Below are 109,411 nucleotides of genomic sequence, written 5' to 3'. Positions count from 1 at the left end.
AAGTATCTTTTCAATATATTAATGTAATTCAAAACAAGTTCACATGGCAGAACAATATTTTTGCACTAGAAAATTTGCTAAAGATTTCATCTCTGGTGACTAATTATAGTGAGCTGTTATGAAAGGGCATTATGCTTCATCGCTACATTTTTAAAAAGAAATGTCAAACATTGTGTAATTAAACCATTTCTATTGTAGTGATGTAAAGACTAAATCATGATTAACATATGTGTTCCAGTCTCTTACAAAGGTTAAGAAATCTTAGGAAAAGGTTTGAAAACACCTAATACAAAAATGCCTAATTTAGATTTTTATTGTTTGTCTTTGTTTTTGTTAATCACATGTCTTTTAACCATGTTTTGGTTTTATAGACAGGTCTATGGTTAATAGTCTCATCCTCCCACATGCAGTCCTGTCGGATAGCCATGATAAAAATTGGTATACAAAATTTCATTTTACACTATTTGGTTTATGTTCCATTTTCTTATAGATACTTTTTTCTCTTGCAAGTTGTAATATACCATGTGTGATTGAGTATGTTCTTCGGATATCAGATCATATATTCATTTTTAGCATTTTCCCCTCAATAATCTATAGGTATCTTAGTTTTTGGAACATAATGAATCGAATAATAGATTTGAACAAATATTTGTGTGTGTGTGTGTGTGTTAAACAAATCTTGTAGATATATGTATCTTGCACGTCTTTAAGCTAATAATCACTGAATACCTGCAGAATTCGTTTACATTACATCCTTAACAGCATTCCACACGTTCTAATATTTTTTCCTTTGCTTAATATGGTTATTTGTTTATTTGTACAAAACCAAATTCTTGACAACTCATTCAGTTCTTGCTCAGTCTAGATCGACACACTATATATCGGCAATAGAAATGCTTCTCATGATCTATTTCTGTTTTTCAACCTTTCTGTTCAATAATTTAATCATTGATATTTATCCGTCAGTTATTTTGGACATTTCCTTATAATAATCTTTTTGACCAATTTAGAATACAAAATTTCGATAATAATTGATGTGCATCTTCAGTCATTGATGACTATCCTGCTCTCTCTCTCTCTTTGTGGCAAATTAATTGGCTTTCAGGTTTTATGTAGGGATGATTAGGAATACGAAATTCTTTTTTCTTAAATATTCATTATTTATGAGAAAATATTATTCCATCCGTTTCACAAAAAGTCACTTAGACATTTTTCACACATATTAAAAAACTGATTAAAATACATTTATGTTTTCATTAATTTTATATATTTTACCAATAGCATTTTAGATAAATAAATTTATTTATAAGATTAATGTATTTACATATAATATTGAGATAAAAGTAAGTATAAATTGCATTGGTATAGAACAACACTTTTTACGTAACAAGAACAATATTATAAAGTGACACTTAATATGAAATAGATAGAGTATAATCTAATGGGAGTGAGAACTATTGAGCATCAAGACATCACAGGCTCACAGCTAATTCCATATGCCATGTGAACTATTCCATAAAGAATGTCATTAAGTTTATATAAAATATAATTAATCAATATTATAGCACTACAAGAAAACATAAGATTAACGACGGTGGTATTCCTCGTGAGTTCGTCGTAAAAGAGGCATTACAAGGAATTACCGAGGAAACACGTTTCGTCGTTACTCGTTCGTCGTAACGCATATTTCCTTGCCATTTCGTCGTAACTTAGCGAGGAAAACATTTCGTCGTAAAGACGAAGTACATCATTTTGTCGTAAAGACCACGTAATTATTCCACGTAAGGAGGTCGCTATATTTCCTCGTAAATACCTCGAAAGGAGTTCTTCGTAAACTACACGTAAATATCTCGAAAGTATTTCCTCGTAAAGTACACGTAAATACCTCGAAAGTATTTCCTCGTAAAATACTCGTTTAACCTTCCTCGTCATTTCCTCGTAAACTTTCCACATAAATAAGTCGTAATTTAGCTACGAATTTACTTCGTTTTTTTTATTTTACAGAATTTAAAAATATAATTAAAAATAATAATTAAAATTATTTAATTTATTAATAAAATTATAATTTAAAATAAAAATCAATACGAAAATATTTTATATATAAATAAGTTTCGAATTTATAATACAACAACCGGAAAAAAAAGAACTAAGGGTCGTTCATCGCCCGGTAGAATTCATCACTCCTCCTCTCTACATCCGCCTCGGTATGTGTGTCGGATGATGACTCGCCTGGAATGGGATTTTGTCGTCGCATGTTCCTCAACAAGGACTCTCATTCCGGATTTGTGGCCGCTATAACGTCCAAGAAGCCCTCGACTCCGTCCACACGAGCTGTGAACGCAGATCGCGTCGAGTCCAACTCGTTACGCAGCTGAGTGGACTCTTTACGCAGCTGAGTGACTTCATCTTCCCGTGTCTGACCATAAGACGATGTCGCTCTCGGAACACCGTTGACAGAACCAATCTCCAACGTACGTCATTTTTTCTTAGGGACAACCTTAAAAACAAAAAATAAATATTGTTAGTAAAAATTTAAAGTTAAATTAAATGAATAATAAAAAAAATTTAAAATTTAAAAAAATGACCTCCTCGTAAATCCTATCCACTTCAAGTGTGGATAAGTTGACGGCTAATCCGTCAGTGGACTGTTGGGTCAGCTTGTTCTGGCGGTCGTCAACCTGAGCAACCAAGTCGTTGAAGATTTGCTCGGACTTGCCATCTAGAAATTGGCCCGCCTTGTTCTTGTGGGTCCTCTCGTAAAGCTGCAAAAGAGACGGAAGTTGTCCCGTCTCTTTGGCCTAAAAAACATTTAAGAAAGTTAGAATATATATATATATATTAAAAATTAATTAAATAAAATATTTAATTACCATTTCCAAACGGACACCGGCGTGGGATTTTTGGCCCGTAGAGTGAAGCATCAGTCCGTGGCCGTGCTCATCTACCATGTTACGGGAGGCAGAGCAAGACTGGGCGATTCTAATGGAGTCAGGATCCCGCCAATAACAGATGAGACCATCCCACACATCCGTGGTGAGCTCAGCGGGTTTGCCACGCTCATACCCCTTCAAGATCCAGTCACCCTTCCAGTTGGAGACCGTGTCCAACAAGCGAACTTTCTCATTCGCGTAAAACGCTTTTCTCACCCTCTCATTGACCCCCATGGACCAATGATATTTTTGCTGTAAAAAAAAAATTAAATTAATAATTGTTTAAAAATATATATATATATATATATATATATATATATATATATATATATATATCATGAAAAGATTAAAGTATATATAATTAATTAATAGTAACTTACAGCGTAAATTTTGAATCACGTCTTTCTGACGTAGATGGGCATCTTTTTCCTGTTCGGATGTGGCATGGAGAAGTAACCTTTGATCATGTCAGTTACGTCCGATGCAAGACATCTGTCAACCCCAAACCTGAAAAAAACAAATTTAAAGTATAAATTATTTATTAATGTTATAAAAGAATTTTAAAAGAATTAAAAAAATAATTAATGTAGCATACGACAAAGTTCCATCCGGTTGGTCGGGGTCTATGACTGGTAAACCTTCTCTGCTTGGCTGACCGAGAAAGTTTTCAACAGTGTACTGCGAGTAGGGAGCACTCGGAGGTACCATCAAATTGGGATGAATCTCGGCGGGCATTGGAGGAGCCATCGGAGGAGCCATCGGAGGAGGCACAGGAGGAGGCATCGTCGGAGGAGCCATCGGAGGAGGCACATGAGGAACCGATGGTGTACTAGAAGAAGGCGACCGAGAGACTCTCTGAGAAGACTGAGTCTCGGGGACAGTCTCCGGACCCGAAGAACCGGGAGCTGAAGAAGAAGCAAGAGCCAAAGAAGGCGGGTCTAAACGACTACCAGGCTCACCTAACATCTCTCGGTAATGGGGAGTAAGCATGTTCTTTCGAATGCCCTGCAAAAAAATATAATCTTTGAAGTTAACATCAACAGTATTAACAAATTCTATAATTAACAATTTCTATAAATCTAGCTAAATTCCCTACATTAACCACCTAATCAACACTAATTAACATAAAATCTGTAAACCTATCTAAATTGTAGCATCTCCCGATCCTAGATAGGATCATTGGGACGAGCCATGGTGCGAGGAGACGCACCAGTCAGGTCATCATACCTAAGGACAAGCGTATCATGGCTCAATGACAAGGTTAAGGGCATCAGGAAGCTGAGACTTAACCAGGATAACATAAAGGGAAGCTTAAGAGAGTTGGGCGAGTGATCCGGTAGCTGGGCGAGGCCGAGAGCAAGCTCAACCAGCTGGGGATAGTGTGGAGTTAGCTCACTCAGTCTTGGGTAGCTCACTGGAGCTGATAGACTAGCTCACTTAGCTGGGAACAGTTGGTGGCCAGCTCAACTCAGCTTGGTGGAGTGTTATGGTCCGGGCCGGTGTGGTCGGGTCATGGGCGGTTATGGGCTGGTGGGATCTTGGCATGAACCCCCAAGGGTCCGTGGGTCTTGTCAATTGGACAAGGGACTCAGGATGATCAACTGGGCCTGATTTTCGGACAGCCCAAAGGAGAGGAAGAGCAGTTGGGTGGTTATACCGAAAAGGTGCAAAAGGGGCAATTTGTGCCCTTTCCCTTTAACTGCTTGTGCTGGTTTCTTCAGGGCAGTTGGGCATGGATTTCTCTATAAATAAAGAGTCGCTGGCACAGAAAATGGCACGAAATTCCTTAGGCAAAGCTCTGCCAAAATCACACCAGAAAATAAAGAGAGAGAGAGACCGGCGGTTAGAGAAGAGAACCGTATGGGGTGGTGTTGTCTTGCCGGCGTGTTCTGATCGTGGGAAGGCCAGGCCATGTAGATGGATACCAGACAGAGAGATAAGGAGAAGGAGAAGGAGAGGGACGTGCCTCCAGGGGAACGAACGCCCAAGGTTAGAGGTGTAGACTGCAAGGGATGGCCCGGGCCTGCGGATGAACCGTATGGACTTGTGGTCGGATCGCTTTGCAGATGAATCCATTCTCTTTACTTCATCTAGATCGCCTGTTCTACTGTGTATTGTGATGTTATTGGTTTGATTCAGACAGGGAACACTGCACCTAGGCCTTGGCCGGTTCAGGGGCAAAGTCCTTGTCCTTGGCCGGACTGATCTATGGTCGGATCTCACATCTCGGGTTGGATTTGTTGAGAACTGATTATGGGAATCTCTTAGTTGGGAATTATCATGAATTGTCATGGTTTTTAATTAGTTTGTGTGAATTTATTTGAGTATGTCAATTTCGGACAGAACCTAATTCTTAGGGCCGAACCATGCGATTCTAGATTTGATGATTAGGTTATTGGTCTTATGTGTTTATGATGTGGTTTGTATGGTTTCAGGATCAGACTTGGACCGCGGTAAAGGAAAAATACCGTGAAGACTCAGGCCATGGGAAGATGTGTAGTGAATGGGTCATTATTGATAAGTGTGAAGTATTGATAGCCTATTGTGCAACTTGTGAACTCATGATAGACTAAGTGTGTATTCTGGTAGTATGAATCTATGAATGATGTATGGATCTCATTTATTATATGTATACAATCAATTTGCCCCTTATATTCACTTGATAGGATTGATTGATCTTGAACCTCACTTAATGAAATTGGACTTAGCATCTAAAGACTTAGGAAAACCGGGATCAACTATATAAATGTGGGATGTTAAGGCCGCGAATCATGATTGGGCTTGGAGCCGGAATCCGGCCTTACATAAATTCCCTACACTAACCACCTAATATATCCTAAACTAATCAAATTAGAGAGGAATTAGAGAGAGTTACCATTGCTACGAAATAGAGAGGAAGTGGAGAGGAAGTTGAGAAGAAATGAAAGTGTGAGCGCTCGAGAGTATATATAAGAGATTAGATATCCTCGTAAATTTACGAGGAATTACAAAGGCCCGCGTTTTATTTCACGAGGAAATAGTAAGGCCCGCATTTTTCGGTTACGAGGTCTTTACGATGATTTCTGCTTACGTGGAATTAACGAGTCATGCGTTCTTCATTTACGAGGAATTTGCGAGGCCCGCTTTTCTTTTTACGAGGAATGAGACGAAGCTAATTCGTCGTAAAACCTTTCGAAAATTCCTATAAATACTCACCAGTTTGCTTCTCAAATCAAAGATAAACTCACCAATTTGCTTCTCAAATCAGAGATAATTACTCATCAGTTTGCTTCTCAAATTAGAAAATTTTGAAAAAAAAGAAGGAGAAGAAAGATACTGGAACACACGTGGGCGGATACAAGGCTAGAATTACGTAGGTCTCGCCTTGTTTCTTCCCACTTGTGATTCCAGTATCTTTCTTCTTCTTTTTTCAAATATTACAACGGTAGTCCCTAACTGGTCGTTAAGAGAGGAAATAGATTCCAGTATCTAAATTATCTACACTAACCACCTAATCTACCCTAAACTAATCAAATTAGAGAGGAAATAGCAAGGCACGTGTTTTTATTTAACAAGAAAATAGCAAGGCCCGCATTTTCCGGTTACGAGGTCTTTACGACGATTTCTGCTTACGTGGAATAACGAGTCCCGCGTTCTTCATTTTTTAATTTCGTCGTTATTTTACGAGGAAATTACGAGGATTATGTTTAAATCCCAAAAATCCGAAATCCCAAACCCCATCTTCCTTATCTTCTACTTCATATATTCCAAACCCCAAACTCATCTTCCCTTTAACCTCAATCTATTCTTTCCATTCCAAACCCCCAAATTCTAAAACCACAACTCCTTAACTTATAATCTCAATCTCTTATTTCTAATACAAACTCCCATTACCTTACACAAAATCAAATTATATAAATAGTTTTTCATGATTAAATCCATCAAATCACATGCATTAAGTCTGAAAACCAATCTTATTAAAAACAAATACATCAATCGGATACATCGACATTCTCGTCATCAATAGAAACATCATCATTTTCATTAAACTCGTCTTCAACATCTTCGTCAGTGGCATCGTCGGTAAGACATTCGTACTCATGATTATGCGGATCAATGTGAAGGATGTCATCAATTTCTTGTTCAGGTTCTTCGACTTCATTTATATGTTCTTCTTGCAATGGTGGTTCTTCTCCACTGATGATTCGTCCTCGAGGTGTAACTTTAATCACGGCTAACCAATTTATTCCCGATTCTCTCATCCGAGGGTATGGAAGGAAGGTAACTTGGTATGCTTGTAAAGCTAAGATGAAAGACTCGAATTTTTTGTACCTGCAAAAATAAAGAAAACATAGAAATTAATTTATTTTGCTCATGTATGGGAAAAAAAAGAATTTGTTGTACCTTAGTCCACCATTGACATCAACTACACCGAATTTGTTAAACCGAACACCTCTGTTGACGACGGGGTCGAACCATTCACATTTGAAGAGGACGCATTTCAGCTTCAATATCCCTGGGAATTCGACTTCAATAATCTTCGTCAAGATCCCGTAGAAATCTGTTTCTCCTTTCACACATATTCCACAGTTACTGGTCGCCCGCTGTCTACCATACTCATATGTGTGAAAAGTATAGCCTCGTGTGAAATACATCTGTGATGTGGTTACCTTTACAAGTGGAGATTGAATTACTTCGTGTAACCACTTAGGATAATCTGCATCGTCGTCATAATCAACCTGCAAAAATAAAGAGAACGTTGAAATACAGATCATGTATGAAAAAAAAGTTTGCTCGACCTGAAAAAATTAAGAGTTTGAGTTAATATCTGATTCTTCAACCAATTAATAAAGTGTTGATCTTTCCTTTTGTCTACGTCACTTGTGGATATACCTGGGAATGTTTCATCGACTTGAGAAACAAATAGGCTTTGAAATCACATTTTATATTAATTAATCTTTGGCAATTATATAATTTATACTTATATGTGTTTAGAAGTGTCCATATATGTTACCTTTCAAAATAACGCATCAATGGATCCTCGCAATTGAGTAGAATATAGGTGTGTGCACTATGAGCGTCTTTTTCACTCGACCACCAAACCTCTTTTGATTTCCCACCGATTCGCCCAATCTGTCTAAAGATGTCTGGAACACCAGCAAATGCATATGTTGGCGCGACACCATCATCATCATATCTTCTTGGAGCTCTTTTCCGGGTACGTACATTTAACGCAAAGTAGTACGATGTGAAGTGAGAAGTTTCTTCTGTCAAACTTCCAGCAATTATAGAACCTTCAAGCTTTGTGAGGTTCTTTGTTTTTCCCTTCAAATATTTCATGGCTCGCTCATACTGATACATCCATCCGTAATGTACAGGTCCACGAAGCAATGCCTCATATGGGAGGTGGACAGATAGATGCTCCATGACGTAAAAAATTCCCGGAGGAAATATCTTCTCCAAGTTGCACAATAAGATGGGAATGTTCTCCTGAAGCTGTTCCACGACTTCTTCTTTAAGAGTGTGTGTGCTCAGATCTCTGAAAAATGCTCCAATGCCTTGTATATTCCAAAAACAATTAAACACATTATTAGTCATATATTATTGTAAACTAAACCATTATAAAATTACTGCGTTATAATATACTACCTGCAAGTGCTTTATGTACGTTTGTTGGAAGTAGCTCCGCAAATGCAAAGGGACGTAGTCGTTGCATAAAGACATGACAATCATGACTCTTCATCCCGGAGAAATTTTGACCATTTTCAACACATCTAGAGAGATTTGAAACATACCAATCGGGGAACTTCACTTCTGATGCCACCCAGTTGAACAACACCGACTTTTTTTCTGAAGACAATCTGAATATCGGAACGGGAACTTGTCCATTGCTTTTTATATGTAACTTACTTCTTGAGCAAATATCCGGTAAGTCCAACCTCGATTTTATTTTGTCTTTTGTCTTCCCTGGGACATTCAATATTGTATTCATGATGTTCTCAAAGAAATTCTTCTCTATATGCATCACATCTAGGTTGTGGCACAGAAGAAGATCCTTCCAATATGGCAACTCCCAAAATATAATCTTCTTGTACCAGTTGTGATGAATACCGTAAGAATCAGGCATATTACGAGGGACATGCCAATTACCACCACAACGAACTGTTTCGTTAGCTCCGTAGTAGTCGATTTGCATTTCAATTTGTTCTCCAGTTAGATATGGAGGAGGAGTGTCTCTCACAACCCTTTTGTGCCTAAACAATTTCTTGTTTCTTCGGTACGGATGGCCAATGGGAAGAAATCGACGGTGACAATCGAACCAACTTGTCTTCCTACCATTCTTCGGTTGAAACGCATATGTCGTTCCATTACAATATGGACAAGCTAATCTCACATGTGTAGTCCATCCAGACAACATCCCATAGGCAGGAAAGTCACTTATGGTCCACAAAAGCATCGCTCGCATCGTAAAATTCATCCTCGTTGAGCAGTCATACGTCCTCACCCCTGTTGACCACAAATCCTTCAACTCTTTTAGGAAAACATCCAGAGACCTTTTTGGATGGTTCGGACCAGGTATTAATATGGTCAAAAATAGCAACTCACGTTGCATGCACATCTCCGGTGGCAGGTTGTATGGCGTAAGAAAGACTGGCCACAATGAATATTGTCTCCCTGACATTCCAAATGGACTAAATCCATATGTGCATAATCCGAGATACACATTCCGGATACTCACCATCCGCCTGAGTATGCTCGGCATGTCATCTCATCTTTCCAGCAGTCTGCTCTGATTGGTACAATCTTTTCAATCTGTCTGTAATTGGTAGGTACCACATCCTTTGGTACGGTACCCTATTACGTTCCCGTCCTTGCGGCTTGAATCGTGGCTTCTTGCAGAATCGACATTCTTCTAACTTCTCGTCATCTCCCCAGTAGATCATGCAGTTGTCGATGCAAACATCTATCATCTTCGAAGGCAACCCAAGACTATAAACCAGTTTCTGAATCTTATAATAAGAATCAGCACACACGTTGTCTTCCAGTAAATACTCTTTAAACAAGTCTGCACATTCATTCATGCAACTTTCAGGTAGATTGTGATCAGTTTTAATATTCATCATTCTAGCAGCCAACGACAATTTAGAGAGACCTTCTCTAAAACCACTGTAAAGTGGCTGATTCACCGCATTTAACATTTCATAAAACTTTTTTGCATCTATATTAGGTTTTCCATCTTCATCATGAGCTACGAATGCATCAGTTACCATATCATGAACCCTATCATAATCTACCATCTGTTCCTCCTGATGGTAACTATGTTCATTATGCAAATGATGATCAACCGGTTCTTCCTGAAAATTGCTATTACTACTACTAGCTTCATTCTGATCATAATTATAACCTTCTCCATGTTGAAACCAGATATAGTAATTTGGTGTGAAACCTCTATTTATTAAATGCTTCCAAACATTTTCACGATTTGCCAATTTCGAATTGTTGCATTTCCGACAAGGACAGAACATCTTACAACTTTCTTGGGCGAGCGGTATGAAATCTGCTTGATGCATAAATGTCTCCAGCCCCGCAAGGTATTCTTTCGTCACTCTCCCGTTAGCATCTCTATGCATATACATCCACATTCGCAACTCGAAAATATTCTTGGAGCCCAACATTCTTTTTCTTTCACATTTTTTTTTTCTTGTTGGTGTGTTTAAAATGATGTTCAAACATCCATATTTATAAGAAATTTTCGAATCTGGTAGTTGTAATTTTGCTAGGAATTTACGACGAAATTTAGTCAGGTAGCCGAAAAAAACGTGTTACAACTACAAAGTTGGTGGATTCAAAATTTCCTCGCTAAGTAGACGTAAAATATTTCCTCGTAAAGTACACGCTCCATTTACGTCGAGTTTACGAGGAAAGCGTATTTCCTCGTAAAAGCCACGTGACATTACATCGACTTTACGACGAAATGATTTCGTCGTTATTTTATGAGGAAATAACGCTTATTTTATATTTCCTCGTAAGTTTCTCGTAAAGTCGACGTAAATTTACGAGGATTAGTTTTCCTCGTTAAGTTTCTTCGCTAAACTTGTGTTTTCTTGTAGTGGAAGTTTAGTTGAAAAATCAAACAAAAATAACTTTAGGTTTAGAGTAATTTTTGTGTTTTTACATTTATGTTTAAGATTTTTTAATAAATATTATATATTCATATATGGCTTTGCTGCGACGAGGATGCCTTTTTTAATAAGGCCAACGTCAAGACCTGAAACATCCCAAAACACATCGGAAAGCTACAACTTCCAGTGTACCAGAAAACGGTGTGACCTAGGTTACAAATGAAAAAAAAAAACAACATAAATCAAAGGCATAGAAGATATAAGTCATAGGAAAAAAAGCATAGAGGAGATCGAAACTTCCTACTCCGCTTGAACACGGTGGTCATCAGATCTCCGGGTTTCACTAGCTCAGGTTGTCCAATCCCAAGCCGTACCGTCACCATCAACCAGAGACCACACACTGGAGGAGCCCCGCGGCCATAAAACGTGTTGAAGACGACTTTTAACATTAACCGTCGTTCACTGATAGAAATGTTCTTCGCTTCATAGGTCTGATGCTTCACATATCTAAATCCCCACAAGCAGATAAGCGAGCTAGGATTACAGACCGACGAGAAACAAGTTACTAGAAACCGCTATCTCGGAAAACAGATCCGCCGACACCAAAACCCTCACGACAATCGGAGATTGATCTGAGCCCCGATGATTAACTAGCAGAAGTCAGTGGTCTCACTATCGTCCTCAAAACAGCGAGCACACACGAGTAACCGACGAACGAACAGATCTTATAGCTGTCTGTCGTGAAGACACATGCATGCCCGGTTCGCCACATGGAGAGAGATACCGCCATGACTCTCCAGAAAGTTAGCTAATACGTCAAGTAAAGCATATTCCGAGTGAGGGTGACCCTAGCAACTAAAATAGAGGCACCATATATATGTCGTTCAATCTCCACCCACAGTGACCATGAGATTTTTAATTAGAGAGAATTAGAAGAGGGACTCGTGTTATTCAAACGCGACTCAAAAGTTTTTTTAAGATTTAATGATTAAAATTTAAGGTCCAATAAATATTATTTTTAATTTTTGTTTTTCTTATGTGATACTATATATCATTGGTGATAAAATGTAGATTACTAATAGCAATAGGATTTGTCCATATCAACCGAAATGTTGCACCGACTTGGTTCACGGGTGCTATTAAAACATCGTGTAGTTCTCAAAACATGAAAACGTCACAAAGTTCTTCCATGGAAAACCAAAAGGTTCAGAATACAGAATCGTCTCTTCCCTCTCTAGGGCACGAAAGCGCGGGAAGCCAAAACAAAAAATCTCAGTGATTCACCGATCATGCTGCACTGCAGGCAGATCCCTCTAATCGCTTATTAGGGTTCATCTCGTTCGAATCGAATTAGAAAAAGAGGAAATGGTCTGGAATTACCCAGAAATTTCCAAGGAAGATTTCACGAAGCTACTGAAAGGGTTTGTAGATTTGCTCATCCTCGCATCTGGGTTTCAATCTTCTGGCGTTCCCGCTCACTGGGACGCCGAGAATTGCAGGAAAGCTCTTCAATGGGGTCTCTTCTTCGAAAACGTTGGTTTCACTCTTAACTCTCGCTCTCAAAATCATCGCTTTCGTTTTGTTTATCCGAGAAAGGAATCCTTTTTTTTTTGTGTAGATGTTAAGAAGCATAAATAGTTCAGAGACATTTGGGGAATCTGCGAGAGAGGTTGAGGAAGCTATCTCCGAGATGCAATCTAACCCCTTGTTCCCAAAGGTTGCTGCTTTGGTTTTGGCTCATCTTTGATCATTGTTGAAGTGACAGGTGGCTTCTGACTTGCAGGGTATGGAGAATCTGTCGTCAGATACTCTCTCAAAGGGAAGAGAGTTTGTGTTAGAGCACTTGATGAATAACTCAACGTTGAAGGATACGCAACTCCAAGCTGTTCTGGTTGCAGCTGTGGAATCCGGCATTATCGACGTAATTGATGGGAAGCTCAGTGAGAGGCAAGCTGTTGTGTCACGTGTATCAGCGCTTGAGACTGGTTTGAATATCCTTTCCAAACAAGACAAGGATACAACTTTGTTGGGGTATGTCGGTTTTGAAGCCTTAGATATAGTATAGATAGCATTTACTATTGTGGTCTTTGATGCCATTCTTTTTTTCCTTAGTGGAGGACAACAGCCTATTGAGCTTGTAACATGGAACAAATGGCAATCGAAAGGTCTGTCTTATTTTCTGCGTAAGAGAACTTTGAGATTGGTATCGGGAGCCAGCTTGATATTTTCTGCACCGAGAGCTCAGTGGGCAGAGGTGTTGAGAAGGCTGCACGTTTCAGCTGAGAACAAAGAGGATATATTCGTCGAAAAGATTGTAAGCTGAACTCAGTATATATCCATTTGGTTTCTTTTGTGTACTCTTAAGTTGAACTCTTGTGGTGGTATTGCTGAAGAACAGGAGCTATTGTTACTAGGATGCGTAACGAGCAGATGGACTCATTTAATCGAAGGTATCATGTCAGTTTCTTACAAATCTGTCACCGTGTCCGAACAATACGAGGAGTTACGTAACCTGCTTCTTCAAAGATCTAAAGGTTTAAAACAGAATGAGATCGCTTTGACTTCAAAGGTATCTTTTATGAACTACAACCATTTATTGACCTTTTCGCTATATGTAAACTAGGTTTTCTAACTTTCTTTGTTTCATCTTGAATAGGTTGAAGAGATTCTTGAGCATCTAACAGATATATTAAAGAATCGTTCTCATCACCTCTGGAAATTGCCTTCTGCCCTTATCGCAGCTGCAATTCCACCATGGTAGTTTTCATCATTGTGACATTAAATATAATCATAAGTCATTTAATATAATAAGTGAATGATGGTGTGTCACAGGTCACCATTGTTTGGTTTGTATTTTGGCGAAATAGAGAAACAGTTGAAACTAGACCTCTCAGCAACAAGGTTAAGTTTCTCTCCAAACATCAGTTTCACATAAGTAAACAGAAGCTATAAACTAAAATCTATACACCTATCTCCTTGTCTTCTGCAGATGTTGTAGCTGCGATAAAGATCTAAACGAGCATAAGGACTGTAAGTTCCAGACAATTACATAGTAACTTAACCTTTCGTTTACCTGTCCAGATCGTTTTATCAACAACTATGCATTAAAGTTTATAAACTCCCTGCGAGATATTTTATGCGATGAGATAATAGTATTGTGTTTATATTTTCTAGGTGAGCTTGCGGAGAGAGTTTGGTGCTTGTACGTATTCCATATTGTCTGCAGATGCCACCAAACAATTTAATGGGTCTTAAACCATACAAGAAGATCAGTTCATTAAGATCATATTGATGCAGATATTTTTTGTGCCTTAGCTTGTAGATGAAAACAAAAAAACAAAATAGATATGTCTGCCTTCAATTTCAGTCACCATCTCTTCAGTAAATGGATAAGTAACAGGAATGAATCGTTTTTTTTTTTGTAATTGAAGATATTTCCTTTGCTTTGATTATTGGTTCTTATGAAATTGAATTCTCTTTGCTGTTGTTGTTAACCATCGTTGTCTTTCGGTCACGTTTCTTTACTTTTACGTCAGGTTAACAAGAAAGCACTTAGCGTGTGGGGTCTGTTTTTTAAAGTTTTAGGTCTAATCTTTCGTCCTTTTTTTTGGGTATATTCTTTCTTTCTTTTTTATCAAATTAGGGTCAGTATCTATCCTATGGACATTTTATCCTTTAAATTTGATTCGATTCGTTATTCGTTTCGATTCGATCCGAAATTTCCGGATATCCGTAAACTTTCGAATCAAAGCAAATATTAAAAATCAATATTCGTTAAAATCGAAGCAAAACACAAATATCAAAATTTTGGGAAGCGGATATCCGCTCCGATCCGGAAATATATAAATATATATACGTCTTGATTATACTTAATGTTTTAAATGTATAAGTTTATATAATTACTAGATTTGGGCCCGTGCGTTGCAACAGGCTTTATTTGATATTTTAATTTAATCAAAAAAATATGAAAATCATTTTATTATTGTTTTAAAATTATTTTTGCATATATATTATGTGAAATTTATTATATAGTTAAGAACTCGTTTTCACACATAAGTTTTTTTTTTTTTTTTTTGACAGCAAACATTTACAGACTCATGTAGACTCTGTAAACCAAGATGGTAAAACTACATCCATGTGCACGACGAAAGATAGTTGTTGCCGAGCACTCCGTGCCAAGGTATCCGCCCTTTTGTTTTCCGTCCTAGGAACATGAACAATTTCTGAGTTGACAAAACTTTGTCACACAAAAGTTTCAGTTAATATTTGTTAGAGCTAGGAAAAACATCTAAATGTAAAAATTTAAACCGGATCCAACCCGGAATAATAATTATAATGAAATAAAAAGAAATTTGGAAGTTAAATAAGGCCAAGAAGCAATGACAACATTATACACTTTTTTATGTACTAATTTAATATTTTATTAAACTTATATGATGTTAAATTATTTTCTTGATTCATTATTTATTAATGATATATTTTCATAATAACATTTTAATTAAAATGAATTATAAACTACTAAATAGTAAAAATAAAAAATGTAATAAGATAACAATGAAGCTTGATTTATTTTTGACTAAACATATGTACGGTGACAATAATAATAATCAATTTTTTATGAGCAAACATGAAAATATATATATCAAACATGTGTTTGATTTTGGTATAACCAAACACATAAATACCAATCACAACAACATCCTAAGTTTTTATTTTTGTTAATTTAATAGTTTTAACATCATACTTGTCATCAAATTCATTTTTTTTTAAATTAGGTATGTTTACTTTTGTTAGGATTTTTTTAAAAGGAAAAAATTATATTTTATAAATCTCGTTTTAATTTACAATTAAAAAAAGAAAAAAAAAATCAAATACTTTTTTATATTTTTGTTTAGGATTTTAGAAAAAGAAAAATATTTTCATATAAACTTTTACAATTATCTTCTGTTTAGAATTTCAGAAAAATATTATTGCTATCAATTAATTATTTCTAGTTATTATTAAATAATTTTTAAACTATAATTTTTACAGTTCATATCAATTCTATTTTTCCACTTCATTTTTTAATTAAATAATTTTAGTATCATGTTCATCATCAAATTCTCTCTTAAAATAATATACTATCAAATAACTTCTTACAATTCTCTTTTATTTAGGAATTAAAAAATATGATACAAATCTCTTTTGTTTAGGATTTGTTTTAAGGAAAAGAACTATCAAATATTTTTTTACAGTTTTGGGGTGTTAGAAAGAAAATTAAAATTACTTAATCTTTTATAATTATTTTTTGTAGGATTTAGAAAATAAAAATACTATAAAATAATTATTTACAGCAAATATTAACTATTTTTAAAAGTTGCTATTCGTTTTCTTAATATCACTAATATTTTTAATTAAATATTTTTATCATATTTATCATTAAATTTTAAAATTAAAAATTACTTTTACAATTCTATTTCATCAGGATTTAAAAGGACAAAAAGTCTTATTTGGTTAGGATTAAAAGAGAGAAAATTTATTTTTCAAATTTCTTTTATTTAGCATTTTAGGAAAAAAAGTTATTTTACATAATGATAGATTTTTATTAATACATACACAAATTGATTTTTTTTATACAAATGTCACAATCATATAAGGTGAAATATTTGAAATTATTTTTGTTTTTTAATTTTGTAACACAAAATTATCTATCAAAAAGAAAAGTTAGTTATTTATAAGAAACAAGTTACTTTTAATTTTTTTTAAAGGAAAATTGCAACTATAATTCGTTTTTGTTAAGATTTTTATACAACTAATATATTTTCAATTAAATAATTATATTTAGTTAATTATATATTGTGTATTATATATACAAACATATATTCCTCATATTCACACATACTTATGTACGACAAAAACATCATTATTAAAAAAAACTTGTGTTAGCATTATAAGATGTAAAAAAGATGATAATAAATTGAGTTGTTTAAAAAAATTAAAAGAAAAATACTCAGATAATATTTTTCTTGTAAATACTATTTTTTGTGAAAATAATATGAGGAAGCTTAAACTTAAATATAGATGTGAAAATAATATTTATTTTGGTTTATATTTTTGTAGCATACATTTATCTGTCAAAAAGGAAAGTTAGTTACTTATATGAAAATAATAAAAGTAGTTTTACATTTTTATTTTCTTAGGTTTTAAAAAAGGAATATCACTTATTTTATAGTTAGTTTTTCTATTTTATGTTTATTAAATAATTTCTTGTACTTGTAAGATTTTATAATTCATTTTTATTTAAGATTATTTTTTAAAAAAATAATATTTTCTTTCATAATATATTTCTTTAGTATCTCTTTAAAGATGAAAAATATACAAAATATTTTAAAAAGGAAAAAAACTTTCAAATAGTTTTTTACAATTATTATTTGTTTATAGAATTTGTAAAAAAATTAATTTACTATCAAATATTTTTAAATGACTATAAAAAGAACCATAAAAATATAATTGTAAAACACTATATAATAGTAATTTTTCTTTTCTAAACTCCTAAGATGAACAGTAAATTATATTTTGTAATAATTTTCCTTTTCTAGTGTCCAAAAATATGTAATAATAATTTTCTTTTCAATAAAAATGTAATAATAATTTTTTTTCAAAATATTTGTAAATCATAATAAAAGACAATTGTAACATATTTTTGACACATGTTACAATCTTAATAAATTGATTGACACATGTCGCGATCATGTTAATTAGCAACTTTGAAAAACCAAGCTTTATATAATAAGAAATAAAATAATTATATTAGTTAATTATATATTGCGTATTATATATACAAACATATATTCCTCATATTCACACATACTTATGTACGACAAAAACATCATAATTAAAAAAAACTTGTGTTAGCATCATAAGATGTAAAAAGGATGATAATAAATTGAGTTGTTTTAAAAAAAAAAAATACTCAGATAATATTTTTCTTGTAAATATTATTTTTTGTGAAAATAATATGAAGAAGCTTGAACCTAAATATAGATGTGAAAATAATATTTATTTTGATTTATATTTTTGTAGCATACATTTTTCTGTTAAAAAGGAAAGTTAGTTATTTATATAAAAATAATAAGAGTACTTTTACATTTTTATTTTCTTAGGTTTTATAAAAAAGGAATATCACTTATTTTATAGTTAGTTTTTCTATTTTATGTTTATTAAATAATTTCTTGTACTTGTAGGATTTTATAATTCGTTTTTATTTAAGATTGTTTTTTAAAAAAATAATATTTTCTTTTATAATATCTTTCTTTAGCATCTTTAAAGATGAAAAATAAACAAAATTTTTTGAAAAGGAAAAAAAAAAACTTTCAAATAGATTTTTACAATTATTCTTTGTTTATAGATTTTTTAAAAAATTTAATTTACTATCAAATATTTTTAAAAGACTATAAAAAGAACCATAAAAATATAATTGTAAAAGACTATATAATAGTAATTTTTCTTTTTCAAAACTCCTAAAAAGAACAGTAAATTATATTTTGTAATAATTTTCTTTTTCTAGTGTCCAAAAAAATGTAATAATAATTTTCTTTTCAATAAAAATGTAATAATAATTTTTTTTTCTAAATCTTTTTAAATCATAATAAAAGACAATTGTAACATATTTTTTACACATGTCACAATCTTAATAAATTGATTGACACATGTCGCGATCATGTTAATTAGTAATTTTGAAGAACCAAATTTTATATAATAAGATTATTATAACATATGATTTGACAAATTCTATTCACATTATTACTTATATAAAAGTATTACATTAAAAAGAAGAGAAAAAATTTATAAAACAATTATAACTTTTTTCTTAAGTTTTGTGTTATTATAATTGTTAACTAAGTTTAAAATTTACAAAATATGCAGTTTCACTATTTCTTTTAGTTTTTATTTTGTATATCATGCAAAAAATATATTAAAAATAAATTTGTATTAATTTTTTAAGATTATTTATATTAATCAAAGCAGATGAGATATCCGTAAGTATTCGTAAATATCCACAAATATCTATTTATTTTTTGGATATTCGTTTTTCCTGGATATCCATATTTTTCCGAAGCAAAACAAATTGAAAAATTAGATATCCGTAACATACAAAGCAAATCACAAATACCTTCAAAAATTCGGATATCCGATCCGTGTCCAGCCCTAATCTATCCTACAATATCATACCTTCAAAAATTCGGATATCCGATCCGTGTCCAGCCCTAATCTATCCTACAATATCGTCATCGTTTATGCTTTTTGACGGTGTATACTAATCCGGTTGAAGTTTAAAAGAAGATAAAAAAACAGACAAATCTTACTTTATTTGAATTTTTCCAGCAGTTTCAGACAACTGAAAACGATTTCGCGTCAGAGTATTAAGCTTTTTGATAAAAAGGGGTTTTTCAAAAGTAGAAAATATCCATTTGCTGAGACATTTTGCGTCACCGTTGTCCGTTGGTACACAAAAGGTGGGTAATTAGATTCTCCACCCAAAAGTTTGACGGGTTATTCTGACCCACATATTAGGCTTTGTGATGTGGAGCTGACACTAACCAAAATAAACACATCTATTAACACAAACATTAAATATATATAATTATAAAGTTCAAACTATAATACTACCACAAAAGACAGAGATTTATAGCATGGTTTGTATTATGTAGACTCGTTATGCTATTTTTCGTATCAAAACTATTTTGAAGAACAAAAATCAGATTCAAACTTAGTAATGTTAGTGTATGAGTAAATTTAAATGTGTAAGCGACAAACGTAGACTACACATAAAATAACATTTACAAGAAGAATGGAGAAAATAATGAATAAATGATTAGGCAAAGCTATACTCTTATAACATGAGTAAAACAAGCAAAGAATGAAGAAATAGAGAATGTAGGCAAAGTGAGCCATGCGCTCGCCCCTTTCACACTTGCAGACAAATGTTATGCCAAAGATTGTGGCCTTGTCTACAAGTCATATTAGCTGGTGTGCATGGGTCCATGCCATCCAGAATTTTGGTCCAGCCGGTTTGAAACAAAAGCCTAATGAGATTGATATCTGTTATAAGTGTACATAGTTCGTTATACTAGTAATTAAGGCTTCTACAAAGAAAACCTCACTCGCACATTCACTTGCAACTAATCAGAAATTTATCTCACTTCTTCTTCTCTCTCTTTGCCTCTCAATACTATCTTTGTAAATCTCAATAAATAAAACAAAAGGTGCACAAACGAAAATTTTATCAATGCGTGGACAAGTGCTAACTTGACAAATGAAAACTACTATCTCAAAGTTTTTTTTTTGGTATTTGATAATATATATGTCCATGTTCTATTTTAAATTATTGGTCGTTTAAATTATTGTTTTTTTTCTTTGTTATAAGGGTCGACAATTATTTGTCTGTATATGATTTCGTTTATCCACTGAAACATAAAACCAAGGTCATGATTCACTCTGGCTTAGAATCGATTCCTAGCTTTTAATTAAGAAATATTAAGAACTGTCTCTTAAATAATAGATATAAGAACCGGTTCTTGACCAAAAAATATATATAAAAAAAATATCAAATCATGAGTTAAGAACTCTAAATTAAGAACCCGAATTAATCATGCTCTAAATTTTTTTCAAAAAAAAAACATAAAACTAAGGTGCAAAAATATGTCACAGGAGGTTGTCTATAAAGTGGCACGTAATAGATAGGTTGAATTATTTTCATATTATTAACTTTTTAATGTTGGTAGTCGACAAAAAAATGGATACATGGTGGTGAAAGATGCACTTTGGAGTTTGGACTATTCTTTGACCATACACGTTTAGTACACGAATTATACATCCACACATTGCAGACCCCACAACATTTCTTTCCATCAAACTTGTCTCTTTAAATAGTTTTCTCATTCTTTGCTTCTTCTTCACATCTAACATTTTCTCACTCTCACAAATCAAACACATAGAGTAAAGTAACTGTGAAGCTAATGAAGAAACAGAGTTTGAAGAGACTTCAGTTTCGGACATGGGGAAAGCGGATAGGAAGCTCAACCACGGCTTCAGTAACGCTAGGAAACACAGAGGAAAAAACTACGATAGTGGCGTATGCGTTCTCATGTTGTGGGAAACCTCCTCGCGTTCTCGTGAAGCAGCTTGTTTTGAGGTTGAAATCGCGTTGGAGATTGTGGCGGAAGAGTGATAATAATAACAATATTCAGTATAGCTATGATCTCCGGAGCTATCATCTGAACTTCGACGACGGTTGGTCTGGTCGATGGTGATTTCAAACAAACAAATTTTAGTAAAATATAAGGAGCCTTTATTTTTCATATTTGTGTACATACTTAGAGTATTGATCTGGAAACTATGTTTTGATAATATATTTGTGTTTTCTTGCCTGAAAATTGTAATATGCTTTGTAATTTTTATAGTTGTTGATCCAAATCCTTTTAATGTGATCCAATTACATGTCAAATATGGAACCATGTAGATAAATATGCTAACACTTCGAAGATTAGAGAAAGTTAAATACAAAACCAGTGATCTCCCCTAACTACGCTTTTATCAACTACATTATCATATTATCAAATCATATATGCAAATTACTAATATATTTGCATCTTTACAATTTACTAATTGTTGAGAGAGATAATCTTATACTCTGCTTCTCAAACTAAAAGCTGAGAATTTTTGTTGTTGTGTTTGTTTCACAAACATAGATGTTTACAAATTTTTATGTAACTTTAAATACATTTCTTGATGTGCCTTACTAGTTGGAGAAAATAGAATCCGGATTTTATTTTACAGAGGTTATACTTGGTATCACAATTAGTTTCTTTGAAATGTGTGAAACTCGTAAAACATCCAAATTGAAGAGAAAGAGGGTATATAATACTATTGGTGTGATTTTTTGTTTGTTTAACAGCAGTTTTTAATTGATTATAGCCGATAGAGCTGGTCTATATTCTTTAATTTTATGTTTTGTTGCTGAATTTCTAAATCACAAATGACATACTAATTGAAAGATGTGGTAAGGGGCACTTAAGAATATTAAAAAATTGAATAGTGGGAATATAATAAATTTCTTTTAGAAAATTTAAGTTTATTGCAGATGGTAATCTTGAGATCAAAGTGGAAATCATCACTGTCATCTGATTAATCAAAAGAGATACCCAACAAATGTCCCCACTATGTTTATAAACATTACTTATCACTCAAGACCCAACTCCCAAGTTAGATAGATAATCAGAAACCACAGAGTAATCGTCTGAGTTTAGTTTTTCAATTTACAGTTCACATACTTACATTTCCCAATTTGAATTCGAGTTATAATACAATACCAACACTAGTACAATTACAAACCACTTATCATCTCAACCTTTCTTTGCAAAAATATGAAACGAAATTATTATTATTATTTCCAAATAGTTCGAACAGGAATGATCGTTTCTAGGAAATACCAGTTTAGTTATAAGATAAGCTAGACAGAGAATATGCATCTATTTCCAAAAAATTCTAGCATCGAAACCGAAGTGTTTAATAAAACATAACGACGCAATCACGTCCGTATGCTTATATAAAACTCAAACCCCACACGACATTGCGATATAGTATAACTTAAAAGTAACATGAATATGAGAACATGAAGAAGACCACCATCAATGTTTAAGCAGTCCATTAGAGGTTAATCCATTTAAAGAAATATTATAAGAATCCAAATCTGACAAAAACACAGTTCATAGGGTTTACTAGAATCCCCTTTGCATAGGTTGGGCCGGAGCTCCGAGGAGGCTAGCCTGTTGGAGATCTATTTCGTTGAGCTGAGCTTCACGATCCATCTCGATGATCAACGGAACAACAAGGATGAGAAACGTTGTACCAGCGATCCACGCCGCTTTTCCGGTGCTCCACAGCAATTTCTTCGACACTCCGACGGCATCTCCGGCGGCGCGTCTTCCATGAGATACGATCTCGGAGTTGGAGATCCTCCCCAAGATGGTTGAGTCTCCGCCCCTAGATTTTCCAGCTCCACCGATTCTCTTCGCCATCATCCACTGATTTTGAGTTTTCTTTTTCTTTTTGCGGAAACAAGGCGGAGAGAGCGAGCGACAAGGGTTTCGTTTTTGTTCAACTTGAAATCTCTTATTGGGTCATAAATCCCAATAAATTATTTCGGCCCATTTAGTTATAGTTCATATGGCCCAAACAATTTAAAGTGCATTTAAATAGATTTATTGTTCTTAACTTAACTAGGGGTTACGGGCGGGTGAGTTCCATTAAAATTATTGTATATTAAAATGTATTTTAATTTTATAAAAATTTTGAAAAAATATTTTAAACTCATGAATATAATAAATATTTTTTTTTTTCTAATCAGATCATATATATTGTTTTGTCAACATTTGAACTTTGTTTATAATTCTTACATGTTTGGATTTTTATTTGTTATCAACTATATTTTATGACATTGTACTAATTTATTTCCAGTATTCATTTCGGTTATATTTTTAATGGAAATACGTTTTTTTTTTTGCATTTTCATGAAATTATATGTGTAGTATTTTAATATATTTTTTAATTGTGTGTTTTATGTTTGATTGTGGTTCCATGATATTGTTTTAAACACTTTTTTGGTCAGATTAGAAGGCATGGTATATTTAGTTAAGGAAATTTTTGAATATTGGATTTCTTAAATTTTGAAAAATACTTTGTGTTTTTAAAAAGATGTGTCCACTGACGAAGCTGTTCAAATATATAACTCATGCAGCTCATTAATGAAAATACAACTACGATAAACCTGTGGCTCCGTTTCGTTTTATGGTAAAGTAAAGTAAAATATGTTATTTGTCTATAACTTGGTTGGGCGTATCAGACATACGCTTGAGAGGTGTTTTGTTCAGAAGTGCCTTAAGATTTTTTTCCAGTAGATGAAAATTTTAGTTAGTGCTATTGGAGGTCATTCTAGGCATGGGCATTCAGGTCCCAATCGGATTTCGGTTTAGTCCAATCGGGTTTCGATTTTTCGGGTTTATCAAAATCAGCCCATTCGGATGATATGAAAATTCCGTTCGGGACCGGTTGGGATTATATCGGATTCGGGTCGGGGTTAGTAAATCTTCAAAAAACCGGTACAACCCGATGTACTTTCGGGTTCGGGTCCTAATCGGTTCTTCGGTTTAAATATACCTGATTTATATCTACTTTGTAACCAAAAAGTAAGTAAAATCGGTTCTTCGGTTTTAAAATACTTGATTTGTACCTATTTTGTAACCAAAACATAAATTAAATCGGTTCAAAAAAAAAAGGAACATGAAATGTGATCATTCAAAATCAAGTGAAAGGTAAACATAGTTACTGATCGAGACCAAATAAATGAAAGCATAAAACGAAAACCAAGTTCTCATGAAATGAAAAACATTATTCAAAGAAAACAAAACCAAAATCTAAAAACTTCAACCGTCAATCTTCATATAATAGATAATTATTATAGATGTTCAATATATTTTGAATACATATTAGGAATTGAGATCATGTTTGGTACAAGTTCTTTTTGGAAATTTTGAACGTTTCGGGTTCTATCGCGTATCCATTTAGGTTCGCGTTCGGTTCGGATAATACTCATAACCCAAAATACCATAAAACAAGATCCATTCGATATTTATGTCGGGTTCAGATCGGTTCGGATTCATTTTTATCGGATCAGGTTCGGTTCAAATTTTCGGATTCAGTTTATTTGCCCAGCCTTACCTCATCCTACGGTGATGTAAATTTGCTCTCGTTTTAATGACAGTTGTGCATTTGTTATGAAATATATTAGTATATATTCTTCTAACAACATCTCTGTAAGAGTTATTGAAGAAAACAATATGATGACAGCAGTCCCGTCTTATGTAAATTATGGACCCTGGCTTAGATTTTTTTCTCCAAAATTATAGCTATATTTAACAAATTTGGACACTAATTTCTTAAAGAATTACTTTCAAAAGAAAAAGTGACAGGAAAAATATTCGTGAGTACATCAAAACTGGTTGTTACTTTCACAAAGCCATTAGCTGCTTGTTTGTGTGTGATTTCATGTTTGCTTTTGTCATGTTCTGTGGATAATGATATATAATTACTGGGAATTGGCTGCTTGGGCTGTCGTGAAAGTTGAAGTATATGAATATTATTTGTAACGGTTTGAAGTGGTATTTCAATGAATTGTTCTGGATTAAGTTACTAATATTAAACTGTGTGTATATGTAGCATCTATTCTCTAGTTGGATACTGTGGAATAATTATCATGTTCATCACTTTTATTTAAAGAAAGTCGAAATAGGAAACGGTGGCCCATGAGAGAATGTGTTCCATCCGTGATATGTGTAATGAATACGTTCTTCATTTTAACAGTATTTCTCTCGGTGGGATGCTCTGTTTTACGTGTCATGTGACCTATGTCTAGAAAGTCTGAATGTCAATTCATGTGCCATAAGTTTATTACAATGATACTTATGAAACAATGCACATTGTAAACATATATTAGACGTTCACTATGGAGATGTGCTACAAACTGGTGTTGTTTCAGCCTTGTAAAGGGGTTTGTAATTGTAAGTGGTTATTTTTTGGGTGTATTAAAACCAAATAGTTAATGTATTTGAAATAGCTACAGTAACTGAACGTGTATTTTCTTTTTCACTGTCAATACGGGGGTCCTTAAAGTTGAAATATGCATATGTTTTTATTGGTTAAATAAATTGCTGAGAAAAATGTAAAATCAAATGTCGGTACAAAGAAGAAAATTAAAATTAATATTGTTTAAAAAAAGACAACCCAAATCAAACTCCATAAAATGTAGGAAACTCTTCATATAGGTTACTACAGCAGCTAGCCTCGCGTGGTTTATTAAGTGCCTACTCTGCCACTGCAACATGTGGTTCTGTTACCGAGCTCTCGCCTACAGTAGCTTGTGCAGCTGTTGTGGTCTCATTCAGTGGAGGCGAGTGGATCACTGATCCTGCACCACAGGTGGTATTAGTGTGAGTTGCAAATAGCTTCTCACCATCAGAGCACATGTAGCCAGAAACATGATCTATTAGTGGTTTCTATGCCATCAAATTTGCACTTGCAGAGAAACTCAATTTTCTGTTATGAGATGAAGCTAGGCCCTTCAGTAATGCAATAGTTTTGTGACATATACAGAGAAGGTAGCATGAGGGGATTGTACATGCGGAGGAAAATTGACGACGTATGCGTTTAGCTCTGACACCATTAGAGACTCGAGTTCCTTTACGCCACCATATTTTGTAAAACTTTTGGAGCATTTACCTCCGCCCTCACCCAAGTTGGTTAAGTCAACATCGATCAACTTGCAAATTTCATTGGTTTTGAGCTTGAAGATCATTTTCTCCCAACCTACCTAGCTAAGAAGGCCTGGCCTGCATGTGTCTATTTTTACATGTATAGCGTCGTTAGTATAAGGCTATTTTTCCAGCCACATGTTTCAAACAGAGATGGAGGGGAGAAGGTACTGACCTCCAACAAATTTGGGATTAATGTTGGTGGCAAGAATGACCTTTGGCTCCACACCCAACCAACATGTCTAACTTTTGGTGAAGTTGGCTCACCTGGACATCAAAAACACTAAGGTAGACAGTTGCAGACCTGAGAAGAAAACCAACTGAAATAGATCAGACAGATGGACATATGCAGATGAGGATTGTTTAATATTAACATTATATTATCGAAAACCATTGTAAATAATTTGAAAAGAGCTTATTAGTTCTGAGACAGTGGATGGACCCATTAATATGAATGTTTGACATAATTCGCTGAGTTGTTTGGGAAAGGTCAGTGGAAGTAGTCTTGATGAGGATAACCACCCCTATGATGTCTGCAAGAGAAAATTAGATGGACTTGGTTATTTTAACCCTAAAAACGAATCGCAGGAATGCAAGTTATGAAACATACCGGGCAACTCAGTGTTTGTATTTGACAAAGCCATTATTTGAACACACTACGGAACTTAAAGAGCTCTGTCAGTATTGGAGATGGTCCCACCGTCAGTTCAACAAATTTAGTGACGTTAGTGAATCAAATAACTACAGATGAATCTGTAAGCTTGAAGAGGTTGTTGCTTCTGGTGACATCAAAACCTTTTTCAGGAGATGTTTGAACGTATTCAGACGATGGACAGTTATGAACCTTGGAGAAGTGCCTAGTGAAGAGGCAGAGACATGAACAACGGTGCCAAGTTAAGTAAGGTGAACATCTAAGAATACAAATGGATATGCGAAGGAAACTGAGGGAACATACCCTTTCATCAAGGAGTAGCATGTCAACCCCATTAGTTTTCCCCGTTCTTGACGTTGCCTGCCTCTCAATAACGGAGACGCCTAGTAACCGGCTGAAGAACACGGACGATGTTAAAATCGGAAAAGATTATCGGAGAGGTAACCATTGTCGCAATCAAAGTTTGCAACAAAACAATCACATGCATATGATGAAGCAGTGCGATTTGGAGAGGGCTTCACAACTTATTTATAGTATCAGGATTTAGGGATTATCAAATCGGTGGTGGAGAGGGGTCTTTGAAGTAGACGTAGTGGGTTAAATGACCTGAGGAAGTTAATGTAATCACTTTAAGTCTAATTCAATTAAAACCAGTAACGTTCGTAAGAGGAACACTCATCGGCGCAGTAAAATTGAGCAACCGAGAAGACGAAGACTTAGAGAACATAGATGGGCCCTCAATGGGTTGCGCATAAAGTGTCGTATTATTTTAGTCGTGATTGGTTTAATGTGTTTTAATGGGCGACAACTAAAATCTCGTCAACGAATTAGAAAATCTCAAAGGAGATGCCACTTGTTAGAAGAAGCTCCATGATATATGCTGACGTGGACGCAGAAGGAAAGAGACAAGTCAACTTTATTATTATAGATAGATAGATAATTTTAAAAATATTTATCAGAATCCATCTCTACTATATAAAAGTAACTAAATTGAAACAATTTTAGGTGTGCCACATATGACAAAATATTCATAATCAATCATTTGTCCATGTCATCAATGATGTTAAGCTATTGGGCTACGAATATATGCTACGTAATAGGCCCATTAATTTTAATGACCAGTTTGTTTTACTTTCCTATTTCTCTAACCTAAGTTGTCACGGCATGTACATACCCTCCAAAACTCATCGTCTTCCCATCTCCTCTGTATAACGCCTGCGACGGCAACAATGATGAATCAAAGCTATCCTCCAGACAAATCGGCGTGTAACTCTCCACATCCCTCCTCTTACTCAATGATATCAATGCCTCTTGAAGATCCCTTAATTAATCACTTAAATGAAATGCATCCCATCTCTCTCCTTTCCCTATTGAGACTATATATATATCTCAACCCAACAATCTCTTCCTCAGCAAACGCATCCCAGCACTATGGAAAATGAAACGGTAGTCGCCACCGTGCAATACAAGCCATTCTCCACTTTTGTTTCAGCAGGACCAGGAGAATCCAAGTTGATGTTTAGGCAAATCCATTTCTGGGAAGCCTGCAATAATTCCAAAGGAGGCATCCTTATCGGAACCAAGTACGTGACAGTCGATTTCTTTAATGATCATCATCCACATCGGCTCTCTGTTGTTCCCTTTTCCCACTACATTCTAAGAGTTCCCTGCTGGTGCGTTATACCGAAAATTCAGTGAAATGTGTAGAAGGTACTCACTTATCTTTTTCCTCCATTTAAACCATGATTAACTCTACGTTCAGATTCTCATTTCTTAAATAGATAATGACACCTACTTAAGCTTGATTTAAAGATAGATGGAGTCTCTAAAACAGATAGGAATCAAAGGTTCGTAAGTTTCTAATCTTCTTATGACATCTACATTTTGCTGTTGCTTAGGATGGTTATCTCTCAAAAAGACATGATTGCTTACCACGAACATGCCGGAGAAGCCTCAAATTCACATCCGCCTATGCTCGATGCAGTGTCAAATGAGTTCTGGGAACATAAAATTGTGAGGAAGAGCAATGGAGTGGATATCTACAGACTACAGAGGAACTTTAAGAAACGGGACAGGTTAGGTTTATATAAAGATGGTTTTGAAAGTGAAAAGGAGTGTGTTTTTAAGCTAAGACACAAGAATTTGGTAAGATTTTTAGCAGTAACTTGATCGCTTTGGTTACAGAATCGACTGGTGGAGAAAATATTAGAGACATACGCTCAAATCTTCATTGGCTTCGTGATAGAGAAGAAGATTAGGAGTGGTTATAGGAGTTGTAGAAGGTATGTTTTATCTATTCGAAGAGTGGCCTGAGATTATATTTGATCTGAATGCAAGTAGTGTTTTGTTATCGATGATGATCAAGAACCATTGATTTCTCAATTCAAGATTGGAGATGAAACCTACTCATCAAGTAATGGCTCTTTCTTCGAAAATATAAAATACAAAAATTTCAAGTTACGTGTGTTTTTGTTTGTGTTATCATCAACACAAATATATTTAACTTTGGATTGTTTATCTTGGAAAGGATTACAAATCTAAAACCTGGTGAGGAACAAGAAGATCCAGAAAGGAGGTATGTTGAGTAAATAAGTTTTATGGTCGGATAACTTAGAGAGAGAGAGTGGTTGATGAGAATATGAAGATTGAAGAGAAAACGTTGGGGAAAATTAAGCAAGTAATTACACTTGGACTTATGTTCACTGACAAATCCCCGCCAAAGCAAATCAAGCTTCTACGCAGATTTGTGACAAGGTGTTTCTTCGTATGAGTCTAGCTCAAGGCATCAATCAGATATGTTATTAGGTTGTGTGTATTGAAGAATTCAAGCTTTACTCTTTTGTTTTGATTTTAATAGATAAGATTGTTCTGTTACGATTTCAAGACATATTTTGTATACATCCAATAAAATTGCACCTTACTTTTTAGGTAAGATTTGCACGTACACAAATAAACATATCTGTTAGCTGACTTATTATCAGTCACCATTTTCAGTCCAATGTAATCTCTTTTATATAATTAATAGACAAGACCATATGTGGATACGTAAAGGGTTCTAACGAGGCATCTAATGAATCTAATGTTATAGGAAAACATGGATGAACTGACATGATGAAGAGTTTTGCTCAAGTTTTTGGGATCAAAACTTCTTCTAAAAAACACACGTACGTATTATTTGTATAACTAGGTAACAATGATGAATCAAAGCTATCCTCCAGACAAATCGGCGTGTAACTCTCCACATCCCTCCTCTTACTCAATGATATCAATGCCTCTTGAAGATCCCTTAATTAATCACTTAAATGAAATGCATCCCATCTCTCTCCTTTCCCTATTGAGACTATATATATATCTCAACCCAACAATCTCTTCCTCAGCAAACGCATCCCAGCACTATGGCAAATCAAAGGGCAGTCGCCACCGTGCAATACAAGCCATTCTCCACTTTTGTTTCAGCAGGACCAGGAGAATCCAAGTTGATGTTTAGGCAAATCCATTTCTGGGAAGCCTGCAATAATTCCAAAGGGGGCATCCTTATCGGAACCAAGTACGTGACAGTCGATTTCTTTAATGATCATCATCCACATCGGCTCTCTGTTGTTCCCTTTTCCCACTACATTCTAAGAGTTCCCTGCTGGCGCGTTATACCGAAAATTCAGTGAAATGTGTAGTAGGTACTCACTTATCTTTTTCCTCCATTTAAACCATGATTAACTCTACGTTCAGATTCTCATTTCTTAAATAGATAATGACACCTACTTAAGCTTGATTTAAAGATAGATGGAGTCTCTAAAACTGATAGGAATCAAAGGTTCGTAAGTTTCTAATCTTCTTATGACATCTACATTTTGCTGTTGCTTAAGGATGGTTATCTCTCAAAAAGACATGATTGCTTACCACGAACATGTCGGAGAAGCCTCAAATTCACATCCGCCTATGCTCGATGCAGTGTCAAATGAGTTCTGGGAACATAAAATTGTGAGGAAGAGCAATGGAGTGGATATCTACAGACTACAGAGGAACTTTAAGAAACGGGACAGGTTAGGTTTATATAAAGATGGTTTTGAAAGTGAAAAGGAGTGTGTTTTTAAGCTAAGACACAAGAATTTGGAAAGATTTTTAGCAGTAACTTGATTGCTTTGGTTACAGAATCGACTGGTGGAGAAAATATTAGAGACATACGCTCAAATCTTCATTGGCTTCGTGATAGAGAAGAAGATTAGGAGTGGTTATAGGAGTTGTAGAAGGTATGTTTTATCTATTCGAACAGTGACCTGAGATTATATTTGATCTGAATGCAAGTAGTGTTTTGTTATCGATGATGATCAAGAACCATTGATTTCTCAATTCAAGATTGGAGATGAAACCTACTCATCAAGTAATGGCTCTTTCTTCGAAAATATAAAATACAAAAATTTCAAGTTCCATGTGTTTTTGTTTGTGTTATCATCAACAGATATATTTAACTTTGGATTGTTTATCTTGGAAAGGATTACAAATCTAAAACCTGGTGAGGAACAAGAAGATCCAAAAAGGAGGTATGTTGAGTAAATAAGTTTTATGGTCGGATAACTTAGAGAGAGAGAGTGGTTGATGAGAATATGAAGATTGAAGAGAAAACGTTGGGGAAAATTAAGCAAGTAATTACACTTGGACTTATGTTCACTGACAAATCCCTGCCAAAGCAAATCAAGCTTCTACGCATATTTGTGACAAGGTGTTTCTTCGTATGAGTCTAGCTCAAGGCATCAATCAGATATGTTATTAGGTTGTGTGTATTGAAGAATTCAAGCTTTACTCTTTTGTTTTGATTTTAATAGATAAGATTGTTCTGTTACGATTTCAAGACATATTTTGTATACATCCAATAAAATTGCACCTTACTTTTTAGGTAAGATTTGCACGTACACAAATAAACATATCTGTTAGCTGGCTTATTATCAGTCACCATTTTCAGTCCAATGTAATCTCTTTTATATAATTAATAGGCAAGACCATATGTGGATACGTAAAGGGTTCTAACGAGGCATCTAATGAATCTAAGGTTATAGGAAAACATGGATGAACTGACATGATGAAGAGTTTTGCTCAAGTTTTCGGGATCAAAACTTCTTCTAAAAAACACGCGTACGTATTATTTGGATAACTAGGTAACAATGATGAATCAAAGCTATCCTCCAGACAAATCGGCGTGTAACTCTCCACATCCCTCCTCTTACTCAATGATATCAATGCCTCTTGAAGATCCCTTAATTAATCACTTAAATGAAATGCATCCCATATCTCTCCTTTCCCTATTGAGACTATATATATATCTCAACCCAACAATCTCTTCCTCAGCAAACGCATCCCATCACTATGGCAAATCAAACGGCAGTCGCCACCGTGCAATACAAGCCATTCTCCACTTTTGTTTCAGCAGGACCAGGAGAATCCAAGTTGATGTTTAGGCAAATCCATTTCTGGGAAGCCTGCAATAATTCCAAAGGGGGCATCCTTATCGGAACCAAGTACGTGACAGTCGATTTCTTTAATGATCATCATCCACATCGGCTCTCTGTTGTTCCCTTTTCCCACTACATTCTAAGAGTTCCCTGCTGGCGCGTTATACCGAAAATTCAATGAAATGTGTAGTAGGTACTCACTTATCTTTTTCCTCCATTTAAACCATGATTAACTCTACGTTCAGATTCTCATTTCTTAAATAGATAATGACACCTACTTAAGCTTGATTTAAAGATAGATGGAGTCTCAAAAACTGATAGGAATCAAAGGTTCGCAAGTTTCTAATCTTCTTATGACATCTACATTTTGCTGTAGCTTAGGATGGTTATCTCTCAAAAAGACATGATTGCTTACCACGAACATGCCGGAGAAGCCTCAAATTCACATCCGCCTATGCTCGATGCAGTGTCAAATGAGTTCTGGGAACATAAAATTGTGAGGAAGAGCAATGGAGTGGATATCTACAGACTACAGAGGAACTTTAAGAAACGGGACAGGTTAGGTTTATATAAAGATGGTTTTGAAAGTGAAAAGGAGTGTGTTTTTAAGCTAAGACACAAGAATTTGGTAAGATTTTTAGCAGTAACTTGATCGCTTTGGTTACAGAATCGACTGGTGGAGAAAATATTAGAGACATACGCTCAAATCTTCATTGGCTTCGTGATAGAGAAGAAGATTAGGAGTGGTTATAGGAGTTGTAGAAGGTATGTTTTATCTATTCGAACAGTGGCCTGAGATTATATTTGATCTGAATGCAAGTATTGTTTTGTTATCGATGATGATCAAGAACCATTGATTTCTCAATTCAAGATTGGAGATGAAACCTACTCATCAAGTAATGGCTCTTTCTTCGAAAATATAAAATACAAAAATTTCAAGTTCCATGTGTTTTTGTTTGTGTTATCATCTACAGATATATTTAACTTTGAATTGTTTATCTTGGAAAGGATTACAAATCTAAAACCTGGTGAGGAACAAGAAGATCCAAAAAGGAGGTATGTTGAGTAAATAAGATTTTATGGTCGGATAACTTAGAGAGAGAGAGTGGTTGATGAGAATATGAAGATTGAAGAGAAAACGTTGGGGAAAATTAAGCAAGTAATTACACTTGGACTTATGTTCACTGACAAATCCCCGTCAAAGCAAATCAAGCTTCTACGCAGATTTGTGACAAGGTGTTTCTTCGTATGAGTCTAGCTCAAGGCATCAATCAGATATGTTATTAGGTTGTGTGTATTGAAGAATTCAAGCTTTACTCTTTTGTTTTGATTTTAATAGATAAGATTGTTCTGTTACGATTTCAAGACATATTTTGTATACATCCAATAAAATTGCACCTTACTTTTTATGTAAGATTTGCACGTACACAAATAAACATATCTGTTAGCTGGCTTATTATCAGTCACCATTTTCAGTCCAATGTAATTTCTTTTATATAATTAATAGGCAAGACCATATGTGGATATATACGTAAAGGGTTCTAACGAGACATCTAATGAATCTAAGGTTATAGGAAAACATGGATGAACTGACATGATGAAGAGTTTTGCTCAAGTTTTCGGGATCAAAACTCCTTCTAAAAAACACACGTACGTATTATTTGTATAACTAAGTACTGAAAATATGAAAAAAATGTCAGCATACAAAAACAAATGCTGTAAAATTCTGAGATAAAAAAAAATTTATATTAATATGCCTATGATCAATAAACAAAAATTTCAATAAAAAGTAATAAAATTTGTACGTATACAAGAGAAAACAACAAAACATACATTTAATCGTTAAAAGTCATGAATTTGAATAGTATTGTTTTAACATGAAAACTCAAATATTGGAACAACACAACATATATACACTCACCAAATATAATACTATACATTACTATGAACTAAAACCAATCAAACAAATCTGTTAACTATGAACAATAAATCAATCAATTTAATATTGTCAAAAAGTCAAAATAAAATCAACCAATTCTTAGCCATATTTGTGATTTTTGGTATAAAATAATGTAAATTAAACTTTAAATATTTTTTTTTAAATAAAATTTAAAATTTATAAGATACTATCCGCGCGTAGCGCGGAAAAAGAATCTAGTTCTATTAAAACCGAATTACAAAACAATTTTTTGTCTATTCTTAAGTGACCTTTACTGATTTTCATTCCATTTTTAATTAATTATAATCATTTCATTTATTATCTTTTCTAGATAATGCGACATCATTTATTACATAAATACAAAACATAGCTTACATATTTTGAAGTGTTTTATTATACCTATATTTTACATTTTATTTCTTAGTCTTTTTAACTACTTAATTAATTATATTTATTATAATATTTCAACATCATTTATTTACATATTAACCATAGTAATCCGACATATCTGAATGAATGCAAAATGGTTAACAAAAAGTTTTTTTTATTTGTTTACAAAATCAATTAGGGATATACATTCAGGTATCCGTTCAGGTACGGGGTTTTTTTTTTGGGTATCATTTTTGTTTTGTTTGAAATTAGGCTTCATTCGGATATTATAAATTTTTGGGTGGGTTTCGAGTCGACTTCTCCCAAGTCTGGATGGATTCGGTTTTGATGTATCCAAAAACTAATATATCTGAAACATGTTCAGATAGCTGTACCAAAAGTAACCATATTAATCGATTCGATTCGGGTACTTTAAATCCTCTTTTTTTTGTTCAAACGGGTACTTTAAATCCAAACTAAAAATAACCTTAATATAACCAAATAACCAAGAGTAATAATGTTACCCGATTTTATTTGGGTTCAATTATGAAATATAAAAACTTAAAAATATTCAAATACTCAAACAATAAATTATATGATGAAACATATAAAATATATAATACTAATTATCAAAATCAAAATATTAATTTATAAAAATGTAAAAATTTAATATCCGCACAGGTGTCTGCTGGTCAATCTCTAATAACATGTTATTATTCATGAAGTGATTCCTAAATACTAATTGACATCTACGGTTATTCAACTATACAGATTTATTTATGGATTTGACTTTACTGTGACTGTTTGAAAATTTAGAAAAATATATGATAACAATACATAGACATAAATCTGAAGAAAATATATGATTTTCAGTTACATTTAAAATACATTTATTAGATCTCGAAATCACCAAACTTTATAGAAATTTGTAAATATCATCATCCTAATAAGTTTCAACTAATATTCATCATGTACAAAGATCTTTTTGGTTTATCTCTCTTATTAACATGTGCATTTTTCTAGCAAGTGAAATCAAATTAAAATACATTAATTTTTTATTTAATTATTTTAATAAAAAAAATATTTGTAATAATATAGTGATTGATGCATTAAATTGCATTAAATAAATGTTCTGGTAAAAAACAGTTGTGATGTTTGAAAATATTTCATTTGAATGTACATGTGATATCTATAATATTAAAGTTGGCTTTAGTTTTTCCATAGTCCTCCACATCAGCAGGAAAATAGGGGCTTTTGACGCCACGTGACATCTTTAAAAACGAAGAAATCAGTTGATTCGGTTTGCGCTGTTATTTACGTGTTGGACTTTTACATTGTATTTCAATTTTGTTGCATTTTAATTTCATTTGGGCTTTATAAATAAATCTTAAGCCCATACAAATTAGGTTTCCTCTTCTTCTGGCCTTCTACCTTCTTAGTTTAGCAGCCGTAAATTCTTTAAAAATTTATTCTTTAAAAATTTATCACCTTTCAGATCACTGTAACGTCTCTATCTTCCATTAATATGTACTTTACTCCGATCTTTGACGTGATTAACCCACTCTTCCCACTCTGAAGCTTTCAGTCCAACTCTTTGCATTCCAAAGTAACAGTTAAGCAACAAGTATAAATATCTTATTCACTCTGCGATGAACAGCACAACTTCATCGACATCGAGAAAGAAAGTTTGTTCAGCTTATCGATTACGACAATGGCAAATTCTTTCACCCTCCTTGCCGATCTGAAAGCTCTGCTCCAACAATGAAGAGGTTCGTTTGCTAAGGTATTGGGAGATATGCAACATTTATAGAGTTTAATCCTGGATCATTTTATTGACCGGCTATTCAACACGTGAGCTGGACCATCACTGAGTTTTCCTTCTCGGTGTGCGAGATATGCAAGAAAGTATCAGGTTAGAGTTTAAGCTTGGATCATTTTGATTAGTTCTCTCTGAATGATTGTTGCATGATCTGCAATGCTCGTGCAAGTATATGTATTCCTCTACACACTTATCTTTGACCGGTTTTTGTTTTGGCTTTGTCTTTATGCAGGTAATAGAGTTTCAGAAAAGGAAATGTTGCGTTATATTAGAGCTTTCAAGCAATCTCCCAAGGGTCTTAGAGTTTTGCACTTCTGCAATACCACAAGCATTTCTTGATGGGACGGACACAATTCCTTCCAGGCTCACTGAGGTGATTCTTTTCATCTTGAAGCACATGACCTCGGCAGTAGATGAACAAACTATCCTTTGTTGAAACTGTTTGTCCTTTTTCTTAATATGAATTTGCTGAATTTTCTGCTACTTACAATATATAATCTGTGTGTTCATTACCTTATTAATAGGAAGGTACAAATGTCCCTGAAGTAGCGCTGCCTGAAGTTGTGGTACCAGGAAGAGATAAAAAAGATGGTAACACTTGCAATGTTGGATAGAAGCCATCTACTTTTAATGCTTCCAGTGCCGGACGTTCTGCAATGACCAGAGAACAACTTGCTATTGCTTTATTATCTTTTCCGTTTTCGTTTAAATCTATTTCCTTTTTGTTTCAAAAATTAATGTTGTAGTTGTTGTTTCAATTATTAACAATGGCAAAAATTGCCTTATTCCTCTGAGATAGAACTTGACTTATCACTTCGGTTTTCTGTTTGTGTTTGACGACCTTAATGTACCTAATGGAATTGATTATTTGACCGCTCATGTTGAACCAGGTACTAAGTTGGAATTTTTCATGAGTTTTGCTTCCACTTTGTCTCACGAGACGGATAACTCTCTCATGTGACTTTCTCTTTTTGGGAAAACCTTTGAAAGCTTGATGTTCACATTGTTTGCTTTCTCTTTTTTTTTTCTTTGGTTGATTTCTTTAGGATTCTAGATTTTAGTACAACTCTATTATAACAACAATTTTGTTTCACTTAGACTCATATAAATCATTTTCTGTTAGTTTTCCTTCTCTGTAGTTTGACAACATAAAAGTGTGCATTTGCAAGAACAATTACGGACTTATGACTCTAATTACTCACACTTCTTAAAAACACTCATGGTTGTGACTTTTATTACATACAGTCTATTTGTTTGTAGATAGCCTGCACTTTACCATACAGTCTATTTGTTTGTAGATAGCCTGCACTTTACGTATCATCGAGTGTTGCTATAAACCGCAGACCTTTGTAGATTGAGACTCTAAGCTTCTCAAGGATTAGTCTGTTCAGTAAGATATATGAATCTTACATTTATTCAAGTTAACTTGCATGAGTACTTTTTACAGTTTTACCTAAACGCCATCAATTTGCGTTATTAAAACCATAAAGAAAATCAGCAAGATTACCTGGCCGACATTTAAAGAGAAAAATATTATAACAAAGTCGGCGTAAATACTTGGTCTAAACTATGGTTTTCTGAGTATTAATCAATTTTATTTGACATTGTCAAAGTCCAAAGAAATATTAAAATGTGTTCTACTTATTATCAAAATTAAAACAGAACAAATATTAACAATAAGATGAAATACTTATATTTTCACACATTTTAGTGGTTAAACAAGTATATGATTTAAAAAACAATTAAAAAATAATAAAATAAAAATCATCAGTGAAAATAAAATATTTTTAATGAAAAAATAAATTGAATATATATAATTATATATATTATTTCGATTATTTGTAATTTTTTTTTATTTTCTATTTCAAAATACCAAATAAATGCAATCCCTAAATAAACACTTTCTATTTCCTATTCTTTTTTTTTAGAAAATAAAATAGAATCAGACCACGTAAAAATCACAACAAGTACAATTGTCTTACAAACAAATAGGAGTTAGCAAAGTTTCAAACAAAAAAACAAATAGGAGTTCAAATAATTATAATTCACCCCAAATGAACTTACGTAAGTAAAAACTAACCAATAAATACTTTTTTGGTAAATGTTAAATAAATACTTCTGAAGTAAATATCAAAACTAACCAGTAAATACTTCTAAAGTAAACATCAAAACTAACCACCATTTCATCCCCACAAAATCTGAATACTTACTTCTAATTAGGATATCAACAAATATCAACAGTATCAACATATATCAAACATTTGGCTACAAAATTAACATACACCCCGCCACAATGGATTAAGAATTCACTTGCTTGATTTGGGATCCACAAAGTATTTAACCAATACAGCCACAATGAAGCTCCCAACAAATTGCCACATCTTTCAAATGGACAAAATATGCAAGAATTGTTACTATTTTAAGAGGATTAAACAATTTATTATCTTTTTCAAATAAGATAATCACAAAAACAAACACATGCATTTACATTATTCCTTTTCAAACATCAACTACACATTAAGTTTAAATTTCAACTAAATTTAGTTTGTCACGACTATCATCTATTTATTCAACTTTAACTGAATCAATCAGTCACAACCACTTACGCTCTTCCTATTTGACCTAAGCAATTTCAAAACAGAATAACACTATGGTAGCTAATCACTATCAAATGGATGGAAACGTATATCATTATCTTTCAAAATATTTTCATTTTCATATTTTCTTGAAAATATTTTCATTACTAAAACCATAAAATAAATTGTAAATTTATTACAGAATAAAATATATGAACTCGGCGCGTAGCGCCGGAATACCAATAGTGTAAACTATATAAACGAAGAAGCAGTTAACCAAGCTCACTTGTTGATTTGAATTAGATTTAGCTTAAGTGGCCGATGATGAGACGGTGAAGATGTTCAATGCTAGTATTGTATTATATTAAAAAAAAATGAAAAAACCATATTGATTGGAAAATTTTGTGACTCCAATGATAAAAATAAGCAAGTTTTTATTCACGCTTTAAAGAGAAGCATTATTTTGATAAAATTTAAATTTAATGAAAAAAATATAAATTTTAAATTTTTTTTATATTTGTGAACTGGATTTGTTTTAGTAATAAAAACATTAAGTTTGTCGTAATAAATAATTAAACAATAACTAAACATGAAAGTGAAAAAAAACTAAAATAAATAATATATAAGAAAAACATAAGTAAAATATAAGCGATAACTTTCTTATCCTATCTTCTTCTTTTTTTTATCATTTTCATGGCATTAATCTTGAGATCGATGCGTACATAGAACTCTTCATAGTTGAACACACACGACTTGAATACACTCAAACTTTTCTGTTGGTACATAAAACTCTTCATAGTTAAACACATATGCGAGTGGAATAAAATCAAAATTTTCTATGGGTACTAGGTTTAGTTTTCGCGGTCTTAGTTATTTTCTTTGCTTACCTATTCTTGGTGCGTGTATAAATAAAATGATATGGTGTAATAAAACAAACAGATCAAAGATTTACATTTTGAAAATGAAACGATTTCATTAAAACTATTTCAACAATTTGATTATGAAATTTTTTTTTTCATAATGGAAATTGAGGATGAATATCATAGCATAACATCAAAAAACTTCAACCGTAAAGATAATACAAAGGAATATGATATAATAATTTATACATTATATATAATAAAAAATCAGAGATTCTCCCAAAAGAAAAGTATCATCAGCATGTTACTAACAGTGCACTGATCCAGAAAACTTTAAACCAAAAGCATATATATTAAAATATATATAAATTTTCATATTTATTTATAAATACATAAAATAAATAACCAAAAAATTGTTCAGAATATTATTTCTAATTTTAGTTCTATGAATATATGTATATAATAAATAAATATATTATTATCAAAGTATAAGCTAAATTTGAACAAGTGATAAAATATTTTAAATATATGTTTATGGCATAAGACTGATAGATTGTTAAAATTTAGAAAATAAAAGGAAAAATAGTTTTGTTCACATAATAAAAAAGGAATAATCAATCTACACTGAAAAATTGTAATATGCAAAAAAAAAACTGCCTTTGTTGAGGCCAACATGAAAGAAAAAAATAATAATTTGATCATGGCAGCATAAGGGAAAAAGAAAAAAAATAGAATATAAAGTAAGCGATTGTCCGGTTGATAAAAAAAAGTTAAGCGATCAGCGATCAGCGAACATGAGAAATGATATATTAATAGAGAGTACTTAAAACTATACGAAAAAATTGTCAATTTATATATTTTCGAAATTTGAAGTTTTCACATAAATCATTCAAAGAAAATATTTTCAATTTTAATATATATATACATATATATATATTTAATAAATTATTAATTAAAATAATAAACATTTATATTTTTAATAAAATTCATTTTGGTGATTTTAAGAGACAAAAACTAAAAAAAAACTACTTAGAAGATTTGTCATTTATTCTAATGCCTTATTATTTGAAGTCGAAAACATATTTCTAACTTAAAATTAAACGTTATAAACAATTATTATTAATCTTGTAGCGTGTTACTAAAATTAAAAGGTCTAAACCAAAGTTATATTACTAGCGAAAGATCCTTATCCAAAAAACAGAACCGAATTCGATTTGGAAAAATAGTACATAACTCAAACTAAAACTGGTTGAATATCCGAACAGTTTCAAAACTTTGGTATCTGAAAACCCAAACCAAACCCGATATAAATCAAAATATTTCACGTATCCAAATTAGATTTATATACTTAGTAATGTTAATTATATTTATAACTAATATCTAAAAATATCCTAAATAAATATGATATTTTAAATTTATCCAGAATATTTGAAAATGCATACAAATAGTCAAAAGTAAACATCTAAATTAGCTAAACAATACTCAATCACCAAAAAAAAATACGTGATATATATATATATATATATATTGATTTTGCATTCAAATATTCAAGCAAAACCAACTTCTATCTTATGCTTAGGTTTTTTGGCATATATTATTCCAAAATGGGTTATATTTATATTTATTTTTAGATTTTGAGAAATTAAAGTATCGATAAGTCAAAAAAAAAAAACTAAAATATTTAAACAGTGTAATGGAAGTAGGGATATATCAGTACGAATCCAAAACATACGGGGGAGAAATTAAAGAGAGAGAAAAATATAAGGTCCCATATCTCAAAACCAAAAAGAGAAACGCCTCCTCGTAACCCTATCTAAACAGTACACTCAAAACCCCCCTCCCCCTTTTAGTCAGTCTTCGTCTTCTTCTTCCTCGTTAGATCTAAACTCTCCATTTCGTTCCTATCCTTCTCAGATCCGTTTCGCTTAAGTTGGAAACTTGTTCGTATTGGAGCGTTCCGATCTCCTCCTCCTCCTTGGGATCTTGCTCGTTGAGCTTTAGAGGTGTTAATAATGGCGACTCCTTATCCTGGAGCGATGCAGGCGAGTTTCTTTTCCTCTTATCGGTTTTTGTGTTGAGTATCTGAATCGGTGTTGTGTGTGCAGGTGGGTTCGTACTTCGTGGGACAGTACTATCAAGTGTTGCAGCAGCAGCCAGATCTCATCCACCAGTTTTACTCCGACACTAGCAAAGCCATCCGCGTCGATGGTGATTCCAGCGAAACAGCTGATACTTTGCTGGTAATCATCGTCATAATGATAAATCTTTATTTCTCTTCATTACCAATTTAGTTAATTAGGATTCAGTTTTTGTGATAATAGATTCCAATCGTTTCTTGCATCTGTTTTTTATGATTTGTGCTTTGTTCGATTAGTAAAGTTTTGTGCTTTGGTTAATTAGGATTGAGTTTCTAATTATTGCAGAATATTCACAACATGGTCATGTCACTGAACTTCACTGCCATCGAAGTGAAGACCATCAATTCAGTTGAGTCCTGGGAAGGTGGTGTTCTCGTGGCTGTTTCAGGATCCGTCAAGACAAAGGAGTTCAGCAACAGGAGGAGTTTCATGCAGACTTTCTTTCTTGCTCCTCAGGAGAAGGGTTACTTTGTTCTCAATGATATTTTTCAGTTCATTGTCTCCTATCATCAGCCTTCTTATTTGTCCGAGACCAACCGGGACGAGGCTCAGCTCAATCCTCCAAACCCTCATCCTGAAGAACCCCAAGGTTTTGTTTGCGCAAGTCAATTCAAAAGCTAATTATTAATTGTTGTATATTCAAAGTGTCATCACTGTTTTGGATTTCCAGTTCCTGACTATGTTCTGGAGCAAGAGGCGAGAGATTATGTGGATGCTGTCCAAATCAAAGATGATCCTGTAGATAAGTACAGTCTGCAAGAGGACCAACATCATGAAGACTACGAGGATGAAGTTGAGGAGGTTGAGGAAACACCTAGGGAGGAAGTTGTGGTTGATGTGGTCCATGAATCTCGGGCTGCACCTCCAGAGGAACCACCCGCTGGTGAAAAATCCAAGATGAGTTATGCTTCCATTGTAAGTACACACCCTCTATGGTCACGTGTAGTTGTTACTAAACATCATATCTAATCGACTTAGGAAGCATGTATCTTGCGGTGTTCATTCATATTTGGTATTGTCTCAGTTTGGTTATAGAAAATTGGATTTATAAACTGGAGATGTGTTATTATTTCTCTTATCCACAGTTACGGGTTGCAAAGGAAGCAGCTGCGGCGCCTGTTGTTTCTACACAACCATCACATAACCGGAACTCCCAAGAGATTAATGAGTGGGATCAACCACTGATGACTCCTTCCCCTCAGGTGGCTGCGCCTCTTGCCCCTGCGCAGCAACCATATGTTACCGACTATGGAGCAGAGGCCGAAGATGGCTTCGGATTTGAGGACTGTAAGTTGTTTTATACTCTGGACCAGTAAAAGTTTTGAACTTCCTCATATAAAATGGTTATAGAAGTTAATTAGGTTAGGGTGTGTTGCTGTTTGATTTTCTTTCTCATTTTGGAAAAATGCATTAATTCATTTATTGGTTTATTTTGTTGCAGTTGAGATGAAGTCAGTGTACGTTAGGAATTTGCCTTCCGACATATCTGCGTCTGAAATCGAGGAAGAGTTCAAGAACTTTGGTACAATCAAACCTGATGGTGTTTTCCTAAGAACCCGCAAGGTATAATTTTCTTGCTTTTGCTTTTTGTGGAAGTAATATGAAGAAGAAGCACTAAAGCTAAATAATCTTCCACAACCGAACATGCAGGATGTTGTTGGTGTTTGCTATGCCTTTGTTGAGTTTGAGGACATGACTTCCGTCGAGAATGCTATAAAGGTTTCGTGATATTCTTCACCAGATTAAGTGTCTTCCTCTGTTAGCATTTCGGTTTGTTCTTATCGGTTTCCCTGTGTGTAATAAATAGGCTTCTCCAATATACTTGGGTGGAAGACACGTATACATTGAGGGACGAAGACCTAATCCCGCTGGTGTTCGCGGAGCAAGTAAGTCTTCTGTAGAAACTGTGATCTATGTCCAAACAATTTCTTGTAGTATATAACCTTTTCTGAGTGTCTCTCTCTTACATTACTCATAAGAATGAAAGTTAACCTCATGTAACTCACTGTGATTGTGATTTCTTTCGACCAGGAAGGGGAGGACGCGGAAGGGGTGGATACCCAACAGAAGCACCAAGAGGCCGGTTTGGTTCTTCCCGAGGAAACCGGGATGGAGGTGGTGACTATAGGGCAAGAGGCAACGGTTACAACCGTGTTGGCCGCTAAGTAAGGAACAAAAGAAAAGCAGCTGAATCTCTCTTCTTTTAGTTTGTGTTTTCAAGGCTTGGACTCTCTTACACCTTCCTTTGAGAATAGCTTTAGTTATGTAACATTTCAATTTTTGTGTGTTCCTTTTCATCATTGGTTTGAATTTGGAACTTCAGTGTGTTGCAGTTGCTTTGTTTGTCCTTTTTTCAATTTAATTGTTTTGTCCGACTCTTTGAGAGTTTATGTTAGAGAAAAGTTGTGTGTTTAAACCCATAAAAATGACAGAAGTTACTACTTTAAACCAGTATGACACTTTGAAACAATAAAACCATTTTTGCTATCACATTCAGTTTTCAATGAGCATCTAGTACGATGTTGGTCATCTTAATCGAACACTAGATCCATGTAATCTCCATAAACATGGTTGCTTATTATTAATGATGCTTCTCGGTCTTTTAATCAAAAATTATTAAAGCGCACACACGGTTCGAGTCTGTTGCTCAGGAAATTGACGAGTCACAAGACGCATGATAAAGCAGAGAGAGAGAGAGACGACATAAACCCATTGGTGTATCAATCGCTGGTACTGAGGACACAACGAAGACAAGTGCCATCATGCAGCAGATCAAAAGCCTTATTGATCTCTCCCAATGTCATGCTGTGCGTTATGTACTCATCCACTTTTATCTCCTGCACTCGTCATACAAAAAGTCAAGTGTTTGAAGAGAAGATAAAATCAGAATCGTTGCTTTAAGTTAAAATTTCTTCTGACCTTGTTCATATACTTCTCTACAAGCCAAGGCACTTGGGTTCGACTCTTGAAACCACCAAATGCTGTTCCTTTCCACACGCGGCCAGTCACAAGTTGGAACGGTCGTGTTGATATTTCTTGTCCTGATGCTGCAACACCCACTATAACTGATGTTCCCCATCCCTACACCATCGTCTTTACTCTTAAAGCACACCCTCTCGTCTTATGTAAGTTCTATAGGCTCTTAATGGGTTCTTGAGTTTACCTTGTGACAGCACTCCAATGCGTCTCTCATCACGGAGACATTCCCGATGCACTCAAAGCTGTAGTCAACACCTCCATCAGTGAGGTCGACAATCACTTCCTGAATTGGCTTTTGGTGGTCCTTTGGGTTCACAAACTCGTTCACACCAAATTTCTTTGCTGATATTCCAACCAAGAAAGAACTCAATGTATTGTCTGATTAACCAAGCCAATAAAAAAAAGGATAAGAAGTTTTTACCAGTTTCATACTTCTTGCTGTCGATATCAATGCCAATGATCCTTGTAGCACCAGCTGTTTTCGCACCCTCAGCAACCTATCCATTGACAATGTAAATAAATTTAACCAAAACGTTCACTTCCATGGAGAAAATGAATCATGGGAAGGTTTAGAAAGGTAGTAGCTTACAGCAAGTCCCACAGTCCCAAGACCAAAGATGGCAACATTAGACCCTGGTTCTACTTTTGCTGTGTTCCAAACAGCTCCAAGGCCTGATAGGATCAAGAAACATGATATAGTACTGTTAGCTACTTCAGTATCACCAAAAAGCCAAATAAGGAAGTGAGCTACTACTTTAGGTTCCTATCAGAAAGTATAAACAGGATGGTGAAGAAAACATGTAGATCAATCTTATCAGTGATGTGGGTGGGTAGTTAACACACGCCAAAGAGACTTTACAGCAAACTGAGCAGATAAATGTGTAACAAAGACTGCACATAATCAATCAAGTTTGCAGTATTTCAAATTGCTCCAAGGCCTAATAAGATCAAGAAATATGATACACTGTTAAAGACCATAGACTTGAACATCACCAAAAACTCACAAGACCAAATAGGTTCATAACATTATATTAGATTATATTAGATAGCAAAGAGAGGGTGGTAAAGAAACCATTTAGATCTCAAATCTTATATCAGTATATGTAATGTTGCTTCAATAAACATAATAGGTAGCAGTACAATGGCGTAACAAGGAGTGCACATAATCAATCTGAGTTTGATCGATCATTTCTTACCAGTGGGAACACCACATCCAAGAAGGCAGACTTTCTCCAAAGGAGCCTTAGGATCAATCTTGGCGACACTGACGTCATGAACAACAGTGTACTGACTAAACGTGGAGGTGCCCATGAAGTGATAAATGGGTTTCCCATTAACCGAGAACCGGCTCTTACGGTCGTTCATCATAACCCCAACACCTGTAGCGGACCGAACCTTGCCGCAGAGGTTAGTCTTGCCGGATTTGCAGAACTTGCATTCACGGCACTCGGCTTGATAGCAAGGGATAACATGGTCTCCAGGTTGAACTTCAGTCACACCTTCACCAACACTCTCAACCACCCTGTTTAGTTACCAATGCATTATTTTTTTTCGTAATTAACTATTTTTCACAGCTTTAAATCTATACTATTATTTATGAAGTGATTTAGCTTATTTGTCATGATTTCCATGATTTTAGGTAATTTTGCTTATTTGTCATGTTTTAGTTAGGTTTAAGCTGAGTCAATAATTTATTAATTTAAATAATAATATAACTATAAAATATGTAATTAGATATATAATTATTTTGATTTTGCTCATTTGTCATGTTTTTATTAGGTTTTAACTTAATCATTAATTTATTATTCAGTTTTTGGCTGAGGTCATTCATTTATTAATTTAAATGATAAAACTATACACTTTGTAACTAGATATATAATTATTTTAATTTTTCTTATTTGTCATGTTCTCCATGATTTAAGTTAATTTTGCTAATTTGTCATGTTTTATTAGGTTTTAGCTATTCATTAATTTATTATTAGTTTTTAACTGAGTCATCATTAATTTATTAATTTAAATAATACAACTATTTCAAGATTTGTAATTAGATACATTTTTTTTTTAATTGTAACTTTGACAAGTTATGATCAATTCTTATTATTCTATTTTAAAATCATATTCGTTACTAGATGTGGAACATAATCTATATTTTAATATAGTTTATAGCTTAATGATAGTATAGATAATGTATAAGTGAGCCGGGACAGAATAGCCTAGTGGTAAAACACTAGAGTGAACTGGATCCCAAGGCACACGGGTTCGACTCCTCCGGGATTCCAGAGAGCGCCCAGTGACAAAAAAAAAAAAAAAAAAAAAAAAAAAAAGAAGATAATGTATAAGTGATATTTATCTTAGTCTAGATCGTATTATAGTTATAGTAGTATGTAAATGCTAATACATAGAATTATGATGCTGACTTTATCTTAGTATCCATTTTAATAATCTATTATTATAATTTTCCGACTCTATGCTATGATTGTATATATTCTCATCATACGTTCGATGGGAAATACACACAAAATTTACAAAATTTCATCTTTAAATAATATGAAACACTAACGTTGTCTTTTGGAAAAGAAACATGTTTCACTTTTTCTTATTGGAGATATTGAGTCAGCTAAATATTGCTATAAAATTAGAGTGAAGGTGTTGATACTTTATAATCATGAAAAAATCAAAATTTGTTTCAACTGAAGATGTTGGTTGATACCATTGTAAATATTAATTTATTTCATTATTGATTCACATTAATTATACGATTTGGTGTTAGTCAATTATTTTGAAATTTATTTTTTTAGGGAACTAGGGACTCATGCTTCTATTGATAAATGTTCTTTTTTGGCGACTTGTCTTTTGGTAATTTCTGATCTAAGTTATGTCAAATGAGATTATTTTATTCTGCATAATTTCACTTCTGGTGATTAGACCATAAAATATAAAACGCCTCCTCTGCTTTTTTTAAGATAAATTTCTATAGAACAACCAAAATCATACCTTGTGATGATTTTTCAAAAGAGTTAAAAAATAATTATTTCATGGAATTTAAAGAAATTTTGCGACTTCAATATGAAAAGGAATGTTTAGTCGGTGAATTTTCTATATCATACTTTGTTTTTATTGATGTACTCAATTTATGAAATGTTTGTTCACAAGTTCTTTCTAATGTTTTGTGTTTTAGATATTATTGGCAAAGTCATGAATGTTGAATCTTTAAAATATATCATTGCAACAGGAAAATGTTTAACTAAGTTAGAATTAATTACTATTCGTGACAATGTAAATTTTATTTAGAGTTTAATTTAATATTGTTTTGTTTTTATGACATGACGCTTATTTAAATTTTTAATATTTAGTGATACATGTTTAACATGCACATTCTTGGTATGCAAACCAAGTATCATATTTCTTTAAACCAATCCTAAAAATTACACTGATGTGCATTATTGAATTTTATTCAAGTTCTCTGTATAGTTGTACATGGCCAAGAACTATACTACTAAATTAAAGATTTGTTCTTTAGTATTGAATATGCTTACACTTGAGCCAAAATTTTTAAAACTAGACTCTTTAATATTAAAAAAAAACTTGGGATTCAATTACCAAATAAAAGACCGAAAACGTACAAAAAAATATTTATATCTAATTAAATACATTAGCATAAAATAAATAGAATAGTAAAAAAATATTAAGAATATATATTACACCTAGTATAATTGTAATAAACATAATTATGTTTTCTGAAGTTTACATTGAAAAAATAGAAAAATGTATATTTTTGAAATCTTTTATTTTTTCGATATTTTCTAAAAGGGAGTAAATTGGATGTGATGATTAGGGAACGTACCCAGCAGCTTCATGACCGAGGATACATGGGAAGAGACCTTCAGGATCCTGCAAATGGAAAGAGGATCAAAGATTTGAATCCCTAATCCGTAGCAGTGGAGAGAAAAGAGTGAACCTTGCCGCTCCAAGTGTAGGCGTCGGTGTGACAGAGAGCCGTGAATAGGATCTTGATCCGAACCTCACCGGCCTGAGGAGGAGCGACTTGAACATCTTCGATGACGAGAGGCTTGTTCGGCTCGTAAGCCACCGCAGCTATGGAGATCGGAGTCGAAATTAGATTGATCTACAACAGTAGATAGGGTTTCAAAGAGTGTATATATATGGAGTAAAGCATATACCTTTGCAAGTGATAACCTGACCTTGAGTCGCCATTGACGCAGGAAGGAAGAAGAGATTAGAGAGAAAGTGGCAGCAGGCACTTGTGGTTGTGTGGAGTGTCGTTTCTTCTTTTTCTTCTCACTATCTTGTAAACCGGGTCGGGTCGAGTCGAATCGGGTTTGTTAATAATGGAATGAGTGAGAAAAGTCCGATTTGAAAGTAGTAGGCCCAAGAGGCGTATCATAACGTGCTTTGTCCAACGATAGTAGTGACAACCAATAAGAGTTGGGTACGAATCAGATATCTCGGGGGCCAACCCGTAACACTATTTTACTTACGAGTCAAAATCACACTATTTATTTTGGTGCAGTTTCAGCGCTAAAAAAATGTTATTTTCCAACCACAACACTAAATTTCACACTAAAATTTATTTTCTAATATTATATGTATTTAATTTTTTATTTATCATTTATTTAATCGTACATTTTATTAATAAAATCAGATATCTTGGAGTTTCGAAAATATTCCTAGTTTTGTAAGTATGATTTAATTTTGCCCTCACATCATTTGGATATTCGAGGTCCCAAATATCTGATAAAATATGCAATTTTAATTGGATCTTTTATTTGATTTGTAAAACTAAATACTTTTTTTTTAAACTAAAATTTAGTAAAACAATAATATTTCATTATACGAAATATTAAATAAGAACCCGTCTATTAACTAAGAGTTTTAAGAGACGGGTTCTTATATTCCGTTAAGAACCACACCGTAAGAACCTCCCAATAATCATGCTCTTAAGACCAACCCATAACACTGTTTTAGTGTCAAAATCACACTATTTTGGTGCAGTTTCAGCACTAAAAAAATGTTTTTTTTCAACCACAACACTAAATTTCACACTAAAATTTATTTTCTAATATTATATGTATTTAATTTTTTATTTATCATTTATTTAATTGTACATTTTATTAATAAAATCAGATATCTTGGGGTTTCGAAAGTATTCCTAGTTTTGTACGTATGATTTAATTTTGCCCTCACATCATTTGGATATTCGAGGTCCCAAATATCCGATAAAATATGCAATTTTAATTGGATCTTTTATTTTATTTGTAAAACTAAATACTTTTTTTCAAACTAAAATTTAGTAAAACAATAATATTTCATTATAAAAATAATTTGGGGAATTTTCATGTTGATCATTTTTTTGGTACTTTTTTTTAAACTAAAATTTAGTAAAACAATAATATTTCATTATAAGAAATATTAAATAAGAACATGTCTCTTAACTAAGAGTTTTAAGTGACGGTTCTTATCGTTTTTAGTTAAAACTTAAGAGACGGGTTCTTATATTTCGTTAAGAATCACACCATAAGAACCTCCCAATAATCATGCTCTTAAGACCAACTCATAACACTGTTTTAGTGTCAAAATCACACTATTTTGGTGCAGTTTCAGCACTAAAAAAATGTTTTTTTCCAACTACAACACTAAATTTCACACTAAAATTTATTTTCTAATATTATATGTATTTAATTTTTATTTATCATTTATTTAATTGTACATTTTATTAATAAAATCAGATATCTTGGGGTTTCGAAAGTATTCCTAGTTTTGTACGTATGATTTAATTTTGCCCTCACATCATTTGGATATTTGAGGTCCCAAATATCCGATAAAATATGCAATTTTAATTGGATCTTTTATTTGATTTGTAAAACTAAATACTTTTTTTTAAACTAAAATTTAATAAAACTATAATATTTCATTATAAGAAATATTAAATAAGAACCGGTCTCTTAACTAAGAGTTTTAAGTGACGGTTCTTATCGTTTTTAGTTAAAACTTAAGAGACGGGTTCTTATATTTCGTTAAGAATCACACCATAAGAACCTCCCAATAATCATGCTCTTAAGACCAACTCATAACACTGTTTTAGTGTCAAAATCACACTATTTTGGTGCAGTTTCAGCACTAAAAAAATGTTTTTTTCCAACTACAACACTAAATTTCACACTAAAATTTATTTTCTAATATTATATGTATTTAATTTTTTATTTATCATTTATTTAATTGTACATTTTATTAATAAAATCAGATATCTTGGGGTTCGAAAGTATTCTTAGTTTTGTACGTATGATTTAATTTTGCCCTCACATCATTTGAATATTTGAGGTCCCAAATATCCGATAAAATATGCAATTTTAATTGGATCTTTTATTTGCTTTGTAAAACTAAATACTTTTTTTTAAACTAAAATTTAGTAAAACAATAATATTTCATTATAAGAAATATTAAATAAGAACTTGTCTCTTAACTAAGAGTTTTAAGTGACGGTTCTTATCGTTTTTAGTTAAAACTTAAGAGACGGGTTCTTATATTCCGTTAAGAACCACACCATAAGAACCTCCCAATAATCATGCTCCTAAGACCAACTCATAACACTGTTTTAGTGTCAAAATCACACTATTTTGGTGAAGTTTCAGCACTAAAAAAATGTTTTTTTCCAACCACAACACTAAATTTCACACTAAAATTTATTTTCTAATATTATATGTATTTAATTTTTTATTTATCATTTATTTAATTGTACATTTTATTAATAAAATCAGATATCTTGGGGTTTCGAAAGTATTCCTAGTTTTGTACATATGATTTAATTTTGCCCTCACATCATTTGGATATTCGAGGTCCCAAATATCCGATAAAATATGCAATTTTAATTGGATCTTTTATTTTATTTGTAAAACTAAATACTTTTTTTCAAACTAAAATTTAGTAAAACAATAATATTTCATTATAAAAATAATTTGGGGAATTTTCATGTTGATCATTTTTTTGGTACTATTATTAATGTTTCCCACCACTAAAGAGACATTTTCAAAAATATATTCTTCATTAATGGGGCAAAAAACTCTTATATCTTGTTCTATATATATATAATAAATCATTATTTAAAAAAGAAAATTTAGGGCAATTCTCTCAAATAGTTATTTTTAAATTTTTGTCAAAAAAATAGCTTTTAATAAGAAAAATGACCAAAATAACTCATTTTTATTTCAAAATTTTTAATTTTTTTTTTTAATTTGAAACTCTATCCTCAAAAGTCACCCCTTAACTATAAACCCTAACTCTAGATTAGTTAACCCTATGGTATAAATATATTTTTACTCTTTAATAAAAATTTTTTGGTCATTTTTCTCATTGAAAGATATTTTTGTGACAAAAATTTAAAAAGAGCTATCCTAGGAAATTTTTTTTTTTATACATTCAAACTATACTTTTTCAAATTCGAACTTTTTTTATCACTTTTTTTTTGAATTTTTTTTAAAAAAATTTCTTTCTAAAAATCGAAAATTGTTTTTGAAACTATTTTTTATTTTTATTTTTATTTTTTAAGTATTTATTTACATATTTATTGATCATTCCGTTTCAAAATGTTATATATTTTAGATTTTTCATCCATTTTAAGAAAACACATTAAATTTGCATATTTTTTTGTGATTATCTTTTTCCAATAATTTTAAGCGGATAAAAATTCTCTTCTTGAAACAATTTTTTTTTCTATAATATATAACTTTACGAAACGGAGGGATTAGTTAACCTAGGGTTATAAATGTTTTTTTATCTTTCGTTAAAATGAGGTAAAAGTAAGTTAGTGTAAACATAAAATATGGTACTATGAATGCGACATTTTTTGGCAATTTCCCAAATAACTTCTTCAGTCTTTTATGAGATATCACATGAGAGCATTATTATCGGAACATCTTAGCAAAAGTCCCCAACCAATATAAGCCAAAAAGAAAATGAAAAATACCAAAAAAATAGCGGAAACGTTTTCAGAATTAGAAGTTTTTAACGAAGTCCTTGGGCTACGTGGCAGCAAGGGAGAGGCAAACCGAAGGGGAGAGAGAGAGTCGAGTTTTGTCTGAATTCATTTCACTTCGTCTCCTTCTTCTCTCTCTCTCCCCAGGCGATATCGGTGGCGAAAGAGATCGTCGCAATCCACACCGTTTTCTCGTATAATCGAGTACGAAATCCGTCGAATCGAACACCCAGAAGGTTCGTGTTCCTTCCCGTACCTTAATTTCTTGATTTTTGAGTTTAATATACGATATAATTGATCTGGGTTTGTGTTCATATTATCGGAAATTCATCTGAGTATTTGTGTTTGATTCGTTTCTGCATGTTTGTTTATAGAGGAAACAAGAGTTCCGGCGCTGTTTCTCATCTTCACCGATCACTCCACACCGATCTCTCCTCAATCACTCCACACCGATTTCTCCCGATCACTCCACACCGATCTCTCCTCTATCACTCCACACCGATCTCTCCCGATCACTCCACACCGATCTCTCCTCGAAACGAATCCAGGTTTGTCCAAATCTCTTGATTAGGGTTAGTTTTTTTGGGTTAGGGAATTAAGAACAGAACCAATGGGTTACGAACTGAATTTTGATTACTAGTTCTCATTGAATTGACTACTTGATAATCACTTGATATGGGTTTCGTATAGTTGATTAGTAGTAAGAAAGACTTGATATGTTGTTATAATTACTTGTATATTTCTGACGTAAGAAGGTGATAGAGTGGTAGTTTACATAGAGAGAATTACTACTGTCTTCTTTGTGACTTGAAGTAGTTTGTGACATTTAAGATAGTGTATTGCCTTCTTGTTGACATTGATTACTACTATCTCTGTTGACATTGAAGTAGTTTACATAGACTTGAAGTAGTTTACAATTGCCTCTGTTGACATTGAAGTAGTTTACATAGACTTGATTACTACTGTCTTCTTTATTGTTTAGGTAAGTAGCTTTTAAGTTTAAGTTTTCATAGTTGCGTACTGTCTGTGTGGACATTTAAGTTTGGTTCAACTATAATAAGCTCGTTTGCGTGAAGAGATGTTATTAGTTTGGTCACATAAACCTTTGTTGTTGTTTGATGAGTTAATGTGAACGAGTTAGGAATCACTTCTTTATAGTTTCGTTGTTTCTGCTTTGTTCTCTTTTGTTGTTGTGACTGTAATAAGTTTGATTAGACCCCGGTAGTTTATGGTTAGGACTTTAAGAAGGTAACTTATTATTCCAAACTTCTCACAACTCTTTCTCACCTATTTCAACACACAACTTCTCACCTTTGTTTTACACACATCTCTTTCTCTCATCCTCTCTTCCTCTCTTCTATCTGTTCTAATCGTAATGGATTCAAGGGATCCATTGAATCCTTATAGTCAGTCTCCTTGTTCTAGTTTCGTCGGCTTTCTTAACAGCCAGACCTTTCCTTATGAAAGTTATGGTTCTCCTCATCACTTTGGAGCATCAGACATCCCTGCTTTTAGTGAACAGCCGCGAAATCCTCCAGTTGCACCCGAAAACCCACCTGTTGCCTCTAGGGAGCGAAGGAACTGGACTCCAGCCGATGACAAGGTGTTAATAAGTGGATGGCTAAACACATCTAAGGATGCTGTTGTTGGCGTTGATCAAAATAAAGGGACATTATGGAAACGAGTTGGTGAGTTCTATGAGTCAAGTCCTCATGCTAAAGCTAGTGGTGATAATCGTGAGCATCTCAACTGTAAGCAGAGGTGGCACAAGATCAATGACTACACGAAAAAATTCTGTGCTGCATACGCTGCAGCTGAGAGACAGAAGAGTTCTGGTCAGAATGACAATGATCTGCTCAAGCTGGCCAAAGACATCTACTTTGCGGATCACGGGAAAAAATTCACTCTTGACCATGCTTGGTGTGTGTTGAGTTATGAGCAGAAATGGCTCAGCCTTAACACTCCTAAGCCTGCTGGGAATTCAAAGCGAAAAGAGACATGTTCTCAAGCTTCAAGCAGCTCCGTTGGTGATCCTGAGGTCCGTCCTGAAGGAATCAAGGCGGCGAAGGCTAAAAAGAAGAATTCCGCACCATTAAGGTCTCTGTCGGAGTGTCAGACCGTTTGGGAGATGAAGAAGGAGGATCTCTTGATGAGGAAGGAGGATCTCTTGATCAAGGAGAGACTAACAAAGCTTGCGATTCTTGACACACTTCTAGCCAAGAAAGATCCTCTTACTGAGCCTGAAGAAGCAACTAAGAATAAGCTGCTGGCTTTGATCTAAGTCTCCATGTTTCTTTGTTTCAACCTTTTCCATGTTTCTCTGTTAGAAATAAGTTTAAATGTTTATGTAAGCTCTATGTGTGTACGTTGTATGCTGTTAACTATGAATGAAAGTTGTTTGCTGTTTTAAGTTATGCATTGTTTTTAGTTATTGTACGCTGTTAACATTTAATTTTTCTTCTCTTTGTTTGCTGTTAACATTTTTATTTTCTTGTGTCTATTTCAGGAAACTTTATAATGGGACGCTATAGCTACACCCAGCCATCTATGTCAGAGGATTATTATGAGGATTCTTCAGAGTGTGGCTACAGCTCTACAGAAGAGCTCATCCGTCAGGACCAAGAAGAGCTCAGCCGTCGGGAGCAAGAAGAACTCAACCGTAGGGAACAAGAAGAGCTCAACCGTAGTGAGCCGCCTCAATACCCACCTCAATACCCACCTCAACCAGAAGTTGAGTTCGGCTTCCCGCATATATGCTACTGTGGTGGCGTACCAAAACTAGCAATGGCGAAGACTCTTAACAATGGGGGAAGACTTTACTACACTTGTGACCAAGCTGACGATGGAGAATGCCATGTATGGAAGTGGTGGGACGTCGCCGTGATGGAGGAGATGAGGGCAAGGGATAGACACGTTCTTCAACTCAGTGAAAAGATAAGATGCTACTACTCACGACAGCCTTTAGTCACAAGAGGCTACTATTAGTTTTTGGAAACAACAGTCTAGAATCACAAGATACACTTCTCGTGACTAATAAATCCTAAAAACATTCATTCACTTTGACATTATCACACGAGAGTTTGAATCACGTCTGCTCCTCTATAAATATAAGCCATAATGCATCAAATTTTTTATACCACAATTTCCCATTCATTCACTTCTCCTCTCGTTGTATCACAAATTCTTCTTATTTTTCTTTAAAATTCTAATGGCATCATCTTCACATTATCATTATCAATACAACAATGATAGTGGTGATGATGAATTTGCGTCGATAACTGATGAGTTTTTAGGATTTAATGATCCTATTCCAGAACCAAAAGAGAGAAAAAAAAGAATTTTTATAGAGAGAGATTGGGAAGAAGGGCACAAAAGGCTTTGGAATGATTATTTTAGCGAGACTCCGACCTACTCTACCCGTTTATTCCGGCTCCGGTTTCGAATGAACAAATCTTTGTTCGTTCGTATTGTGCATCGTCTCTCCACAGAAATACCGTATTTTCAACAATCAGAAGGTGCAACCGGACGGGACAGTCTTTCTCCCCTGCAAAAATGTACTGCAGCTATTCGCCTATTGGCATACGGTGGTGCGGCCGATGCCCAAGACGAATATATCCGTCTTGCTGAAACAACGGCCCGAGCTAGTTTGCACAATTTTACCGCCGGTATTATCGCCTTGTTTGGCGATGAATACCTACGACATCCCACACCGGAGGATCTGCAAAGACAACTATATATCAACGAAGAACGTGGATTCCCGGGGATGATTGGAAGCATCGACTGTATGCATTGGGAGTGGAAGAATTGTCCCACCGCTTGGAAAGGAATGTATTCACGGGGAACGGGAAAACCAACGATTGTGTTGGAGGCAGTTGCTTCAAAAGACCTCTGGATTTGGCACGCTTTTTTTGGAGCTCCAGGTACTATGAACGATCTTAATATTCTTGATCGTTCTCCTGTTTTTGATGACATTATTAACGGGATCGCCCCAGCAGTAAACTATTATGTCAACCAAACGGAGTACCATCTGGCACATTACCTAACAGATGGTATATATCCGGAATGGGCGACTTTTATTCAGTCTATAAAACTACCACAAACCGAAAAACAGTCATTGTTTGCTAATACCCAAGAAAGAGTTCGAAAAGATGTTGAACGTGCCTTTGGAGTCCTCCAAGGAAGATTTGCCGTTGTCAAAAATCCATCAAAAATATGGGATAAAGCAAAAATGGGAAATATTATGAAGGCATGTATCATCCTCCATAATATGATAGTCGAAGATGAACGCGATGCAAACACCATTGAGGAATTTCAAGATGAAGAGTTTTCATTCACCGTAAGAAGGCCTAAAAAGGCCGGAAATGTACTTGGCCGTCGGAAAGAAGTTCGAGATTCACATACCCATCAACAATTAAAAAGGGATTTGGTTGAACATATATGGGATAAGTTTGGACATCTCCGAAATAATAACATGTAATATTTTAATTTCTTTAAAATGAATAAAATTTGTGTTTGTTTTTATTTAAATCTGTATTTTTTTGTCTGAAATAATAATATGTAATAATATGTTTTTTTTATAAATGAATAATTTTATCCTATTTAAACAAGTTAATATGTTTTATCTTATATTTTATAATTTTATTTATTTATATTAAAAAATTAACTTAAGAACCAACCTAAAGTCCTACCAATAATCCAACAATTTACCAAAGTCCCACAAATAAGTCCCCATTCACAAATATTAATAAAAAAACTTGGGGACATGATAAAAAGTCCCAGGGATAATTATGCTCTGAGTTAGAGATGTCCGACTGAAGAGAGGAGAAACCTTTGGTCACTGTGTCGTGTTTGTGCAATTCAGAGAGTATCATTATTTTAAGATTATCATCTATCATTTGGATTTTCACACGTGATGCTTAAGATTACAGATACGTTGTTCCAAAAATTTATAAAACAAAAAAATGTTACTCACACATATCCTTATCATATTATTTGAAAATCAATTTTCTACGTGTTACGCTCATGTTAATTCTCGCGCTGATTAAAAAAGTACCTTTAAACAATTTAAAATGTTATATTTAATTGCCACTATTAAATTTACTTTATTTTTTATTTGGTAGTTTCTGTTAATTAGAGTTTAACTTTAATTACTTTTTTATGTTTTCCAATAACATATAAAATAAAAAGGAGAATTTCAAAATTTTTAAAAATGGATTTTAATAATATTTATTTATAATATGATTTCAAAAAGGAAGGTTATAAAAATAATATTGATATTAAAATAATAAAATAAAAACATATTATTTTATAATAATATTTTATTAATTTTATACATATAAATTATGGATAACTCAAAATATTAGAATGAAATAAAATTTAAATAATTTAAACAATTTATTTCTTTTGTAAAATATAATTGCATGATGAGATTCAAAATATTAAATAATTTTAACAATTTATTTCTTTTGTAAAATATATTTGCATGAGATTCAAAATAATTTTATGTACTTTTTAATCAACCCACACTTTAGTTTAATTTATCTATTTGATTAGCAAAAAAAAAATATTATGTTATATCAAATCTCAGTAAAATATATTTAAGAGAACACCTAACCTAAATGTAAAATTAAAAAATTATCAAAATATTAATATATTTAGAGAAACAAAATATTACCGACTAGATATCACATACACAAAATCACATGTCTAATTCAAAAATATATTATTATTAATATAAATTATACATATAAATTATAAAATTATTTAAATTGAAAGTTAAATATTAATTAGTTATTATAATATATATTATAAAATATTTGTATCCGTGCATGAGCACAGAAGAATCACATAGTATAAATATATGTGAAGAATAAGAGAAGTAGATTAAAACGTTAAGTATATATATAGGTTCGGTTATGTTTGAATATTCATTTGGTTTCGGATATCCAATTTCTCTTATTTCAATATCCGTTCGAGTATTTTTATATTTTGGCTTGGGGGTTTTAATTGAGGTTTATATTTGGATTTTGGGTGCGGATAAAATACCTATGCCTAATTTTAGTCATGATATAAAATCATATCCTTTTTGTCACAAACTATCACGGTCAATTTTAGTTACTGTTGGGTATGTATTTGATCCTCCCAAAACGGCCCACAGAATAGTTGGTCTGGCCCATAACCATTTGGAAAAGGTTCAGCTCGTCGGCTTGCGATCGGCCGACGGCTCGACTCGAGACCGCTTTCAGTCGATCGAACAAGCGACTGAAAGCAGTCGATTCGACGGCTTGACGCAGCGGCCCAATAGCTCGGCCCAACGAGCGGAAAGCCCATTGGACAAAGCCAAATTAGGTCATCGACCGGTCGTCTATATAAGGAGAGCGAGGAGGCAACAAAGAAGGGATCCGCAAATCGACCACACACACATACTTACTTTCGGCTAGAACTAGGGTTTCATTTTTTTTTCTCGTTGACTTGTAATTCCCGGCGAACTAGCTTTCGCCGGTTTGTTTTCTACCGCTTATTTCATTATTTCTAAACCGACCGAACGTTCTCTATCTAATAATCGTCTTTGTCTCGACACACCGATGAGTTCTCGTCTTCTTTTACTAGTTTCCGACAATTTTCGGTTCAGACAGTTACGACTGTATTAAACACAATATTTTTATAACTTTTCGTGTCTATGGTGTCTCCTAGTCACGAAAATTGTCTTTAGTCACGAAATAATTTTATACGGCATTTTTCTACTAGTGAACGTAAACCATTTATTTATTTTGGAGCCATTCTCGTTTTTCTCTTTTCTTATTTTTTTCCTTTATTTATCCATTGTCTCTTCCCAGATCTCTTGTTATGTAGTTTCAAAGTGGATATTACCACAAAGGAAAAGAGATCATTAGGCCACAAAATCAGGAGCTCGAATAAAAGTGTAGAAACTCGCGATAATTTTTTACATTTGTAATTGCTCGACATATATGCATAAATTGTCTTTTGAACAATCTCTTTAGATTTATCCATTGCATCTTTGTTTATTTTTTCTTGATTCATAGCATAATTTCTACTCCGAGTGCACGTAAATGCATCCTTCTTTCAACGTTTATCAAAACTGGCATTATCAGTATAAGTTTATAGCCTTTGGCTACAGTCAGAAAGGTAATCTGGATGCCATTGTTTCTGGTTGTTGGCTCTAATAATACACTCTGCTTTCATACTAATTAATGAATCAGAAATCTACAACGTCGCAATATCAAAACATGGAAACTATGAAAAGGCAAAAAATCTGTGCAATAACCTTTCTAGATTTTATAGCTCCCTCTATCTTCAAGTCCGATTAAAACCCCAGTTGGTTTCCAAACAAAAAAAAAGGTAAATGAAAGGAATCAGAGAGACCTGAAGTAAAAAAATTGGTTCGTCTTCGTCAACAATCTTAGCAAGTAACTATATAAATAAATCTATGTCGAAAACGGCTAGCAGATCACAGTGCCAAAATTTGGAACACAAATCATGAGTAGAGAACGAATTACAAGCTTCATATGTTTTAAAACCGTTTTTTGCTCTTGGTCTTCATTAGTCGTTTTTCACAAAACTGTTTCAAATGCCTGATAAGAGCATCTTTATCCTGCATACCCATTAAGGGTTTCTTAATTGATTTTTAATAGTATTTAAGGAATAAAATTGATTAAGAGACTAAGAGTTTGATTGTTTCCAGTTTTTGGAATAGTTTTTGGTTTTTGTTTTTCCAAAAACTATTTTTCATCCAATCAAGCTTTTTAATAAATGGTTTTCCTAAAATGTAGGGAAACTAGTTTTTTAAATAACTGTCTATTTGTATACAAAAACCAAAATCCAACTTTTTCTAGTTTTTCACCTAAAACGTGTTTTACTTTTGCTCTTATTACAAATAAAAAAATCAATAATGCGACAAAAACAACCATAGGGCATTAAAAATAAATGTACATATAGATAACATCTATAATCCAACCATGAGCACATATACTTAATGCATTGTTTTGCTACTTTTTTTTGGAACATACATCTAACAATAAACTGATGTAAATATAAAATAATTCAAATAAAATTTGAAAATTATCAATAATATAAATTTATTTATTTATGTATTTGAAGTTAGTCATTACAGAAGATTCTATATATAAATATATATATATATATATATATATAAATATATTAATATATATATATATATTGTTAATACAATTTTTTTATTTTATATAGAGAAATTAGATTTTTTTTTTCTTTTACTATTTGATACCTATAAGTTATATTTTGTATTCTTTTGTTTTACTTAATATTAACTAGGACTAGAACTAGTATTTTTTCTTTTACTATTTCATACTTATAAAATATATTTTCTATTCTTTATATTACTTAGTATTAAATAAGATTAGGAATATTTCCCATTTTCTATAAACTTTACTAAGTATAGATTTTCAAAATTTTCTATATGAGATTCACGATAGTTTTATTTTATATTTACATTTTTTGTTTTAAAATAATTTTATGTGTGTTTTGTATAATAGTATATTTTACTTTAGCAGAATAAATATTTTACTATTAATAATATTTTTCATTTTATTAATTTTAAAATCAGAAACCAAAAACTAAAAACCAAAATCTAAAACAACCATTCATGTTTTTTAAAAAACTGAAATCTACAGCAAAATCAAAAACCAAAAACTAAAAACCAAAAATTAAAAACTAAAATCTAAAAACCAAAAACCAAAATCCAAAAAATAGAAGCTAAAATCTAAAAACCAAGGAAACAATCATCACCTTAGTTAAGAAACATGAGATTTTGATGTTTCCATTGCAAGTCTCTTATTTTAGGGTTCTTAAAAATAAAATAATATTAAACTTTTTAATTAAAATTTAATTTTTTTATTAAATTATACATAGTAAAATTAAAGATAACATTTTTAACATAGATTTTTAAATAAAAACATAAAAACAAAGATTATTACAATAAACGAGAATTATTTGAAAAAATCATATGAGATCGGTTGTTGTCTTCATCACGTCCAAATCTACGCCAAATATGTTCAACCAAATCATCTTTCAGTTGTTGATGCATTTATCTATCACGAATTCTTGTTCGAATACCCATCATATTTGCGATATTTGAAGGGATATCTGTAGAATACTTGAGATCGACACGTGAACTTCAGTGATCTTCTCCTTGTTGGAACTCTGAAACATCAAATTGAGTGTATTCATCTCGTTCGTCTTGTACTATCATATTATGGAGTATGATACATGCTCTCATAATCTTTTCAATTTTGTCTTTATCCCAAAACAGCGCTGAATTTTTAACAATGGCAAAGCGAGCTTGCAAGACTCCAAAAGCACGCTCGACATTTTTTCGGACAGCTTCTTGACGTTGAGAAAATAAAACTGCTTTGAGAGACTTTCAACAACCCAAAGGTTTGAGAGAAGAAATTGATTTGGTTGTAGGGAAAACAAGGTTGATTCAAGAAACAGATCTAGCTAACATGCCTTATTTGCAAGCTGTCGTTAAGGAAGCACTGAGATTGCACCCACCAGGACCTCTTGTGATAAGACCTTCAGTGACGGGTGTAAGGTAGGATGCTTTGATGTACTGGAGAAGAAAACACTTCTAGTTAACAGCTATGCTGTAAGCCTGTAATGAGAGATCCATATTTATGGGAAGACCCTGAGGAGTTTAAGCCTGAGAGGTTTTTACCAGCTTCTCCAAGATCAGGTGGTCAAGAGGACGAGATGATAAAAGAGGAAGTCCTAAAATACATTCCTTTTGGAAGCAGAAGGAGAGGCTGTCCTGGATCAAATCTAGCTTATCTTTCTGCAGGAATCGCCATTGGAGTGATGGTGCAGTGTTTTGATTGGAAAATCGAAGGAGATAAGGTTAACATGGAAGAGGCTCGTGGAACAATGATGGTGGCTATGGCTCATCCCCTTAAGTGCACTCCTCTTCTTCGATATCCAAACCCTTTACCTTCCCTTGTGTTTGTGTAGATTTCTAGTCTGTGCGCTAGCTCGAGATTTTATTCTTATATGAGGACAATGTGTGTGTATGCATGCCAATATGCCATTTTTGGTTTATGCTTAATAATTTCTTTCGTGTAAGATTCTGTTCACGGGTTTAGATAAGATTGAGGTTACAATATAGATACTGTCAACTTTGTCCAAGCCCAGCCATTATAATTTGGCATCTAAAGCTCAATTTTTTTGAAAATATATGTATAAAATATATTTTTTTGTAAGAGTTAATATACAGTATCAAACACTTCTACCTATATACGATATTTAATGTTTGGTGCCCAGAGTCAATTTCTTCTTCTTCTTTTTTTTTTTCATTCTAGAAGCTCTTTTCTAAATAGAGTTGTTTACATAATTGATCATTTTTTTCTCTCTCCATCTCTCTCTCTCTCTCAAAAGCGACTAGCAAGGCGATCCTCCGTTTGGCTCCTGAGCCAGAGAACTCTTCTCAAAACTTAAAATATATTTGAGGTTTATCATCAGAGCAACTCATCCTCAAAATCTTATTTTGAATTCCATCTTTAAAATGGAAGTACTTGTTGGGAAATGCTCTTCGGCTACTTGTTTATTTTTCCGCTGCTTGTTTTCTTTTCACTCAATCATTAAGAACAAACAAATAGCATAAGTTTAATATTCTACAAAAAAAATCCCTTTTAAACCAAACAAAAGATGTGAATGAAATAAGCTTTATTGCTTTAAGAGCATAATTATCGCTGAAATCGGTGGCACGGTTTCTTAAGAAATTTTTTTGTTTTTTTTTGTTTCTTTTTTGTCTGAAAAAGAAAAATTAAAAAGCGAACCAATCGCGGGCTGGCACGTATCGTTGAGGCCTGCGAACAGTGCAAAAACTCCTCCAGGATTGGTCTTTATTTTGTACTTTCTATTACCGATCCTTGACTTTTTGTGGAACCCACTCAAATATTTAATTATTTTTGTTAAGGATTCCATTGTTAAGGATCCCCTTTAATGATGGTCTAGTAACTCAGATAATGTTAACCTTGTCAGGGTCCACAAGGTATTAATCTTGGAGAGAGAGGAAACAAAATATCTTTCTTAGTATTGGAGAAGTAATGACTTTGCACCACACTAGAAGATAGCTCTTGAAGCTGTGCGTCAGAGAATCCAGTACCTAAATAGAAAAAAAAATGTATGGAAAACATACCAACAAGGCACATACAAAAAAAATTGAAATGTCAAGGTGCATAAGAATAAGACTGACCAATGTCGCTGCTCTGGAATTCTTAATTATCAACATCGTAGCAGCACGCTAGTTAAAGTTGCTTCAGTTAAAATAAACTTAGAGCTGAAACATTTTCGCATGTGGAAACGGTGATCCCGAATTGATCATGTGAATGCATCAGAAAGATTTCACAGACCACTAGTTAAAAGAGCATGAAAAATAATACCATAAACAGGAAGCACAGATAATACTTCTTTCACAATCTTGGCAGAGTCTCATCTAAAGATTATTGGTGTTTAAAAGTGGCTTAGAGTGTTCTTCATCATATACAGACGCTTGCCCCAACTCTCAAGGCAGCTAAAACAATTTGACGTGAGAACCCTAACCGCAACTTTTCCTAACGAGTTAAGTTAAGAGGTTCGCAGTATGTTGTTGCCACGGTAAGTGCCTTCACTACATCCTTCTTATCCTCGCTACATTTTCCAGATCCCTATGCAATTTGCCCAAGTGTATCGACAACTTTAATAACAGTCAATGGTTTGGGCTTAAACATCATTGTTTGAAACGAACGTCTCCCTTTTGCCACAAGCCCTAATTCTCTTACTCTTAGTTCCGTGTTACGTTGTCAAACCTGCTACTCAATTTGCTAAATAAATATAGGGTGCAAGTATTTCTGATCATATAATCCCATGTATATTATTTGAAAAGTATTATAACATTTTAGCTATGACATGTGTAATCAGCAATATTTTTAAACCTAACCTGGACACTGAACCAGACGACTTACCTGGTCGCTGGGTTACTGGATCGACCCCGGATGAACCACGTGTTAATAAATAAATTAAATTTATTATATAATAATATATTAGCTATGTAAATAAAAATATAAAAATTAAAGTTTAATATTTTCTAAATATTTTTTAAAACATAAAATAATAGTTTGGATATGTATATATTTTATGTTTAAAAACATTTAAAAAATACTTAACTTTAGTTTTTATATTTTTATTTTCATTTGACATACAAAATATCAAAAAATAATTTAGACTATTTAAAATTTTCGGTGACAAGATAAGAGTTATGACATCGAAAAAAAATCAAGACATAAAATTCATAAATATTTAAATGTCTAATGTGAATAATAAATTAAACTTCAAATCTAAAATAAATCAAAAGTAAAAGATCATTGTAGTAAATTGTCAGTAACAGAAATAAACTGACACTAAATCACATCAACTAATTTTGGTTCTCTTTACCATCGTTCACTTCATTTTCTTCAGGTGGCATAGTGAAATCTTCATCAAAATCTAAAAATTACAAATATAAAACTGAAAAGGAAAACCTAACTTCGTTTTTTTGCCGGCACCTAACTTCTTAATTGGAAACTTAGAACGTAAAATATAAACATAATAAAAACTAAGAAAAGAAGTAAAAGTTATTTATTGGTTCAACCGTTGGTTCAACTAGTATCGGGTTCCGGGTTTTACTGGGTTTTCGCAGATTTTTGCGGGTTTCTAAATATTGGGTTCTTAACAAAACTCAAACCGGATTTTTTGCTGGGTCACCGGGTTTACCAGTTCAACCGCGGGCCCAGGTCGGGTTTCAAAATACTGCTCATCAGTGTAATGTTTTTCAAAGTCTCTAGAGAAATATGTTACTTCATCTAACCATATATTATACTTTTCATTAAACTAGTCATAAATTAATTAAAAGTGTACAATTATTATTTTCGTTCTTTCCTTAAATAAAATGTACAAAATTACCTAATGCGACTAATATATATATATTATAATTAATGATTTTAATAATAATTTGTGTATCATCCATCATTTTTGTGTAATTTTATATTATTAAAATAAATTAAACAATCAAATTAACCATAAAATTAAAAATTATATTTTTCGTATATATTATGCTTTGGATTTTTAAAAATGACTATAACAAAAAACTGTTAAAAGTCTCATGTTAAAAAAAATATATATGATCAATGGTTTAACATTTTCATTATAACAAGATACACATGATCTTAAAACCACATGGGTAAAAATCTCATTTAATAGATATTTAAAATAATATAAATATTTATATATTAAACTATATACCATATAAAAATACATAAATATTTTAATTTCAAAATTTGCAATGAATTTTCAAGAAAATTTATAAATTATAAACTTATTAAAACACCCAAACTAAAAAAATTGTTATCAATAATTTGAATTTTTTTAATAAAAAGATATGAATGATCATAAACCATATAATTATGAAGTCTCATTTAATACATAGCCATATTAAAGTATAATATATATCTATATTAATATCATTTAAATTTTATTATATACAAAATAAATAAATTTGATTGTTTAGAATTACTTACCATAAAATGATAGTAAATAAACAAGAGTGATTTATTTGACTTACGTCTTTGCACCAATTTAACTATATACTTACTAGTTAATGGTTTTTTAGTTATCGAATATATATTTATTATTTGTTATTACATAATATGTAAAAACGTAAAGTAAGTAATAGTATATAAAGTAATTGGTTATTATTTGGCATGTATAAGTTTGTTAACTATTATTAAAATACAAAATATGTATAGTAGAACACTTAATGTTTATAATCACCAAATATAATGTTTTTATAAATTTTCGGGAGCAGGTTATCACCTAGTATACTTTATTTGTTTTTCTATAACATAAAAACCTTAAAAGAGGCTGATTTCTCTTCCATATGTTCATTTATAGTAGAAAATACTAAATTTCTTTTTATTTCTATAAAAATGTTATTTTTTCTCCAAATATATCAGCAAATCTAGTGTTTCTGTATAAGAGCATTTCTAACTTTATTTTATATATACATTAGAGCAAAACTCACTTTTATAATATAATTTTTATATTTTTGAAATAAATATTGAAATGGATAAGAAATGATCTAACTAAAATAGAAATGAGTTAGAAATGGTCTAACTAGAGGAAAAAATATAGCATTTCTTATTATAGAAAATTACATTGAAAAAAATTCATTTTTGTTTTAGAGTTATTCTATTGCACGAGGAAAACAATTAAAAGGGGATTGAAAATGGTCTAATGCTTCAGCATCATAAGTTCATAACATTACTTTAAGAAGAAGACACATTTGTTAATAACTTAATATATAAAAAGGTAAGGGTACTCTGTTACAAACAACAGAAACAGTATTTTTTACATTTCTTTATCTGCAGTCTCTTTACCTAAAAGAAAATGTCTGAAAAAGATTTATGGAACCCAAAAAAATGGCTTCTTTCTTGCTTGGAACACTCTAATGCATATGTTTGCACCTTTTTGTTTGATTTGGTTTGTTCCAAAAAGATCCAACGATTATTTTTGTATAATGCTAGGCTACCTCGGACAAGTTCTCATCAGGATAGGTGTTTGGTCCAGTGAAGTTAGAGGTAGCAGCTGTATTGTACTGGAAAATCCTCAGTGAACCCTCCTAAGTTAAAAAAAAAAACAACATCAGAATCAGTTATTATATTTATCTTCATGGTTGATAATGAATGATCTCCTTTATCAGATTTTTTTTTTTTACCTTGGTTCCATAAACAAGCCCACATCCAGGAGAAGGATGAAAACAAGCAACATTCACTTCATCCTCTGAACTTGGGAGTACTCTCACAAGCTCCATATCCGAAACTCTGTATATCTGATTCATTACATACAAAATTATGTTATATCCTCAATTTAAAATATACCAATACAAGGATGTAGCGTAGGGAGTTTACCTCCAACACTCTGAAAAAATGTGATGTAGCTTCACCATCAGTAACAATGCTATTCGAAAGATAAGCATGATGCCGTCCATATGCAAGCATTATATGCTCGGAGGTGGGCGAGAACTGCACCCAAAAAATCCTCAGTTAATACTTCTTTTAAAGCATCATCAACAACTTACTATTACAAACATAAATTTTTCTCTAGCAATAGCTTCCATCTGAAGCTCAGAATCCAGAGAAACTCAAATCTGATTATCCTTAAAAAAGGGGGCTAACCTGGATAGAGGTCAAGCAATTCGCAGCTCTAATTTCACGTGACACAAGTACTGAACCAAAGCTGTAAAACATAGAGACCACAACATACTTTACTGAATCTGTTATCTGTGTGGGACGTGTGTTTTTAAGAAGGTAGAATTAACACAACGAGATATAAGTTGAGTGGCAATTACCTTTCCTTTTGGAGAGAATAGACACGAAGCTCGTAAATGACTTGGTGTGCTGTGAGAGGGTGTTGAGTAGGGGAAGTTGCAAGCCCTGAGTCTTGTTGAGCTAGTGTCTGCAGTCCAGGATCTATCTCAGCATGAGGAACAACACATGCAACACAGGCTGCTAAGTATCTCCCACAGGGCGAAAAATGAGCTCCCATCTCACTGCAAATATCAAAAACATACAATTAAAAAACAAAACAAAAAAAAAGGTATGTATATGATTTAACATCATAAAGCGAGAAGAAGTAAGTTTTGCCTGCAAAGGACGACATGCTGTATTGTTAACAGACATGTGTCAGATTTCATCAGTGCAAATGGGTCTCCGATGTCATGTTGCCACACTTTGATTTTGATAGTGCAAGGCAATTCTGTAGCTGCAGCCGAAAGCGGGGTAGCAAACTCAGACTGCACCCAGTTCGCCAAAGGTTGAACTGGAAAAGATACTCCACCCTCAAGACTATGACCTTCAGGCATAAACCATCCTTGTATAAACCGCCGAATATTTCCAAGCTCAGGGCGATCTGATCGGTTCCTTCCAACAGTTTGTGGAGTTGGCACAAGAGGAAGGTCTTGACTGCTTTCAGGGCGAGTGAAAACGATAGCAGGGGGAGGAGGATACCTCAAGTGACCCACAGATGTTGCTATAGACATTGATGAATCTAACGGATCTATTTCACTCACCTACGAGCCACATAAGTTCAGAAAAAATGTAAGCAGACAAACAATTTAAAAGAAATCCTAATTAGATAAAAATGATCAATCACCTCTGCGGTCATGAGAAACGGAGCCCCATGAGGGTGAAAGTGTACAGCTCTCAGAGAACGCCTCGTCTTCAATACAACAACTGGTGTTGATTCCTCTCCACTCCCATTGTAGTGCCACATGTGCAGCTGCAACATATCATTAATGAAAAATTTATGAGATCTTTTATGGCTAGTGTTTCCTTAAGAGGCAAAAAGAAAACCACCTTATGACCAGAAGCAACAGCAAGTAGTTCACCCTCGGCATGGAAGGCCATAGAAGCAATAGGCTTCCCTGGTAAGAGAGGAAGAAAGTAAAGATGATGTGAGAACTAGGGTAAAAAAGAAACACAGTGTTCAGATTCCTAGAACTTACGGAAGTCATGAGATTTAATACACTCTGAAGTAGTGGCATTCCATAAGCGGACATTCTGATCTAAACTTCCGCTAGCAACTATTTCTGAATCTCGCGGGTGGAATCTAACCTGTACAAACTCAAAGAACATTAGCTATAAAAGAGCAAATGGCAAAACAAAGAAGAAAGGGGAAGAAGCATTGTTTAAGTCTCACCACCCAAGGAGTCCTGTGATGGCCGGTCAAAACTCTTAAGCAGTTTCCAGTTTGGAAGTCAATAATCTTTACGGTATGATCACCACTACAAGAAAAGTAACTGCGGTAATTCAAAGGGGGAAAATAAAAACAAAAAAAACAAAAAAAAAAAACAAAAAAGTAACTGCAAGTGAGGAGTAGTACTCACTGGGTAGAAGCAAGAGTTTTTCCATCAGAACTAAAAGCGGCTGCAATAGTTGATTTTGGAGAAAGTCCAAAAGAGCAGTACTTGGCAGATAAATGCTGCAATGACTCTGCCTCAGCCCTTCAATGACAATCAATCACAATGGGAATTGTCAATAAAAAACCCTTCTTTTATTTTTGAAATTAAGAACACAATTAAAAAAAAAGACAAAGCATACCATGAAAGAAGACTTTGTCCTGTCTGTTTCATAGTATATGATCTAGTTTTACTCCAACGTTTCCTCGACACAAACTTGGCGTTTGGTGATATCTCCCTCTGTAAAAGCATTCTCACAACGCTCCTCCCCCTAAAACAACGAAATCCAGGTTAACTTAAATCATCAGTAATCCAGTTCAATACAATAATTCAGATCGGTGGTGATCTAAAACAGAATCAGTAAGGTCCATAATTGAGAGGCGATGAAGATAATGAACCTGCGGCGGTGGAAACTGGCCACGGATTTGCGAGGCGGGATCATCGAGCGAGGAGGAGATTGGTGTTGGGGGGAGCAGGTAGGTTGAGTCATCTCGGAAGCTAAAATTTCATAACAATTGAGTATATATATATATAAAGAGAACCCTAGACCAGGTGTGAGGCGATCTAACCACAAATATTCTCAGGCCGCTCTGCTCTGTCCCGCCAGATATGGTGTTTGGTTTTAATTGTTTTTCAGGGTTTTTTTTTTTTTTTTTATGTAAACCTAATAATAAAAGGGACTAGCCAGCACTTGTGTTTGTTTTAAAGCACACGTGTATGTGTTTCTCTCTTTGTTTTGTTTTGTTTTTGTTCGGTCAACCCATTTTCAGTATACAATAAACCCATTATGGGCCCAGACTTTTATTACAACACAAGATCAAATTAGACACAGCAAAATAGAGCCGTCTTCCCAGCAAATCTACCGACAATAACCCAAAGATAATTCGATAGCTTCCGGTACATTTGAAAGTATTGAAGAAAGCTGTAACCACGCCATCTCCTGCTTTGTCTCAGACTCTCAGACCCTTTTGTCCTGCGAGATATGGTTCTCGTTAAATTGTTCCGTTGATATTCTTTTACTCAAAACTCTATTTTACTCCGGCTGGAGTGCCCGCCCTGGGTTCGAGTCGCCTTGGCCACCTTCCCGCCTATAACCGTGCGTGCCCGGATGGAAGGCCTCGTGGAGATTAGTCTGGGCTTACCGTCTGGGAACCCCACGATCATCAAAACAAAAAAAAAAAAAAAAAAAAAAACTCTATTTTACGACGAAAAATAGAAAGGGATTGGAAATGCTTTAAAAAAAACTTAAAGATATGACAATTGTTTTGTTTATGCATTTATGTATCTCAACAACTTACATTATCCAAATCTTGATTACACGATCATTTACCTTACTAGAAGTTTTACCACCTTTACACGACTAAGTTCGGAAAATAGCATTTTAAACGCTGAGAATGCCACGTTCTCGCACTTTAAACAATGAATGTTTTTGACTAACACTTTAAATTTTGAAAGTGACATTTTTATCATAACAAACCTCCAATGAGGTTTACTTGTTTACCAAGTCAACTAGGTGACCTGTACTATTTATTTTGTGATGACGTGTCGGTTTTTTTTTTTAAATAAAAAATAAAATACATTGAAATTTCAAAAAATTCAAAAAGATATAAAAATTCAAAAAATATAAAAATAACATTTCAAAATTAAAAATTAAAAATAAAATATTTTTAAAAAATTAATCCAATTATAACCCAATAAATATATATAATATAATAACTTGAATGGTGATACTAGATTCTGCTTTTTTGGTTTTTAATTTTTTTTTTAATTTTTGATTTATTAATACTTAACTTATTAAATTTTTGTGAAAGTAGAAAAAATATCATAAACCACTTAAAATATTTTTGACCTTAACTAAAATATTGTAAGTTAGTTTGAAATATAATTAAAAGATATAGAGGTATGCCTGTAGATTTGTATATGTTAGGTTTTGGTATGCGTGGAGCTTCTTAGATAAGTAACATATATTTTAGTTTCTCTGATTAGTTATTTATTTAATTTTCAAAGTTATTTACTATTTTAAAGAACTTCACGTATAAGTTAATTTATTTTTAAACAAACTTAAAATTACTAAAATAAATATCATTTTGATAAATAATACCAATAATATGATTAATTTTGAAAATTTAACAAGTTAAGTATTAATAAATTAAAAAAATTAAAAACATCAAAAACCAAAAACCATAATCTAGAATCATCATTCAAGTTATTATATTATATATATTTATTGGTTTATAATTGGATTAATTTTTAAAAATATTAATTTTGCTTTTGTTTTGAAATGTTGTTTTTTATATTTTTTGAATTTTTACATTTTTGGATTTTTTGTATTTTTTCGAATTTTCTATGTATTTTATTTTTTATTAAAAAAAAACCGACACGTCATTACAAAATGAACAGTACAGGTCACCTAGTTGACTTGGAGGTTTGTTATGATAAAAATTTCACTTTCAAGGTTTAAAGTGCTAGTAAAAAATGTTCAGTGTTTAAAGTGCTAGAATGTGACACTTTCATGGTTTAAAATGTGATTTTCCCCAACTAAGTTTGATATAATATCTAGGGAAATTTGGCGACATGACTATAGCAAACAACAAAATTAAGTCTATACCCATTACAATCAAACGGCTATGATATTTCTATAATATTTACTATATTATCTTTTCTCACTTTCACTTCTCTTTTTAATTAACTTTATAAGTTTAAAAATTATATATTCAAATTTTTTATATGTCTATAAAAAACATAGATTTTTTTTTGTATATGACATTTTTGAATTTTGTAAAACTAATATATATTTATAAAATTAAATATATACAGTTATAATACGAAACTATTATATTAATAAAAAATAGAATAGAATTGTAGCTATACAATTTCTATTTTTTATGCGTTTCATATATGTTTCTGCCATATCTCCATCTTTATCTTCCTCTCCCTCTTTCCCTCCTCTTTGTCTTTTTCTCTCTATCTTATATGTAATGTTCGAATAATATATTGTTATATTATATTCTATTTTTTTATTTTATTCTATTTATGTATCATAGAATAAAATTGTTTCAAACCATTCAATATCTCTCCCTCCCTCCCTCCCTCCCTCCCTCCCTCTCTCAGGGAAATTGCATTCTCTATACACCACTTTCTTGATAATTAGCTAAATAAATGGATGTAATGTGTTGAACTGTTTAACTTAGGATACATCTGCCCCTATCTTTAATCATATATGACTATGGAAACTGAAGAGATAAAAGTTTTTTTTGGCTAGTATACCAACATTGTGCGGCCCAAAGAAACATTATTCAAGACATATTGTTAATTTCACCATAGTTTTAAGATTTTTGCCCAATTGACTTTTTTTCCTATATACTCCCACATATTACTATATGGCCACAAATAATAGAATGATAATTTTTTTATTATTTGTACTATATCAATAATTTTGTTCTTTCACATTCTATATTATACAATTAAACATCTATTATACGAATAAATATTCTCTTTCATATTAGACATTGCTTAAATGACTTTGAACTCTACAAATAAACAATACTAATATAATTAATTCTCTTCTATAGTTGTATTTATATTTGAAACAGACTATTCTATATCTTTTGTATAAGTAGAATGGTCGGTAATGCAAACGCTCACGCGCTTCTGAAGGAGTAAAATGTTTATTGATGTGCTAAATTGACACACCTTTCAAGCTATGGTTATTTTGTTAATTTTTTTGCTACTATGATCATCTCACAAATTCACCCATATATCTATCACCCAAGAGCCCTCAAGGGCTACATACGCTATATTATCGACCTAAAGTGTACTCTTAACAAAGACTCCAAAGGAAACAAACTCATTGAACAGGTAATCAGAAGGAATGAATTGTCTTTAAAACCACAAATTTACATAAAGTTATCCACGTCCATTTGTCCATGTCTAGATCGACATTTATTGTTTGTGGATACATAGTATCTTTGTAACATCCGATTTTTGGTATATGTAGAAAGACTTAAGATAATTAATTTAGTTACTTATATCACTAAAGTGTGCTTACTGTTTCGGCACACATCAGTTTAGAACTCAAGAATTAAGTGTGCTTAAGTTGTAGTAGTTGAAGAATGGAAGACCTATCAAGAAATGATTTGCGATATCATATACTGAGGCCAAAGCATGGGAAAAAGTCATGTGGTGATTGCATGGGGAATAAACAAAACTTTCGAACCTTGAAAAAATTAATGTACCGTCCGTTAGACAGGATGGAAATCACGGACCGAGAGAGTGCATGTAGATAGCCCATTAGTCGTGGGCGGTCAGGACATTACAGTCCTATTAAAGACCGAGTCACGTGATGTCGGCAAGAATCGGAATACAAATCTTTTGCTGCTTACCGTCGTTCATTTCCTCCCGAAAATGATCTCACCATATGTATTTCTGTTTGAGATGTTTGTTATTAGTGAATTTGTTTTTGTTTGCTAATTGAAGGAACTCCGATTTGTTAATAATGGAATTTTTCTTTCACGTCTCAAAATCCGGTAATTCAAAACCACAGCGTACCAAAACTCATAAAGCAAAGAATGTTTTTGCAAAGCGAATAAGGAAACAAAACAGAAAGTAACTATACACACAAATATGGAACCACTGTATGTCTCGACTTTAAACCTACTACTGTTTCTGGCTATCTAACCGGTTTACCAGGTCCCCAAATACGGATGGTTTGGTCATCACTCGCAGAGGCCAGCATCAGAGGATTTCTCGGGTTCCAGCTCACACAGTTAACAGTCATGGAATGACCTGATAACACTTCAAGCGGTTTCTTGTTCTTCACATTCCATATGTAAACCTGTGCACAAACCGATCAAATCTCAACCAGAAGAAAGGAACCTGTGTTCGGTCTACAGATATGTGTGTTTTACCTGTGAGTCCTCACTTCCACTGGCGATGAACGAACTGTCCAACCCACCAAAACATGACCGTATCACGTACTTGCTCTGTCTGTGACCCGTAAACTTCAATGGTTGTTTCCACTCTCCAGCAAGATCCCAAAGATGTATCTCTTGGCTGCTCAAGTTGACTATAAAGAACTTACCATCACCTGAAACCGAAAGGGAAGTAATCGCCTGTTCCTCAGTGACAACACGTTCCACTAATGACTCCAAATTCAAGATCCTGATCTCTTTATCCGAAAACACTGTGATCATACTCTCCCCATCCGGCGTCACAGCCAAATCCACCACCTATTAAAGGAACTTGTTCATTTCAAGACCAAAACAAATTTTTTTCACCAAAATACTAACCTTTGGAATTCTAGTTCCTCTCCAGGCTTTGATCTCGTTCCCATCAGTATCCCACATTACAATCCCTCTCTCTGGGTCAGAACTGCCGCAGACAAGCCGAGTTGAGTCAGGGAACCATGCGCAAGAGCTGACCGTGAATACGCTGTCGTTGTTTCCAAATGTGTGTCTCAACTCACCTGACTCAACATCCCATAGCTTGAGAACCTCGGCGTTTCCGCACGTAAGCAGTTTTGTATCGTCGGGGCTCCACGAGACAAAAGAAACTGGATTTTGGTGGCTCTGAAGCGTGTGCATCAGCTCCACTTCGTTGTCATCCAGTACCTGAAACAATATGTTAGTGCCCTAAAGATACACAGAAGTCATACGCGAACAAAATTACCAACCCTTAAGTAGTTACATGGATCATAATGACAAATCGCTATAACTTGCAATATGGAAGTTACTTTTCTGTCGTCATTTAAGTGACTTTTTCTACCTTATATACCCAGCTTCAAGCCAAGGCATCCAAATGTTATTTCCTCAGGAGATATAAAAGAAGAAACCTCCTAAGGTTCTCTTTACCCATCAAAGCTAGCTCATATGGTCTCTCTCTCTCAATGACATAAGGTAAAGATAAGAGAAACCAATGGCCTAAGATATTTACCTTCCATATGATAGCTGTACAATCGCTTGATGCAGTGGCCAGATACTTGCCACTATCAGAAAATTGCACAAACCACACTTCATTTTTGTGAGCCACCAAAACCTGCAAAGACAATAAGAGATTTGAGAAACTATAAGAACCAATGACAAAAGTCCAATAGACACATGGTTTACTAAGAAGGAACAACACCTGAACAGTTTCTGAAGGGATTTGGTCTCTTCCGCAACGGTGATCCTCGTAGAGTGACACTGCATCCCATGAGTTATGATACATACACGTATCAATCTGGTTCATCACAGCAGACTCAACCAAATGCTCCAGCCTTCTCCCAGGAATAACAACAGGCGTAGGAATCAGCTTCTCCAGCTCAGCCAGCAACCTCCTCCTCAAATCTTGAACCAAACAGCTGTCCACTTCACCAGGTTCCATCTCCTTCGAAGTAATAACATCAAAAGCAAGCATGTGAATCTTCTCTCTCCCCACACGGAACACCTGAGCTTGCTTCTGCAGCACACTCAGTGCCAAAGAAGTCTCCCCTCGTCTCAAATACTCAGACAAACACTGCTTCAGCACCAGATACAAAGCAGTGTTCCTCCTGCTGTCGTCCCTCGAATCATCGAAAACCCTGTCGAGGACGGCCAGGGAACTATCCCAGTCCCCGGTCAAAACTTGCTTTTCAAGAAACTCGAAGTCAGAGGATTTACAGGAGATGTTGGACTCTTGTTCAAGACAAGAAGCGGAGTTCTTGTAACCCAAGGAGTACAGGCACTGGATGAGAATCCTGACGAATTCGTGTTTCTTGAGCAAACCTTTTGACCCTAAAACCTCATTATTCTCCATCAAGGACCACTTTACTTGTAGTAGTAATAATAATAAGCTCAAAGGTGATGATGACTTTAAAAGATTCTCTAGAAGATGCTATTTATCAAACTATCTTCCACATTCACAGAGTTAGTTGAGAAGGTCCACAAAAATCAAGTACAAAAACTTCCCGCTGAAATTAGAAAAACAACCCCACAAAAGTAAATGAAATCACTCTCCCAAAAAAAAAAAAAATCAAAACTAATAAAACACGATCTCCGATTCTTAATGTGAATTTGAATTTCTAAAATCAATAATCTAACAGGAGAAATCGCTCGGCAGTGACTCTAAAAGTAAAAGCCCATTCGCGCGAATTCGAAAATGAAATCGGTTACGCTGTTCGAATCGCGGAAACGCCGCGTAGAGCTTCTATAAGCACGATTCGAGAAGAAGGGGAAATGGCTCTGAGAGATTCAAATACGTCGGGAAATGGTGCAAAGAGGAGAGAGATACCAACACAAGCTCAACCAAGAAGATATTGAAGAAGAAGAAGAAGAATCCGAATCATTTTCTTCTTTGGTTTCTTTGATTTTAGATTATTTTCGGGGATGATGTGATCTTTTTTTTTTTTTTTGGGGCAAGAGAGGTGGAAAACCATATACTGTAGGTTGTTTTATATCGTTAAGCCATATCGCTCTAATCTCTCACATTCGTATCTATCTTTGATATTTTTATTTTCAATATTTTTCTGTTTTTATTATAATTAAGCAAAACAATTATGGAAAGGTTATCGGACTAGGGATTTTATAGAATTTGTTTTCCAATTCCTCCCCTTTAGGTATGGTAATAAAATATATCAAAAATTATTGTGGATTATTTAAAAAAACTACGTACACTTCAAATTCAATAAAAATATCATTTAAAAAGATGAAAAGTAGTTTTTTTTTTTCAAAAAAAAAAGGATTAAAAGTAATTATTTTATTTTTCTAACCAGTTGGAAACATGAAAATAAATTTTAATTTTTTTTTCCATAAATTTGTTGATTTGTATGGAATAATGGTCGGTTTTCACAATTCACATAGAGAAATTTCTACCGGGTAAAATATATTTTAAATCAAAAAAAACATAGTAATTGATAAGTTTGTGCATATTGTTTCAGAGAAATTAAAAATAAAAATAAATCTATAATAATAAAATAGAAGAGAAAGACTCCACGATGTGCCACTTCACCCTTCATTTTTTTTTCGACACGTGTCGAGCAGAAAAACAACTTCTTATTCTTTCTGAATCTGTTCGTTTAGTGCAAAGCATTGATGGACTTTAGTTATTTCTGGGTCCTTCCTAATTTCATAACTGCGCTCCGCTTTGGCAGGGTTATATCAGTTTTGTCTTCCCCTTTCTCTTTGACTCCATAACTCTATTGTTTGCCATGGTCTCCGATTAGATTTTCTGTAAAGATTTTTTTTTTTTTAAAACACCTGCTTTAACTCAGTCATAAACTCCACCTCACCTCTCCTTCCACTCCGCCTCATTTATTCAGGTTCACTGACGGTTTATGTAACATATACAAGCTTGACCTATAAATAAGTCTTCTGGAATCGACGAAGACCTACACCGTACATATATCTTAGAGCCTAACCATCTCACGCATCACTATTATCGGCTTTACCCATTCCAAAAAGTGTTCCCCTGGCCGTTTCTTAATGTTTATTTGTTTGTTTTTATAGTGCATCTAAATCTGAACAGAGCAGATTATTATTAAATAAAAAAAACAGTTTCACGTTCAAATTTGTTTATCTTTGAGAATTGACTTAAGAGAATTGACTTAAGAGATTAACCTTACGCTCCATTATACCAATAGTAAAAATTCTCTTATAATAGGAAAAATAAATCTATTATACGAATGCCACCATTAGAACATCGCCTCATCTCTAAAAACAATTTCAAAAAGATATATCCCAAAAACTCGCGGCCAAAAAAACGACAGCAACAAAGGTAGCTATTGTGAGAAGCAGTTGAATCTGAATCAATTGATTATGTACATTCTCTAAGAGCACAATAAAGTCAGAGACTCAGAGTTTTTACATGAAACAAGAATAATATAACACCAAAACTAGATTTACGCTTGCCTTATCGGCTTAGTGTTGCAGATCATTGTCAATACACTCTTTCAGCTACAACCAAAACATAATAATAAAAAAATGTTAAGCCTGCAGATAAAAACATAAAAGATTTTAAAATTCAAGCAATGATATATTGATGAGTCGACCATTATCCTTTACAACACAGTTATCTTTACAATATAACTATTTATCACTAATCCTTAAGTAAACAATCTCATTACCTGCCACAACGATTTAAATAAACAAGATTAAAGCGTAAGTTGCAAGATTAAAGAGTCTCCGAACTAGAAAAAAGATTTTACTAAATACATATTCAAAAAATTATAGTAAATTTGACTTATTAATGTATACTAAATATTTTACATAATTAATTTTTAAATATTACAGAGGTCATTTTTAACTAAAATAATAAACTTCCCCCTTTATAAATTGAAATTCTAATATAAACTGAAACAAAAATATATTATAAAACATCATTTGTTGTTACATAATATGTACTAATTATTATTTATGATATTGTTGAAACTATTTGTCTATTATTTTAAAAATTAAATTTTATAATTTCATCACATTATATTTGATTTTCAATGATTTGGCTTGGAGTAGGTGTATTAATTTATTATTGTGAAAAAAATATTTATTGTAATAATATGAAATTATTACTTTATATTTTTTTCAACTATATGAAATTAGTTATTGAAAAAGTTGATACTCTTAGAAAAAAGCAGCTATTATTGCTTTATATTTTTTCAACTATATGAAATTGAAATAGAAATCAAAAAAAAAAATATAAATCATTTTATTTTCCTTAATTTTTTTATTTAATAATTTTGTGTTCTCTAACAAAAATATTGTTAGTGATCAACTCAAACCAACAAAATAAAATTTACAATATGCGAGGGCTAATAAACAAGAAGCCGAGAACTTCTACAAACAACATGCGAGGGCTAATAAACAAGGCAATGAAGAACATGATTAGTTCACTCCGGTACAAGCCAAATCATAAGCTGGAAGAGCTATTAAGAAGATGGTTTGAAGTAACAACTTATGAGCAGCTTTTATATCTATAGAAGAGTTTTTCGGCTCTTAACAGGATCTGATTTGTATATAACATTCTTTTGATAGTTTGATAAATTTGAAATTTCATCAAAAAAAAACATATTATATTTCACTCTGCTCGATTTTCCTTTTCCTCCGACCTCTCTCTAAAGTTTTTACAAATAAGAATTTCGCTTCCAGTGGCCGGTGGCTTGCCGCCAGTCACTAACTCTTTTTTGTTTTTTTGTTGTAAGATATCTTCGATCCCTAGATCGACTCAATGTATTCCGATTAGCGGATCTATGTTTCTGATTAGCGGATCTAAGCCCCTTTTGCATCTTAATTCTCTATCCCGTGTGACTGTGTTGAAGCTCTTCTTCTCTCTGGTTATCCTCAATCCTCTTTCTTATGAGTATAAATCTTTCTCCTTTTATATGTTATTGGAGATAGTTTCTCAGACATCAAGGAGGATCAGAGGGATTCAACAAAATTGGCATCTTTATTCCAAAGATGGTCCGATATAGGGTCTACTCAAAGTTGATCGAGTTTTTCCCGGAATTAACAATCGGAGTTTGCGGGGAAATTTGACTCAAGAGCATGGTTAATGGCGGAAGTGATAATCAAGAGTGCAAATAATAGTGTTTAAAGTTGAGGAAAAGAAGAATGAAGATGGGTATTGATCGGGCAATCTACCCGGTGAAGATGGCGGAGGGCCACCGGAACTAGCTTTTTGAGATTGCTAGTCTTATTCCTTAACATGTGTTTTCAGTATATGTCTTTGATTGTACACGTGTAGTAATAGGTTGTAAAGTTGTAACGCATGTACTTTGTATTCTTATTATCTTGGGCAATAAACTAAAAGTTGACAAAAAAGAAACATATTATACTTATTATTTTCAATATAAAATAAAATTCGAATAATATATAATATTTAAATATAAATAGTTTTAATATATATTTATCCGTCCTACGGGCGGGCCAACCCCTAATAAATAATAAAGGGTAAGTAAAAAAAGAAAGTGAGATGATTTAGAGCTTGAAGGGGTCAAATGAATTTAGTTAATCTCCTAAATCTCGTGACCATTTCTTTTAATTTAAGATGTTCCTCAAGAAAAAGAAAGGGATTCATTTAGCTTGTTTGGGAAGCAGATGGAGAGGAGGAAGAAGTGAAAGAGTGAGTTCAAGCTGGTGTAATAATAGGAGACTCTAATCGATATGTTAACCTGACCAAAATGTTTTTGAGTTTATAATATGACCAAAACATAAATTCTTGGGTTTAGAATGTGACGTGGCAAACTAAAGGCTTTTCATTGGCTAATTTTTTTCAGTTGACGTGGACGCGTTTAGAGGGTTTGATATCCTACTTTTAGTATTGTTAGATTTAAGTTGTTCCTTAAGAAAAAGAAAGGGATTCATTTAGCTTGTTTGGGAAGCAGATGGAGAGGAGGAAGAAGAGAAAGAGTGAGTTCAAGCTGGTGTAATAATAGGAGACTCTAATCGACATGTTAACCTGACCAAAATGTTTTTGGGTTTATAATATGACTAAAACATAAATTCTTGGGTTTAGAATGTGACGTGGCAAACTAAAGGTTTTTCATTGGCTAATTTTTTCAGTTGACGTGGACGCGTTTAGAGAATTTGATATCCTACTTTTAGTATTGTTAGATTAAGCAAAACAATTATGTGAAAGGTTATTGGACTAGGGATTTTATAGATTTTTTTTTTCAATTCCTCCCCCTTAGGTATGGTAATAAAATATATCAAAAATTATTGTGGATTATTTTAAAAAACTATGTACACTACAAATTCAATAAAAATATCATTTAAAAAGGTGAATGTAAAAAAGTAATTATTTTATTTTTTTCTAACCAATTGGAATTTGGAAACATGAAAATAATATGTCCTTTCTAATAGTTTTTTTTCTCGTAAATCTATTGATTTGTACGAATTGGCATAATGGTCGGTTTTCACAAAAAAAAATACAATAATTGATAAGCTTGTATATTGTTATGAACTTAAGGTTTAGGAATCTGTAAGTTGTGTGTATTATTACTCAATCATAAGTTGCCATTATATATGAGAGTTACAAAGAGATAAAAGGAAAGACATAAATATGGAAAGTGTACAAATACAAGGAAAAGGAAATAGGGTTTCATTTTCTCTAAAGCCTAAGCCGCCTCTCTCTCCTCTTCATGCGGCCGCCTCTCTCTCTCTCTCTAGGGTTGGGCCGTCTCTTCTCTCTTGGAATTGGGCCGGTTATAGACCGGGCCGGTTATGGACATCCATCATATGGTTTATAACACTCCCCCTTGGATGTCATAACCATACAAAGTTCGTAATACGCTTTGGATGTTGCCTCATTAAAACCTTACCAGGAAAACCCAGTGGGACAAAACCATGGTTAAGGAAAAAGAGTACAACACGCATTACTCCCCTTATTCTGAACATCACTGAAAATCTTTCAGTCTACGTATCCCAATCTACGTATATGTCCTTCAAGTTGGCGCATCCCAACCTGATGGTTGAGCTTCATGGATACCAATGACTAATGGTCTCAATATCAAGGCAAGGCGCCAATAGTACTTAAGGTTAGGGACGTGTATGTCTTTAGTGCCTTATGGTCGAACATGAGCTAAACATATAAGAGATTCTCGGCAAGAACACATGTCCGGCCTAGTATGGCTTGTCTATTACATCAAGGCGCCAATGGTACTTGGGTAATGGACTTTACCAGACCAAAGACATATTTCTTGTCCTTCTTGGGACCATAGGATCCGTGTCCAAGTCAGGGATATTCACGACAATCTCCTTCTTGCGGACCAAACAGACCAGTGTCTAAAACAAGTGATCTCACGCCCATGTACTAGATAATGAATGAGAATGATCCACATTAAATCCCTTGAGTACCCTTTTCTGAATATACTATTTGATGCACAAGGATTTCATTGTTAATGTACTAAAGCTGTAGTCCCAAACAAAACTTTGTTTTCCATGATCTTTCATCTCAAACTCTTTCTTGTGATATTCAATTGTTTGGGAAATTATACCCAGAGGTTCCTAGGATATTCAGATCATATACTTTGATGATTATCAATATTGTTCTCGAGAACTTGCTGTACTTTCAGCTCAATACCCTCTAGTACTTTCATTATCCAGTGGATCATATAAATATGCAGCCACTACATCAATTTGGTGCAAGTCTACTTTTTCTCTCTTATATAGCCAGACTTATGAGAAATCTAAAAGTAGTTGCATCCACCACATGGGAGTATGTCTCTTCATAATCTATTACTGGTTTTTGTGAGAATCCCTGTGCAATATCAGCTTTATATCTCACGATTTCTATTCCTCACAAGACCCATTTATATCCACTGGTTTTAACATCATATGGCGTTTTAATCATATGGCCAAATACGCCTTTCTTCTTTAAACTATTTAACCCCACGTTTCCATTCAATCCAATTTGTTCTAGGAGTGCGCACTCTTATACTAACATGGGTTCATGATCCTCGCTTATATTCATAAATTCAAGTGCTACCTTGTATGCAAATAAATCATCTTATGTCGACATTCTTTATTGGTTCCATTATGTTCCAGACATGATATAATCGATTGAGATTCATTATTATCAGGACCTTTAATACTTTGTAGCTTGGCGTCCCAAGCTACATTTTTTGGTACCTGTACCTTAGAGCCGGCCGGCCTTATCTCCATGTCTGGGATGGTTTCCTTAGTAACCTCGGATTTAGATTTTGATTATCATTCTTTTGCACCTTTCTTTTGTTTCCGAGGATTCTTATCTTTTGGAACCTATTGGTCGATCTTGTATAGACTCTGTAGCAACTTGACTGTGTCTCTCTTGGACATAAATTTCGTTGGTGCTTTACAAGCTGGTTTATATATGACTTAGTCATTTTTCGGGTCAGCAAATGTGTCTGGCATTTGATTAGCTAGCTTTGTAAATATATAATCTTTGGACGTCTATTTCACATTTTTTAGTCTGAGGATCTTGCCAAGACAATGATGGTTGATGCCATTCTGTTTCTCTTACCAGCTTATTATTTTCTCCCCCTAATGTTGGATAGTCGGATTCATTAAACATGCAATCCGGGTTCTTGGGCACTAAATAGATCACCCATATTTGGCTCAAGGTACTTCATTATTTGTGGGAGATTCATATCCAACATATATCCCCATCCTCATCCTCTTCTAAGGATCCATCTTAGACGGCACATATATTTGTGGTGGCTTATCCAAATATCTCAAGATGGTATATGTCTGGCTCATGACCCGTAATAAATTTGAGATGAGAATATCTATGCTCACTTAAATGGTCTGATGCTTATTAGTTAAGGTGCATGTAAATTCGTGAGTCCTCAAGCCTTGGACTGAGAGTTTGGACCTATGGGTAGTGGCCAATACAGATTTATAAAAGGATTCAGCCAAGCTATATATAGTATGGACATGTGTGGATTTGTCCTCACTGCCCCCTCATGGACATATTATAATCTTTAAGTGCTTTGGGACATCATGACCTAATGAGTTTCCCTTGTGTTCATGCTACACACGTGAGATTCTATGTGATAACTCTTTGTGCCTTTTCCAATATCAATTTCGCATCACGTTTTGGACCAGGATGACCAATTCGGTCATGTCATAAAGTGTATAATTTTGTGAATAAACCATTCTGGTTACCATGACTTTTTCCTCTATCATACTAATCTTGGCATAGTCTAGATCAATAGAGAATGCAGGTATAGTGTTTAGGACTTAATATGGCCTTGGGCGATTTTCATAACTCTGAAGGAACTGTTGTTTCCTTTTGCCCATTGTATCATTGTGGAAACCAATCTTATATCTCTATATTTTATAATCTCAATGGGTTTCTTTGGGTGAGTATAAAGCATCTAAATGCTTGTCCTTATACATATCTAGCCATAGACCTTAATGTGTACCATACCCGCAATTTATAAACTCATATTGGCATTTTTTAATAAAATCATTCATTCCTTTTATTAAGTTTTAATAAAACAAGTTCGAAGAAATGAAAACATAGAAATGAAAAACACCAAAACAAAGAACACATAAATTTAGATTACAAATGTCAAAATCAATCTTCAGTCTTTTAGACAATCTGAAGTTTCATAATCCATAAGATCGTCCTTCTCATGATTGAAGTCATTTTCATCATCTTGGTAAGCCATATGGGCTTCAGGATTCTTCCCTTTCAGACTCTCTTGATAGAGGTCAACAAGATGCTTGGGAGTCCTACAAGTCTTAGCCCAATGATTGCTCATACCACACCTATGGCACACGGATTCGTCTGGTTTGGACGAGTGTTAGGGTTTAAATGAAGATCCATGGCCGCGACCATGACCTCGTCCAAATGAGCCATGGTCTCGACCATTTCCTCGCCTGCGGCCAAAAGATCTTCGACCGCGTCCACGTCCGTTCGACTTGTCTCAACTACGGCCATACTGGCCGTTTCCTTAGACGTGGTTGGACTCTTTATTGTCCTCTGTCGTGTGTGCTTCAGGTAGTGGAGCTGATCCAAGAGATCTCATCTGACTGTTTCTCATCAATAATTCATTGTTCTGCTTAGCGAGCAAGAGACAAGAAATAAGATTAGCATAGGTCTTAAAACCTTTCTCACGGTACTGTTGTTGTAACATCACATTGCTTGCATGGAAAGTGGAAAAAGTTTTCTCAAGCATATCATGTTCCGTAATACTTTCACCACACAGTTTCATTTTAGAAACAATCTTAAACAGTGCAAAGTTATACTCGTCCACAGACTTATAGTCTTGGATTCTGAGATTCGTCCAATCAAACCGAGCTTTTGGTAAGATCACCATTCTCTGGTGATCATATCTCGATTTCAATTCGTTCCAAAGATCTAGTGGATTCTCAATGGTTAGATACTGATCCTTGAGACTCTCAGCTAGATGATGAGGAATGATCAAGATGGCTCTGTAACGATCTTTCTCATTATCATTATTGTTCTCGGTGATACATTCACCGAGACCCTTGGATTTCATAATGATCTTAGCATCGAGCGCCCATTGAAGGTAGTTATCTCCAGAAATCCAGGTTGTTGATTTTCGACATCTGAAATCATAGATTAATATCTTTAGGTCTTTAGGAATAGGGTTTAAACGAATAGGGTTTTAGGTTTAAACAATCAATCAATGCCTCACGGCCAAGATCTATGCCTCTCGGCCAATAAGCATGCCGCACGGCCATGAATGCAATCGGTTCAATCTTATGCATTTAGTTTGTCATGTAATTGCAATCCTAACATACATTGTTTCTATATGATGCAATCAATACGAACAAACCTCTCGGCCAAACAAAAGAACAAGCCACACAGTTACTTGATTTGATTCAATACCATTCGTAGAAAAGTTCTAAGTGCAATTTGCAGTCAATCAATTGTGATCAAATTAGGGTATGAATGCAACAAGGCCACACGGCCACAAGGTATGATCAAGAACTATTAACCTAGAATGCAACAAGGCCACACAGCCACAATTCAGATTCGATTTCAAAATAATCTAGACTAGGTTATTAGGGTCTCAGTTTAAACAATCTAAACAATCTTAATTAATTCAGATTCAAATTTAAAAAATCTTACCAATAGTTCTAGGTGATCAAATCAATCAATTAATATTCAATTCAAACAATCAAAATCGATTTTCAAAATTAGGATTTTAGGGTTTCGATTTGATTAACAAGCAATTACAATTTTAGGATGATCAATTCAATCTCAATCAACATTCAATCAGTTTTAATTAATCAGTTTTTCGAATTAGGGTTTAGGTATTTTCGAAAATTTGATCTTAGATCAAAGAGATTTGATTTGAGATTCAAAACCTTTAAGGCTTTGATTTTAATTGATCAATGGATCAATCTCGATTTTAGGGTTTGGGGATCGAATTTATAGAGCTTCGATTTACTCATTAGGGATTGATCTATTATCCTATGGCTTTTATCTTTAGAGATTAGGTTTTATGGTTTCATTCTTTACAAGCAATCCAAATTCGATTTTCATGTTCGTAGAATTCAAATTTACCTTTAGTTTTAGTTGATTGTTGAAACCGGACCACCAAGAGAATGAACCTCGAGCTGGGCAGGAACGCGAGCTGAACACGAGCTGCCCTGGACGCGAACGGATTGAGGTTGGAGACGCGAGCAGCTGATCGTCGAACAGGAGCTCTTACAGTCGGGATCGCGAGTGGCTCTGATGCGAACGGGGCGATTGCAGTCTGGAACGCGAGCTGTCCTTGATGCAAGATGGAGCTGAGTTTGTCTAGGATCAGGAAAGCCTTGGGGCTGGAGCTGATCAGGTGGACACGAGCTGGAACGGAGTCACGAATGGATTAGGGTTCGTCGGTATCGTCGGGTTCGGATTAGGGTTTTAAAGCAAATCGGCGTGCACTGTATCTGTGCATGAGGGCGCGTCGGTGGTCAGGTCGACAAGCGGTTTGCACTGACTGATTCGTCTCGGCAAGGGCTTCAATTTGATATCTTGATCATTTTCTGGGTTCTCACGGTTTGGGAGAACGGCCTCTTTGAAGTTCTGAGGCAGATTCCTTTTCGTTTTAGGGTTTTAGGGTTTTGTTGATTTGGTTTTAGGCTCAGAGTGTTAGAGGCTATCGTGATGATAACGTGTTATGAACTTAAGGTTTAGGAATCTGTAAGTTGTGTGTATTATTAATCAATCATAAGTTGCCATTATATATGAGAGTTACAAAGAGATAAAAGGAAAGACATAAATATGGAAAGTGTACAAATACAAGGAAAAGGAAATATGGTTTCCTTGTCTCTAAAGCCTAAGCCGCCTCTCTCTCCTCTTCATGCGGCCGCCTCTCTCTCTCTCTCTAGGGTTGGACCGTCTCTCTCTCTTGGTATTGGACCGGTTATAGACCGGGCGGGTTATAGACCGGGACGGTTATGGACATCCATGATATGGTTTATAACATATATATTGTTTTTGAATCTAGTTTCTGCAAAAATAAAAAAAAAGGTAATCGTGAAAGTAAAAAAAGATGCGAGATTAAAGAGGGTAGTAAGAGCATGTACATCAATGAACCCCCTCTTGGGGTTCATAAGTATTGTTTATTAATTTTATGGTGGAGGATGAATAGTGATGAACCCGGATCAATTATGCTTCTCCATCAATGAACCTGAAGTGTGGGTTCATAAGAATAAAATAATTTTTGTTTGACAAAAAAAAGAATTTTTTTTTTTTGAAAAGTGAATATTCAATATAATGAGAATTTTATTCAATACAATGGAAAAAAAGTTGGTTTTTAAATTTTGAAAAGTGAATATTCAATATAATGGAAAAATATTTACAAAAGCTTTTAAAATATTTCTTAAAAGTTTTTATTCAATACATTGAGAATTCATGAACATACAAAGATTATTCATCATGATTACCATATTTTTCCCAAACATTTTCAACTAAAGCAGCTTTCAAACGCTCATGTATATGTGGATCCCGAATTTGATTGCGAATGGTAAGCATAGGGACATTGACACTTTCTCTACTTTTCACCTTGGAACTTCGGCTAGACTCTCCTGACTCGAACTCAGATGTATCAATTTGAATGTATCCATGTCGTTCGTCCTCCACTATCATATTGTGTAATATGACACAAGTTGTCATTATCTTTCCTATATTTTCCTTGTCCCATAGTAGAGCTGGATTTTTAACAATTGCAAACCTCGATTGCAATACTCCAAAAGCCCGTTCGACATCTTTTCTGGTGGATTCTTGACGTTCAGCAAATAACTCTGCTTTAGGACCTTGAGGAAGTTTGATGGATTGGATAAATGTTGCCCAATTAGGATTAATTCCATCGGTAAGATAGTAGGCCATACGATAAGTGTGGTTGTTGACCTTGAACTTAACTTTAGGTGCTCGACCTTGTAAAATGTCATCAAAAACTGGTGACCGATCAAGAACATTGATATCGTTGAGGGTACCTGGTAATCCAAAAAATGAGTGTCATATCCAAAGATCTTGTGATTCCACAGCTTCTAAGACAATTGTTGGCTTTCCTGAAGAACGTGTGTATTGACCTTTCCAAGCCGTTGGGCAGTTTTTCCACTCCCAATGCATACAATCGATGCTGCCTATCATCCTCGAAAACCCGCGTGCCTCTCCAGCGTCAAGTAGTCTTTGAAGATCTTCTGGTGTAGGTCTTCTTAGATACTCATCTCCAAACAATTGTATTATCGCTTCCGTGAAATATTCCAAACATAAAAGTGCAGTAGTTGCCGCAAGTCGGAGATATTCGTCATTCGCATCTCCGGCTTGACCATATGCCAACATTCGTATTGCTGAAGTGCATTTTTGAAGTGCAGATAGGCCGCACCTTCCGTGACCATTTTTTCGTTGCTCAAAGTATGGAACTTCATTATTTAGGCGTTCGACAATGCGAAGGAACAAAGGTTTGTTCATTCGAAAACGCCGCCTAAACATTTCGGGTGGGTATGTTGGATTTTCACTAAAATAGTCATGCCATAGTTGATTTTGTCCTTGTTCCCGATCTCTTTCGATATACACTCGTCTCTCCGGGTCGTTCGCTATAACAGAGTCGATGAAATCATCAATTTGTTGGTCGACCATTTCTTCAAAAACTTCATATACTTCATCATTTGAGGAGCTTGACATTCTTCCCTTATTTAAAAAAAAAAACAAATTCTAAAATATCAATTTTATTCTCAACCTAATATAATATTATAAAATAATAAAATGAATTAATCCAAACAGATAATTATCAATTTTATTCTCAACCTAGTATAATATTATAAAATAATAAAATGAATTAATCCAAACAAACATTTTATCAAATTTTAAAATTAACTGTGTGTAGCCAAATTATCAATTTTATTGTCAACCTAGTATAAAATTATAAAATTTTAAAATCAAAATATCCAAACTTACAATATCCAAATTTTTTTCGATAGTTTTCCTTACATGTAGTCGTATAGTTTTATTGGATTTTATATGACTGCATATGTTTGAATTTTAGTAAGATAGTAGAAGTTATTTTGTTATATGAAAGAGTGAAATACAAGAGGAAATGTAATAAATATCATATGTTGGTTTGTGCACGGTTTTGGAGGGTCGGATGCAGTGTTGTTGTTGGTGAGGCGGTTGAGGCAGACGGATGCAGTGTTCTTGTGTTCTTGGTTTGTAGTAGATCAAGTGCGATACAAAACTTGTGTTCTTGGTTAGAAATGAATTATATATGATGATACAGAGAAACAATGAGAAGAAGTTGAGTTTTCATTTAGAAACATACATGAAGAGAGCATATTTATATATGATTGTTTGTTACATAACCCGTGACATAAAGCAGTGTAGAAACAAAGTACAACCCGTGAATTAAGAACATAGTAGCAGTGTACAAACTAACAAAAGAGTACACTGCATCCGTTTGACATAAAGCAACAACAGTGTAGAAACTAACAAAATACTACACTGCATCCGTAGAGAAAAAGCAACAACAGCCAAGCAACATCAGACATAGCAACCCGTGATCCAGACATGATGACAATCCCGTGACCTGCAAAACAAAAACCAAACTACAAAGTTAATAACTCTTTCTCTTCAGGCAAGTAAATAATAAAAAACAGAGATTCTACGAAGCAACAAACTTAATAACTAAACATATTCAGGCAAGTAAATAATGAAAAAACAGAGATTAACCAATTCAATCAAGCAGTTCAGAAATGAGTTTGTTTTTGAGACTGATTTCGTTTGGAGATAGATCAGTGTCATTTTTGGAAAGGAGACGATCAAGGAGTTTCTGCTGGGAAATTTTCTTTCTCGCATCCAGGATGCTCTCTATTTGATCGAAAGCAGCTTCATTCTTGTGCCACTTGCGTTTGCTTGCTTTCTCAGCCTTTACACCCGCCGGTCTAACCTCCTCCTCAGGCATCACCTCTTCATTCTCCTTCCTTTTCTCCTTCGCGCCATCTCTGGACTTCGAGTATGACTTCCATTTCTGATCATATCTCAGTACCCTCCAACAGTGTTCCATGGTGAACTTCACATGGTAATCATTAAAGAAGATGTCATGGGAAGCCTTCATGACATCATTCTCATTTTGACCACTAGATTGCTCCTTCAAAGCCGCCTCATAACTCCCCAAAAACTTGCACACCTGCTCGTTCACCCTTCCCCACCTCTGCTTACACTGACTCCACTCTCTAGCAATGGAGCCAGTGAGCTGAGCGCTTGAATTGAAGTAGTCCTCAATTATCTTCCAAAAGGATCCTCCCTTCTGCTCGTTACTGACAATAGCATCCTTGCTCGTGTTCAGCCAACCACTGATGAGCACTAGGTATTCTTTTGTTGACCACTTTCTCTTTACAACCGGTTTCACTAACCCGGGAGAATTGCCTACTGCCTCAGCAAAGCCGCATTCCATTGCTAGACTGCTCTGCGAAGCTAAGAGCAAAGTAAACCCGGGAGAGTTTATGGTAAAGGGATCCATTTTCGTTATGGTTTAGGTTGATGTAATAAGTTAATGGGGTTTGGGTAGTCTATTTAAACTAGTTTAAGCTACCACAGGAGAGAAAAATTAAATTCTAGCTGCAAAACATTCAATATAAAAGCCAGTATAGAACACCTACTTCACAGAGAGCAGTCATTACACATCAAATCAACCACTTAATACAATCAACTACTCAAGACAATTAGAGCAAGCAACCAACCAACACAGAGTTAATTCCACTGTACTTTTCGTTCTAGCTAATTAATACTATCAGAGGAACCAACCAAAACAGACTACTAGGTCAGTTCAGTTTAGTTTGGTTTCAAAAACAATTACTTTTTTAAAAAAGTACCTCTGATTATCAGTCGAAGCAGACCTTCTCCAGGGTACCCACCTCGACAGTGAGGTAATCAACCTGCTCAGACAGGGTTGTAAACTGTACCTGAACATGGAAACAACAATAATACAGTGTTATACTTACTGACTCAATAAGTATAATGTAACAAAAATAAAGAGAAAGGAAATACACTTACCTCCAGGTCCTCAATCCGTTTATTGAGTTTCCACACCCCCTTCATAACCTGCTCAGCCTCATCCAGACGCTTGCTCAACGTTTTGATCTCCTCCTGGACACCAACCACCCAAGGATGACGATAATGCAACCCATCATCCTTGTTCACAACAGAAAACAAATATTAGAGAGAGTTCAAGTTACATAAATTATAAGAACATGATTACAAATTGACACTGACCTCATAATTTACGCATGTGAAGAAACGCTTTCCAGGAAGACTGTCGTAATCTTCCTTCCCCCGAACCTCGTCAATGATTCTCCCACCGCAAGCACACCTTCTTGGAACCCCGTACTGTGAATCCGCGACGAACCCTAACATGTTGCAGTGATCCTTTTGCTTCTTTGAATGTCTTCTTTCTTCTGCGGGATCCATCTGCACCAGAAAGAGAAACAGTTAACTAAGATAAACACAAATCTCTATTTCAATTGACACACAAACGAACCCTATATCAAACCAGATTGATGATTTGCTACCCTAACAAAGAAACCCCCAAATCGATTTCAGATCGCAGACTCTATTGAACCCTAACAAAGAAAACCCTAACAAAGAAACCCCCAAATCGATTTCAGATCGCAGACTCTATTGACCCTAACAAAGAAAACCCTAACAAATAAACCCCCAAATCGATTTCAGATCGCAGACTCTATTGAACCCTAACAAAGAAAACCCTAACAAATAAACCCCCAAATCGATACAATCAGACGAAGCAACCAACTCGAAAACGGACCTCAGCTCGATGAGATCTCACTACGTCGTCGATTTGATGGAGAATTGAGCTCTGGATCGGCGTCGCTACAAAAATCGCCTCTCGAGTCGCAAACCCTAGCTTTTTTGGAGAGAGGAGGAAATGAGGAGATTCACGCGTATCCACTACTTTTTCCGTCGACAACGCGCGTCGCAGAAGCCAATAACTTCTCTCCACGTGGCTTGAACTCGTTTCATGCGGGCTCTCTCCAACGGCCCGGTTCAGCGAAAATGACCCAATTTTCATTTTTTTTTCGATAAAAAACCCTATGAACCTCAGCCCATGACTCGCCTATGAACCCTTAATGGACTTGCTCTAAGTGACCAGTGAGATGATTTAGAGCCCAAAGGGGGCAAATGATTTAGAGCCCAAAGGGGGCAAACGAAGTTAGTCTCCTAAATCTCGTGACCATTTCTTTTCTTTTAATTTAAGCGGTTCCTTAAGAAAAAGAAAGGGATTCATTTAGCTTGTTTGGGAAGCAGATGGAGAGGAGGAAGAAGAGAGAGAGTGAGTTCAAGTTCAAGCTGGTGAAACTAAAAGACGCCATTAACCTAATCGACCAACAAGTTAATCTCCTTGGTATCGTTCTTGACCGAAAAGAACCCAAGCTATGCCGCAACAACGGTAACATCGCCAACCCCCAAATGCTCCTTTCTTCTTATTCTCCCAGATTTTAGATTTTGTTTTGTTTTTTGTCTCAGTCTATCGTTTAATTGCGTACTATTGTGTCAGATTGGATATGTACGCTTAGTATAATCGATGGTTCCTACGAAAGACCTGGCCTTACTGTTAATGTATTTAGCAATAAGCGTGAAGAGCTTCCGAACCACGATGGGATGATTCTGTTTATAAACATCAAGGTACATTTTGCTTCTGTTTTGTTGCTTTTGTCTTAAAGAAGATATAAAAAAAAACCATTTTTTTTTTAATTTGTCTGTAGATGAAATCTTATGGTGGTGGGAACAGAGTAAATGCTGCCTGTAACAAAGGGGTTTCTTCCTTTGCCTTGTTTAAAAGACGAACCGACGAGGCTTTTATCTGTTACCAACGCACCTCCAATTTTCGCTGTGAAGAGAGATACAAGAGTTCTATGGAGGAGCTAGCCAAATTGTTTCCTACTAGTTGCAGCCTTGATCAAAATCTGGAGTTTTCATTTTTGAGGGAGATCAAGGAAGGAAAACCCTTCAATCTGCTGTGCAAGGTAACATTTGAGTCTTTAATTCAACAAAGCCTTACATCTGATCTAACCTTGTTTTGTTTTCTCATAGTGTAGATCCTCCTCCATGTCGTCAATGAAGAAGAAGACATGAGCACCATTTTCGTTTGGGATGGAACTGATGCACCCCCTGCTTCTATGTTAGCATTCCAACAAAAAAAGTTTTAAAACTTTTTAGCTATCCATATTATATGCTTACTCTTTCTTCTATTTGGACCTTTTTAACAGTGGGTTTAAAGACACGTCAGCTGTTACCAATCTCTCACTTCTCTCAAGAGATACATTGCGCAGCTTTCCCACTGTTGGAACCATATTGAGACTCTCTCTAAGTAATCATCTGTTATATGGTGTTAAACCTGGTGACTGGGTGAAACTCTACCAGTTACTTTGTGTTGTTGATAAGGGATCTTGGGTAGCTAGTGTTACGGACTCCACAACGGTTACTCTAGCACATGATGATCATTTAGTAGAAAAGATTATGAGGTTAGTAACTTCTTTTAGTCTCTCTCCAACTTGTGTCCCTTTCTGCCTACCCCCAATAATCTATGGATGTTATGTTGACACAAAACTAGGATTTATGATAAGAGAATCACATCAAAGTTTGGGCACATTCCGTTTTGGTGTTTTCCATCTCCTCCGGGATTTACAGGTTACACTGCTTTTAAAAAATAATAATCATAGAAAGATTACTTGTTTCGGTAGTGATAAGGATTAAAAATGTCTAACATTTTGTTTTTGCTTCAGAAACAGATGACGATCAAGCCCCATTTGTTACACTCAGAGACATTATAACTTTCTCCAAGGTAATAATGTAACCGATTTTTTTTTTTTTTTACATTATATTGAATGTAGTAGAATGAAAATCATTGTTACTTGGATACAGGTTACATACAAATACAGATGCATTGTTCGAGTCGTATCTGCATTTCGTTCGCAAGAAGAGGACGAGAATCGTCATTACCGAGTTTTGTTGACCCTGGAGGATCCAACAGCTACTTTGGAGGCTTTCTTATGCGACAAAGACGCAGTTAAATAATAATTAAATAACATTTCGGTTTATGCATCTAAAACAGTAAACATAGATTAATCATCATCTCTTATAATCCTTAAAGTAGAGTTTCTTTTACTGGCAGGAGTACTTTTGGGGCTTAGGGTTACAGAACACAGAGATGTTGAGGAAGCAGTGGAATCAGTTGCTTGGAATAACAAGGGAAAGCTCAGTGTCTTTGGGTATAAGAAATCCACCATGGATCGAGTGCTGTATCTTCTCCTATTATACCAATAAAGCTGACCCTTGGAATACAAGATTATACAAAATATTTGGCACTCGCCTTCTTGATTTAGAAGCTGTTTAGTGGGTCAAATCACTAGAAATTTAGGTATTTAGACCATGTTTATAAATATAGGATGTTCTTGACTTAGCTGTCATTGAGACCATATAAAGTAGTGGCAAATTTGTTTTAAGTAGATACTAGCTGCAAGGGATATGGTCTATAAAAATGAATCAATCTGGTTTGTGGTTACAAACCATTAAATCAGACTTTACATCACCGGAAACAATTAGTCTCAATGCAGAGAGCGCTTTGGGAAGAAGCACCACCGCAACTCTGCTTTTGTTGAACAACTAATTTCATATTCAAAACATAAATAGGTATCAGAATCTATCTATATATATAAAATAGACTTTCAATCACTCCTAGTGCTGCCATCAAAGACGACACGTCAGAAATAGGAAGCTTCCTGCGTTGACACGTGTCTATGTAAAAGAAACGCTCCGTTTCATTTAAATTAGATATAATGGGCTTAAGTTTGTACTGTATTTTCGGCCCATAATCCTAATCTGATAAGGCTGAAAAGTGTGTCCTTCTCTCTTCTGCCTGCGACGGCTATGGTGACGCTAGAGTTTCTTCACCGTTACTAAAACAGTTTTAGTTATGGTTTCTTGGTGTTTAATCCCAAATCTGACGCCCACTATATTTATACCCCCTTGAGTTTGCGTCCTTGAAGCTCTGTCGATTTGGGTATAAATATGTTCGTATTTCTCTTCTAGAAATCATCCTCTCCTCATCACTCTTCTCTTATCTTCTTAGAGTATACTAATTCACTGTTTAATGGCTTCCTCGAGGGTGGTCTTCTCCGATTTGAAGTCCAGCCCACAGAATAGAAAGAATAAATTTTACCAGGTTTAGATTTAACGTTTTTTATTTTTTGTTTTGAGTTCCACAAGAGGTTCTGCAAATCAGTTAATTACGCATCTTAGTCTTAAAGAGATATTGTGTGTTTGTAATGATCATGTTGAGCAAAAAGTTCTGCTAATGTCTAAACAAAAATTTTCAGATCCAAACTGTAAAACGGCTGCACAACGAGTGGATAGAGAATACATATCGATGGGTCACTGGATTTCTGGAAATATTTGAAGAAGGTTTCATAAGAAGGTAAGTCAAATTGTGAAGACACTTTCAACTAACAACACATTTACAAGTTTATACTAATGTTCTGCCCAAGCTTTGATTCTAAATAACAAAGACCTTAAACGTTAACAGGGGACTGCAATCAGAGGGGGTATTCAAGAGAGGTGAATCAGAAAATTCCCAGAAACAAACTGGAGAATGGTGAGTATGATGACGCAGACGATCAATTCTATGAAGAATATTTTGACCATGACTTGGGCAGGGATGAGTATAAAGATGAACGACACTATGCAAGGGTAAAGATGTTGAAGAAGAGGAAGAGAAAACTGTTAAGACGGATGCAAAAGACAACAAAATCATTTCACTCATGACATGGTTACTAAAATCCCTTACTCTCTTACTCTATCTCTCTTTATCTAAGTAGAATGCATCTACTTGGCATATAATATCAAATGTTAGAAAGGGATCAAGTGTTTCTTTCTTAATTTCGATGAGAAGATCATATATGGTGTCTTGACCATGATCTCTTGCTTGACAGGAAAGGAAGTGAAAAAAGCATTGTGCATGATAACGATGATGCAGTAAGTCGAGAAAATCACAAGGTCTTGAAGAACAAAATAGAAGGTCAACCTCTATTCATATGTCACGGTTAGATCAAGTGGGGATGAACTAGACGCCATGGCTGAGTCATTGCCCAGGGTTAACTAGAAGGGTGGTCGGGTCAGTTACATGATCAAGCCAAGGTTCATGAGCTTCAAGCCATGTTTGCAGGGGAAGCAACATATATAACCCACTACTCTACAATTCTTGGTGCTTAGTTTAGTTGTTTCAAGGAAGCCAATAGGCTTCTCAAGCATTAAAAAGTGATCCTTGAGTGTTTGTTTTAAGATATATATTTTTGGTCAATGTGTTTAGAGAAGCTTAATCAGTTTTGTAAGATTTTTTTTGTTAAGAAAGAATAAACTTCTATTATATGTCACGATTTTTTCTGGAGTAGGAAGCATATAAGAGAAGTGTAGAACAGTTGGTGAAGCAATAGAATGGGTTTAGGTCTACAAGAGGAGGAGATTCGCATATGGGCTGCTCGGGTTGTAAAATTTCCAGTGGAGGAGGAATGTGAGGTTTTGGATACATGAGCAACACAGAGGTAAGAACTAAGACAGCATTTGCTCTTGATGATTGAAACAACGTGATGTGTTACTAATGCAATTGTATTGTTTTAGGAATTGGTTATAGCTTGGAGACTTGACATATATATATATATACATATATATATATATATATCTACATTTATAGACATGTGAATATTGTGGAGTGACTTTTCTACAGAAATTTATTAGATTCCTATAATTTTCACATTGAGCTTCTGTGCTTTTTGTTTAGTCTTTGTCCCAATTAGTAATTTGTTATCAGTCCTTTTTTTCTTTGCTGTAAAGTGACAAAGACAATATGGAACCAAAACAAGAAAGAAAGAGATTCGTGTCCCTTTTAAATATATAAACACTTTGTAATTTCAATTTGGGTAGAGAAAATAGAAAGTTGTTTGAGGGAACATATTAAAATTGAATAACTAAAGTTGGTTTTTGCCGTCTTTAAATTCAATCTTATTTTAAGGTTTTTCCAATATGTTCTTCTCCGATGCCAAAACATCAAATCTAAAATTTAAAATTATATTTACATTACAGATTTTAATACTGATCAAAACTAAATAAAACTTTGATTGGTTATCTATGTAATGTTAGAAATGCATTTAAAATGTATGTTGTCTATTAACAAAATTAGTAAAATGTAAAAAAAATGCAAGTCTACTTTTTCGCTGACAAAAATATAACAAAAAACTTAAATAAGTTTTCAAAGAGTTGAGAAGCTTAGAGAATACTTTCTAAACATACATAAATAAATTGATTTTTTTTTAATAAGAGCATTCTGCTAAACATAATTATGCCCCACATTTTATCTCACAATGGAGTTTTAACTTAATATTTCACATGATTAAAAGGGTCGTTGCTCACAACAACCACAAATTCAATTCAAACATGATAACATCTAAATCATTGTTCTAAAAGGGTCATTGCTCACAACAATCAAACAAGTATCCATTTTTGTAAAAATAAAAATATACAAAATACACCATAAAAAATTCAAACATCAAAAACAATTGTTAAACGTGAATTAGCCTACCTGAATGACAATGTACCCAAACCACGGGCTACCTTAAATGCCACATCTAATTCTTAATGTATAATTAAAACATAGATTACTTAACAAAATAAATCATCTTAACACTTTTAACCAGAAAAAAATCATATTTTTTAAAAAAGTAATATTATTTTAGAAAATCATATCTAAATTTTCCAGATAGCATGATTTATTTAGTATTCAAATACAATAACATGTACAAAATTTAACTAAAATGTATATTTTTAATTAATAAAAAAATATTAATAATTTGTTCTAACTATTTAAATTATTTTTTAATTTTGATCCCGCCCGTAGGGCGGGTCGACCCTAGTACTATATAAAAGTTGAGGGTATAAGCCATCGAGAGCATCCACGTAGGATTTAAACGACCAATCGTAGTATGACAAATTATTATTTAAGTTTACTATTTTTAAAAATGTTAATATTACCAAAAAAATGTTTATTTCAAACTAAAATATAAATCAATATCGAATAAGGTAAATTTACAAAAATATAAATAATATATTAAGTTAACATAATGTTTAATATTTTTCGAAAATTAAAAAATAAATAACGAAAAGAATAATTAATTTAAAAATACAAGACTTTCAAACAAGTATAACTATATAAATCTAAATTTAAACTCATGATTTTCAAAGTTTAGGTTATATACTATTGAAAATATTCAAACTAACATATACTATATATAAGTTGATATTATAAATCATTGAGAATGTTCACATATTATTTTAAAGCACCAAAAATATACCAAATCGTTTTTCAATTTGGTATTTCTAAAAATGTTAATATTACGAAATTTTTTATTTCAAAATAAAATATAAATAATTATCAAATAAGTTAAACTTACAAAGTTAAAAACATCATGTACAAATCTATACTATATAAAATAAAGTTTCGAAAATTAACATAAAAATAACAAACAAATATAATAGTTAATTTAAAAATACAATACTTTCAAACAATTATAACTATATAAATCTAAAACACATGATTTACAAAATTTAGGTTATATACTGCTGAAAATATTCAACAAAAATATGTACTATATGTAATTTTATGCAATAAATCATTGAGAATATCCACATATTATTTTAAAGCACCAAAATATGTCAAATTACCATTTTAATTATTATTTTAAAAAATTTCAAGATTTTCAAAAAATGTTTATTTCAAAATAAAAAGGAAACTACTATTCAATTTAGTGAAAATGCAAAATTATTAAAGGAATCAATTTGATATATAAAGTAAACCTTTGAAAGACCAACATAAAATCAACTAACAAAAAAAATCTTAAAGAATACAAGATTTTAAAATAATAAAAACAATATGAATCGAAAGCACTTTTCATTACATATGAATCTAACAAAATATGATTTCAAAATGAAAGCTATTTCTTTCAAAAAAATATTAATAATAAATTTTGTAAGCAAAATTTCCAAATAAATAAAAGAATCAGTTTATTATAAGAAATAAATGTTTTGAAGATCAACATAAAATTAAGTAACAAAAATAATCTTAAAAATATAAGGATTTCAAATAATAAAGACAATGTAAATCTAAATCACTTTTTCATTACATATGAATCTAAATAACATATGATTTCAAAATTGAGGATATATATTATTTAAGTGTTCACATAGAATTTAAAAATATCATTATAATAATATAAAAGTTAGCATCTTAATTTGATAAAGTAAATATTAATATTATTAAAGATAATTAACTTGATATATAAAATAATTATATATTTGAAATTAAACAAAAAAATTAACAAAATAAAAATATTCAAAAAGAAACAAAGTTTTAAAAAACATATTTATAAATAATCACGTATGTAAAAATAAATAAAAATCAGCACAAAACTATAAAAAGATAAATTAAAATTTGTAAAACTTATCTTTAAAGTTAGATTGATATTTGTAGCTAATTATTGAAAACTTAATATAATAAGAGATTGTTCACGTACCTTATAGGAATTGATATTGATCGCATATTATTACTAAAAATATAATTATGTATGTAACCTTTAATATGATATGGACTATATGTTTTGGACTATATGTTTTAAAAAACAGAAATAACTGAAAATATTCACAAATAACATATACTATATATAATTTGATGCCGTAAATTATTGAGAATATCCATATATTATCTTGAAGCACCAAGAAAAATATGTTAATCACCATTTTATATATTACTTATAGAACTTTCAAAAATTCTTTCTTTCATAATCAATGTAAATTTTAGAAAAAGCCAAAATCTTTAAAGGAATCATATTGATATATAAACTAAATATTTGGAAGAATAACATAAATTTTACGTACAAAATATAATATTAAAAAATAAAAGAATTTGAAATAATAAAGAAAATATGAATCTAAAGCACATACGATTTTAAAATTGAGGCTATATGTTATTTAAAATGGTCACATAGAAGCTAAAATTATTATTAATAATATGTATTCTGAAAATGTTAATTTGATATTTTTAAATATAAAATTTCAGATATTTTATTTCTCTCAAAATAAAATTAAATAAGTTTAAATTTTTTTGCCAGAAATAATTAACTTTATTTTTAAACTAAATATTTGAAAATTAAAAATAAAATTTTATCGAACAAAAATAACATTTTAAAAAAGTAATCAACATAAAAAATGTTCTAATAATCATGTATGTGAAAGTGAAATAAAAATAAATACAAAATTACAAAAATGATAAATTAACTAATGTATTAATTATCTTAAAAATTAGATTGGTATTTATACTAAATTCTTGAAAAATTAACATAAAAAGAGTTTAACAAGAAAAAAAAAATTATGTCCACAGCCAATATTACGATAAGGGCTATATACTATTAAAAATATTCATATATATAAAAATACGAAAAAATATTCCAAATCAGTATCATTGTTTAATATTTTTATAAATCTTAATATTTCTAAAGTAAATCTATAAATTAATTTCAAATTATGAACTAAAATTAACTAACTTGATATATATGCTAACTATCTTAAAACATAACACTAAAATTTATTTTAAAAATTCATAAAGTATGTCAAAACATAAAATAGCATATACATAAAAATAAAATATATAATTAATATTAAAATAATTAACCTAATCAAATAAGTAAAAAATAAAATTTTAGTATTTTTATATTGGGATTGGCTACAAAATCATCTAATTTTATAATAGATTATAAAAGATTATTAAAAACATTGGTCAATTTTTGTTTCTTTCTTACCGGGCCAATTCAGTTTTGGCTTATAATAAGCTTACAAAGTTCTATTAAAAATAAAATGTGGTAAGAATAATCCACAATTAATACACATATTGTTGATTAAACAGTTTGTTTATATGCTTTTGAATTGCCTTTTATCAATTATATAAATTAACATAGTTATTTACTCATCAACAATTAGATTTTAATAAATTTCGAGACAATTGTTTTTAAAAAGTCATAATCCAAATATTCATTTAACTAACCAAACATGTTTTTATGAAACATACCTAAAATTTTTTATTATCTAAAATATTTTTTTTTAAATTAGGTCACTAATAATAATAAATCGAAGTACATGGTAACCCTTTTCCGAGAAAACTAACTTCTCAATCGGGAAAAACATTTTGTGAACCGCTAAAACATCATAATCCCACAACTAATTTATATTGTAACTATATCAAGTAGGAGATATATTTAATTTTTTAGATTTTTATTTTTTATTTTAATAAATAAAATATTACTTAATATTAGCATAAATTTTATATATATATATATATATTTTTTTTCCTTTTCTTATATCTAACAAACAGATAGTTACTATTATTTAAATTTCATCAAAATATTTATTATGATTTAGACCTAAATATACATATAAAACTATTAGATATACAAATATGCATAAAATAAGTATATAATAATACATTCATTCTAAAAATTTGGTAAATACAAAAAAGTTAGATATATTGCATAAGGATTAATCTTTTATGTCATTCAAATAGAAATACATATAAAATTATAATAAAATATTTATAACAGTGTTGTATTAGTTAATAAGCATGGAACAATCTATATAACGCTTTTAATTCTTTTATTAAGAAACAATATACACATGTTTATAAATACATTTATACATTTACGTATACAAACAAACTGATATCTAAATATTAGTTATTTAAAAGGCAAAATTGTATAAAAATTTAACTATGAAAAATAATAAAGCACACTTTAAATAAATTTCATAGAAAAATGTATATAAAACAATTTTCTATTATATTATCTTAATATTATTAAAAAATAAAACTAATTATTAATAAAGTATTCATAGTAGTGTATAGCGTAGTATAGTAGTGTATATGTACTGAGAAATCTATGTGATATTAAAATTATGTACTTATAAGAAACTATAAATACTTTAGTAACAGTAATTTTACTTTTATAATACAAACAAATAAATAGCTAAGTTCAAAAATAACAAATTTATAAAAAAATGTAAATAGGAAATCAAATAATATTTTAATATTATTAATAAAAATATTTTTTACGAAATTCATCTTTTTCTTAAAAAATATTTCAAAATTAAATTAAATTATTAAAGCAGACTCGCGCGTAGGGCGAATAAAAAATCTAGTTTTGATAAAAGTTGAACCCGTAGATCTGATCTATTAATTAAGGATCTTATTTTTATCAATTAATAACAAGCCATAATAGAACCACTTAAAAAATTAGTCAATATGACATATTTAATTATTTAAATTAATAATAAACTAATTATAATTTATTTTTTTTATTTTTTTAATTATAATCAAATCTGTGAGAAAAAAATTTTAGTTAAAATTTAACCAAAATCTTAGTTAAAATTTTAAATATTTGTATAAAATAACACATTAATAAATTCATAATTAGTAATAAAATATTATTATAAATCAGTTTTAACTAAAATTTTATTATAAAACAAGAAAATAAATTTTTTATGTTTTTTAAATATAAATTCTATAGTTATATTATATATTATATAAAAATAGCAGTGTTATATGACTTAACTATGATTTTTTTATTAAATAGGTAAATTAAAAAAAAATATATTTTAAAATTTCATTTAAATAAATTATCACTCATCATAATCGGTTAAAATTCGTAAACTATTTTTTTTATACGAAAATAAATGTATTAACATAGGTTAAACTTTTATATCTACAACTATATATTATCTTTTTATTTATTTTGAAACTCTCAAAAATATATTGTTTAAAAAAATTTATATACAAAAATATAATAGTATATAATAACCTTTAGTTAATATATATATATATATATATATATATATATATTTTTTTAAATATGTTATTAGTAAACTATGAATTTTAGTAATTCATTTAAAATATTAATGACAAAATCAAATTTGAATTATACATTTATTTTTATTTTAATTATAACAAAATCTGTTGACAAATTTTCTTAAAATATTACCAAAAATAAATAGTTTTTATAAAATAATATATTAATGTAGTAACAAAACAAATTCAAAATTCATATATTGTTCCAAACTCAAAAATAGCTGTGTAATTTTAAAAAAATTTCTTGACAAAATATAAAATCATAGATAATAAAGAATAACTTTTCGAAATGCACCACGAAAAAACTAATTATATATGTTGTAAAATTTAAAGAAATCTAATATTTTGACGTCTTAATTTTTTTTAAAAAATTAATATCATAACATCCAGAAAATATTTTATATCAATAAAATTTACTAAACTAATATAATAGATACTACTATGTATAAAATTTACTAAAACAATAGGACTATATACGGTCCCGGGTTCGATTCCCACTGGCCACAAGGATATGAGCTATGCTTTCGGCTCATTTGAATGCCCAGGAGAGGGTCTATCCGTGGGCTGTACCTCCACCCGGGGGTTAGGTCTGTGTCTTTAATAGACCCGGGTTTAACCCTTTTTTTTATCAAAAAAAAAAACAATAGGACTATATTATTTAAACAAAACAGTGTTTTTACTTATAAATTTCGTAAAATACTAAACGATATATGTTAAAGTATATTTTTTTAAACACAACAAGTAATATATAAATTATCTTAAACACATTTATTTTCAATAATATAAATAAATAAAATTTAAAAATGTATTATATGCAAAATGTATATATTAAAGAAAAAAGAGAAATTTCCCTAAAATATCATTTTCAAAGTACCACTTTTCATGTTTACACTAACCAATTTTTCTCTTCTTTAATGAATGGTAAAAGACATTTATAACCTTTTGATTAACTATAACAGAAAAAAAACATACGGTTAACTAATCTAAACTTAAAACATCAACTCTAAACCATAATTCATCAACTCTAAACCCTAAACCCTGAAACATCAACTCTAAACCCTAAACCCTAAACCCTGAAACATCAACTCTAAACCCTAAACCCTAAACCTTCAAATCTAAACCCTAAAACATCAACTCTAAACCCTAAACATAAACCCTAAACCCTAAATCTAAACTTAAAACATCAACTTTAAACCCTAAATCATCAACTCTAAACCATGAAACGTCAACTCTAAACCCTAAACCCCAAAACATTAATTCTAAACCCTAAACTCTAAACCTTCAAATCTAAACCCTAAAACATCAACTCTAAACCTTATATTTTTCTAAAATTCGAACCCTAAACCCTAAAACCCTAAACCTTCAAATCAAAACCCTAAAACATCAACTCTAAACCCTAAACGTAAATCCTAAGCCTTCAAATCTAAACCTTAAAACATCAACTCTAGGGTTTTAGGGTTTAGGGTTTAGGATTTAGGGTTTAGAGTTTAGGGTTTAGAGTTGAGAGTTTAGAGTTTAGGGTTTAGAGTTGATGTTTTAGGGTTTAGGGTTAATTTTTTAGGGTTTAGGGTTTAGAGTTTACTTTTTAGGGTTTAGGGTTTAGTGTTGATAGTTTAGAGTTTAGTGTTGATGGCTTAGGGTTTAGAGTTGAAGTTTAGGGTTTAGTGTTGATGGCTTAGGGTGTAGAGTTGAAGTTTAGGGTTTAGGGTTTAGGGTTTAGAGTTGAAGTTTTAGGATTTAGAGTTGAAGGTTTAGGGTTTAGGGTTGAAGGTTTAGGGTTGATGTTTCGGGGTTTAGGGTTTAGAGTTGATGTTTCAGGGTTTAGAGTTTAGGGTTTAAGATTGATGGTTTAGGGTTTAGGGTTCGTATTTCAAAAAAAAATAGGGCTTTAGGATTGATGATTTAGGGTTTAGAGTTGAGTTTTAGGGTTTAGAGTTTGAATTTCGAAATAATATAATTTGAAAAAAAATTAAAAAAATTAATTTTTATTTTTTTAACTTTTTATTTATTTAAATATTTATTTATTATATATATAAAGAACAAAGACATAAAAGTTTTTTGGTTATTAATGAAAAATATATTTTTGAAAATGTCCGGTGGTAAAAATGAAAAGCGGTAGCATGAAAGTGGTGAACATGTAATTTCCCCAAGAAAAAACATATTTCGAAAGAGGTTCTCTATTTAATTATTTCATATTGTTATTTTATTGTACCTAACTCGAAAATATATTAGTAAGTAATAAAAAATAATTAAAGAGTAGAATGTTTTAAACAAATAATTATATATTAATAATGTCGGATAAAAAATATAAACAATAATATTATTGAGTTATACAATATATAACACTAAAATATAAATTATATATTTAAATATTTATGATAATATCAAATACATTTATAAAATGAAAAAATATCCGCACAGACGTGCGGATTAAAATCTAGTAGATATTATAATATTAATAACTTTATTCTTGATCAAAATACTAATATTAGCTTATAAATGAGTTTCCTTCCTCCACGAAAATCTTAATGTGTGGGGAGACTATAATAAGAAGAATTAATTAATTTAATCTATACCTCGTCAAACACATGTTAGTATCTCTACTAAACAATCTTGTATCTGTGTAAGTTGGTTGGAGTAAATAACAAGTTTGATCTGCGCCTTATATTTTAATTTTATAAATGCATACATAAACATTTTAAACATATGATTTAGATGTATATTGTGTAACTTTATAATTTAGGTTTTTTATTGTTTAGGTTTTTTATTCAGCATTATTAATATATAATAATTTGTTTTATACTTTTTACTTTGTTTTAGACACCACTGTAGAATGATTAAAAAACACACAATGAGCCATACTTGTAATGAATAACATAGAGATATCAGTAAGTGCTATAACATAAAATGTAAAAAAAAAAGACCACTCTCAATAAATTTGTAGTTAAAATAGATTTTTCATTAATATCTTTTGAATTATTATTTTTTCTGATATCCTATTTTGTAAATAACGCATGAACTAAAAGTTAGCTATGATTATTATATTTTGTATATAATCATTTTAGATAATATATTGTTGTGAGTTTCAAATTAATTAAATAATATATAGATGTAGATATAAGAGTTTAACATATGCTAAATATTTTTTTTGTATAAAATATACATACTTTATGAATTTTAACCATTTTAACGGTTATTTTATTTATTTAAATAAAAGCAATTATAGTTTATTTTATTTATTTAAATGAAAGCAATTTTAAAATAAAATAAGTACTTCATATAGTACTTCTATTTTATATAATATATTATAAATTTATAAAAATAACAGAGAATTTTTTTTGTTTGATAATAAATATTTAATTAATATTAATTTATAATCATATTATATTACTAATTACGAAATTAATTATTACATGATTTTTAAAAAATACTTAAAACTTTTAATAAGATTTGGGTAGATATTTTCTCAACAGATTTTGTTATAGTTAAAAATAAAATTTAAATATGTATTTTCTCAACAGATTTGTTAGACTAATAATAATCATTATGTCGGTAATTAATCAAATGTTCTACTAAGAGCATGATTATCGTTTGATACCCGATATGGGGTCCTTAATGTTTTTTATTTATTTTTTTGATTTTTTTTTTCTTTAAAAAAAAAATTGAACCAATCGCGGACCGCCACGTGGGGGTGGGATCCACAAACAGTAAAAAAACCAGCCCAAGACCGATCCTTCACTCGCGACTTTCGTGACCGTTTTTTAAAAAACACGTGGGGCCCACACATGAAAATCACACAGAATCGAGTTTTAGAAACCGCGATAATTATGGTCTAAGACTTTTAAATAGTAGTGGGGCCCACATGTGGGGCCCACACATGAAAATCACACCAAATTATGACCCAAAATTAATAGATTAGATGGTAATCGGGTACTATCAAGTAAAATTTAGATGCCACCATTTTATTTAATTTATAATCACAAATTTATGGTTCGCAATATGTTTATTATAGTTTTTGATTGAATATTTTTTTCCAACCGGAGTGATGGTGGATTAGAATCTAAAAAGGATGTATCAACCATAACATGCACTCTAAACAAGTCCTTCACAGTGTTTGGAAACGTCAGATTGGATCTGATTTAGAGTAGTGGTCCTCGTCGTACTTTTGTCATCGGTTAGATTTATTGAAAGTTACGATGGAAAACCCGCAAGGGTGGATACTTTGTCAAAAACCAAACCGATGAATTCATACAACGAACATCGTAAAGACACAAAACTCAAACAAAGAACCCTAGCTAGAACACCAAACAAATGAAACAATGGGATATGATAAAACGACTCGTCCAGATAGAGAGAAAACCGGAGCGAAACCAACCGTCAAAAGTCAGAAAACCAAAACAGCTCCATCCCAATAAAGCAACTCTTCAAAACCAATCAAAACAGCTCAGCCAAATACTTTATTTGTGTGCCATGTGAACAAATAAAGAGAAAAAGAAAGTATTTTGCACTAAGTAACGGACCAAGTAGTAGCAATTTCTTAGTGAAAATATAAATGTCAAAGTTGTCAATGAGCTAAGTTATTTATCGCATAATGTTATTGAATATATAGATTTGATGCAAGTATAGTTACAATACTTTATTTATGTTTTGTAGCCACTTATTTTAGTTAACAAACATTGCATATTATCAACTAGAAATTCACGCAAGAAAAAAACATATAAATTAAACTTCTATGAAATACAAATATGTAATCATATATACAAAAACTTCCATCAAACTCTCGTATCGTCATCTTTTTATTACGCCAAAACAAGTACGTAATAAATAAAAACAATAAAAACATATTCTTATATTTCATTAATTTCTATTAAGCACTAATATGTAAAGATATATATTTTTATGGGAGAATTTCAATTTTAGGTATCTCACAAAAATGATACTTAATTAATAGATACTTTAAATATTAAGATACACATCCAAATCTACTTAAATGGAAAATCTATTTATAATTATTCTAGTTATTTTGTTATTAAGTATAAAAACTGGAAAATTTTGCAATCAAAATGCTGTAAAACTAATGTTTAGAATAATTGTTAAATTTACTTAAATAATTATAGTATTTTTAACGCTGATTTATTATGATATTACAATTATGAGAATGATTACATAGAAGATTTGACAACCAACAAAACTACATGTCTTATGAGGATCTACGTCTAAATGCATCAAATGATCTCTGCATCACCTGAGCCGTCTTTGAAGATCCACGTCTGACCGGATTTATTTGCATCATGTTAAAGATCCATTGTAAGTTTTTTCTCTATAGTCTTCATAATTGTTTAATAAATCAT

At 32.8% G+C, this 109,411-nt stretch overlaps 11 protein-coding genes, 1 long non-coding RNA gene and 1 pseudogene across 17 annotated transcripts; 6 read left to right on the top strand and 7 right to left on the bottom strand.

Annotated features, from left to right (window-relative positions):
- The first annotated feature begins 11,255 nt into the window (after window positions 1-11,255).
- Window positions 11,256-14,526, top strand: LOC111197974. Of its 2 annotated transcripts, none has more exons than XM_022692692.2 (9): window positions 11,256-12,565; window positions 12,651-12,749; window positions 12,798-13,063; window positions 13,145-13,346; window positions 13,431-13,601; window positions 13,689-13,789; window positions 13,865-13,933; window positions 14,022-14,062; window positions 14,207-14,526. In XM_022692692.2, exons 1-9 carry the CDS (start codon window positions 12,398-12,400, stop codon window positions 14,275-14,277), a joined length of 1,188 nt encoding a protein of 395 aa, XP_022548413.2. In that variant the 5' UTR covers window positions 11,256-12,397; the 3' UTR covers window positions 14,278-14,526. The 2 variants fall into 2 exon arrangements, with proteins under 2 accessions (XP_022548413.2, XP_013713970.2); XM_013858516.3 differs by having other exon boundaries at window positions 12,063-12,565; window positions 12,816-13,063.
- Window positions 14,527-20,957: 6,431 nt separating this feature from the next.
- On the top strand, window positions 20,958-21,518 carry LOC111200982. The gene has a single exon (XM_022692693.2). The coding sequence runs from the start codon at window positions 21,031-21,033 to the stop codon at window positions 21,322-21,324; it is 294 nt and encodes a 97-aa protein (XP_022548414.1). The 5' UTR covers window positions 20,958-21,030; the 3' UTR covers window positions 21,325-21,518.
- A 1,060-nt stretch (window positions 21,519-22,578) lies between these two features.
- On the bottom strand, window positions 22,579-23,172 carry LOC106417596 (mitochondrial import receptor subunit TOM9-2). The gene has a single exon (XM_013858377.3). It carries the CDS (start codon window positions 23,092-23,094, stop codon window positions 22,792-22,794), a length of 303 nt encoding a protein of 100 aa, XP_013713831.1. The 5' UTR covers window positions 23,095-23,172; the 3' UTR covers window positions 22,579-22,791.
- Window positions 23,173-25,741: 2,569 nt separating this feature from the next.
- LOC125592424 lies at window positions 25,742-28,661 on the bottom strand. 2 transcript variants are annotated; one of them, XR_007328396.1, is made up of 4 exons: window positions 26,990-28,661; window positions 26,822-26,912; window positions 26,555-26,683; window positions 25,742-26,467 (listed from the first exon to the last, which is right to left on the bottom strand). It is a non-coding gene; the product is annotated as an uncharacterized LOC125592424 (long non-coding RNA). The 2 variants fall into 2 exon arrangements; XR_007328395.1 differs by having other exon boundaries at window positions 26,555-26,912.
- A 13,166-nt stretch (window positions 28,662-41,827) lies between these two features.
- On the top strand, window positions 41,828-44,554 carry LOC106418150 (nuclear transport factor 2). The gene is made up of 9 exons (XM_048767555.1): window positions 41,828-42,080; window positions 42,144-42,278; window positions 42,462-42,765; window positions 42,847-43,091; window positions 43,262-43,463; window positions 43,618-43,739; window positions 43,827-43,895; window positions 43,984-44,062; window positions 44,208-44,554. Exons 1-9 carry the CDS (start codon window positions 42,051-42,053, stop codon window positions 44,339-44,341), a joined length of 1,320 nt encoding a protein of 439 aa, XP_048623512.1. The 5' UTR covers window positions 41,828-42,050; the 3' UTR covers window positions 44,342-44,554.
- A 175-nt stretch (window positions 44,555-44,729) lies between these two features.
- Window positions 44,730-49,594, bottom strand: LOC106418151 (alcohol dehydrogenase class-3-like). The gene is made up of 9 exons (XM_048767556.1): window positions 49,337-49,594; window positions 49,114-49,250; window positions 49,000-49,046; window positions 46,352-46,677; window positions 45,745-45,827; window positions 45,577-45,652; window positions 45,340-45,497; window positions 45,096-45,257; window positions 44,730-45,013 (listed from the first exon to the last, which is right to left on the bottom strand). Exons 1-9 carry the CDS (start codon window positions 49,368-49,370, stop codon window positions 44,897-44,899), a joined length of 1,140 nt encoding a protein of 379 aa, XP_048623513.1. The 5' UTR covers window positions 49,371-49,594; the 3' UTR covers window positions 44,730-44,896.
- Window positions 49,595-54,520: 4,926 nt separating this feature from the next.
- LOC111209429 (glutathione S-transferase T3-like) lies at window positions 54,521-55,426 on the top strand. Its single transcript, XM_022709321.1, has one exon. The coding sequence runs from the start codon at window positions 54,521-54,523 to the stop codon at window positions 55,424-55,426; it is 906 nt and encodes a 301-aa protein (XP_022565042.1).
- Window positions 55,427-56,353: 927 nt separating this feature from the next.
- LOC125592527 lies at window positions 56,354-66,119 on the top strand (annotated as a pseudogene).
- A 1,372-nt stretch (window positions 66,120-67,491) lies between these two features.
- LOC111209883 lies at window positions 67,492-70,825 on the bottom strand. Of its 2 annotated transcripts, none has more exons than XM_022709917.2 (13): window positions 70,564-70,825; window positions 70,308-70,436; window positions 70,094-70,210; window positions 69,907-69,991; window positions 69,713-69,821; window positions 69,564-69,631; window positions 69,361-69,486; window positions 68,853-69,277; window positions 68,558-68,758; window positions 68,385-68,445; window positions 68,118-68,231; window positions 67,925-68,038; window positions 67,492-67,828 (listed from the first exon to the last, which is right to left on the bottom strand). In XM_022709917.2, exons 1-13 carry the CDS (start codon window positions 70,653-70,655, stop codon window positions 67,730-67,732), a joined length of 1,740 nt encoding a protein of 579 aa, XP_022565638.1. In that variant the 5' UTR covers window positions 70,656-70,825; the 3' UTR covers window positions 67,492-67,729. The 2 variants fall into 2 exon arrangements, with proteins under 2 accessions (XP_022565638.1, XP_022565637.1); XM_022709916.2 differs by having other exon boundaries at window positions 69,907-70,006; window positions 70,564-70,817.
- Window positions 70,826-74,650: 3,825 nt separating this feature from the next.
- LOC106383676 (WD repeat-containing protein WDS homolog) lies at window positions 74,651-77,557 on the bottom strand. The gene is made up of 5 exons (XM_022709918.2): window positions 76,286-77,557; window positions 76,097-76,198; window positions 75,454-75,774; window positions 75,073-75,393; window positions 74,651-74,999 (listed from the first exon to the last, which is right to left on the bottom strand). Exons 1-5 carry the CDS (start codon window positions 76,934-76,936, stop codon window positions 74,835-74,837), a joined length of 1,560 nt encoding a protein of 519 aa, XP_022565639.1. The 5' UTR covers window positions 76,937-77,557; the 3' UTR covers window positions 74,651-74,834.
- An 11,514-nt stretch (window positions 77,558-89,071) lies between these two features.
- On the bottom strand, window positions 89,072-89,695 carry LOC125592526. The gene has a single exon (XM_048767742.1). It carries the CDS (start codon window positions 89,693-89,695, stop codon window positions 89,072-89,074), a length of 624 nt encoding a protein of 207 aa, XP_048623699.1.
- Window positions 89,696-90,785: 1,090 nt separating this feature from the next.
- Window positions 90,786-91,571, bottom strand: LOC111209428 (glutathione S-transferase T3-like). Its single transcript, XM_022709320.1, has one exon. It carries the CDS (start codon window positions 91,569-91,571, stop codon window positions 90,786-90,788), a length of 786 nt encoding a protein of 261 aa, XP_022565041.1.
- A 1,712-nt stretch (window positions 91,572-93,283) lies between these two features.
- On the top strand, window positions 93,284-97,490 carry LOC111209623 (protection of telomeres protein 1a). Of its 3 annotated transcripts, none has more exons than XM_048767553.1 (13): window positions 93,284-93,515; window positions 93,624-93,751; window positions 93,832-94,092; window positions 94,165-94,247; window positions 94,336-94,590; window positions 94,680-94,756; window positions 94,852-94,910; window positions 94,991-95,134; window positions 95,241-96,128; window positions 96,255-96,290; window positions 96,445-96,542; window positions 96,651-96,893; window positions 97,057-97,490. In XM_048767553.1, exons 1-9 carry the CDS (start codon window positions 93,374-93,376, stop codon window positions 95,460-95,462), a joined length of 1,371 nt encoding a protein of 456 aa, XP_048623510.1. In that variant the 5' UTR covers window positions 93,284-93,373; the 3' UTR covers window positions 95,463-96,128; window positions 96,255-96,290; window positions 96,445-96,542; window positions 96,651-96,893; window positions 97,057-97,490. The 3 variants fall into 3 exon arrangements, with proteins under 3 accessions (XP_048623510.1, XP_048623509.1, XP_022565362.1); XM_048767552.1 differs by having other exon boundaries at window positions 95,241-96,290; window positions 96,651-96,719; window positions 96,781-96,893; XM_022709641.2 differs by having other exon boundaries at window positions 95,241-96,290.
- Window positions 97,491-109,411: the final 11,921 nt, after the last annotated feature.

Source organism: Brassica napus, chromosome C9, assembly GCF_020379485.1.
Source record: "Brassica napus cultivar Da-Ae chromosome C9, Da-Ae, whole genome shotgun sequence".
In the NCBI taxonomy this organism is placed as follows: domain Eukaryota; kingdom Viridiplantae; phylum Streptophyta; class Magnoliopsida; order Brassicales; family Brassicaceae; genus Brassica; species Brassica napus.
This window is presented reverse-complemented; position numbering and strand designations above follow the sequence as displayed.

What these genes read in the sequence shown, in the direction of transcription:
- LOC111197974 (XM_022692692.2), top strand. Translation starts at nt 12,398, where the DNA reads ATGGTCTGGAATTACCCAGAAATTTCCAAGGAAGATTTCACGAAGCTA. An exon ending in AAGGATACAACTTTGTTGGG is followed by an intron (nt 13,064 to 13,144) that starts GTATGTCGGTTT and finishes TTTTTTCCTTAG; the next exon opens with TGGAGGACAACAGCCTATTG. An exon ending in ATATATTCGTCGAAAAGATT is followed by an intron (nt 13,347 to 13,430) that starts GTAAGCTGAACT and finishes GCTGAAGAACAG; the next exon opens with GAGCTATTGTTACTAGGATG.
- LOC111209623 (XM_048767553.1), top strand. Translation starts at nt 93,374, where the DNA reads ATGGAGAGGAGGAAGAAGAGAGAGAGTGAGTTCAAGTTCAAGCTGGTG. An exon ending in GATGCACCCCCTGCTTCTAT is followed by an intron (nt 94,248 to 94,335) that starts GTTAGCATTCCA and finishes CCTTTTTAACAG; the next exon opens with TGGGTTTAAAGACACGTCAG. An exon ending in TCTTATGCGACAAAGACGCA is followed by an intron (nt 95,135 to 95,240) that starts GTTAAATAATAA and finishes TTTTACTGGCAG; the next exon opens with GAGTACTTTTGGGGCTTAGG.
- LOC111200982 (XM_022692693.2), top strand. Translation starts at nt 21,031, where the DNA reads ATGAAGAAACAGAGTTTGAAGAGACTTCAGTTTCGGACATGGGGAAAG.
- LOC111209428 (XM_022709320.1), bottom strand. Translation starts at nt 91,571, where the DNA reads ATGGATCCCTTTACCATAAACTCTCCCGGGTTTACTTTGCTCTTAGCT.
- LOC106417596 (XM_013858377.3), bottom strand. Translation starts at nt 23,094, where the DNA reads ATGATGGCGAAGAGAATCGGTGGAGCTGGAAAATCTAGGGGCGGAGAC.
- LOC125592526 (XM_048767742.1), bottom strand. Translation starts at nt 89,695, where the DNA reads ATGGTCGACCAACAAATTGATGATTTCATCGACTCTGTTATAGCGAAC.
- LOC106418151 (XM_048767556.1), bottom strand. Translation starts at nt 49,370, where the DNA reads ATGGCGACTCAAGGTCAGGTTATCACTTGCAAAG. An exon ending in TCAGGTTATCACTTGCAAAG is followed by an intron (nt 49,251 to 49,336) that starts GTATATGCTTTA and finishes CGATCTCCATAG; the next exon opens with CTGCGGTGGCTTACGAGCCG. An exon ending in CTCGGTCATGAAGCTGCTGG is followed by an intron (nt 46,678 to 48,999) that starts GTACGTTCCCTA and finishes GTAACTAAACAG; the next exon opens with GGTGGTTGAGAGTGTTGGTG.
- LOC111209883 (XM_022709916.2), bottom strand. Translation starts at nt 70,655, where the DNA reads ATGACTCAACCTACCTGCTCCCCCCAACACCAATCTCCTCCTCGCTCG. An exon ending in GGACAAAGTCTTCTTTCATG is followed by an intron (nt 70,211 to 70,307) that starts GTATGCTTTGTC and finishes TTGTCATTGAAG; the next exon opens with GGCTGAGGCAGAGTCATTGC. An exon ending in AAAACTCTTGCTTCTACCCA is followed by an intron (nt 70,007 to 70,093) that starts GTGAGTACTACT and finishes GAATTACCGCAG; the next exon opens with TTACTTTTCTTGTAGTGGTG.
- LOC106383676 (XM_022709918.2), bottom strand. Translation starts at nt 76,936, where the DNA reads ATGGAGAATAATGAGGTTTTAGGGTCAAAAGGTTTGCTCAAGAAACAC. An exon ending in GAGGAACTAGAATTCCAAAG is followed by an intron (nt 75,394 to 75,453) that starts GTTAGTATTTTG and finishes TTCCTTTAATAG; the next exon opens with GTGGTGGATTTGGCTGTGAC. An exon ending in GTGGAAGTGAGGACTCACAG is followed by an intron (nt 75,000 to 75,072) that starts GTAAAACACACA and finishes GTTTGTGCACAG; the next exon opens with GTTTACATATGGAATGTGAA.
- LOC111209429 (XM_022709321.1), top strand. Translation starts at nt 54,521, where the DNA reads ATGGATTCAAGGGATCCATTGAATCCTTATAGTCAGTCTCCTTGTTCT.
- LOC106418150 (XM_048767555.1), top strand. Translation starts at nt 42,051, where the DNA reads ATGGCGACTCCTTATCCTGGAGCGATGCAG. An exon ending in TCATCCTGAAGAACCCCAAG is followed by an intron (nt 42,766 to 42,846) that starts GTTTTGTTTGCG and finishes TTGGATTTCCAG; the next exon opens with TTCCTGACTATGTTCTGGAG. An exon ending in AGATGAGTTATGCTTCCATT is followed by an intron (nt 43,092 to 43,261) that starts GTAAGTACACAC and finishes TCTTATCCACAG; the next exon opens with TTACGGGTTGCAAAGGAAGC.